Source organism: Lissotriton vulgaris, unplaced genomic scaffold (assembly GCF_964263255.1).
Source record: "Lissotriton vulgaris unplaced genomic scaffold, aLisVul1.2 SCAFFOLD_6235, whole genome shotgun sequence".
In the NCBI taxonomy this organism is placed as follows: domain Eukaryota; kingdom Metazoa; phylum Chordata; class Amphibia; order Caudata; family Salamandridae; genus Lissotriton; species Lissotriton vulgaris.
This window is the reverse complement of record NW_028253780.1, coordinates 1-104,939: the sequence shown is the minus strand read 5'-3', so window position 1 is coordinate 104,939 and position 104,939 is coordinate 1. Positions and strand designations below refer to the sequence as shown.

Here is a 104,939-nt window from a genome sequence, read left to right as displayed (position 1 = left end):
ACATTGAGTAAAGCGGTCTTCCAGGAGTGATAAGAATTTTTTTTTTTGAAAAACCTTTATTGTAGCATTCAATAAAAAATACAAGCTTGGGCCTACAACCGCAGGGGCCGGCCGCTAAACAAAATTAAGACCCACTATAGGACGGTACGACACAGCTCATCAGCCGACAACCCTGAGGTCCGGCAGCGATTCAGGATAGAACTTGTATTAGAACGCACAACTAAGTCACAGGATGAGACAGAGGTTTCATTTTATATTATCTAAAGAAAGGATCAGGTGCCATACAATCAAACAGAAGAATACGGGGGACAGGGCAAGAGACAGGATATGCACGTAGTAACACCTATAATGGAACATTGGCGCCAAAGCATATGAATCAGTGTAAACGACAATACAATATACATTCTATGGTGAGCGCCAGTTCTCAGGGCCTGCCCACCCGGGAATCAGGATAACGTAAAAAGCATGAGCACTAAATACAAGTACACGATAAAAATCCGAATGATTAGCAAGCTATACTGATCCTGTAAGGAAGAAAAAGGGAATGAAGAAAAAAGCCATAGAAATAAAAAAAGGCAAAATAAAAAACGCCTCCAACCCCCCACCCTGCACCCCTGCAAATGGCTACAGCCTAACCCCACTAGCAGCGTGCCTGTCGCCCCAAATAACTAAAACCCTAAAAGTAGGAAAAAAGAATGCAGGAGGGCTTATCCGTATTGGCTCCTAGCCCCTTAGTCCCCCCGCCAGAAACAGACACCCCCTATCTCAAAAGACCAACGTATGACAACCCTTATAGAAGAAATTAGGGGGCAGCATGATACACCGCCCAGCCTCGTAGATCATGCAGTTGCAGGTCGAACACCCGTAAAAGCCACTCGAAACCGTCCCGATCTAATTGATCTTAACCTTGACCCTTCTGAACCAACACACGAACCCCCCTCCCCCCCAGTGAGACCCAAAGGCACACAAAGGAGTCATTGAGGAGAAGGAAGTCATCAAGAATCAATCTGTGGCAACTCATAGACAATGAGTTCACAAGAACTTCAGACGCAGAAAAAATCTCTCTCCTAGATGGACAGTCCCAATGCATCTTACCCCGGAGTCGTAAAGTCACCAAGAAAGGAGAAGACGGCCACAAAGTGAAAGAAAAGTCAACAACAAAAGTCTCCGGGAGGGGAACGCCTTTCGATATCTCCAAAGTCGATAGTGAGGGAAGGTTCGGCGGTACACTGGCGACCTCGGGAACATCGTCCTCCAGGGCACCATCCAATGGTTTCAGTATTTGTTTCCTCACAGGGTCCTCGCACGGAGTCAAAATGCCTGCGGCTTGAATGGCTGCAGATTGCTGTTCCAACAGTGAGGCAGGGTCCGGTTCCACATAGGAGCATCTCAGATAGGCACGTATCCACTTTGTTCAAGAAGACATCCACATGTGAATGAAACGTCCAAATCTCTGCCAATATTGACCTCAGCGATGGCTCAAGCACCGTTCGATCCATAGTCTCACGCCCACCACCAATCACAATCACCTCCTCCGGTAAATCTGGCATCCTCGGGGGGGACAAACGGGATCACGAACGGGCAGATGCCGAGGGTGACCAGTCTTTATCTGCAGCCACGGTCAACCCGGTTACCGCCGCAGGCCAGAGACCCCGACCCACCGAACCCCGGCGGGGCCCAACACCTGGTCCGCAGGACGGGGACCCCCACCCACAGTCGACAGAAAGCAAAGTCACTCCTCCATCAATGCTGAGCAATAGAAACGATCACCGCCAAATTCGGGCATAAAAGAAGCCTCCACTCCGATTGACCGGACCCTGCCTGGGTCTCCTGGGTGATGTTGTTGCACTACAGCCCGGCTGTGAAAGTACTCGAGGCCCCGGCTTCCCCGCTGGAGTAGGCCACAATCTTCAACTCGATACAACTTCGTCAAACCAGCCGATAAAAGTTTCCAGATTTCACCATCGGAGTGCAGAACAGTTCATTCACACAGAGGCTAGGCGTAAAATCAGGATAATGTACAGGATCTTGTGGCGGGATACGGAGGTCGGCGGAGCCGGGAGCCTAAGCAGCCATCTTGTTTGCCAGTGTAGCTCCTCCTCCGAGTGATAAGAATTTTAACTCTCTCATGGGCTAGTTAAAATGCCAATGTCAATATTTGTAGCTGGAGGTGCAGCACGTGTCACATCGACATGCTTGGCTCCAGTGCTCGGTGCTAGGACCAGGCAGAAGGGAGAGGCTAAGGGAGGTGGAAGCAGAACGGTGGGGTGCCATCGCGTAACAGGCAGAAAGGGCTTGTGTTTGAATAAAGAAGGTTGTGCCACACTCAGCTGCGCTTAGTGTCCTCATTTTTGCAGACACAACACTGGCGATTAATTGTGATCCTGAACCTGCTGATCCCAGTCTGGAGACACGAGCTGCAGCAGTGAGTCAGCATGTGCCAGCTGATGCCTGTAAATGCACTCCCAAGGGCATATAACAGTGGCTGCAAGTGGAACTACACTGAGGAGGCTGCCATCTGCCAAAAGACACTGTGAGTCACCGGCTGTCTCATCGTGCTCAGGGTAAGCCCCTGCCTGCTTGACTGCCTGCAGTTTCATTATCAGTTTTGTCCAAAAGCCTTGTGCACAGGTGTCCTACTCAGCGGCCATCTTACAGTCAGGCCATACAGCTACAGACCCTGCATACACCACTGTGGCCATATTAAAACCAGGCAAAAGTTTACAGGAATCTGCTCACTCACAATTCTTGGCACCATCAAGGCTCCAGAGCACCTGCTGAACTCCAGAGAGAGCCAAGAAGCCACATTTACACGGCCACATGTCAGTGGCCCCGGACACATCTCAAAACGCGCAGCCAGGCCCAGTAATGCTGGGTGTATCCTTCCTACACCCCCAAGAACCTTTGCTCCTCATGTCTGGCAGTGGCTTGGGTCACAGATGGCAAAGCTGGCTAGAAGATTTCACAGACTGTATAATAGGGTCGCAAGTCACCGACCCGAAACAGAAGCTCCGCACAACCTGATAGGCAAAAACGTTGGGCAAGTTATTAAAGAACTTCCGCCAGCCACTGCAACCTCATATCAAGACGTGAGAGAAGCACTGAACAGGAAATACCTTCACAAACGAAATGTAGGCTACGAACGGTACACTTTCAATCTGGCATCACAAGAAAAAGGTAAACCAATGGGTGACTTCATCACACAGCTCAAATGGTTAGCTCGCCTCTGCAAATTCTATAACTTCAACATGGAAGATGCACTTCACCTATGAATCATAGAGGGATGTCCATCAGAGTCACTACGTAGTCGCCTGCTAAAGAAACACTTCTCACTTAACGACATTGAAAAGCTGACGCGAATAAATGATCAAGCCGAAGGCCATGCGAAAAAGATAGAAGCTGGAAAGATAGAAAAACATGAATAAGCCTTCCGACTCCACTCTCAAAAGACACGCGGAGATTATCAGATTATAAAAAAAACCTGCCGCCTGCAAGTCAAACTCGCGGTGGGAACAAGACTAGCAGCAGCATGAAACAACAACTACACTGCTACCGACAAGATTACACTCACACGGGCCCAGGTCCTGCCATGGGGTAATGTTGCCACGCTGTGGAAAGGAGGATCAGTTTGAACAAGTGTGCCAAACACCCCACAGAAAATCGTGCCAACAAGAGGCACCCCGGGACCTCACCATCATGTGAGAGCGATGCGTTAGAGGCGAGACAGGTCGACCAGTTCATCGAGATCCAGCATAAAGTCGTAGCACACACACTGGTCACGCCACTCATCATCGAGAGAATCCTCAGCTTTCACCCCCATATCTCAAGTTAGTGACGAATATGTATGCATGGTAGCAGACCCCGACAGGCTAAAGAAATCACAAGACTACACATCCAAATGGGGAATCACCCAGCAAAGTTTGTCCTAGATACTGTGCGACAGAATACAAGAAAATGAATCCAAAACCCAAACTACAGATAAAATATTATATCTTATGACTAAGAAATTAAATCTTGGGGGAACTTGGGTTAGGCAGCAGTATCTTAAAATATGCACAGATCCTTATAATGCATAACATTCCAACCTCAATCCTATACGCCAGATTCTTACTGGCTGTATTAACCCAACAAGTCACATCCGTCAATTCTAGCTTTCAGTTCAGAACATACTAGTGCTCTCTTAATCTTATTTCTACTGGGGAAGCCTCACTTTATTCTTTATTTCATTCAGAACAAAATTAGCTTCCCAAGAAATATTGCAATTCTTAATCAAAATGTAAACCGTCTTCTACCGCCCTGAGGCGCATTATCCATTTTGCATCATGTCTGCGCAGTTTAGGCTCCCGGTTGTCTCCCCTAGTGCCACCAAAATTTTATTTCTTAGTCATAAGATATAATATTTTATTTTCAAACCACAGAATGGATGAAAGTAGGAGGCAATTTGGATTGGAGTTTGTGATAGTCTGATTACTTTGAAAGGCTGTACATAGAGATATTATTATTATGGACTACATGAGATTGTGTGCAGAGGGGTGGCTACCAATTAGGATGGCATTTAAAAATAGTCATGCTACTTTGCGCTTTTCTTCTCTTCTATTTTATATCATTTTATTTCATCCCACATTTGGAAATATAGTTCGAGGCTTCCGTTACAATATTTAAAATATTCACATAACAGTTAAATACACGTGGCTTTAAAGATGCATTGGGGCTAATTGTTGTGTGGTGAATAGTTCTCACTACTTAAAGATGGCGCACCTTATTTTCACCCGGCATCATAGTCCTCTTTCGATTCTCAATCCGGAAATGCAATATGAGGCAGTAAGCGGACGTACTCCTCGCCTGTATTCGGGCCAGAGAACATGTACACAGGGTTTCGGAAATACAAAAGGTAAAGAGGAGAGCAGCTACGCATATCTTTGAGACATAGAATATTTTAATCTAAGTCTTATGTTTAAAGTGGGGTATATTGTTGTTAATTCCCCTTACATAACTGAAAATCACGACCTGGAGAGAAAATAACAATTTCTTTGGAGTTCTCGTTAAGATTGATGAAATAACGCTCTGGACATACCTTTTGTGGTGAATTCTACCACTGAGTAAGTCTACATAGTAGATTTAACTTTTTTAGTTGGATTACAGCTAATACCAATAAAAACTTATAAAATGTCTACCTATATTAATATTTCTGCAGGTAGTTTATTTAGGGGTCCTGACTTCACACATTTTATTGGTTGGAATTATTTGCTTAAGAACAGATTGGTTTGATCCTCCAGAATCGTACTCGATTTGAGGAGGTAAGCGTGATTTCGAAGCATGCAGAGTTATACTCACTATTGCAATTGTTAATTGGAACTTACTCGGTTTTGACATTTATAGATTGCGTATGTTTAGCTCTCTCTTGGCTCATTAGGATCCTTTTAAAATCAACTTGATTTTAGCAGGTACAGCATGTTTCTCTAATTTCTGACAGATAGGGCTTTGATTAGCAATGTGTTGTATGTATAGGTGGTGTATGCACAAAGAGGGGAGCACTAGTTATAATTCAGTGTACCATTCTACTACTTGTGATTACAGCATTAGATATGGCACAGAATGTCATATCTCCAGAGGTCATCATTATAACCATGCACAGTCTACATAAAAGTAAAGGCTATTGTTGGACTTAGCCCTGTTTTGCTAAAGTTCTGAAAATGTTTGCTTTCCCCCTAGACCTTTTTCTGACATGGTATTGCCAACTTAGATGCTTTGGGCACTTTGCCACTGCTGATCAGTGTCAAAGTGCAAGTACTCCCCGTGTAAAGTGTAATGGTAAATGGTTGTCCATGATTGCTATGTTTGCCTTACTAGTAAAGTCTCTAGTAAAGTGCACCATGTGTGCCAGGCCTGGTAATGCAAATGCTACTAGTGGGCCTGCAGCACTAATTGTGCCACCCACACAATTAGCCCTAAAGACTCTTAAAGAAACCAGGATTAGACACCTCCGATTTGGCCAACTTTCGCCCAATCTCGCTCCTACCTGGACTGAGCAAAGTGGCCGAAAAAGTGGTGAATAGGCAGATTTCAGAGTACCTAGACTCTAACCACCTCCTCAGTGACTCTCAGACTGGTTTTCGCCCGGGTCAGGGCACAGACACCGCCCTTTTGGCGGTGACTGAAGAGGTAAGATGCATATTGGATTCAGGGGGATCAGTAGCTCTGATCCTCCTGGATCTGAGTGCTGCATTCGATACTGTGGATCATGTAGTCCTGGCCCAACGCTTGGCCCTGCTGGGCATTACAGGATCAGCCCTTAAATGGTTGCAGTCTTACCTGGAGGAGAGATCCTTCAGGATCTGGGAAAATGGGTCCATGTCGAAGGCCTTCCCTCTTCAGTGTGGGGTGCCGCAGGGCTCCTCCCTCAGCCCCACACTGTTTAATGTCTACATGGCCCCGTTAGAGAAGGTAGTAGCCCCATTCGGGATTAAATCCATAAGCTACGCAGACGACACCCAGCTTGTCGTCTCGTTGTCACAACACGGGGGCCGCCCGGTCGACCTCCCGGACTGTCTTACAGCCATTTCTTCCTGGATGTCTAGCTCGAAACTTAAGCTAAATGGATCTAAGACGGAGATCATGCTCTTAGGCAATCAATTCACCTCTCTGCCCCCTGAGATGTGGCCCGCTTGTATGGGAGATCTTCCACCCCCCAAGCAGCAAATCAAAAGCCTAGGGATCTGGTTCGAACCCCAACTGACCTTCAAGACCCATGCGCAGAAGGTGGTTGGAGGCTGCTTCGGCCTGCTACGGGCAGCTCGGAAGGTCCTCCCTCTCCTTCCGTTTCAATCCAGAAAGCTGCTAATCCAGGGTTTGATTCTGTCCAAACTGGATTATGGCAACTCCCTCTTCCTTGCAGCCCCTCATGCCACTATTAACACTCTTCAGCGAGCTCAGAACGCCGCAGCCAGGCTGCTGATGGGGGCGCCGAGACGGGCCTCAGCCAAACCACTGCTGAAAGCCCTGCACTGGCTCCCCATCCAAGAGCGGATCACTTTTAAGTCTCTCTGCATCGCACATAAGACTTTGCAGGGTAAAGGCCCTCCGGCCTTAAGAGGACTGATCCGACCTTACAAGTCGACCAGGGCCCTTCGCTCGGATGGAGAAAATCTGGCCATTGTTCCAAGAGTGAGGAAGGCACGAACAGGAGGCCGCCGGTTCTCACTGAATGTGTCAAATAAATGGAATGCCCTTCCCAGAGAACTCCGAATGGAACCGGGTCATCTGAAATTTAGAAGAGCACTCAAAACCTTTCTGTTCCCTACCATCCCCTAACTCTGCATCTTGCTTGAGTTCATCAGGTTCAGATTAGGATTAGCGCTGGGACGCTCCAGGGCAGCCATGCGCTCTACAAGTCCAAATCAAATCAAATCAATCAAATCAAGAGAGAACTCAGGCGTCCCACTGCAGTGCCTGCGTGCAGTTTGTTAAACTGCCATGTTGTCCTGACAAGTGCACCCACTTGCCAGGCCTTACCCTTTCCTTTTTATGCACATCAGACACCCCTATGGTAGGTCCAAGGTACCCCCTGGGCAGGGTGCAGTCTATGTGAAAGATAGGACATGTACTGAGGTGTGTACCATGTCCTGACAGTGAAATACTCTCCATTTCGTGTTTCACTGTTGAAAGACCATCTTGCCCTTAGGACAGAATGGGGGAGGCTATATAATATGTTTCCGGTCTATCTTCCCACAGGCTTAAGGTGGAGAGGTGAAGTTTAGTGTGCCTGAACTCACAATTTAATAACACTTCTTTTTCTGAAGGTGATTTTTGCATTGTGTGTTTAGAAACCATTGTTTTAGAAGTGGCTGTGCCTTTGTGTTTTAACATTTCTGTGTGGCTCTGCTTGGTTGTGGATTGACTGTCGTGATTTGAATCTGATAGGCTCTGGGGAATGGCTTGACCCAGGAGAGGAGGTGAGACAGCAACAGGCTGACCTGCATCTGGAGTGTAGGGGGAGAGGAGTAGCCCCCGGAGGTGAAGAGGCCTGGGCTTCTACCATAAAACAATGGCTCCATCTGTGCTAAGTGATTAAGGATACAGACCCCCACTGTCATAGAAAAAAGGTGTCACTGGCAGGGAGACACACAGAACTGGTTTGCACAAGAGTCAGTGTCCCCCTGTATATGTATCAAAAAGAACTAGGCACTTATGACTTGTATATTAATCTCTGAAGTATCTTGTCAGGTGGCACCTGTTTGGTGTCTTCATGAAACCCTCACCCACCAACCTAGTTGGTGGCATGCTTCATCATCGGGCCCACCCAGTGACACCTAATGTGTCCCGGGTGTGCTTCAATGCCTGATTACAGCGGAGCAGGTATCCTACTGAGAGTGCAGTGTAGTGAAAAGGTGAAGTGAAATTAAAACGGCTTGACAGAGGTCCCAATACCCGTGGGCTAATCAAGTTTTAATAAATGGGCCAATTTCAGCGGTTAAAAACAAGGCAGGATGGATGTTATGGTGGTGGAATTACGACCTCCTACATCTGGTGTTGGTCGACATGTGTCAGCCAGTGCCTTCTCTTAATTCTGGCTTTCCTCAGGACCGTTAGAAGTGTGGGTGCATATTAAAAATCAATTAATTAAGTGAGTGTTGCAGGCTATATGTCGCACTCACTAAGGTGCTCTAGGTGTTAAAGGGGGGATTCCCTCCTCAGGCATACCTGGACATACAACATTTATGACATAGACAGGACATATATAGAGAAAAAAACATTAGCATGTAGCACAAGTCAAATTAAAATGCCGTTTATAAGTGCTTCGCGAGGAGGCTACAAGCGGCAAAAGTGTAACAGTACTGGTGGTACTGTTAGTGGTAATAATCGGTTTCTAAATGTCGAGGTGATGCTAGAAAACGGATAGCTCACAAACATTATGTGGAGGAATGGGCGTAAGGACAAAGGTTCTCACGCTGACGATTAGCCCGCGATGCATCCAGGAGTGAGTCGGCAAAGGGGTTGACCCTGGAATACAAACGCGGGACCACTGGCGGTTAGGGACCTGTATGGGAAGAAACGCTTACCAGGAGGTTGTGTTGGTCGGACAGCATACTCACAGCAGTCTCGGTCAGGACCTGCGGGATACCTGTGTGCCGTCCTAGCACTCCGGAACCTGACTGGCGGTTGCGGTCTGCTTATATTTGTTCGTAAATTGCTGGCACCTGTGGGAAGGCAGCAATAGAGAAGAGACTTGCCAAAGGGGCATGCGAACTGCGCATGCGTGTAGCTTAGACAGCATGTGCAATGGCTCTGCGGCTGATAGGGAATGTCTAGCGCATGCGCAGTAGGGCCGCATGCTCTAGTGAAGTGAGTTATTCTTATTGGGCATTGTGCAGTGTTAATAAACAAGTGCGAGGGCGCTTGGAAGGTAGCGCGAAAGTTGTGGGTACTGCACAGCAGAGATGGGTTGTCATGCCAATGAAATTCAGCGTGAGTACGCTTGGAAAATAGCGCGTCAAGCGTGAATATTGCACAGCAGGGAATTTAAAGTGCCACACATGGATTGGATGTTCATAATGCCATTAAGAAGTGTGGGAAGTAATGCACACTGAGACAGTCTTTGGAGAGGCTAAACATGATGAGTTGAGGGAGTTCCATGGGATAGAGTGGTTGAGGCCATCCTTTTGTAGGGAAAGGCGATAAATCCACTGTTCTTTGTTCAGGAGCTTTCTCTCATTGTCATCACTGTTGTTGGGGAATTGTTCGATAACTGTCCAATGAAGGTCATTGGTCGTGTGGTTGAGTCGGAGGAAATGGTCGGTGAGCTTGCTCACGCTCTTCTTGCATCTTATGGTGCTCCTATGTTCGACCAGTCTGGTGCGTACTTTGCGCGTAGTCATGCCGACATAGCGCAAACCACACAGTGTCCCCCTGAACACAAATACTTCAAAGACATTTAGGGGTATTACTATGAGAGCTGAAACCCCTGGACTATGGAATGGAACTGATCAAGACGGTAAACAATTGAAACTACTTTGCGGCCAAGAGAAACCTCTGCCAAGGAAGAAACAGCTAAAGAGACTGAAGGAAAGGACTGACCCTTGCTGTGTGTTCTGGGGATGGCCTGCAGTTTGCTGATTTAACCAAGGAGAGGCTAAAGGGACTTTGCTCTGTGCTGTGTCCCCCTACTTGAAAGGACTTTGCTGTGTGCTGTGACCTGAAGTAACTTATCACCAAGGGCCCTGTTGTGGAAACACAGGAACACAAAAGTTTCCAGGTGTGTCTCAGCGTCGCTGTGTGTGTGTGCTTTTTGCAGCCTGAGACCCTTGTAAGAATTGCCCTGTGATCGTTGGCACCAGGAGTCCAAGTGCGTCTCAGCGATGCTGTGTGTGTGTGCTTAGTGCAGCCTGAGACCTTTGTGAGGATCGTCCTGTGATTGTGTGCACACAGAATCCAAGCGAGTCTCAGTGACGCTGTGTGAGTGCTTTGTGCAGCTTGAGACCTTCCTGAAGATCGTCCTGTGATCATGTGCACCCGGAATTCAAGTGAGTCTCAGCGACGCTGTGTGCACGTGCTTTGTGCGGCCTGAGACCTACGTGAAGATTGCCCTGTAATCGTGTGCACCCGGAACTAAAGGGAGTCTTAGCGACACTAGATGTGTGTGCTTCGTATAGCCTGAGACCTTAGTGAGGATTGCCCTGTGACTGTGCACATCCGGACCTCAAGTGACTCCCAGCGACGCTGTGTCCGTGTGCCCTGTTGCAGCCTGAGATCTTCGTCATTGTCATTGGCCCGGACCAGCATCCCCAGAGGAGCTTTGCCGCCGGTCTGAGCCCGTCTTTGCCAAGGAGGAAACTCAAACCATCACCGTCGGGGAGGGGCCCGTGTTCCACTGCCCAAGATCAACAAAGTCGCATCGGAGGCCCAAGTCATGAGGAAAGGAAAATGAGATCACACCCCCCAGGTAACGGTCAGTGAGCGTGCATGCGTGTGTCGCTCCTGGGGCGGTGTGCGGGGTCAGAGAGAAACGCTCTCGGCCTTTCCCATTCTCGCAGTGCGAGCCTCCCCTGAAGTATGTATGGCGGCCCGTACTTGCAGAGGAGTGGCAGTACCGAGGCCGGAGTGTGGAGCTACACTTTGTTTTACACCATAGCCATTTTGGGGGCATATTTTGGCAGTAGCAGACAGCGAGCCAGCAGGAGTGGCATGGAGACCGTCCTGAGCACCGTGATCGGTGTCGGAGTGCATTACTTCTGCATAACGAACTACCTGATTGTTGCATTATGCTTTACATCATTTTGGTATTACGAACTGCCTGATTGTTGCGTTACGCATTGCATTATTTCAGTATAACGTACTGCCTGATTGCTGCATTACGCATTGCATTCTTTCTGCATAACGAACTGCCTGATTGTTGCATTATGCATTGCATTATTTTTGCATTACGAACTGCCTGATTATTGCATTCCGAATTGCATTATTTTGTCATTACAAACTGCCTGATTGTTGCATAACGAACTACATTATTGTAACATTACGAAGTGCCTGATTTTTGCATTACTAACTGCATAGCCTTGCATTAGGACTGCATTGGATCATCTAGAATTCCTCATTAATACTGCAAGAACCCCCAGTTCTAACAGCTCTGATGTAAAGAGCTTGGAGTAATCACTGTTACCAAAAATAAAGAGGTGGTGGTTCAGGTTGTCACACAACTTGATCAATTAGCTTGTCATGCCTTTGCACTGGGTGCTTAAAGCTGTAAATATATTTAAATAATCTTTAATGTATGTACTACAATATTGGCATTTCTGTTATATTAATGCACCGAGGATGTCGTAAGGGTAATGTTACCACAGCTACGAAACGCGTTGGCGGCTAAAAAGAAATAAAAGAACATACAGAAGTTCAAGAATACCAGTATTATTTTGTGTCTAAAAAAATACTTACGAATTACAGTTTTGATTGTATTGGCGTGTACCTTGAGTTTGGTGATTTTTAAAAAAAAATTATTATTTTTATTGAGCAGAGCATAGATAAGGTACAATACATATATGAACAATTTGAACAATGGAAATGAATACAAAATATTTAAAAGCTTCTTCTATTAAAAGCTGATGAAAAGGGAGGATTCTGAATACTTAAAAGCCATAAGCAGTCAATGTCAATAAAATAACATATATACATTTTCAAATACAAGCAATGTGCAACATCTGCAAATTTCTGTGATAAAGTGCAAATGCAATACAGTACAATCCAACCTGAAATAAAGTGCTAATGCTTCAAAACTACTCTAAGTGCAAATACCACCCACGGAAAAAAGTGCGCTTTTGACTTATTAATAAACACTATCAACACTTCAAGACTGCTTGAGCATAATATAGGCCTCTTATCAGTATTAAAAAAAAATTCCACGACCTCCTCATTTTGTTAAGCCATTTCAAATGGGAAGGAAGTTCCTTTGATTTCCAATTTTGGAGTATTAGAGAGCGGGCAACAGCACAAGAAATAAATACAAACATTTCCTCAGCATCTTTGAGAAACACTCTGTCATTGCATATACCAAAGAGGGCCAATTCGGCTGAAGGCATAAGTGTTTTCCCTATAGCTGCCTCAATATCTGAGAGAATGGCCTCCCAAAAAGATTTCAGTTGAGGACAAGTGAATAAAATATGAAGCCATCCACCCTGACCATCAGCTTGGCATCTGAAGCACTTGTTCCTAACCTCCGGGAACCTTTTCTCCAGTGCCTCCAGAGTCCAATATGCTAGCCAGCGGGACAAGAATGCCATCCCCTTAAAATTGGCGGGCCCGTAATGATTTATAGCCGAATAAGCTTATGGTTTCCCAATCTTTGCGTGTTAAGTTACATTGTGTTAGGCTACTTATTTTCTCTAGATGGGAATCTATCATAACTAATTGCCCATCATAATGGAGCCTCTTGTACCAATTCCCTATGCCGCTGGTTTTAGCTTCATATAGGAGAGTTACCATCTCACTCGTCGAATCAAATAGTCCACCTATATCTCTTCTTAGAAAGTGGACAATTTGTGAGTATTCAAAGAACGTTGGTCGCCAGGGAGTAGTTACTCTAGCTAGCACTTCTTGCCACGGAATAATTTTATTCTGAACAACGAAGTGCCTTAACTCCCGAAATCCCAAATTCTCCCACATTATTATATGGCTGTTTCTAATTTGGAGGCCCAGACAAAAACACTCTCGTAGACTTAAAAACTGGGAAGCTGAATAGCTAGGAATTCTTTTAAAAAAGGACTGCAATCTTGACAAATATTCTTTCAAAGTCTTATATCTTGTCCTCTTTGGGGACTTTGCAATCGTTAAAAATAACTGAATTTGAGAATCAGACTCTTGTATCATTTTTTCTAAGAAGAAGCTGTCTCGATTATTTTTTGAGCCTATCAGACCTGCCACTATATCAAGAAAGGCTGCCTCATAATATGTTTTTAAGTGTGGCAGAGCCAGTCCCCCCTGTTCAACTGGAAGTTGGATCACAGACAACTTAACCCTTGGGACTTTCGCCCCCCAAAAAAAACTTCTGATCATGGTTTCCATGTCTTTAAAAAAGATAGAATTCAATTTGATTGGGACATTGCAAAACAGGAATAATTTGGTGAATTGTTGTTTTAATCTTTTGATGGATAATCGGGAGAAGCAGAGTGTGTCTCCCCTTCTCGAGAGTACCGCCTTAATTAAGGCAATAGATACTAAGTGGTGTATTCCATGCAAGTGCCTGGGACTAATACACCCACAACAGTAGGATATCCCCAGTAGTAGTTGTACCCAAGCAGGGAGTGGAAAACTAGGTGCGCCTGTGAGTGAACATGAGGGCCCCGAATACAGCCATAGAGCGAGATAGACACCTCGGACCGCACATCAGCGATATGATCACTTGCCTAAACAGGACAAAAGACTTTTCAAAACTGGATCTAAACAAGGGATACCACCAGCTTGAGCTTCAAGAGAAATCCTGCTACATTACCACTTTTTCGACACACCAAGGACACTTCAGGTACAAACGCCTCAACTTTGGAATTTCCTCAGCTGCAGAAATATTCCTAGAGGCAGTGAGGCGAGTTATTCATCACATTCCCAACACATTCAACTATAGCGATGATATTCTTGTATTCTGAGACACTCTCAAGGAACACTACAAAGCTCTGAATCAAGTGTGTCATGCCCTTCTAAATTCCAATCTTACACTAAATCGGGATAAGTGTGAATTCCACAAATCAACACTAAAATTCTATGGACAAATATTCTCCAGTGAAGGAATGTGACGGACCCTGAAAAAGTGATGGCACTGGCTGACACACCCTGCCCCCGAGATGTCAGTGACACAAGATCCTTCCTAGGCATGGCCAGCTACTGCGCCCGATATATCAAAGACTACGACACGATTAGCTATCCCCGACGGGAACTTACAAAACAAGGACAACCATTCCGATGGTCAACTAGTTGTGAACGAGTGTTCAACAAAACCAAGACTGCAGTAAGCTCTGCCATTAACCTGGCATACCTTGACACTCGTATGAAGACAGAAATCATGGTTGACGCGAGCCCAGTGGGAGTTGGAGCCATCCCGGTTCAGTATGAAGATGAAGGAGACCAGCGACACATTGTGGCATACGCCAGCCGCAGTCTCACAGACACTGATAAAGCGTACTCCTAACCAGAGAAAGAGAGCCTGGCGGTTGTATGGGCATGCAAGCACTTTCATGTATTTGTGTATGGGAAACACTTCACACTGATCACTGACCATCAAGCCCTGATAACCATATTCGGCAACCCCCGAGCGAAGATGCCACCAAGAATCGAGCACTGGGGTATTCGTCTCCAGAAATACATCTACATGATCTTCCACAAGCCAGAAGAGTGGAAAAGACAGCAGATTATATCTCGAGACATCCCAAGACCTTTACACGAACGAGGCACTCTTTGGTGGAAGAATACATCCACTTTGTCATCAATCAGGCAAGACTACCAGCTGTTCCGTGAGAGGTGATCACGGAAGCCACTACGATAGATGCCACGCTCCAAAACATCAACACCGTATTCATACAAATTCATGGAGACACCTGGAAGAAACGCCAACTAACAAAAGTGTTGATGCACAGGAACTAGTGTCCTTCCGATACGTCAAAGGCGACCTCACAATCAGTGAATACAGATTACTTCTAAGGGACAGATAAATTATCATACCGCAACAGTTACGTCAAGGAGTTGTCAACTTGGCACACGAGGGACACCGAGGTGTAGCGGCAACAAGGAAAGCACTACAGGAACATGTCTGGTTCCCATCTCTCGATCACATGGTAGTAACCATGCTTCAATGCCAACTAGTAGGGCGAGAAGATCCGTGTCCCCGGCACCAGATGTCTGACCTCCCAGACACCCTATGGCAACAAGTAGCAATTGATTTCTTTGGGCCACTGAAGTCCAGGAAGTACATTATTGTCATCATGGATGAGTACTCCAGATTCCCCATTGCGCAACAAGTATCGTCAACAAGAGCCACCACCATCATGCCGATCTTGGGCGAGGCATTTGCTGCATGGGGAATTCCCATGGTAGTCAAAACGGACAATGGCCCGCCATTCAATGGACACGACTTCACAGAATTTGCCAGACACCTTAACTTCAAACACCGTACATTCACTCCCATGTGGTATCAAGCCAACGGGATTGTAGAGAGGTTCATGGCTACCATGAAGAAGACCATACAACAGGCAGAATTGGACCGGTGAGACATAGAACTTGCGCTCAATGAGGTGGTAAGAGCCTATCGAACTACGCTGCACAGCACCACCAACAAATGCCCAGTCACTCTGATGCTGGGAAAAACACTGCGAACCAGAATACCTGGCACAGACGCCGCTGAGCGCTCTAAATACCAGTGCCAGAACCACAGGATGTTGGCAAAGGTTGATAAAGCAAGAAAGATGAAGATGAAAGAATATGCAGATGGACGCCACAACACCAGAACATCTGGCATCCAAGAAGGGGATTGGGTGTTGGTCAGGCAAGAATAGAAGACAAAGACAGACAGTCAATATCATGACCAGCACCTGCAAAGGAACCATGGTCACGGCCGCCTCTGAGGACAAGAGAATCACATGAAATGTGTTGTATTTTTAAGAAGTGCAATCTAGAAGCTTATACTCGCGCAGCTGAGTCAGAACAAGACACAGATGACTCAGGTCAAGAAATTGAGACTCGAGAAAGACTAGAGACACTACCAAGCTCAAGAAGGTCAAGAGAACTAATCCCTCCGCGCAGGCCTCAGAGAACCATTAGGAGACCTACCCGACTCATCGAGCAACTTTAACTGAGTGAACATTGGACTTTAAGATGGGGGGAGATGTCGCATCGCCATGCTTGTCTCCAGGCTTGGCACCTGGAGCAGGCAGAAGGGAGAGGCTAAGGTAGATGGAAGCGGAAGGGCGGGGCGCCGACGAAACAGAAAGGGCTTGTGTTTGAATAAAGAAGGTTGTGCCCACACTTAGCTGCGCTTAGTATCCTCATTTTCACGGATACGACACTACGAGCATGAACATTATACTGTGAAGATGGGAAGACTGGGTTCTCAGCCCACACACACGAGTTCTTCACCAAGAGGGTGAATTCAGGAGAAAACAGAGGTGCTTGCCACTAAAGGGCTAATAAGTCAGAAGTAGACACTTCTACAATTCTACCTGAACGAAGATGAGCATCCTGGGGGAAGGGGCATCATCTCCCGCCCGCTGTCCGAGCAGACGTACTTGCCTTTTGTACAACAGCAGCACGTGTCCGCGCAGCAGCCATCTTTAAATAGGGGGCGGAAGGTCAGGAATCGACCATCTGTCCTCCCTCAGAAGGAGCGAAAAGGCCCCAAGTGTCTGTAATTGAAGGCCTAGTACTGCATGGTTGAATAATCATTTTCCTCTCTAATTAATTCTGTCGCTAGACATCGTACCTAACCTATCCACATGCCGTTGCGGTTTCTGCATCGCTCACTTGAGCAATAAATACATATAGGAAGTGTATTTTCTGTACAAAGTTGCTGTTTGACTGGCATTCATCAACTGCTGCGTGTGGCCTTACCACCAGAGGCACTGACATTGTTTCGGCGTCGGTTAGTCAATAAATGTGACCACGTGTAATGTAAGGTTTTTTTTTTAAGGTTAACTCGCTGAACGGCAGTCGTTTGCTCAAACTCAGCAGGTGGAAGGCTGAGTGGTCCTGCCCGGATTTGAACTTGTGGCTATAAGCCCAAACGTAAGATTTTGAAATTGATGCATCAGTCCACTGACACACCAGACCCGACTTTGTGTTTAAGCACATTTTTAATTTATGCCTACACAGATACCTACATATTTTTCATCTATAATTTCAATGTATTTGTATCATAAACGTAACCTCAGGGGATCATAGACATTGAACCAAATGTCAATCACACACAATAATTTGTGTTCCTTTATAATAAAGCACAATCGATTTTAATAAGCAACTGTTTGGTGGGGGTGTACTGCTATATGTAATATTTTGAATTATGCAGTGAGTTATATTACAAGCAACATTTTTACTTGAATAGTTATGAAAGTGAAAATAGAGAGGTATGGATTAACCACTGTGAACAGTAGCCAACATTTTGGATGTGGTGATTCAAGCGGAGTATTCCATTCAACCGGATGGCTCAGTGAGTTGAACTCTCGACATTGACAAATGTTGTGCTCTGAAGTTCATGAGCTGAAAAACATGTAAGGCAAACTCAACCTTCTACCTTGTCGATGTCAATATACTTAATTGCATCAGTGGCGTACCAAAGGTGCTCTTAGGCCACAGCGTCGCCCATTTTGCCTGGTTGGGGGTCTAAAGAGCAGCCGTAATCGGATACTAGGGGTCTCTAACATCCTTAGGCACATAAGCCACTGCACCTGCTGTACTAACGATACGCACCTGAGTAGCATACATATCATTTGGTATTTACAGCACCTATAAACTGTAGAAATGTAGTATGAAGCACTATAAGAAATAGGTTAATAATATTAAATGAGATTGTGGGAGACATCGTATGACAAGTTTGTGTTTGCAAGTGAACGGGTTAAATATTTTTAGATGAAATAGATGAAAATATACGGCTTTCGTATGTTTTTTATTGATTATATATCACTGCAATTTTAATCTTTTGTATATAAGATTATATTTCTCAAGCAATGTAACTGATATTGTAGGGGCCGAGTCTATGTTTAATACCCTGGTTCCTTTCAAGAATATGATTCCCCTCTTATTGGGAATCTCTGTTGAACAAACACTTCTTCGAATTTGTGATAGAACTGAGCAAATCTCTTCCAAGTGCTATGTGTAGGTGTTTTTAAAAGCACTGCCTTTTGTTTAGTACGCATTCATGTTACCTCTGGACAGCGTGACCCGCCGCTCGTAAATATCAGTTACAAGAACATGACAGAGGATGCCATTGTCTGTCCCCGGAGGGCAAACCTGCTGGAGGTGAGCTGAAACCGTAGCCTGGACCGACCATGTGACACGGCCTACGTGAGTGCGTGCATGCCTTTCGAGTGGCTCTGAAGGCGGCTATTAACTTTTCATAGCTCTTTTGTCCATTCTGTTGATACAAAAAAAAGCCTCGGCAGCCGGGCCAAGTTGTGGCGAATAAAGGCCCCATTTCATGACAGCTCGCCTCCGAGAAATGATTTATTCCGCTAATGAGGCGAGCCAGTGAATGGACGTGCATTATATACTGTACTACATTGTGCCTCGCCCTCTGTGCCAGGACCTTTCTACCCGGATCCGACAACTGATGAAATTAACTAGGATGTGAGAGTGTTTTAGTTCCACTAATGAGGCTCTCGGCTGCGTGGACCCGTGGTACCAAAGTATAGCCAGGGCCCCTCGGCCGAACAAATATTCCGAGTTTAGCGGATGATTAAACAACGCGACAGCTAAGCCGCCTGAAAATTAACACGTGAACTTCTAGGAATTTCTTGGAGATTATTGCTTTCGTCACTGCTCGATTATAATTAATGAGCCTGTGATGCAGCCCCAATAAGATGAAAGGGCGCTGACGAGATCTCGGCGCGCAGGTAGAAGGGCCCGCTGGGCCCAGCTGAGGCGGTCACGAGCCATGGCGCCCATTATTATGATGACTGAGGTGCTGAGTCAGGGCAGCGAATGAACGCCCTGCTGAGCACAGGCTGTTAATAGAAAGCCAGCACTGCTTGAAGGTCAGCAGAGCAGCCAGGCCTTGGCTAAAGTTACAGGCGAGCTCTGTCTCAGTGGGAACCTGATATTCGAGGGCGCGAGCCGTCTCAGGCTGGGTTTGCATTTGGTATTTCTTGTACCAGTGAAGCTCGATGACAGACCGAGGTGATGATGGGAATACTCGAGTCTGGCTTTGCAGACCAATTGGTGCAGAGATGAGTTAGTCGCCGCACTCTGAGTTGCCTGTTGCACTTTATTGTCAGCAATGCTTGACCTTGTGCACTTAAAAACCTTTCCATTGGCTCTGTCATTTAATAGAGTTTGTTCCGTGGTAGGTGTTCATTTAGCAGCCTAATACATTAGTGGATGTGTAGTCTTGGTCAACTTAATTGTAACCAGTTGGACTAAGGATGTCTGTAAGAGGAAAGTCCATAAAGGGAAAAATGTGTCTCCTATTAATAATATATCAGCAGAAGATGCTGTATGGAATGTTTGCAGAAGTATTAGGGCCCTATGTCATATATTGTTTCGGACCGCAAAAAAGCTTTTACATATGTACAGAGCACAAAATGCGTTTCGGTAACATGTTATCCGATTGCAATGTGTGTTTAGCGATTCAGTTTTTGGAAGGGGAGTGTTTAGCGGGTCCCTTTCAAATACCGAATTGCAGTGCTATGTATGAATGTTTAGCAACATACTTACGGTCACAAACCATACAATTTTCCTCGACACCTTGATGGTGGTGGTAACAATTCACGCGTGGGAAGGGGTTCCCCTGATACCCCTAACCCTTTGTGAATGCTGAAACCAATTTTTTTTTGGTGAATGTTGAAACAATTTTTTTTAAGAGCAGTCAGTGTTGCAAGGGGCCACTTTCTTGTCTTAGAAATGGAATTTAAATGCTTCATTTAATTTTTTGAAACACAGCCTGTTTTCCTGCAAGTAAAATGGGCTGAATTATTATTTTCTTTTTTAAAAAGATTGAAGTTAAAGTTGAAGTTGAAGTTGGAAGGATTTTGTATAGCGCTCTACTACCAAACGGTTTCTTGGCGCTGTAGGCAGAAACGAAGACTGAGGGAGGAAAAGGAGGGAGGATTAAAGAATATAGGCAGAAGAGAAAAGGTAGGTTTTCAGAGCAGCCCGAAAGTCCGGGTAAGAAGGGATGGATCTAATTGTCAGAGGGAGTGAGTTCCAGAAAAGGGGGGCAAGTGTGGAAAATCTAGACCCGCCCGGCTTCTTCTTATGAAATCGGGGAACTAAAAGAAGGAACTGGGTGGAGGACCGCAGATGCCTAGTAGGAATGTATGCAGTGATCTAGGATCTGATGAAGGCAGGGGCGGCACCAGCTAACGACATGTAGGCCAAGCAACCCCGCTTAAATAGTGAGCGCTCCTTTATAGGGAGCCAATGAAGGGCTTTGAGCAAAGGGGTGATGTGACTAGATTTGGGAAGCCTAAAAATGAGGCGCGCTGCTTGGTTTTTAATAAGCTGCAGACGGCGGCATTCATAGGCTGGGATGCCCGCATATAGGGCGTTCCCATAATCTAGTCGGTAGAGGATCATTGCCGAAATAATGAGTTTAAGGGCCTCAACGATTGCTTTAATAACAAGCATTGATATAGCCAATAGGTCTCGCCTTTGGGTCCTCATAAGTGTTTAACTAGAGTTCTTGACTTAGCCAATGTGTTTAAGCTATGTTGTCGAGCAGTGTGGCTGATGGCACTATGTCGGCCGGTTTTGAAATGAGAGAGAAAGAGTAAGGAATTGTGTGTGTGTTGATAGCGAGATGGAAGTGGAAGTCACTGAAGTAAGCAACAGCAAGAATTAGTCAAAATGAAAGAGAGGGAATAAATAGTGTGTGTTATATTGAGAATAAATGTAGGGGATATTAATTGAAATAGAGGACGAGTGTTGGTAAATGTGAGATACAGAAAGAGAGAAGGTAGAAGAGTGGAGACTAAAAGAAAAAAGAGTAGTATACCGGAAAAACAAAAGAGTAGGTGTGAATGGTGAGAGGTTTATTGGAAAGAGAAAGTGGAGCAAGAGAAAGGGTGATAGAGGAAGTGTGAAGGGGATAGGCATGATTATTACGGATATTGTGAATTGTAGGAAAATATATGAAAATTTGGGCGAAAAGTAAAGCAGTGGAGGGGAAAATCTGAAAAGTTGTTGTGAAACAAATTACAAACGTATTGTTTCAAAACAAAGTAAAGAGAATGTTTGAGAACTAAAAGTGTAGGTAATGTCAGAAATAAAATACTAGAGAAGAAAGATGGTAGTTATGAAAGAGTGAAAGTTAAGTAGGGTGAATATAGGAGCTTAGCGGGTGTGCACTAATAAAATGCCTTTTCATAAGCTTGTTTTCACTATTAAAGAAATCCGCACATGATGTAAGTGGAGTCAAAAATGTATATAAATGGAACCAGATTAAGTCATGCACTTGTCATAAAATAACAAAGCTTGCTCCCTTAAACAAAGGCTGCTCTGATTGGGCAGTGATAACGAAGCTTGGGCGGGGTTTGACACTTGCCTGTATTTGGGGAAAAAAAACGTGAATGCTGTGTTTGATTCCGAGAAAATAATGCCATCAGCATAGTGCGGCAATGAAAGTAATCAACTAACCAGTGTAACTAATTCATGGGATTTGAAAGCCTCATTGGCTTGGCAGGGTGACCTGTGATTCTTGTTCTTGTTTTATTTAGCTGTCAATTGATAAAGTTCGCATTTGTGAAGGAAAAATTAGCTGTAGGCAGAGAGGGAAGAAGCTTTAGTACGGGCCGGGCTGGGAGAGGTTAAACAGCTTCAGCACTGCTACCTCATAATGATCGGAACCGCAGCAGTAATAATGCACCAGACTGCACGCAGGGACCTGCTGGTGCATTCTACTTGTATTTGGGACAAAGCAATGGGCTACACTGTGTTCTAGTCTTTTCAGTCCTGTTAAGTGCATCGCACAAACAAATCACAATGTCAGTTTGCAGTTGAACATTTAACTAGCTGAAAACCTGCCAGATCTCTATCAGGAATGAAGAGCTGGTCGGCAATCCATAGTACTCACCTGAAGCACTGCAGTGAAAGTTTACTTAAGGTGTTTCAGAAAAATAAAGGACAGCTTCATTTAGTTATATAAGAGTAAGGGTTTTATTTTATAATACATTTAAAAAAAGGAAAGGTATAGGATTTGTGTGTATTTTTACTGTTTGTTGAAAAACATAGATGGAATTAGACAGAGGTTTAGCACTCAGACTCTAAAGTTCAAATAGCTATCATGTTGCATTTATTGCACATCATCACATTTTATAATGTACAAATGTTACACCACTGTAGTGTTGCACCAGGTGAATGCAAACAACAAAACACAGGCAGTATATTCATACCAGCTGAGAACAGTGTGACAACAGAAGTACTGCCAGAGTATTTTGCACAGAAATAAAGCAACATGAACATAACCACCAGCATCAGACACAGAAAAATGGGGAAAGGTGCAGTGTTACCTGCAGCAACGGTGTGACAGTGCTAGTATTAACTTTATCTAGCATGCAGAGCACTGCTGCTATAGTAGTGTTATCTATACCCCACTGTTGAGGCCCAGTAGCCCCTCCTTGCCTGGGGGCCCGAAGAGAGCCTGACATTATTCGCCCAACAGCTCGCTAATTACAGTCAAGACACTTGCAAAAGTGCAGCAATAAAAACATAATTCTAGGTCTCATGGTAGATTAAAGGACAGGTCACAGTCTCACACACATCTAGGAATGCTCAGGGTATAGCATCCCCACATGCACTTTCGCGACTCCTCTGGGGTATGAAGTGATACATAACCTGACTTCAGAGATCAATGAATGCCATACATAGATAAAAACAGAACAATCACTAAAAAGACAATAATATAGCAGTTATAAAAGAGAAAAGGATGCAGACATGTGGGATAGCTCGGAGGAATGATTCTTGAGAGGAGGCTATACATAGGCACGCGTTTTGCAGGCATGGGGTAGGACGTGATCGAAATATCTTTGGCTGCTTTCTGAACTGTACGAGAAAGGAGTGTAATGAACGGACGTCAAAATTTAGGAGCTTGCAGGGAAAAGGATTGACCGCCCATGTGTTTTTTCCATTTCTGGCTCTTGAATCTTCCTGGGGTTCGGCACCACGACATGCAGAACCATACTATCAGCACTGGCTTTGACCCCTCCACAACAGCATAGCAACCTAGGCAGAAAAGATGACCCAGCTAGCATCTAACACATCCATCCAGGAACTTCAAATGCTCCGACGGTCAGTCTCAATATATTTCTAGGATTCTAAGGGGGCAGGGTCCTTTGTTGGGTACCCTCAGCATCTCACGTGGCCCTCCCTCGGTCACTCACATCGGTTCTCTTGTATGGACCGGCCATGGGTGAAGTGTGAAGGGGCATAATGCTATGTGGAGAAGCTATGCGAGGGAGAGGTGCTCAGTCTCCCCCATGCAGTGTACAATGCAATGGTTTTGCAGCAGCCAGACGCTGCGCTGTGGGTAGCGGTGCGTCGTACAACAGTGCTTGCAAGTGTCCCCTGCTCGTGCATAGTGCACCAGCAGCACCTGGTTCATTGATATACATTGCTAGGTGTGCACAATTTCTCCCTCTAACCAAGCACACTAGTGCAGGAGGTCCCACATTTCTCTCCCGCAGGTCCCCTTACTTCTTCGCTGTGTTCGTCAGGTGTGGCGCTCCTCTTCGAGGCATGCCGGGAGTCGTCAGCCGAGCTCGTGCTGTCTTTGGCAAGGAACCTCGCTGCGTGGCTTAAGCCAGTCGGCGGCTTAAACAAGATCCTTCCTGCAGTAGCAGACAGCGGAAGTGCTGCCCTGGGAGCTGGAGTCCCGCATGCCCTTTCGGCAGACAGAAAAACCTGCACATCAACTACAAGCACCAGAAACAATTGGAACAGAGGCTCAGCCCCGACAGACAGAGACTAGAGCGCAGGGTTGCTAGGTATGGAATTTTAGTTATCAGCCTGACATTTCACATACTGCGTATGCGTTTAAGTAATTTTTCACTGTGCTTATTCTTCCATCATTATAATGAGAATTTAGAAACCCTTTTCTTCTACTGTAGATGAAGCACGCCCTCTACAGCTATTTTATATTAAAAGTATTCAAACTTCAAACGCATAATAACATCTCTCTGAACCAGCGTTTCTTATCATTTTGCCTTCTGTAAAAGCCTCCGCTGAATCACTACTGGAAGCTGGGGACCCCCACCTAAGCAATTGCTATGATTGGAACCTCTATACAAACAAGCCCAATCCTCCTCAGAGCAAAGCCCAAAACCAAACTGACACCTTACTAAAAATAGCCCAAATGATGATCGACATTAAAAATTGCTAAAAATCAAAACAATATAAACAACAAAGCAGGAGGCATGGCGCAAGACGTACCCCTAGTACAACTGTGGGATTAAGAGGAGAAGGGAGGGAGGAAAACGGTATGTAAATGTAATTAGCTATGGTGCAGGAACTACACACAGGCAAATAGAAACAGGAGAAGGGGTTGGAGCCCAAGTCTGGCATGTGACACGTGTCACTCAGTCATGTGGCATATGCCACATCTGATGTGACATATGCCATAGATTTTCTACTTGGTCTTTCATTATTATCATTTGAGCATTTCCAAAGGACTATGTTTCACTCTGCTTTCACTCTGCTAAAATAAATAAATTGTTTAAAAAAATAAAAATAAGATTAAAAAATAATTTCCCGAGGTGGGTCTTGAACCGTGGTCAAAACTCACTCAAAGCCCCTGCACATAGACTGTGAGCCACCTACTCTGCTGAAAGCTCCCCAGCCAAAGCTATATATGTCATAAAATAAGGTTGTCAGTCCTTCCTCTATTTCTATTGTCTTTGGACTATAGATACCAGAAATCTTCTCTCCATTTACATTCTTTAAATACAAATAGCCCTTCCTTTCATACAGTCTGCCACTAGCCCCATGCATTTCCAATTCTTACACAATCATCCCCAAATTCTCATTCCACTAAATAAGTGATTTCTTTCATAGCAAACCTGTCCCCCCTATCCACGTGCCACCCAGCATGCCATTATCAATGCATGCCTGACATGCACTATGAGTAAGGAGGCCATAGTTCTCCTAGATACTGCTAGGGGGTCATTTACAAAGGCACAGCTTTCATTTGTGGAATGTAGAAATAAAATAAAAAAAAAAAAAAAAAAAAGAAAGCTTTTCCCTTACCTGGGGTTTGAACCCTGGTCAAAACTCACTCACAGCCCCTGCACATACACAGTGAGCCACGTAGTCTGCTGAAAGTTTCCCAGCCAAAGGTCTTCATGTCATAGAGTAAGGTTGTTAGTCCTTCCTCTATTTTTATTGTCTTTGGACTTTAGATACCAGAAATCTTCTCTCGATTTACATTCTTTAAATACAAATATCCCTTCCTTTCATACAGTCTGCCACTAGCCCCATGCATTTCCAATTCTTACACAATCATCCCCAAATTCTCATTCCACTAAATAAGTGATTTCTTTCATAGCAAACCTGTCCCCCCTATCCACGTGCCACCCAGCATGCCATTATCAATGCCTGACATGCACTATGAGTAAGGAGGCCATAGTTCTCCTAGATACTGCTAGGGGGTCATTTACAAAGGCACAGCTTTCATTTGTGGAATGTAGAAATGAAATAAAAAAATAAAATAAAAAAAAGAAAGCTTTTCCCCACCTGGGGTTTGAACCGTGGTCAAAACTCACTCACAGCCCCTGCACATACACAGTGAGCCACGTAGTCTGCTGAAAGTTTCCAGCCAAAGGTCTTTATGTCATAGAGTAAGGTTGTTAGTCCTTCCTCTATTTCTATTGTCTTTGGACTTTAGATACCAGAAATCTTCTCTCGATTTACATTCTTTAAATACAAATATCCCTTCCTTTCATACAGTCTGCCACTAGCCCCATGCATTTCCAATTCTTACACAATCATCCCCAAATTCTCATTCCACTAAATAAGTGATTTCTTTCATAGCAAACCTGTCCCCCCTATCCACGTGCCACCCAGCATGCCATTATCAATGCCTGACATGCACTATGAGTAAGGAGGCCATAGTTCTCCTAGATACTGCTAGGGGGTCATTTACAAAGGCACAGCTTTCATTTGTGGAATTTAGAAATAAAATTTAAAAAAAAAAAAAAAAAAAGAAAGCTTTTCCCCACCTGGGGTTTGAACCCTGGTCAAAGCTCACTCAGAACCCCTGCACGTACACAGTGAGCCACTTAGTCTGCTGAAAGTTTCCCAGCCGAAGGTCTTTATGTCATAGAGTAAGGGTGTTAGTCCTTCCTCTATTTCTATTGTCTTTGGACTTTAGATACCAGAAATCTTCTCTCGATTTACATTCTTTAAATACAAATAGCCCTTCCTTTCATACAGTCTGCCACTAGCCCCATGCATTTCCAATTCTTACACAATCATCCCCAAATTCTCATTCCACTAAATAAGTGATTTCTTTCATAGCAAACCTGTCCCCCCTATCCACGTGCCACCCAGCATGCCATTATCAATGCATGCCTGACATGCACTATGAGTAAGGAGGCCATAGTTCTCCTAGATACTGCTAGGGGGTCATTTACAAAGGCACAGCTTTCATTTGTGGAATTTAGAAATAAAATTTAAAAAAAAAAAAAAAAAAGAAAGCTTTTCCCCACCTGGGGTTTGAACCCTGGTCAAAGCTCACTCAAAGCCCCTGCACATACACAGTGAGCCACTTAGTCTGCTGAAAGTTTCCCAGCCGAAGGTCTTTATGTCATAGAGTAAGGTTGTTAGTCCTTCCTCTATTTCTATTGTCTTTGGACTTTAGATACTAGAAATCTTCTCTCGATTTACATTCTTTAAATACAAATAGCCCTTCCTTTCATACAGTCTGCCACTAGCCCCATGCATTTCCAATTCTTACACAATCATCCCCAAATTCTCATTCCACTAAATAAGTGATTTCTTTCATAGCAAACCTGTCCCCCCTATCCACGTGCCACCCAGCATGCCATTATCAATGCCTGACATGCACTATGAGTAAGGAGGCCATAGTTCTCCTAGATACTGCTAGGGGGTCATTTACAAAGGCACAGCTTTCATTTGTGGAATTTAGAAATAAAATTTAAAAAAAAAAAAAAAAAAGAAAGCTTTTCCCCGCCTGGGGTTTGAACCCTGGGCAAAACTCACTCAAAGCCCCTGCACATACACAGTGAGCCACGTGGTCTGCTGAAAGTTTCCCAGCCAAAGGTCTTTATGTCATAGAGTAAGGTTGTTAGTCCTTCCTCTATTTCTATTGTCTTTGGACTTTAGATACCAGAAATCTTCTCTCGATTTACATTCTTTAAATACAAATATCCCTTCCTTTCATACAGTCTGCCACTAGCCCCATGCATTTCCAATTCTTACACAATCATCCCCAAATTCTCATTCCACTAAATAAGTGATTTCTTTCATAGCAAACCTGTCCCCCCTATCCACGTGCCACCCAGCATGCCATTATCAATGCCTGACATGCACTATGAGTAAGGAGGCCATAGTTCTCCTAGATACTGCTAGGGGGTCATTTACAAAGGCACAGCTTTCATTTGTGGAATGTAGAAATGAAATAAAAAAATAAAATAAAAAAAAGAAAGCTTTTCCCCACCTGGGGTTTGAACCCTGGTCAAAGCTCACTCAAAGCCCCTGCACATACACAGTGAGCCACGTAGTCTGCTGAAAGTTTCCAGCCAAAGGTCTTTATGTCATAGAGTAAGGTTGTTAGTCCTTCCTCTATTTCTATTGTCTTTGGACTTTAGATACCAGAAATCTTCTCTCGATTTACATTCTTTAAATACAAATATCCCTTCCTTTCATACAGTCTGCCACTAGCCCCATGCATTTCCAATTCTTACACAATCATCCCCAAATTCTCATTCCACTAAATAAGTGATTTCTTTCATAGCAAACCTGTCCCCCCTATCCACGTGCCACCCAGCATGCCATTATCAATGCCTGACATGCACTATGAGTAAGGAGGCCATAGTTCTCCTAGATACTGCTAGGGGGTCATTTACAAAGGCAAAGCTTTCATTTGTGGAATTTAGAAATAAAATTTAAAAAAAAAAAAAAAAAAAGAAAGCTTTTCCCCACCTGGGGTTTGAACCCTGGTCAAAACTTACTCAAAGCCCCTGCACATACACAGTGAGCCACGTAGTCTGCTGAAAGTTTCCCAGCCAAAGTTATCTATGTCATAAAGTAAGGTTGTCAGTCCTTCCTCTATTTCTATTGTCTTTGGACTTTAGATACCAGAAATCTTCTCTCGATTTACATTCTTTAAATACAAATAGCCCTTCCTTTCATACAGTCTGCCACTAGCCCCATGCATTTCCAATTCTTACACAATCATCCCCAAATTCTCATTCCACTAAATAAGTGATTTCTTTCATAGCAAACCTGTCCCCCCTATCCACGTGCCACCCAGCATGCCATTATCAATGCATGCCTGACATGCACTATGAGTAAGGAGGCCATAGTTCTCCTAGATACTGCTAGGGGGTCATTTACAAAGGCACAGCTTTCATTTGTGGAATTTAGAAATAAAATTTAAAAAAAAAAAAAAAAAGAAAGCTTTTCCCCACCTGGGGTTTGAACCCTGGTCAAAACTTACTCAAAGCCCCTGCACATACACAGTGAGCCACGTAGTCTGCTGAAAGTTTCCCAGCCAAAGTTATCTATGTCATAGAGTAAGGTTGTCAGTCCTTCCTCTATTTCTATTGTCTTTGGACTTTAGATACCAGAAATCTTCTCTCGATTTACATTCTTTAAATACAAATAGCCCTTCCTTTCATACAGTCTGCCACTAGCCCCATGCATTTCCAATTCTTACACAATCATCCCCAAATTCTCATTCCACTAAATAAGTGATTTCTTTCATAGCAAACCTGTCCCCCCTATCCACGTGCCACCCAGCATGCCATTATCAATGCATGCCTGACATGCACTATGAGTAAGGAGGCCATAGTTCTCCTAGATACTGCTAGGGGGTCATTTACAAAGGCACAGCTTTCATTTGTGGAATTTAGAAATAAAATTTAAAAAAAAAAAAAAAAAAGAAAGCTTTTCCCCACCTGGGGTTTGAACCCTGGTCAAAGCTCACTCAAAGCCCCTGCACATACACAGTGAGCCACTTAGTCTGCTGAAAGTTTCCCAGCCGAAGGTCTTTATGTCATAGAGTAAGGTTGTTAGTCCTTCCTCTATTTCTATTGTCTTTGGACTTTAGATACTAGAAATCTTCTCTCGATTTACATTCTTTAAATACAAATAGCCCTTCCTTTCATACAGTCTGCCACTAGCCCCATGCATTTCCAATTCTTACACAATCATCCCCAAATTCTCATTCCACTAAATAAGTGATTTCTTTCATAGCAAACCTGTCCCCCCTATCCACGTGCCACCCAGCATGCCATTATCAATGCCTGACATGCACTATGAGTAAGGAGGCCATAGTTCTCCTAGATACTGCTAGGGGGTCATTTACAAAGGCACAGCTTTCATTTGTGGAATTTAGAAATAAAATTTAAAAAAAAAAAAAAAAAAGAAAGCTTTTCTCCACCTGGGGTTTGAACCCTGGTCAAAGCTCACTCAAAGCCCCTGCACATACACAGTGAGCCACTTAGTTTGCTGAAAGTTTCCCAGCCGAAGGTCTTTATGTCATAGAGTAAGGTTGTTAGTCCTTCCTCTATTTCTATTGTCTTTGGACTTTAGATACTAGAAATCTTCTCTCGATTTACATTCTTTAAATACAAATAGCCCTTCCTTTCATACAGTCTGCCACTAGCCCCATGCATTTCCAATTCTTACACAATCATCCCCAAATTCTCATTCCACTAAATAAGTGATTTCTTTCATAGCAAACCTGTCCCCCCTATCCACGTGCCACCCAGCATGCCATTATCAATGCCTGACATGCACTTTGAGTAAGGAGGCCATAGTTCTCCTAGATACTGCTAGGGGGTCATTTACAAAGGCACAGCTTTCATTTGTGGAATTTAGAAATAAAATTTAAAAAAAAAAAAAAAAAAGAAAGCTTTTTCCCACCTGGGGTTTGAACCCTGGTCAAAACTTACTCAAAGCCCCTGCACATACACAGTGAGCCACATAGTCTGCTGAAAGTTTCCCAGCCAAAGTTATTTATGTCATAGAGTAAGGTTGTTAGTCCTTCTTCTATTTCTATTGTCTTTGGACTTTAGATACCAGAAATTTTCTCTCGATTTACATTCTTTAAATACAAATAGCCCTTCCTTTCATACAGTCGGCCACTAGCCCCATGCATTTCCAATTCTTACACAATCATCCCCAAATTCTCATCCCACTAAATAAGTGATTTCTTTCATAGCAAACCTGTCCCCCCTATCCACATGCCACACAGCATGGCATCATCAATGCCTCACATGCACTATGACTAAGGAGGCCATAGTTCTCCCAGACACTGCTAGGGGGTGATTTACAAAGATATAAAAGGATGTCGTCAGCTTAGAGCGAAATGCGATCCTCAAACTCCGGGGTCCAGCTGATACCACTCATCGAGGGCTGCCAACGCAGCCAGGCAGCGAGCGGTTCCAAGGCCAGAGCAAAGAGGAGAGGGGACAACGGGCATCCCTGTCACGTTCCTCTCCCCAGTACAAAGGGACCAGAGACTTTGCCATTCACCACTACCTTGGCCAGCCGCTCCTTGTATAACAGTTTTACCCATCTGATAAATCCCAGTCCGAAACTAAACTTTGCCAGCGCGGCCCAAAGGTATGGCCACTCCACCGTATCGCAGGCCATCATTGCATCCAGGGATGCCAAGATGGCTGGCTCACGTATGGACGCCACTCTCGCGAGGACTCCATGGAGACGCCGCAGGTTCAGTGTGGTATTGCGATGTGGAATAAAGCCGGACTCATCAGGATGGACTAAATCACCAATGACTGTTATCAGGCGATTCACCAGAACCTTAGCCAGAATCTTAGGCTCGGCGTTCAAAAGTGAAATGGGCCTATAGGATGTACAATGTTCTCGCGGCTTTCCCTCTTTGTGGATAACTGCAATGGTTGCGAGCCTTTGATCACGGTGGAGGAGGCCCGCATCATGCGATTCAAGAAACATAGCCCGGCGTTATGGCGCTATCTTGTCGGGTCTTAGTTTGTACAGTTCAATAGGGAGCCCGTTTGGTCCCATCACTTTGACTGAACGCACTGAACGGATCGCCAGCACAATCTCATCAGCAGTCAGTACAGCATCGATCAATTCCCTGTCTTCGTTAGCTAGGCGGGGTAAAGCTATGTCTCGCAACAACAAGTGCGAGTCAGTCAAAAGTAACTTTATTTCGATTGAATTTACAATCATAACAAGTGCATTTAAAAACGAATATTTACAACAGTATAAAAAATTCCATTTGCTCATTAATTACTAAAGAAAGTGGAGCGCTATTGCTTCAAAACAATAAGAAATCGTTCAAGTTCAACTAAACACTGACACTCTATGCACAAATATATTATCACATTAGTCATCTGCGCGGAAATAAAGTCTTAAGGAGCAGTGGTTAGTAATTGGGAATGGATTTTCAAGCAGGTTTTGAGGTAGCAGGCTACAGTTTTGGCAACATACGGGGTGTCTAAGTATTGAAGTGCCAAAAGAGCCGGTCTGCATCTTCTCAATCCTAAGTGCCGGAGAAGTGGGACCAGCCAACGTTTCCGCGGGGTCTCATAAAGACTGCAGAAGAAGGTTACATGCAGGGTTGACTGGCGAGTATGACCATCACATGGACAGTTAGCTATTTCACGTGACCAATCAGAGGGCACAGGCAGTGAGACAAGCCGATAAAATACATCAAACCGAAATCTGGTTAAAACATATCTCTCATAATTAGACAAAAAAAAAGACAGATAAGGTTGAATGCCATAGGAGGATTGAATCATCGTTAAATGAACATTTGACTTTTTACCAAGTTCTGAACACAAACGTAAATTGCTTAAATGGGCGACACATATTTTTTTCAAAGTTTTTCTAGGTATAGCCAATAGAGATTCAGGGTCAGTGAAATATGCAGGGCAATTCAGATCATTTAAAAATTTAAAAACATATAACAGCCAGGGAATCTTTTTCCAATAGGTCAGTGTGAGACAGTCAGATATTAGTGACCTAGTAAGATGACATTGCTCCTGAGTCCATATACGATGCCATAGGAGAATCGGCTGGTACCTAATGATGTCAGTTAGATACTCCCAGCCGAGCTCCATATGGGTGCCGTAAGTAGGAGCACTTCGGGGAAGGGCTAATATATATTTCAAAAAGTCATTTTCGATAATTTGAAGCTCATCTGCGGGCGTATAGCCCCATACACCAGCCCCGTACGTGGCCACGCTCATGCATTTAGCTTGGTAGATCTTCAAAATCACAGCAGGGACGGGCTTGCCCAGTTTCCTTGAGAATGAAGTCAACGCCGATGTTGTGCGTTGAAACTGCAATTTCTTGCTGGAAATGGCAGGTTTCCAGGACAGATGCTTATCAATGAGAATACCTAGATAAGGGTAGGTGTTAGCAGTTTCTAACCTGGTCTTCTCAATAAAAGGAGATTTGCATTTTTGGGCTTTCTTGCCAATATTCATAACAAAAGTCTTGGACTTATTAACTTTAAGTCCAAGAGAAAGCATGAATTGGCAGTATTTATCTAGTTGAATCTGTAGTTGGTTAGGTGTCCTTGCTAGGATGACAGAATCGTCTGCATATAATAATGCAGGGATTGGGCGGGTGTTTATGCAGGGGAGATCTTTACTTTCAACTAGCATCGCTTGCTCCAGTCCATTAGTGTAGATGTTAAATAAGAATGGAATAAGGACGCAACCCTGCCTAACGCCTTTTGCAATGTTAAAGGATTCAGAAAGGTCCCCTTTGATGCTGTATCTCACACAAGCTTTTGCATCCGAGTATAACTCTCGGAGGAAATTCAGCAGTGCAAGATCTATGCCCAGATTACTCAAGATCGCCCATAGCTTGGAATGAATTACGCAGTCGAATGCGGAACTCAAGTCCACATAGACTAGGTAAAGATTACCGCCTTTGGCCCAGGCGTATTTACCCATAAAAGCAGAGTCAGTTTTAAGGCCTGTTCTACAGTGCCCAGACCCTCCTGGAAACCAAACTGTAAGTCTGTTAAGATCTTATTCTCTGTGGCCCAGTCCCGTAGTCGTTCCAGAATTAATCTGCCGCGACCTTGCCCAGAGAATCCAAGAGGGAGATGGGCCTGTAGCAGGCTGGGTTGTCCCGTTCTCCCTTTTTAAATATGGGTAGGAGCACAGAAGTGGACCAAGAATCAATAAGGCCGATCTGAGTCACTGCGGACATGACCTGGGTAACAATTGGGGACCATAAGTCTATGTTGCTAACAAAGATGTCTAAGGGGACCCCATCAGGAACGGGCGCTTTACCGGTCTTTGAGGAGGTCAGCGCCGCGGTCACCTCCACTAGATCGAAGTGGAGGTCAATAGGGTAGATATTGTTACTAGTGACAGCTGCCGCCTCTAGTCTAGGAGCCTCAGTTGTCAAGGTGGGGTCCCCGAAGATCTGCGAGTAGTGTGCTACCCATTTATCAGCGGGTACTGCCACGTCAAGATGCCGTACAGCAGTTGCATCAGCTAGGAAAGGGGCCTTAACTGTTCTCCAAAACAGGGTACAGTACTTGCTTAGTGTGCTCTGGTGTAGTTGGGCCCAGAGATTATTTTTTATTTCCCGTTTACGGGATTTTTGTGCCATCTTATAGTTTTTTCTTAAAGACGCAATTAGGGGCTGGTCCTTGACTTGATTGTGTAGAGCGTTTTTTAGTGCACGCTGGGCTTTACGGCAATGGGAATCAAACCACCCACTGGAATCCTTATCGTTATTGTGAGTCTTATGTTGGCGAGTAAGCTCTTGTCTGATGGCTTCTAAGATTTTAACGAAGCTAGAGAGGATCAGCTGAGGGGATGATGACATCTCCAAACAGTGATAGATTAAGGGAAGGGTTCTTTGGATGATCTTGCTAGTGGCCTCTGAGGGATTGATCATCGACCATTTGAGAGTATAGCCATTAATTTTACTCATCTACAGGGAATGCTGCGTTAAGAGGCTTGTTTTTGGACAGGCTGAGGATGGGGTATTTAATACTATAGTGGTGCTGTTTGAGTAGTGATCGCTTGAGGGATCGGTACCAGTTGTAAAGTGTTTCAATCGGTTGTTTAAAGATTGGGAACATAAGATAAAATCAATAATTGTGCTAAATCCTCTACCGTGAAAAGTCATCTTGAACTCAACAGCAGGACTCACTAAAATGTTCGCGAATTCAAGTACTAGAGCAAAAATACAGTTATTTAAAGCGTCACCAACACTACTGTGGGCGAAGTGGGCCAGGGGGGCGTCGTGCTCGTCTTGGAGCCCACAAATACCTTTGTTATAGTTGTTACACAAATAAACATTGAAATCCCCACCCCACACAACATGGCATTGTAGCTGTTGGTTCTTGGCTTTCTGATCTTGTAAATATAAAGTGATTTCCAACAAAGATTTTACACAGTCACCAGGCGTGGAATTATTGTACATATTGATGAAATAATAACAAGAACTATTGTCTGGAACTAATTTGAGAATTTGAAAGATTGGAAAGACTAACGGGACTTCCGTGGTCGTAAAAGGAATTAAGTTGGAAATGTAAATGGCTAAGCCACCCTTGGGTCTTCCATGAGTGGACGGTATGGCCGGAAGATGGAATGTTTTGTAGCCCTGGATGTGAATAGGATCAATTGCCCAGGTTTCTTGAAGGCAGATTAGCTTATATTTATTGGTCACTTCTAGCCAGGACTGGAGATGGATTTTGGATCTAAGGCCAGCTACGTTCCAGTATATGACTGGAAGATCCTGGGTTGATGAAAAAATAGGGTTTGAAAACTGAGGTTCAGCAGAGGAGTGTGGGGGTTGGGACAAGGACTGAGTGGTTGGGACGGAAAGGGAGAGGGTAGGTTTTGGATCACTGACTTGAAGAATAATAGGTTGTTGGCTCAGAGGTGAGTCAACTGGGGTAGCTGACAAAGTGTGACACAAATCCTGGTGAGTAGAAGTTGACGGCTGTTGGGTCAAGGGTTGCTGGGGAGGACAAGACTCGGGCTGGGTACCAGACAGGGGTGGCAAAATAGAGCCGACCGTCCGAGTGCTCTTACAGGAGTGTTTGGGGTTGGGCGGAACATTGTTGGGGCCACTGTCTGAGATGGGTAGAGTTGGTGGTCAGTCCACCATATCCAAACAGTCATATCTATTGGATAATGGTGGGCCTCTCCAGTTTTTAAAGTTGTTAAAGTGGCCTGGTGGTGGATTGCTAAAACCGTACCCAGACCACTGGTCTCGATCTCTAATCCCACCCCAGTTCCCTACCCTCATCCAGGACCACAGAGGACCAGCGTTACGTCGTGTAGTCGGGGGATAGAAGTACGACAGATTGTGAGTGGCTATCCCTTCAGTAGAGGTATGATCACCCCAGGAGCAGATATGCTCAACTGTATTGGGATCTGCAAAGTTTACTATAACGCAGTCGCCCTGGATGTTTTTCGGTTCGTTGCCTAGCCAAGGCACTCTGCGCACTGTAGTAACTCTGTTGTCCATAAAGATTGGAAGAGGTCTGTTGCTGGACAACCATTATATTACTTTGTTTTTTAAAGACCATACCGGTTCGTCTTAGTTTGGGGAGAGTTCCGGAACACCAGTCATTATTACTACATATGGAGAAGCCTCGGTGGGAGATGAATAGGGGGAGTCCTTCTCTTACGGTTTTTCGGAATGGTATTGAATCCAGTAGAGTTTTTGGGATGGGTGGGGGCAGGAGTGGGGACTGCGGTGGTATAAAGGGAAGAAAGAGGATTTAAATGGGTAGATGATGTTGGGTTGGGATTGGTTGCAGAATGTGACGGTAAGGGATTAGTGGATTTGGGAGGTGGTTGCGGCTTGTTTGTAGGTGTTAAAAAATGTTTTTGAGTAGGCTTCTCTGGGGCTTTTTGTTTGTTGGTGTTGGGATTCTGCGCAGAGGTTACAGGCTTTGATGTTTTTACGTTTAAAGTAGTGGGCCTACCTTGCGCCAAGTTGGAATCCTTCTTGTTTCCCTTACTTTGGTTTAGTCCTAGAGACAGTTGAGTTAGTTGGGACTGAACCAAGTGTAGAGCCTTTTCAATTGGTTCCAAGTGGGATTTAAATAAATCTCCAATTCTGGTAAGCAGTAAGCTATCGTTGCTACATGTGTTAGTTGTAAGGTTACCATTTTCCATGTCTCCTCCACTGTCATAGCTACTGGAGCTAGTACAGCTGATATTCGGGTTAACAGAGATAGGATCCACTGCTTGTGCACTTGACAGTGAAGGAGAATGGTGGGGGGTTGAAGGGTTAAAGATTTGCGGGGGAGGATCAGAGACAGAAGGAGTTGCAAGGATAGTTGTAGTTGAAGGAATGGTGGAGTGGTGGGACTTAGTCGTTGCCTTCTTCTTCAATTTTTTGGGAATTGCTCCTTCTCGTATACCCCTGGCTATTGGGTAGGAGGGGGGATTATCTGGTTGGGTATCCTCTCAAACTGGCGATGGATACGATCCGCCCTATTATACTGGATGTCCTTAACACCTCCATCTCCTCCAACTCCGTTCCCCCGCCATGGAAGTGCGCAATGGTTAGAGCGTTGCTAAAAAAGCCTAATCTCGACCAAAGTAATTTAGCAAATTACCGTCCCATCTCTTTGCTCCCATGGTTGAGCAAATTGCTTGAAAGGCACGTAAACAACATCCTAACCAACTATCTGGAATCAAACAATCTCCTGCGTGCCTCCCAGACAGGGTTCCGTCCGCGACACGGGACGGAAACTGCGCTCCTAGCGGTTACGGAAGAAGCGAGAGCTGTGCTGGACCGGGGTGGGAAGGTCGCCATCATTTTATTGGATCTGAGTGCCGCGTTCGACACGGTGAACCATGTCACGCTGTTGCAGCGACTAGCGGACATGGGCGTGTCGGGCGCGGCCCTGGAATGGCTGACGTCTTTCTTGACTGACCGGTTCTTCCAGGTCTTTGAGGGAGAGGCAGTGTCATCTAAACATTCTCTCAGGTGTGGGGTTCCTCAGGGCTCCTCCCTGAGCCCCACCCTGTTTAATGTTTATATGGAGCCACTAGACAGGATAGTCCAACCCTTCGGTGTGCGTATTGTCACCTACGCGGACGATACCCAACTGGTGGTCTCTTTAGACCACCCGGAGGGTTCGTCCCACACCTTAGGTCCCTGTCTAGAGGCGGTCGCCAGCTGGATGCACTCCTCCTGTTTAAAACTTAATGGAGAGAAAACAGATGTCATTCTGTTGGGGAATTCTTCCCCCTCTGTTTTCACATCCATCTGGCCAACATGTCTGGGCGAGCCCCCAACTCCCAAGCCCCAGATAAAGAGCCTAGGGATCTGGCTTGACCCAGCCTTGAATTTTTCAGTTCAAGCCACTAAGATCGCAGCCACCTGTTTTGGGTTGATGAGGATGCTGCGGAAGGTGCTCCCCCTGCTTCCTTTTCAGGCCAGGAGGATTCTTGTCCAGGCCCTTATATTGTCGCGCCTGGATTATGGGAACTCTCTTTTTTTGGGAGCCCCCTCCTTTGTCATCCAAAAGCTCCAAGTCACCCAAAACAGTGCGGCCCGCCTCCTTTACAATCTGCCTCGCCGACAGTCAGCCAGGGACGCCTTAAGAGAACTGCATTGGCTCCCTATTGCGGCTAGAGTGCAATTTAAATCTATGTGTATTTTACACAAGGCCTTTCATCATACTGGTCCCGCAATCTTGCAGTCTGTGGCCACCCCCTACGTGCCTGGGCGTTCTCTCCGTTCTGGCTCCCTTCAGCTGGCCACCTCCGTCAGAGTCAAGAAGGCTCGATGGGGTGGTCGCTCTTTTTCACATAACGCGGCCAGGCTCTGGAACGCCCTCCCCCCAGCTCTTCGGGAAATCACTAACCATCTTGCTTTTAGGAAAATTCTTAAAACACACCTGTATGCAAAAGCTTACTGATCTGCCCTGCGTATGCGTTAATAAAGAGTAAGTCATGAGCGCTACGAGGCCTCCGGGTAGATAGCGCTATACAAGTGTAATTTAATAATAATAATAATAATAATAATAACAAAAATAACTGGAGATTTTTCAAGAGAGAAATGGGATTCGGAAAGATCTAGGGATGCGGATAGGTCCACTGTGCGAGGGACGGTGTGCATTTCTGCATGTGCTGTCACTGGAGGGGGCAGATCAACAGGACGAAGTGGGGTTTTTGCAGTGGCCAGTAAGCCCATTGAAGAGCGTCTGTCAATCATCAGGTCCTGTGAGATCCTCCGGTCCAATAGAATGATACCCTGCTCAATGGCATCGTTAGCTTTCTTTATAAATTGGTCTATTGGCCCAATGACCTCAGCTGCAGATTGAGCCTGCTTTTTAACAGTATTCCTGGTGGTTCTCGGACACATTGTACCATAAGGATCGTAACAGTAGTAAGGTACAATGGAACTTCTAAGGCCAAATAGCAAAAACTGGCGGGACCTAAATAGATGTTTTGTCAGTGGCAAAATATAAAAGCAAACTGAAAATAGGGTGGCCCAGTCCAGTCCTGCCCGGTCTTGAACGGGCTTAAACGGGCCCGCCCTTGGCCCGGGCTTCGCCCGCGTTTCGCCCCGCGCGCGTCCCGCGGTGCGTTTGGGTCTGTTCAATTTTTGGTGAGCTAGTTAGGGGGCGTGGCCGCCGGGGGAAGAGGCACCAGCTGTTAGGTGTAGAGGCTGCTGGTCCTCGCAGTCCCCCGGTGGAGCCAACAGGTAGCCTCAAGGTCTAGTGCACGCTGGGAGCTTGCAGGCTGTCCGCCGATTTTGGAGAAGCTCCCACCAGCGGCGCGACCTTTCCTGTGCAGATTAGGTGTTGCAAAGCGCCCTCCGAGTTCAGCGTTCAGGTATCCTCCTTGTTGGCAAGTAGAGTTTAAGCAAATGAGCGGCAAATGCGAGTCCTCTTCGGGTCTGTCCGATACGGGAGAATAAACCCCCTGAAAATATTCTGCGAAGCGTTCCACTATTTTCACTGGGTCAGTAACTCTCATACCACTCTGACTTTCAATCACCGGAACCACCCGACTCGCTCTCTCCTTCTTGTCCAGCCATGCAATCAATTTACCTGCCTTATCCCCAACATCATACAAACGCCCCTGCTGCTCTCTACTCATGGATCTGGCAGCGTCAGTGACCAGTGCTTTATAATCACTCTGTTTGAGACTAAGAGCATGAAATTTCTCCTGAGTAACATCATGTTCCAAATCTTTTCCAACTCGTCTATTTCGGATTCAAGTCGGATTACTTCTTCATGTTTACTCCTCTTGGCACAGGAAATCAACGACAAAGCCTGCCCACGGATAACTGTTTTGAAAGCCTCCCAAAGTGAAACAGCAGAAGACACTGACCCCAAGTTTTCAAGTAAATAGTGCTCTATAGACTTAACCAATGCTGCACGGGTCCTAGGGTTGCGGAGGTACCATGTGTTTATGGGAGCTAACCTCCCTTCTGCTCCAACACCAGTATCCAACACCATGAGTAGCGGGTAGTGATCTGAAATGCCACGAGGCAGATGTCTAACCTCCTTAACCATCATGGCCTGCGCCACTGGCATCAGTACATAATCAAGCCTAGAGAGGCTGCCATGTGCCCCGGAGTGGAAGGTGTATTGTGTCTGCCCAGGGTGTAGCAAGCGCCGACAATCTACTAATCCCAAAGTGTCCATAAGCCTACTCAGCCAAGCCTTTGATCCCAGCAGGTCCCTAGGTGGATAACGATCTTCCCTCCCACAAACAACCGAAATAAAGTCACCACCCACTATCAGGAATCCTTCCGGGAGATTCAGAAATGCTTTACCGATATCTTCAAATGTGGACTATTGCAGACCAGGTGGGACATAAACAGACATTAGAAGTATGGTCTTTACCTCCCATCTGCCCACTATTACTGCATAACGTCCCCTGTCATCATAAATCACCTCGTCAATTTCCAAGGGGAGGGAGGCTCTGATCATTACCCCCACCCCGAGACCCGGAGGTGAAGCCCGAATGAGCGACAAGACGATAACCTCGTCTGCTCATGGATGAGCAGGAATTTTCTATAAGGTGTGTCTCTTGTAGCAGGACCACATCTGGTGACATTCTCTTGAGTAGTTGGAGAACCACCCCTCTTTTAATTCTGTCCCCTAGACCATTGACATTCCATGACATTAGTCTCAACCCCCTATCCCCCATCCCAATAGTGCCCAGCACCCCATCCCAGAGAAAGAAAGACTAAGCAATCCATTACGATGAGGTGGAGGTCGGCTGGTCCCCCACAGCTTCATGGCTGCCATGGGGTAGTGGTGTAATCAAGCGGGTCAGAGAGTGCTGCTATCCGCCTGGAGGAAGACCTGGGTTTGTGAACAAAAAATATCTCTTTAGACTGTGTCAGTATCCTGGAGTCATTGAAGGCTCTGGCCCCGCTGCCATTGCATGTAGCTCGAAATTAGCACCTGTCTTATTATATACAGCATCGCCGTACAATCTCCTCCCCAGTCGCCACCCCGCTCCCGCCTCCCAGCTGCTCCTCCCACGCTACGCCCTCGCCACTATCTACTTATGACAGATGCATTTACGCGCAGCGGGCGCGCCCTAAGCGCGCCGAAGGCGCGCCAAAGGTAAGCCCGTCTACGTCCATCCGCGCCTTGACCGCGCCTAGCGGAAGACCCCCTGGCCCACGCAAAAACCACTCCACCCGCCTAATGTACGATGTCGCAACCCTCTCTGCACTTAACACCGGCCGACTACCCGACTGCCACCGAGCCGCCCCAGGACGCACCCATGGACCCTTCACCTGCCAATCCTGCAAGTTCTGCTGCATCAGGACCCACACTGCAACCACTACCGCCAAACAGAGCCCAAACAACAACCACCTAAAGTGGATCCTGCTCAACACGCGCCCGGTCCCCAAACACGCCATTGAACTATGGAACCTACTCAACACCACATCACCGGACGTTGCCTTTCTTACAGAAACCTGGATGAACGCCTCATCAGCGCCCAACATCTCCGTAGCCATCCCTGACGGATACAAGATCATCCGAAAGGACCGCATCAACCAAACAGGAGGAGGTATCGCCATCGTTCAAAAGAACTCCATCCGCATTACGACCAGCTCCGGCGACACCCTCACAGCTGCCGAACACCTTCACTTCCAGATACACACCGACCCCAAGACCACACTTAGAGGCACCCTCATCTACAGACCACCAGGACCACGCACACAATTCAGCGAAGACATCACCGACTTTATCAGCCCACACGCCCTCCCCTCCGAGGACTACATTCTCCTAGGGGACCTCAACTTCCACCTGTAGAAGAACAACGACAGCAACACCACCACCCTTCTGGACAACCTCGCTAATCTCGGACTCAAACAACTGGTAAACACCCCCACAACCACGCTGGACACACGCTGGACCCAATCGTCTCCTCCAGCAAGCATGTTTCCTTCAACCACGCCACAGGACTCCACTGGACAGACCACAGCTGCGTCCACTTCAACTTTAGAAAGACCACGACCCACCACCACCCACAACAAGTCCCCCGCAGAAACTGGAACATAATTACCACCGACCAACTCACCACATCGCTAAACCAAAACCCTCCCGCCAAATCATCGGACCCAAATCAAGCAGCCGTCAATCTCGCACAATGGATCACCCACTGCGCTGACGAATTAGCACCCCTGAAAAACCATCACAACAACAAAGGTAGCAAAAAAGCCTCCTTGTTCAATGACGACCTCAAGAACTCCAAAAAGAACTGCCGCACCCTCGAGAAAACGTGGCGAAAAAACCCAACCACAGACAACATGACCGCCCTCAAGGACGCCACCCGCAAAGACCACCAGCTGATCCGATCCTCCAAGAAATCAGCATTCCAGGATCGAATCCACAACAACGCCCACAACAGCAAGGAACTCTTCAGCATCGTCAAATAGTTTACCAATCCCAGCGCCGTCTCCAGCGACATCACTCCCTCTCAAGACCTCTGCGACTCACAAGCATCATTCTTCCACAGCAAAATCGCTGACATACATAACATCTTCGGCGACCAGTCCACCCCCCTTACTACCGAACTGAAGCCCCCCACCACCACCCTTTGCACCTGGAACCCGATCAGCACCGAAGACACCATCCGCTTGATGAACTCCATACACTCCGGATCACCAACCGACCCAAGCCCCCACCCTGCCAGTCGTTTGGTCTGATCATTTTCTTGCCCATTTTGAAATACCATCTACTATGGCTTCTCCGGCCAGCGCCACGAGACAGCAGGGCAGCAGTTATAGGGCACTTCATCGGGTGACCCCTGATATGCTCACGCATGCTCTGGTTGATCACCCTGTGTCTTGTACTGGTGACCTGGAGAAAGATCTGGAGAGCCTGCAATCCTGGCTTCTTGCCAGACTAAATGAGCTCGCTCCTTTACAGCCTCCCAGGTCCGCTGCTCGACGGGTCTCTGCCCCCTGGTTTACGGAGGAACTAGCCCACGCCCGTAGGCAATGTAAAGTTGCTGAGCGGGCTTGGAGAGCCCAGTATGAGCCTGAGGCTAAACAACGTTATAGAATCATGATGAAGTCATACCATGATCTAGTCCTTCAGAGCAAGAAATGTTATTTCGCCAAAAGGATTGACGACGCAGCTAACTCCTGTAAGGAGATTTTTTCAATTGTGCGTGAATTCACTAGCCCCCGGTCCATCTTTACTCAGGGTGCTCCAGTGGAGACCTGGGCTAACACTATTGCCAACTTCTTTACCACCAAAATTAGGCAAATCCAGGTTTCTTTCCCGTTGAGAGCCCCAGATGATGTGTCTGTGGTGCCGATTGAGACAGCTTCTCTGTCTCCCTCAGGCCCAGCTCTGCTTGACTTTCCTCCCCTTTCGGTTGTCACATCTTTAGCCTTGATGAGGAACCTTAAATCGGGCTCACCGTTAGATCCGTGCCCCGCAAAATTTCTAGCAAAAATGGCAGACGCCATCAACCCCATAGCCAATCCTATCCTCAATTTATCCCTGAGCCAGGGCTTTCTGCCCCAGGCCTGGAAGCAAGCCGCGGTCATCCCCCTGATTAAGAAGCCCTATCTTGACCCAGAGGCACCTTCTAATTATAGGCCAATCTCGCTCCTTCCAGCACTGGCTAAGATCCTGGAGAAACACGTGCACAGCGTGCTTTCCAACTTCCTGGAGTCTAATGATTTACTTCATGAATCCCAATCGGGCTTTCGCTCCAACTTAAGCACCGAGACGGCGCTATTGGAAGTCTCGGAGATCGTTAAAGAGGTGCTGGACACGGGAGGCAGGGTGATGTTAGTCATGCTAGACCTGTCGGCGGCGTTTGACACCGTCCCCCATGAGGATCTCCTCACTAGGCTTCGTGACATTGGGCTAGGGGGGACGGTGCTCAATTGGTTTTGTTCCTTTCTGGCAAACCGCCGCCAGACGGTCTGGGTCCCACCCGGATCCGCCGAGATGCCGCCGTTGGGAGTCGGAGTGCCTCAGGGCTCTATTTTGAGCCCCACTCTATTTAACATCCTTATGACCCCTCTGGCGACATTGGCGGAGTCCTATGGGGCCCGGATCGTCTCTTATGCTGACGACACCCAGCTCCTTTTCACCTGTCATAAGAGCGAAGAGTTCGATGGAGAAAGGATCCGTGAGTGCCTTGGGGCTGTTTTTAGCTGGTTTTCACACAACAGCCTTAAGTGCAACTCGGACAAATCTGAAATACTATTCTTCGGATGCCCATCAGAACCAGATTGGCAGGGATGGTGGCCTGCTGACATGTTCCCTCCCACTCAGTCTTGTAAGTGGGCGAAGAACCTGGGAGTTAAAATTGACAACGAGCTCTCGCTCAAATCCCAGGTTTCCACTCTTACGGGAACATGTTTTGGGATTCTTAGAATGCTGCGCAAGTTCTTTCCCCTTCTCTCGGAGCAACATCGGAGGATCACTGTTCAGGCCCTCATAGGGTCCAGATTGGACTATGCCAATGTCCTATATCTGGGCTTGCCTGAATATCTCTTCCAGCGTCTGCAGGTCACCCAGAACGCTGCTGCGCGCGCTATTTTTGGCCTTCACCGCCGCACTAGTGCCTCTAATCTCCTTGTATCCCTTCACTGGCTTCCGGTGCGGAAGAGGATACTGTTCAAGGCCATGACTCTTGCCCATAAGGCCTTGCATGGCAATGGTGCCAAGTATCTTCAGAGGAGGCTGGACTTCTATCGACCTGCACGATCCCTCAGGTCAGAAGCCTTGGCTTTGGCTCGGGTGCCACGCATCAAAAGGGCTCGGCTAGGCGGCCGGTCCTTTAGTTTCCTTGCTCCTCAGCTATGGAATTCTCTACCGGTGTCCCTGCGAAACACCGCAAACCTGCTTGTCTTCAGGAAAGACTTGAAAACCTGGTTGTTCGCTGGATAATCTGTCCCCTCTTCTAGGCCCCTGCTTTGTTATTGTTATGTTTTCTAGCTCTTTTCTCTGGTCTGGAGCTCAAAGCGCCGGGACACTCCTTTGGAGTAGCCGTTGCGCTATAAAAGTCCCATTTTAACATAACATAACACATCTTCAACAAGGCTGACTCCATCATAGCACCCCATCTCGGGGATATCATCAACTGCTCCCTCAACACCGCCACCTTCCAGGAAAGCTGGAAACATGCCGAACTCAGTGCCCTACTAAAGAAACCTACAGCAGACCCCACTGAACTTAAGAACTACCGCACCATCTCGCTCCTCTCTTTCCCTGCCAAATTCATAGAGAAGACCGTCAACAGTCAGCTCGCCGCCTTCCTCGAGTCCAACGGCTCCCTCGACCCCTCTCAGTCTGGCTTCCGAGCCAAACACAGCACCGAGACCGCCCTCTTCGCAGCCACAGACGACATCAGAACACTACTCGACAACGGGGAAACAGCTGCCCTCATCCTCCTGGACCTCTCTGCAACGTTTGACACGGTCTGTCATAGCACCCTAGTACAACGCCTCAGTAACGCCGCGATACAAGGAAAAGCATTGGATTGGATCATCTCTTTCCTCGCCGGAAGAACCCAAAGAGTCCGCCTCCCCCTTTCAGGTCAGAGGCCACCGAAGTCATCTGCGGCGTACCACAAGGATCATCGCTCAGCCCCACCCTCTCCAACGTCTACATGAGCCCCCTCACATCCATCGCACGCCAACACAACCTCAACATCATCTCCTACGCTGACGACACACAGCTGATCCTCTCCCTCACCAAAGACCCAAACGTCGCCAAAACCAACCTACACGAAGGGATTAAAGACGTAGCCAAATGGATGAAGAACAACCGATTGAAACTGAATTCTGACAAGACGGAAGTACTCATCCTAGGATCATCCCCCTCCGCATGGGACAACTCATGGTGGCCACCGACACTGGGCAGCGCACCCAAAGCAACGGACCATGCTCGCGACCTGGGATTCATTCTAGACTCCTCCCTCTCGATGACCAGACAAGTCAATGCCGTCTCATCATCATGCTTTAACATATTACGTATGCTCAAAAACATCTTCCTTTGGATCCCCACCGAAACAAGAAAGACAGTCACCCAAGCACTTGTCACAAGCCGACTGGACTACGGAAACACCCTCTACGCCGGAACCACAGCCAAATTACAGTAAAGAATTCCAACGCATTCAGAACGCCTCTGCCCGACTCATCCTAAACATACCCCGCCACAAGCACATATCCGGTCACCTGAGAGACCTCCACTGGCTCCCCGTAAACAAGAGAATAACGTTCCGTCTCCTCAGCCACGCACACAAGGCTATCTACGACCTAGGACCTAAATACCTCAACTCGCGCCTGACCTTCTACACCCCCACCCACCAACTCCGATCTTCCAATCAAGCACTCGCCGCGATTCCACGCTTCTGAAGAACTACCATGGGAGGAAGGATCTTTCTCCTACTTAGCGGCCAAAACCTGGAATTCTCTCCCCACCCACCTCCGCCTCACACAGAAACAACTCTCCTTCAGAAAACAACTCAAAACTTGGCTGTTTGATAAGTAGCGAACACCCCCTCCTCAAGCGCCTTGAGACCCTCTGGGTCAGGAGAGCGCAATACAAATTTTAACTTGACTTAACTTGACTTGGATCGGCCATCGATGTGTCTCAAACCCTGCAATGCCATGAAACACACAGCCGTATTGGATCTTAGATCCAGCAACAGAAATCCATGCAAAGTAACTCTGCATATAACTTGCCTTAATGGCGTAAGTTACAACCCTACCATGTCAAACCCAGGGGCGGCTGGTGTACACGGGCAAGGTGGGCGTTGCCCTCCCACCCTGTGGGGGACTGTGGGGGACTAACAAAATGCATGATGGAACACTGAGCAGTTAGCAATGCATTTTGCTGGCTGCTTGTGCTCGATAAACAAACATGTTCGAATGTTCTTTTTTTAAGGGGGTGGTGGAGGATTGCCTTTGTTCTGCACATGCTTTTGGCTGGGCGAAGATTTCTTCGACCTGGAGCCATAAAGCAGGGCAGTGACGACACACTGGAGCGTGCAGCCTGTGTCTCACTGCCAGAATAGCATTTATATTTGGGCGTTATTCCTTTGGCCCAGGGAGGAGTTGGAGGCCCTCCATTAGTTTCAATGGCTGAGGGCGGGACAGTCCGGGCGGCTTTGATTTTGTGGGGGTGTGGCAGTGGCCATTGCCTCTTCCACCAGACCTAGCAACAGTTTGTTGTTTTGCATGTGATTGATTTGCTGGGGTCTGGGGGAGGAGTCCAAAGACCACCAAATTCCAGTATTTCCCAGTTTTACTTTTGGCTTGCTTCGTCGTGGCTGGCTTGTGCGTGCTATCATTGCTATTGCCATGCTGTGTACTGCAGTCAGGGCACAAGTCCTAAAAAAAGAAGTGGGGGTACGCACCAAGTTAGGTGGTGTCACCGGAAGTGACGTCACAACAGGAAGTGACGCCACGAAATTTACTTTCTCCGTCTGAAATGCGTGAATACACACAAGATACATGTAGAAGTATAATACTGCAGTAAGTGGCAGTCACTCAAAACACAAGAACACACTATACACAAGACCCATTCCTCAGATTACACGGTTATTACAGACGGCACTACGGGCATCTGTCGGTGTCCCTGGAAGTGACATGCTCGGCGTGTTGACGGCGCAGCTCCTTGAAGCCTTGGTGCCTCGTTTGTGCTCTGAGAAATGCTGGCAAGGGGAGGGCGTGAGGTGGAAGGGGAGATTAGTCTGAGGCTTGGGTGCATTTAGAAGGCTCTCATTCACGAGCAGGTGCAGACTCAGGCACCCGTTCCATCTTTTGGGCAGGGGGGACGGCGTCCACCCGGTAAAAACACAGTAAAATAAGTGGTGAGACGCCGTCCACCCGCGTGGTACCCTGACTCGAGCCCTGACTGCAGTCCTCCTGGTATTGAGTCGAGACGAGGAGCCTGACGAGGAGCCTTGAGAAGTGAACGTCGAGGTCAGGGCAGGTCACGGTAACTACAACACACTGGTAAGTGAAAGGGATCCCGCCACCACCCACAACAACCTCCTAATTATATTTATAGGGGCTGTTGTGTTTTTAATTTTGTCGCTGCAGCCTGCGTTAATTATGTACTTGTGTGTTACACTTAACTTTAGTAGTACTCTACTGACTGCGCGACACCTGGGGGATGGGCCACTGCCGGTAGGGGGTGACTTTGATTCGATCCATAGAGCCCGAGGCGGCGAGGCCTTGCCCTGGTGGCGTACGTTGTTTTTGGTTGGCTACTGGGCTTTTTGTTTCGTTTGTGGCACTGGGACTCCGGCAGCAGACAGTTTAAGCAGGGCTTTAAGTAGGATGAAAAAACTGGGGGGTCTCTCAAAGGGGCGTGATCAGTGTACTTAGGGGCGTGGCTTTAAAACACTTACTCTAAAAATCTGTGCTTAGCATAATGTGATACCCGACTTGTATTTTGCGGTTCCTGTCATTGCATCCAGATATGTGATACAACAAGTAACATCATACCTACAATAAGTCAGGACTATTGGCTTTGTCAATGGTTATTAGTTGCATAGGATAAATAAGCTGTAACTATGGCTTGTTACATATAATTTTGAAAAAGTTTCCAATTAAAGCATTGTTGACCCTACCACAATGTTGCTGCTCTTGCGTTTCAGAAAGAGAAGGGAAATCCAGAAAGAAAATGACTCTTTAACCGCATCGCTGCTGCGGTTATTTTTGCGCTGTGCGGCTGTTTTCTAAAAACCGCGTTACATGACGAGCTCAGCTCGTCATCAGCATCGAAGTGGTTAAAGGATTTCCCTTCCCCCACAACGCTCACCTGACATGATGTCATGCCGTCACTTCTCCACTAGTGAGTAGTGAGAAGTGAGCAGTGTGGGAAGTGCATAACCACGTGCTTACTGTCTCCAAAAGGGTCTTTATCAGGCTGTTTTGCGCCCTGCACTTTTTTCCAGACTGCAGTGACAGCAAACTGCTGTCACTGCAGTCCGGAAAAAACGGACCGCCTGTACCAGGGCTCAAAACAGAGCCCGATAGAGACCCGTTTCGAGGTCCCCTGAAAAAAGCTGCCGGTGCTCAGACCCCTTGAGACCCGGCCCACTTAAACTCCTGAGTTTAAGCCTCTGTGGGCCTTTGTGTGCAGTGCAGAGTGCACACCCCCACTTGGTAGGTGGGGGTGGTGGCACTTAGTTTACTAGTGTATGTTACAGACACGCAGGTTCAGGTTCATTTTATTTAATTTTTATTTAATGCATTTTTATGCAGCGCAGACTTTACCCGAAGGTGTCAGAGCGCTGTACAATAGAAGAAGTCGTCGTTCGTGCAGACGCAAGGCTGGTCCCAGGCACTTGCGGAAACACGCAATCCCTGGCTCCCGGTGCTGTTTTCAGACTAAATGCATGCCCGAAAGAGTATGTGCAATCAATGGCCATGACAGCAAGAATAGCGCCCTGAAGACCAGTATCTGGCATGTAAGGGCTGTGACACTGAACCGCTTAAATACGGGGGTGCTTCCAGGAGACTAAAGGACTAACCCTGGGTTGGTAGATGACTGACGTGCTCATCTGGGGCAGGCAATGTCAGTTACCTCTCAGACAAGTGCTTTTGAAAGGGGCAGTTGTCTGAGAGGGTTGTTGTTCATGCCAGGCATGCCTGACCCCCGGCTCCCCTGAGTGCAGAACCCACTTCACTTGGCTTCAATTGCTTTACTGACAGCAAACACCCGAAAATCCAGGGGAAAAGAAAATTATACGTGAAGGACAAAGCAATTCTTTAAATCAATAAAATCGGAAATCAACGCAATAGGCGCTCCTGTATTTGACCGTACAGGCCCAGTTTTTTGACGTATGTCCCGGTGTTCTGACACCTTTCTCCCAGGGGTGTTACACAGGCCCACGCAGCCCCCGCAGTGCGGGGGGCCCTGGGCTTCAGGGGCCCGCGGGGCCCCCTCACTCAGCAAAGCTAGCAAACAAGCGTCTTCGTTGCGCGCATGCCATGGCCTCTTCTTTAATGGAATGGTGCTGTGCGCACGCACTGCCAGCCGGCCTCTTAATTATTGAAATAGTTGGTGCCCATGCGCACGCCCGGGCTCTGGCGTAACAGATACCACTGCTAACCCAGGACTGGGGCCCACCTCGTGCAGCCCAGATCAGACAGGGGATGAATTTATTGAGGGGCCCCACGCCCCCACATCCAAGGAGTGTGGCTTAGAAGAGGGGGAGGGAGGCTGCCTAGGTTAAGGCAGGCCCAGCCAGGAGCAGCAGGAGTGGTGGCACGTGATCCAAAGGACGCAGTGGGAGTGAGGTATTAAGTTAAGTTTATTTTTAATTTTATTGACATTACTGTGTCGCTCCCCCCTTGCGCCGCCCCACCCCCCAACCCCCCCACCCCCTCTTGCCAGCCGCGACGGGACCCCTGGAACGGAAGGACTCTGAGGCCCAGAGAACTGAAGGATGTAAGGAGAGAAAAAGAGGACCCCATTTATTTATTATTAACTAAAAACAGGGAGGCAGAAAAAGAATGATGTCCCCGGTCACCGCCATGGTCCAAGTCTAGTGCTACGGAGCTCAAGTCAAGTGTAGGTAGCTCTGCGCAGCCCGCATCCGATGCTGACTGCGCGGCTCACATCCGAGTCTGAAGGAGAAGCACCTGCTGTGGCTCTCAGGGCCGGGCCGATGCTGCACGCACAGTGGCGGCTCCGGCGCTGTGAGGCTCAGGTACGGCTCTGCGGCGGGATTCGGGCATGAGCTGTCTGTGTGATATACAGGCCCAGGGCTAGAAGAGGAAGAGAAGGCGCGCTAGGAATAGACACAAAAATGCCCGGATTAAAAGTTTAAACACTTCAATTCAGCACAGCAACTTCCCCACCCATTCCTTCCTTCTCATTCTTGGGATTGTATTTAGATGTTGTTACAAGATATAAAAGTTGTGTTAAGTGTGCGTATAGTGGACTTCGACAAGTTTATCACACACATTCTATTTTTCTAACCAATTTTCCTAATGCAAACTTTTAAGAAAATTCTTGCAAAATGTGCGTGGTGAAAAGTAAAACAATTCAAGAGTTTGGGAACTCCACAAAACGTGTAGTCCGACTCTCGCTTCTGGAGGAAACCCCTTTTGCACAGGAATTGGGAATACAACGGGACATGCCCTAAAGTCGACTCTCAAAATCCTGATAACTGAAAGTGCAACAACAATTACTGAATTAGTAAGACGCTGTAACGCCCTAGGAATACATGTGTACACAGCTGGTGCTACAGGGGATTTACATACCACCTGATAGTTAAGTGGCATAGCAGGGTGCCTTTGGCCCTATTGTGTGAATGCTAATGAGCCCCCAGACCACTGCAGATAGATGGGAATATCCTTCATTATTCAGGATGCAGTGGGCGCCACCGGCCAATGGCCCTGGTGCCACCGCACCTGCTGCGCCATTGGCAGAATGCTAGCTCATGTGCGAGGCTTATGTCAATCCTGCTCAGACAACCAGCCTCTTTATTCGTCTGGGATAATTCATGTGACATTACATAGCTCACTAGTGCCTGTTTAATTGAAGTGTGTAGTGTAATATCACATGCAACAGTACAGTAAAGTATCACACCTTGGAGAGCAATAGGCCCTACTTATTATCCATGGGGGATATATTTACTCTTACTCTGCCAACTGCTGCCGCCTAAACGTAACGAGTAGTTAACAGGTGCAATATACCACACCTAATCTCGCTGCTGAGTGAAGTAGAAACACCTTCATTACTTAGGCACTCTCAACACACAAACATCACAAAGAACACAGGTGACAACACACGAGTGCTATTTCATTCAAAATAAGCATTTACATCTATGTATTGCCTTTGTTAATGTTTATTCTTTATTTTAGTGTCCCCTCCCACGAGCTCTGTCACCTGCTGCACTGGTGCAGCAGGAGCATTGACACCGATGCTCAGTGTGTGATAGTTCACCCTTATTTATTTATTTTCCAACAAAACAGGAGGTGGGTCTGGTAATTTCAGTTCTTACATTAGGGCAATTAAGGAACCAGAGTCTCCGTAGGGAGTAGGGGGGCATTTAACAGGAATTGAGCCTGACAGCTGTGCACGAATCTAAAAACTGCCACTGATAAAACACAGCTCAACAATGGGCGTTTTCTCCTCCGCGAAGTGCAATGATTGGCACTGGCGGACTCAAAGGAGGTCCATCATAGATTCATGGATTCGGGATAAGTCGTGAGGGGGTGACACCACGAGTTACCCGCACTGGGTGACACCAACGCTAGTGACACCGCTGATAGGAGGGAAATAGTGAACTGTAGGGTACAGGAGGGCCACACAACCATAGGGTGCAAGAAGGGAGACAGGGCCGAGGGGAGCACAGATAGACAGACAGCCATAACAGGTCCCAGGACCGATCGGTGCAGGACAACAAGAGAACTGAAAGTTCCAGAGTCCCAAAGAAGCTCATGGTGCTGGGAGAGAGAGAGAACCGAAAGTCGCAAGGGCCCCGAGAACCAAAGAGTGCAGGGGCCAAGAGAACTGAAGGGCCCAGTGGTGAGTAGAACCGATGGGTGGAGGGGCCCAGAGAACCGAAGGGTGCACGGGTCGGGGAACTGAAGGGTAGAGGGGTTTAGAAAACTTTAAAGAGAGCAAATGGAACCAAAAGTTGTAGAGGGGGAAAGGTGAAAGCTGCATAGGCCCACTGTACTAAAGGGAGTGGGGCGACAGAGAAAGAGAGGGAGTGAAGATCCGAAGGCTCAAGTAAGAGAACTGCAAGATGCAGAGGGAGGGGGTGAGAGAACCCAAGGGCAAGGGTGGAGGGGCCTAGCGTACCAGAGGATGCAAGGAAAGAGAGAGTGAGATGAATGGGCCGTGGGCACAGAGAAACAGAGAGTGCAGGAGGGAGACTGAAATGGAGGCCCCAGGGAGAGAGGCCCAAAGGGTCCCAAGAAGGAAGGTGAAGGGCCCAGGGCTAGGAGAACTGAACGGCCCAGAGACCCAGAGCATCCCATGGTGCAGGAAGAGGTACAAGGACGCTGAGAATAGAAGGTTACAGAGGCCAGGAGAATCCAAGGGTGTAGAGGGGCACAGAGAACTGAAGCATAAAGGGCGAAGAGAAGCGAATAGCGCAGAGAAAAGCACAGGGAGGAAACAGTACAAAAGAGGGCAGAGGGTAAGGACAAGGGAACAAAGTGTGTGCGGAACAAGAGTTCTGAATCATGAAAGGGCACAGAGACTGTTGGTTTGTTTCCAGTTCAAACATGTCTGACTGCCGTCCACTTTTCCTCGTCATGACAGACTCACATGGATTCAGTTATCAGCCAGGGGGTAATGCCGAAAACACTCACGCACCTCTGGCGTGGACAGATGCAGATTGTTCAGCATAGGCTAGTGAACTCCGAGCACGAACGAGTGCGCTCTTAACAGCTGCTTGCACACAAGGATCTGAAATTAACCCATTTTTCTGACACTATACTGAGCGGAATGTGTGGAACACAAAATGAAGAAAGGCTGAGATAAATCACCTCCATGATATCTTCAGACCCTGAGAATAAATCCAGATTCGAGCTCAGCAAACCGGTTTTACTGCAGAACAGTGGCGAGCTGCAACTCCAAACACTTGTACACGTTTGCAACTTCAGTAATGTTCTCGCTGCCGGGCTTTGAATGTGCTGTGTAGAGGTTGAGTGCTGTTGGATGGGAACACTGAAAGAAATTCAAATGTACTACAACGAGTTAATCTGCAATTGTTAAGGTTGGTTGGGAGCTGGGAATTGGGAAATTGGCATTTATTGATCAAATCACTCCAAGGTTTGTGGCAAATATTTATTGCTTTTCAGCATCAGTAAAAAGAGTTTACAACTGAGCTGTAAAGTGAGTGTGTGCTTTTAATTGTAAGTGTGTGTATATATATAGCCTTTACTACCCCTGACCAGGTATGGAAGGGACTGTTATGTTAAACAAAATATGCATTAATAGTACACTGTTAGCTCGGAATCTTGCGTACCCCAAACACATGATGCATATAACTTATAAGGGAACGATTTTCAGTATGTGTAGCTGACTTCCTTATGTATTTATATCTGTATTGCTGCACCAAGCACAATACATAGATAGTTCAGTGTGCAACTTACTGTAGGTTAGGCTGCATGTCACACACATATTTTACAGCATTTTAGTTTTAGAAACACGGGCACCTATGCTCGGAGCAGTGGGCGGCATGACCTTGGGTATACTGAATAAGCAGCTACCTTTGTTGTTGAGGGATATCGCTTTAAAAATGTATTCAACAAAAGCAGGGACTGTGGGGCGGGTTTCACGACGTCCACGTACAAGCCCCAAAATGACTAGTAAGCAAAGAGAGTACGAAGTTCCTCTGTGTGTGGTTGGTAGAGGACCAAGATGGGGCAAAGCATAGTGAGTCCAACGGGACCACTCCGTGTTTGCAGGGACAAGGGAGGGGGGATTCCCTTATCATAACTAGGGCTCTCACACACCCAGCAAGCTAGGTGTCATGCTTCAACATATGAGCCTGCCCCTCGTCAGGTCGGCGCTGCAATACCTGACGGGCACCCAAACCGTTGGCTCCTTGTCGGGGATCTTTTGTTCCTGCCGGTGTCGGTGGCAGGGTAGGTCTTAAGGCAAGAAGCGTTAACTCGCTGGACCCAACTAGTGTCCTTTTTCATACCGCCGACTCACTGTAGCGAGTATATCTCACATACAGACCAGGTCAACTACCTGGGTTCTGGGTACGTATAATTTTACTTACCTCTTTATTGTAGATAGCGTTTTATTCAATCTTGAGGAAGTGCCCTGATCCATACGGCAATAATGGCACAAAACATGTTGATCACTTGAGAGCTGGACATACACTACTAGATACATCATTACTAGTCCTGTGCCCCTCTCACTCTTTCAACTAGGCAGTTTACCACTCCCAATAAAATTGTTTTAGGACTAACACCCACTGCACCCACCGGCAGGAACAAAAGATCCCCGACAAAGAGCCCCGGTTTGGGTGCCCTTCAGGTATTGCAGCACAGACTTTTCTTTCAAGTTCCTAATAAGATGCACTGTACTGAGGTAAATTCACCACCGAGTACATTTGCCTCCCAATTTACTGCTAATAAGCAGTAAATGCAGTGGTGATGAACAGTTCTCAAAAAGGCGGTGATGGTCAGTGGCATGATGTCACTAAACTCATAGGCCATTTATTAAAACCATTCTGGTGAACACAATGATCCAACAAATGATAAAATTCATGCAGTAGGAAAGTGCGGTAAGGCCTTTACATCCATCTTTGGAAATTCTTGACCCTTTTGTGTATCTTGACAAACATTGTTTATGTTATCTTTTGTTTTTTTATAGTGAGTAATTTAAACATCAAATTGTTATAGCAGTGAAATTTAGGCTACATGGAAAGTCAATTCATTGTCTTTTTTGGGATAACTGAAGCTACACATGGGAATTTTGACTGCTCCCGTAAAAGAAATGACATAGATTCTAACAGAAATTGACGGTGTTCAAAATAAGATATTGATAATATCTTGACTAAATTTGTTTCCCAAATGTTAGTTCCATTTTTTTTTGATCAAATGTGTTTTTATTGGCATCTCAGTAAAACAATGCATACAGTGGACAACCGAATTCCCAGCAGTCCCCGCATCCCCAGTGGCGGTCATTACCCCTAAGTTCCAGCTCCTGGTGTCTGGTGTTATGAATCCATGGATGCAGATGAGGGTGATCCTCAACATTATGATGCACATTAATCTATTCCCCCTAACCCCACTCATGTCCCCTCCACCATCCCCCGTCCCCCCTGTTCCATTTTTTAAGTTGTTTTGAACTTATACCCTTATGACTATTTACTACTATGCTAGTACTGTGAACGATGGATGCAGGTGTGCCCTGTCTTTTTTGTGTGCAGCAGTGCAATATTTTTGAAGTAAGATCCATAATATGGATCTTATGGACTTATCCAAAAGTCACAATGTTTGATAGACCAAGTAATGCGTTATTGTTGTCACTATAAATACATAGTTTAATTAAATAAAAGATTGGTGGTCATTGGTATAGCAGGAGGGTGTTTTAACATACACAAACACACTCTTGGCGGGAACATTATGATCGCGGACGGACTTGCGTCCGTCCGCGACCATAGAGGAGTAGGGAACCTCCGCATGGCATGCGGAGTTCCCTCGTGTTCTATTAGGATGTGACCGCCACCCTGGCTGTCACATCCTCTATTATTAACATTGCGGCGGGTGCGGCTTCAAGCATTGCATTTGTATGCAGAAAGCATGCGGTGCGGTGACTGCCGATTTCTGCATACAAATGCAGGGGGGTAACATGGGTACCCCCCATGTGCACCCGCCACCCTACCTTCAGCCAGGGGGCCCGCAACGGGGCCCCGCAGTGAAGATCCACATGCTTTTCCACGGCGTAAAACCCGCCGCGGAAAAGCATGTTTTTAAACACATCCTAATATGGCTGGCGATGTCTGAGAGACACCGCCACCATATTAGGGATTTTCCACCGCGGTTGTAAGGCAACCGCTGCAGAAAAGCTGCGGACAGAAAACAGGACCCACCAGCCATCCTAATATGGAGGTGGGTCTTTGGTGCGTCCGCAGCGGATTTTCCGCATCCTCCGGGACGGCGTTGACTTTGCCGGCCCAGAGGATGCGGAAAATCCGCAATCCTAATCAACCCCTTAACTTGGTGTAAGAAATCTCAAAAAACATACAGTTATGTAAACTAATATATATGCATGGTGTTTTGCTTTAATTATCGTATCTAAACATAAGAGTAATGAATATAAAATATTTTAGATATATTCTTTTACCATTTTTAAAAAAACTGTGATACTAATAAATAATACAGCTATTATGGATGATGAATCTGTGTCAACTATACAGACACCATTTGTTGGTAGTGTGCTCAATACCAATCGTGTTGATCAGCATGCAGAGAAGGTTTACCATTCTAAAAATTAAGTTTGCATATATACTACATCTAAAAAAATAGTATACCCTTCTCAGAAAAAAGATGAATAACACAAACAGACAATTTTTTAAGCAATTAGCAATAGGACACAGGAAAACATGGCATAGCATAGTGCACCGTGATATACAATTAAAATAGCATAATGATTCACACATCAAAAAATTCCAAACTAACAATATGTTGTGGTTTCATTAATAATAGTTACAATTAAGAAAGGCATTTACCTTATGTCATAGTATTGAACCATTCCTGGCTATTAAGTGTTGGCTATTGTCAAGTTAGAAAAGAACAAGGAAACTAAACTTTTTTTAGCCTTGAGTGCTTGATAGAAGATATAACTAATGCAAGGTTGGATAGTATTTCATTAATGTCATTTGCTATAATTGTTTTTTAGATAGGGGTGTTTATAATAATTTATGTCTTATTTTTCCCCTTTGAATAAGGTATATATGTTTATGTGAAGATTTGTCCCATTTGTGCTAGCCCGGTACGGTACCAAGATTATACATCAGGATTTCACAATTTTAATGACAAGATATTTTTGACGATTCCTCTGTGTGTTCTTATGACCTCTTCATTTCAGGTACTGTGTGTGTTTGTGTGTGTGTTTGTGAATATGTGTCCTTGTGTGTGCATGTGTACCACTATGTGTGTGTGTATTTGTATGTGTTTTTTACACTAGTCAACACTATTTCAAGTATTCAACAAGTACATGCCCATTTAATTAAATTTCACATTGTGATGCGTAATACTACTTTAAAAAATTGATTTACGATTTAACGTTATACCAAATATAGTGATTGCAATATCTTTACTTGTACAGTTAATTCACTGTGGACAGGATTCCCATCCTCTAACTCAACATTGATACTCTCTTGAACTTTCAATTGGACAGAGCAGTACATATGTTTTAATCATCTAGTTATAGGTTTTATGTTAATCTTGAATATATTAATTTTGGATTTTGAAAAATGAATTATGAAACATGTATAAAACGAACAGCTTCAATTTAACTACTTAAAATTAGCTTCAGTTTAATGTTTTTAAAATCAATTTCTTTCTTGGTACAGAATCCTTTGTTTTAAACATTCTCAGCGATATTATTACAAGCCAATTATATTTATGGCACTGTTTTATGAAAAAAATGATGGGAAATTGATTGTGGAAATCAATTTTTTTTTCAATTTCTTTAAAGCAAAAGTATTAAGTCAGAAACGTGTTTGGCAAATACTTCAAACATTGCTTATAAAGATGCTGATTGTTGTGTGTCATCAACGGTTAAAGATCTCAATAATTTTATTTGGAGGGAATACGTTTATCTTGACTTCTAAGTCAAAAACCTTTTCTTTATCATTCAATATGTTGCTGAGGATGTGCGTGATAATTAACACATTTCATAACCTTTGTTGTATTTAATATTAGGATGTGATAGTCTGTGGTTAATATTTAAATAACAAATGAAAAATAATAACAGATTATGTTAGTAATATTTAGCATACTTTATACTCAATAGAACCACACAGCAATTGGACGTTTCCTAACTACAATGGAAGATTTCATGGGGATAAAATTTCATCAAGACTCTCTTAGAAAGGCATTCTTCCATTTCGCAGCAATGAGGAAGTATTCTTACAACTTCTATTGCATTAGATGTGGACACCATCCGGCAATTTTAGTTGGTGATGCAAACTGGAAGCTGTCATTTGATATTCCTAGTAAGTAATCATTTAATTTCCCATAAGCCATTGATAATAGTATAAACTCTCAGTTTCTACTTCTTCCTGGTATTCTGCAATTTACGGTGAAAGTAAAAGCACTGTGAGTTATCTCTCTTTTGGTCACTAATCATATTGACTGCCCGTATCAATATGTCTATTTGTGTATCAATTTAAAATTGAAAACATTCAAATGCGGTATTTGATACAATCTAATGGAATTAGCATTACAGAACATTGTTATTTAATGGCTTGGTCATTTAATTTCATGCTACCATTTTGTTTGCTCATTTCACCTACTTTAATCTATTATTTATTATAGGTCAGCATACAATTTATATTGCAGGCCATGCACGTTTCACCCTAGCAATAAAATGTCATACATGGTCAGTTTATGAACAGTGGCTTGTGTACTTTGAAGTATGAAGTATGAAGTATGATCACTCATTTGTTGTTAATATTTATACTAAGTTTTTCAAGCTAGATAGCAAAATGATTTGGTGTTACAACATTTTTCAGTTATCCACATTTTTTTTGGGATGCTGAAATTACAATAATTAAGGAACACTTTGATCATCATGGCCACCTGATCCATTCTTTGAGAATTGAACTCACATAAATATAATAAATTCTATACTAATCAGAGTATATCTAAAGTGCTACATTTATATTTATTTCCCAGTTCATCTTTTCAAAAGACCCATACTGCATGATCAAAAAGAGGAGGAATTACAAGTCGACATTGAAAAATCTTGGGAAAATATTGAGTACAGAATTATTGCTAGCGGTATTTGTGATGGTAAGTATTTTGTTTTTTTAATCTGAAAATAGGCGTAATTTAAAAATGTACTTAGAATATAGTTTTATCAAGATAAAGGTAGGATTTCGGCTGTTATTTTCAAAAAGTGTTACTGTACATGTCATAGCACAAGAAAATCCATCCGATGCATTGAGAAACATTAACAAAGGCAAACCTCAATGTCACATTCTCAGTAATCATACAGTGGTGCCTATGCATGTTCCATATATGTAAATTTCACCATAAATGTATTTGTTTCTAAGATGTATTGATACTGCTATGAATGTATGCCTTCTTACATAAGGCTCAAGTGATAAATAACTTAAATACAACATTCATTTGCTAATATTAACTGTGATGGTGTATTTTATGTATTGACATGCAAACAGTATTTTTAAAAACAATATGTAGAGCTATCAACTATTCTAAGTAGAATTATGAATTTGAAAAATTAGGGAAACAAGCTTTTTCTATTGAAATAAAATGCACATCCCACAAATATTTTTGGAGAAAAAAAGAAGAGTGAACACCTTGGGTTACTGTGCCTTCCCTTTCTTATGCATGATGAGATGGAACCAAATATCTTACACAGTGTGTATCCATGTCCAAGTGTTTGAAGTAGCACACCATGTATTTTGATTACTATTGGAATGGGTTATTAGGATTTTTACATTGGAGAGGTGTCTCCTTTATTAATCATGTTTTTTCAATGGTTTCAACTGTTATTTTAATATTTATACAATGAGATTTATATGAGGTTTTTTAATGTCCAAAACTATATATCCTTGGGAAAAATATATTTGTTTTGTAATATTTTTCATTTGTCTTTTAGACAATGTAATTTTCAATGGGTTTCATAGTGCTGAAAGTTATGTAAACATGTATTTTCATTTTAATCGGATAGGTTAGCATATCAAATATTCCATCGAAGATGTAGTACTACATGTTGTCAAATTTATCTAGTCATTCCTACATTGCACATCATTTAAAGTTATGGTATCGACATCATTTTGTAGAAAGATGACACCCAGCTCGTCATCAAAGTCATAAAAAAAAACAGCCTCCACCGGCACAAGCTACCACAAATGCTTGACAAGCATCAACGACTGTATAAAGAAAAACTGCCTACAGCTCATAATAGACAAGACAGAACTGGTCATATTGTGAAAAAACAATTCCCAGAGGAATGAAACCTAGTAGCCTGTTGAGCTTGTACCCACTCCTCCACACAACATCACCAGACGTCGCCTTCCTCACGGAAACATGGATGAACACCTCCTCATCCCCCGACATCACCATAGCCATCCCAGAAGGCTACAAGATCCCCCGGAGTGACCGCATCAACTTAACCGGAGGAGGCATCGCCATCGTCCACAGAAACACCATCCGCATCACGACCAAGTTCGATGACACCCTCACCGCTGCCGAGCACCTTCACTTCCAGATACACATCGACCCCAAGACCACCCTCAGAGGCACCCTCATCTACAGACCCCCGGGACCACGCACACAATTCAGCTAAGACATCGCTGACTTTGTCAGTCCACACGCCCTCACCTCCACAGACTACATCCTCCTAGGGGACCTCAACTTCCACCTGAGAACAACAAGGACTGCAATACTGCCGCCCTGCTGGACAACCTCGCCAACCTCTGAATCAAGCAACTGGTGAACACACCCACCCACTAACCCGGCCACACGCTTCACCCCATCTTGTCCTCCAGCAAGCACATCTCCTTCAGCAACTCAACCGGACTACACTGGACAGACCACAGCTGCGTCCACTTCAGGTTCAGGAGAACCACGACCCAGCAACACCTGCAACAGGTTCCCCGCAGAAGCTGGGGCAAGATCACCGTCGACCGGCTGACCACCGCCCTCAGCCTGAACCCACCCAACAACACGATGGACCCCAACGAGGCAGCCCGCAACATCACTCAGTGGCTCACCAACTGCGCCGACGAACTCGCACCACTGAAGACACCACCCAGCAGACCCTGCAGCAAGAAAGCCTCGTGGTTCACCAGCGAACTCAAAGACTCCAAGAAAACCTGCCGCACCCTCGAGAAAGCCTGGCGCCGCGTCCAGACAGCTTAACACATGACCAGTTCCAGGAGGAGGACAACAGTGGAAACTTCCCAATTTACAGCACCTAATCCCAATAACTCCAAGAAAGTCGGTTCCCACCCCTGAATCGGTAAGGGCAGTATGTGTGCACACTGTCTGACACCCACTGTTACAATGTTAGTTCAATCAAGAACTTCAGGTAAATTATTAAGGCAAAGGTGCACCACACATTATTTTCAAGTGTAACATAAATAATCACATAAGTGGATCTTCTTAGTTGTGAAGTTCTTTTATTCAAAAGTGATGTATAAAACACGGGGTTTATCGCCGACGCATTTTATCCTCTAGGGACTTCTTCAGGGTAAGAATGTAAGTGGTGCCGTCGTCGCTCAGATGTCTCCTGTTTGTTATGTTTCAGAGGTATGGCAAGTTCTATTCCTGACTTGCTGGAGATCTTGATGAGGCCAGTATGGAATATATATATCCCGCAGAAATTGCGTGGCCTTTTCGTCGCTGGTATGCCTTCTGTTTGGTTAATTTCAGAGGGTTCAATCAGTGCTCTTTTGTTTTTTCTTTCTTATATGCACGTTAGAGATCATGGGGTGGCCAGTTTGGAAAGTATGTATCCCGGTCCGAATCAGGACTCGAAAGATGATCAGGGTACCAAGGGCAATATCAAGGGGCTTGTCCAGTCTTCAGGGAACACCCTCTAAGCTGGAACCGCAGCCAAACTCCAGAAAAGACTCCAACGCATTCGGAACGCTTCAGCCCAACTCATCCTGACATCCCAGCCAAATCTCTGCCCACCTGAAAGACCTGCACTGGCTCCCTGTCAACAAGAGGATCACGTTCAGGCTCCTCACCCATGCACACAAGACTCTCCACAACACGGGCCCGAAGTACCTCAACGACTGACTCACCTTCTACACACCCACCCGTCAGCTTTGCTCCGCCAGCCTCGCCCTCGCCTCCGTCCCGCTATCCCGCAGAACTACCATCGGGGGAAGATCCTTCTCCTACCTGGCAGCCAAGACATGGAACACCCTCCCCACCCACCTACGGATGACCCTGGACCTCTCATCAGGAAACCACTCAAGACCTGGCTGTTCTAGCAGTAGCGACCCCCCCCCCCCCTCAGCGCCTTGAGACCCTTACGGGTGATTAGGGCGCTTTACAAATGCTGATTGATTGATTGATTTATTGATACTCCAAAAAAACAACTCCATATGCTTAGCATCATTGGTGGTAGACAGCTCAAAAGGAAATGGCAGATCAACACAGTCTCATACTCCCTCAGCTTCAACACCATACTAACATGCACTGAAAGATCTTACAATGACTCTACGTAAATACCAAGAAAAATATCACCCAAGCACGAGTCACCAGCTGGCTTTACAACGGCAACAAGCTGTATGCAGGATTCACCCCCCAGCACCTAAATTGACTCTAGATGATCCAGAACGCAGTGTCCAGACTCATCCAAAGACTTCCCAAATGGACTCACATCATCCACCACCTCGGGTACTTCCATTCACTACCATCCAAACGAAATACCGATTTGAGATGCTGATATATGCATATTAGACCTCCACGACCAGAGACCAGCTGCATTATCCACCACACTGAACTACCAGCAGCCATCCAGACAACTGTGCTTTGCCTCCATCAATTTTGCTCGCACTCCCGGTATCTGCTGAAGCTGCATCAGAGGATGCTCCTTCTATTATTTTGTTGCCACGCCCTGGAATGGACTTTACTTCCATATTGTACAGCACTCTTTCTCCTTGAAATCAGAAATGAAGTAAAAAAATACCTCTTCAACTGATTGCAGCATGATCCTAGTTCCTGGATACCCTCATGGTGATTAGCCTTGCTTTAACAATCCTGATTGATTGATTTGTTCACATTTTTTTATTTGTTTTTATTACGCACCTGCCCAACAATTATTATTTTTCGCTGTTCTGCTGTCTTCTAAAGGATGCATTTCTATTCAGTTACTATAACCCTAAAATGTCAAATTCAACTATTTTATATTGTACCAAGATGATAACTTAATGAATTCCTAATAAACTTGAAACAATATTTTTGAAGTTAATTATTTTTTAGAAACAAAAAATAAATTGTTTTATATTAATTAATTGTTATTGCCTACTAATGTTTTAGGGAATGATCGGAAAAACCCTTATTGTACACAACTGGACTACTCAAACTTTGTGCCTTGGGTTGGTAGTGCAACCAGGGTGGGCCCTAAGGTGCCAAAAAGTGAAGTGAAGAAAGGGTTGCCATTGAGGTGTAGAGATGAAACTCTTATAAAAGAAGAAGACAAAACAATGAATGAAGATAAAATCTTGCTACTTCTGGAATCAACGCAGGTATTAATTTTAATTGTGTTATACAATTTTCAAAATCAGAGACTTGACATGTTGGTATAAATTGTTTATCAAATTAATTGATCACTCTGTATGGTATCATAATTTCCACGTTATATTTTTTGATTTGTTTTTCAGATGTAATTACAAAGTATGTTATACATATTACTTTGTGTGAAGGGGTTCTTAGAAATGCATTGTTTCAATGTTCATCTAAGTGCACCACAGAGCACTATAAAATTAAGCATCTGGGACAACCAAGACTGTATTGTTTTTTTCTTTTAGTAAGGAATGCATAATAATTATAACTCCTACATTATTTCCATAGCTATTTAAATTATTTTATTAAACATTTTTTAATCACAGGTTCAACAACAAGGTAATTAGTACAATTGAGTGTCTAGCAAGTACATCTCGGAAATGCTACATGTAAAACTAGCCCCTTCTAAAAAAAAAAACTAAACCTGTAATTAGAAGTTGCAGTAGTGGGAATGAGGTTAAAGTGTTAGTTAATAAAAATATTTCAACAATGCAAAAGTTATTTTTCTTTTTACCCGTTATTTGATGACCAATGTAAGTAATAGTGACCTGGTTTCATCTACAATTTTCAATCTAAATTAACATCTACAACCATTTAAGACTTAAGGCCTGCTGTATACATTGGTGCCCAGGGTGTTTCGTTGCAATGCAGACAGAGTTCCATCACCGCTAATACAGTGGTCCGCCCACCAAATCTAATTGCTGTCAGACCATATGTTTGGCACCGGTAATGACTACTCTGTTTCTGCTATTGGCAAAACTTCGCCAAATGACCTGTGCATTGAGGGCTGTTTGAGAAGTGGAAACATGTCTGCCAACATAATGTAGGTGGGCAGACATGGAGTGACTTTTTTACTGTAGTTTGTCAACAGGTGAAACCGTAGTGGTAAGGGAAAATAAAACCATTGTAATGTTTCCCTCTGCCATGATAGACAAATTCTTACATTATATAAAATTGGTGTATTTTTTAATAGGTTTACAAAGAAAATCCCATTTATATATTTTCATTTTGAAGATGAAATAATTAATACTGTTATTTAAAGGGCTACATTATTGCCAGATAGCCCTGTAGCCAACATTAAAATGCATGAGCAATAACCACCATGAGTATGCATCCTGCTAATGCCCCTATACATGGCCGACTGCTTGGCAGTCATGTAGGAATTAAGTTGTGGCCTCTACACCATTGGGACAGACTACATTATGTCTCCATTATGGATCCATGTGCTATCCTCAGAAATAGCACATACTTTCAGGTTATACAATTTTTTCTTAAGATGTTTGTTGCTAATAGGTTTTCAGGTTCATACAAGGCAGCATAATGGACCAATGAAGAAATATTAGGGGTTTTATGTGAAATGTGCATGTAGTGTACCCTACTCTCAATTATATTTCTGAATATCAATTTAGGGGAATTGGATTGATCCTCTGCATTGTGCCTTTGTTTGTGTTCTACATTAAACAAATGACATTTTTTGGAATTAAAAAATTACAATCTAAAGAGGATAATTGTTCAAACTGTTATAGGTAATATGTGTTTGTGAAAAAAAAGAGCAACAGCATGTCTATGAACTGCTTAAAATATTTTAACTACAATTAGCAGAGTAAGTTTATGGTAGTTGCAGATGAAATTAATTATTATAATCAGTCTTAACACACAGTATTTTCATAGGCTACAAATGAAGAACTGATGAATGCGTGCCAAAGTTTGGGTGTTTCTGGAATCGGATCACAATCAGATCTCATAAACAGGCTTCAAGAGCTTGTCCTCTATAAAGAAATTTACCCTAAGATGTTTACAAAATTACAGAAAACAGGAGGTATGCTATATGAATGTAATATCTAAGTTGCAATAGTGTCATACAACCTCAGTATTATAAAACAATTTTGTTTGCATAGAATGATGGGAGAGTTGTGTGTTTCTTGTTTCCATGTCATAAAGTTAACAGTCTGTATTGGTGTGCTTCTGCCAATATTAATAACCCATGACAGTGTCAGCATTTCAAAGTTGAAAATTTTACACAAATTAAATTGATTTTGTATGTTAATAAGCACTTTTTGGAAACAATGTAATTAAAATTGATAACTTTACATGTATTTTGTATACCTTTATTCAATTTCAAAATTGACTAATATTCCCAATGTAAAAAACATCTTCGTTAATTCTGACACAATAAAAATAGTTTACATTGATAAATTATAGTCACTAAATCTTTACAAAAAAATTTAAACATCATCAATTAAAAGTATAATACATATGAGTTTCACAACTATATTTGCACTAATGCAATGTAAAATACGCAACTGCATAAAAGTGTGCAAAATGATGTAACCAAGTGCAAGGTGCCAGATGATAAAGCTGGGCTAGCTACTGGACTTATTGCCACTTGCAATGATCTGCCAGAATAATGAATAGTCTTTTACCATTGCTGCGGCTAACAGATCTTCCCAACCCAGCATTTAAGTTGATTGTTATTATTACCTTGAAGAAATCTGCACACAGTCTACAGACTAAGGTCGCGTTGTCAGTATAGGGATGTAAAAAAAAGACCGTTCTCATGTGAAGAAAAAAAGCAGTTTAACTTACAACAACAGTTACATGTTGTGTTGTGTGCAAAAGCTGCAAATGTGTAAAATATCGTTTAAACTTTTCATACCCTAATGCTAACATAGCAAGGTGTGTAAGCAGAACCCTGTCTTCACTCTCTCTCTCTCTGTATATATATATATATATATATGTATATGTATATGTATATATATATATATATATATACATACATACATACATACATACATATATATATATATAAATTCACTGAAAAAACCATAGGTTTCACACCAGTTATAGTTAGGAATTAGCATTTAAAAAACCTATTAAATTCACTGAAAAAACCATAGGTTTCACACCAGTTATAGTTAGCTGGAAATTTTACTGATATAAAACCATTGAAATTCCCACGTTATAGTTAGTCGGACTCACTATAACTTGCGCGTGCAATGCACTGCTGATGACATCACATATTACATCACTCATGACATGGTCAGTGACATCACTCATGACATCACTGATGACACCATCCAGTGAATATGTGTCTTTCTGAAAAATAAATATTAGTGAGTTATGTTTAAAAATTTAAATACATATATTAGTGTTTCACTTTGTGTATAAGTGGCTACATGTGTTGATAAGTAGCAACATGCGTATGTATATGGGTTATTTGATATTATTATTAGTATCAGTATGAGTGTCTATATGGTTTGGTGGGGGTATTACTTAGCACATAGATGCATGAGTGACTGACTCTTTGTTTGTATGTGTTTTGAAGACAACATATGTACAGGACTGTATGGGTGGATGAGTGTCTATATGTGTTTGTTAGTGAGTGAATGACTGTCTCACTAGTGTCTTTATCAGTAACTACATATGTTTTAATCTGGTATATGTGAATATTGATGTATATAAGTGAGTATATGTGAGAGTAAGAGATTGTAAGAGTTCCTGTTTAAATAAGTATGTGTTTCTATAAGTGATTGTTTAAGAGAATAAATATGTGTAATTTTAAATAGAAGTAAGGTGGAAGTGTGTGTATAACTCTATATTCAAATAAATGGATGTCCAATAGTTTATTTGCACGTGTGAATATGTGTGTGAGTAACTTTTGGATGAATGTCGGTGTGTAACAGGATGTATAGGTGTATCACTTCATATGATGAGTGAGTATATGTATGAGTGACTATATAGAACTGTTGGTGAATGAGTGGATGTGTATATAGATAGTGGAATTACTGAATTGCTTGTTGTAACTGATATAGGTATCTCCATTTTTTTAAAAATTTCAGTTTCTATTTTTGAATATGTGTCTCAAGGGTTACATTATAGTGAAAGGAGGTCTGTCACTATGTCACAAGGATGGTGTCATGAGTGATGTCACTGACCATGTCATGAGTGATGTAATATGTGATGTCATCAGCAGTGCATTGCACGCGCAAGTTATAGTGAGTCCGACTAACTATAACGTGGGAATTTCAATGGTTTTATATCAGTAAAATTTCCAGCTAACTATAACTGGTGTGAAACCTATGGTTTTTTCAGTGAATTTAATAGGTTTTTTAAATGCTAATTCCTAACTATAACTGGTGTGAAACCTATGGTTTTTTCAGTGAATTTCATAGGTTTTTTAAATGCTAATTCCTAACTATAACTGGTGTGAAACCTATGGTTTTTTCAGTGAATTTCATAGGTTTTTTAACTGCTAATTCCTTTGTATATCGAGTTTCTAACCTTTTTTTTTTTTACAATTTGCTGTTTTTTTTTAAGTATTCATTTTTTTTATATAATTTTTTTCTTTTGCGCTCTGGGTGCGCGCTCCGGGAAGCTTTCAGCTAAGCTCTCCTGTAAGCTTCTCCGAGAGCTCATCTGAAAGCGCACCCAGAGCGCAACTGTCGTTCGTGAAAAAAAAATATGAATGAAAAGTTAATAATAATGCAAAACATTTCGTACCATACAAATAAAATTTGTTTTTTTTAATATGGAAAATGATTATGCATTTCTATAAAAGATTGATGACGTCACTTTGGCGCGCAACGTAAGTGCCCTCGGAAGCGCATACGTGCGCGGCGCATAAACGCACGGAAAAGCGCCTACGATCGCGCCACGTTTGCGCCCCGGAAGCGCCTACGATCGCGCTGCGTAAACGCACCCGGAAGTGCTCCGGAGCGCGCAGCGTAAACGCGTCGGGTCATGTGACCCTAAAATAACACTTTTCATTGGTTGCTAACAGTTTTTTTTTACAATGAATGAAATCCCCACCCATTTCCTTCACTTCTTCTTTCACTTTTGTGACTGAAAGACCTGCCTTTTTTGCTGCTCCATATTCCTGGATTCATCATGGCTGCCAGACCATCCAGCAGTGAAGATGACTTCATTGATGAAGAGCCTCCTACCCCAAAGGTGAAGGAACATTTCATCTGGAAATTTTTTAAGTTTCCAGAAGGCCAGAAGAAGGTGAATGCACCAAAAGTAGAGTGCAGGATCTGCAAACAGGTCCTGTCACGGGGTAACCCCCCAAAAAAATACTCTTTTGGCAACTACACCATGATTCGCCATGTGGAGAGGAGGCACCCCCAGTATTTTGCCCGGGAAAGTGTCAGGGCTCTGGCACAGGAGGTTCCCAGAGATGGGGCCTCTACATCAACAGGAGGAGCAACTTCTTCTGGAAGAGAACAATCTCAGGGGCAGGTAGCAAACATTCAACCTGCATTCAACCATGGGGTCGTCAGATGCAGATACTGCAATCAACTCCTCACCTATGGGGAGCAAAGTGTCCTGCTCATGGTTCGGGCATTGGAGAACCATCACTGCCCTTCCCACCCCTAATTTTTTTCTTTTCTTTTTGCTCCTGTTGAGCAGTTTCTATTTCCTGTTTTTGTTCCTCTTCAGTTAAAAGAAGAAAACCAAAAGTTCTTTTCAGAACTACCTCCAATTCTCATCAAAGAGCTATAATCTTAAAAAATGAAGAGTAAGTGAAATATAGTGCATTGATAATTGAAAGGAGAATGAGTAAGAAAGAACAGAAAGGTATGAGAGGTGAAAGGAAGTGAAGTAGGAGGAATGAAAGAAGGTGAGTGTTAGAAAAGAAAGTTATGACACAGTGAATAAACTGGAGTATTTCTGACATATCTGTAAACACAAAAGTAACGCATTGCAGGAGTGCGTCACAAAAGTGACGCAACTCCAGTAATGTGTCCTTTCACATGGAAAAAGCACCATGTGAAAGGTTTGCTGTGAAGCAGGCGCAAGATTTTTGCGCAACTGCATCCTAAAAGTGACGCACTGCGTCATTATTACCAAGCTTTTTGCAAGGAACACCCCCTCTGCATGCATTATACCTGACACTATTTTTTAAAAAGTGACGCATCTAGGTACATGGGTCACTTTTTAAAACTCTGCGCCATATTGTATCTGCAACATGATTCGTCATACATTAAATATGACACATCTGGAATGTCATAAGGAATGCGCACAGAAAAGTGACGCATAACACCAGCAGTGTAATAAAATGTACCTCGTTGCACTATATTTAAAAAGTGACGCATCTAGATAGATGCGTCACTTTTTAAATATTGCATAACAATGCGCATTTTTTTACACCGCTGGTGCGTCACAAAAATTGACGCACAGGAAGCGCAAAACTAACAGCGCAAGGCCTTCATAAATATGGTCCTGGATTTTCCCCGTGCTTCTCCGGTGCGCGTACCATGCGCTTCCCCCGCGCAAAACGAAAAAAAATTTTTAATGCCCTGCAGGACCCTATTTTAGTCCCTACATCAAACCTAGGGGGTCAGAGGGGGTCTACTCTTCCCCCTTATGGTCATTTGCCCCTTTTTTTTTCAAACCCCTTGTGTCTCGATTTTACCGAGACACAAGATGGCGGCCGCTCCGCACTGTTTAGAATGTTTACAGACAACTGAGATCCAATCAGCTTCCTGCGCGCAAGTCGCGTGTCGCGCCTGGAGCGCACTCGGGTGCGCGCACGGGAGAGCGCCTATAGATATATATATTTTTTTGAACCTAAATTACTCAAAATCCACTGGAGCACATATCTTGAGACATAGCAAAGGCACATCGGGCTACCAGTCCCTACAATTTTGCCAAGTTTGGTGGAAATCCATTCAGCCGTTCGGGCTAAAAGTGAAATCGACCGCCCTATGGAAATTAACATGGGGAAAACGCGTTTTGGGACCCCCCTTTTATCTCGGCCCCCGCTTGACGAATCCCCCCCAAACTTTCAGGGAAGGACCGGACCGCCATGAGACCATTTTCCTGAAAATTTCAGGCAGATTCGTCAACCGGCGCCAAAGTTATTCAAAATAGAATGTTGAGATTTAACATTGAAAATTATCCTAACTATAACTACCTACTGGCGACCGCCAGTAGGTAATATATATATATATATATATATATATATATATATATATATATATATATATATATATATATATATATATATATATATAATATCACTTATTTCCAGGATGCTGGAACAGTGTGGTGGCCTATGTTACTTTGCCAAGCAAATCATGATGCATAGCTTTTCATTGTCTTGTAAATATGTTCTTCTTTCATGCAAAAGTGGCGCAATAGCCCATACCATGCGGGTTGCAGTGGATTTTCCATGTTATATCCATGAATTCTCCTGCATTCAAATATTTACAAGTTTTCATAAAACTCGAATGCGTCTTACATTTTGTTACTTTAAAACATTCTCCATCATAAAAGTATAGTAATACTGATTTAAAAAACTATTAATTGATGAATATGTGGTTAACATCTTATCTGATTTAATTTGCAGCATCCCCAAATGTGTTGTGTTTTTGTGAATGCAGAAAAAGTAATGAATAAATAGAAATTGTAATATGTGCTACATTTTTTTCAGGAGGTGTACTACACATGGGCTGCACTCATTCAGTAATTTATTACAGTTCGCCACTGTGGTGGCAAGAATCTGCACGTGATCATGCAGATGGGCTGCTAAGTTTTTTATACCCACCATCAATCTATATATCTGATATTGCTGGTCAGGTTGCTAGACACACCAACAACAGAACAGAGCAACAATTCTTTCAACCCCATGATGGGCGACTATGTGCAGCAACTGAGGAGAATATCCAGAAAGCCACCGATAAGACCCTGAAGATTGAAATTCCTTGGCTTAAAAATGTATTATCTAATGATCCAATGGAATCCATGCAAATGTCTGAGAAGGAATTTTATCAGAAACAGCATTCTATATCTGGCACACATGAACGATTGTCTTTGTATGATCGATTTCACGAAAAGAACCAGAAACGAGCAGAAGAAAAGTTAAGGAGTATAGCTTTAACTCCAGACTTGCTTGGATACATAAACACTGCTGAGGCTGAGCAAGTGAATCGTGCCCTTGCTTCGAACCGTTATTTTGTCTGCGATATGAAAGAGTTGCATTTCTTATTTTCAGTTCGTCTTCTATTTCATTTAAACAATGAAAAAATTAACAAAACTTTTGAAAAGCAAATGAAAAAAATTACATCAGCCAATTTCACTTTACTTTCTGATGGAAGGATTGCACTTGAAGGAGCAGGTAAGATTTATAAAAAAATTCTACTTTTACATGACTGTATATTAATAAACTCATGTATAAAAAATGTCTTTGGAATGGTAATGCAACAGTCCCAGATTACAACACTCAATAATGTGATTAACAATTCATACACTTGCTTTTTATTTCCTTGAAAAGGATTTTGTACTGTATAAAACATATTTATAAAACAACATTTTATTTGGTAGATGAAAAAGAGAACAACAGAAGTAAATCCTTGAAGCAAGAGCTAACACCCAAAGATACATTGAAAGAGAATATGACTCACAGGTTTTCTGATGGACACTTTCTGATTGATTCAAGTGATGAGGTGAATACAAAAAGGAAGGTAGTATTTAAAAATGTTTATGTTGGATACTCTGCCGCAGGTATGATTGACTAATATTGATTAATTCTGTAATGATGCTTTTCCTTAAAAAATAACAAAAGTTTATGGTATCATTGAAAACCGCCTTTTATAAATGTGTTTCTACAGGAAAAAAGATTATTAGTTGAAATGGATGACTACCCGCCTTATGCATAGTCAGCATGTAACTACCACTGTTATTAAAGTTACTAAAACAAAATCCCTTAATAGTTTTGGCACAGAGCAGACAAGCTTAACTTGCAATTGGTGAAGGATATATCTGCACCAAAAGAGTAATACCTTAAAAAGAAAACCCAATAAGAATTAAGATTCAGAAAGCACATTTGAATTAATACAATTACACTAAAATTATAGCAGTCCATTTTTGACAGCCTTTAGACAAGATTCTTTAAATTTATCTGAGATATTGGCTACCAAAAACACTATGGGGGCCCATTACCATGTCAGACGGATTGCCTCCGGCAGGCTGGCGGTGGCTAACGCCGGCCTGGCGGAGGCAATCCTCCAGACATCGCGTGCCTAATTCCACCCGCCATATTAGGATGGCGGGGGGGACAACGGCGGATGAAAACACCGCACTGCACTTTTCGGCCCCGGTCGCCTTGCGGCCAGGGCGGAAAATGTGTAATATGGAGGCGGTGTCCCTTGGACACCGCCAGCCACATTACAATGGCTTAAGATCAATGCCTTTCCGTGGCGGCAATGCCGCCACGGAAAGGCAGGCGGTCTTCACTCTGGGGTCCCCCTACGGGCCCCGAGAGTGAAGGTGAGTGGGGCGATTCACACTGGGGCTACCTGTGGTACCCCCCTTCATTTTCATTTACAAAGCGGCAGGCACCGCATGGTGCCTGCTGCTTTGTAAATGAAAATGCAGAAATGCATTTTCAGCATTGTTGCGGGCGGTGCTTTCTGCACCACCCGCCACAATGCTGAAAATACAGTATGTGCCCGCCACTGTGGCGGGTACATCCTAATCCTCCCTACGGGACCCCCGCCCTTATGGCGGGTGGTTCCATTCACCACGAGGATGGCGGGCGGGCAAAACTTGCCCGCCATCCTAATAGGCCTCTATGTGTCAATGTGGAACACCTGGTAGTGGAACACTTATACGTAATCATGATATCAAGCTGCCCAAGATACTGGACAGTCAGATACGGAAATAGATTTAATCTTTAGTGCTAGTCTCCAATATGTTTCTGATTGCGACATCTGGACCTGCCTATATTCAAATAAGAACAAACCAGTTATAAGTGAGGCTTACAAATCACTTACTAATTTTAAAATGAATGACCGTTCAAAAGTAGCCGAGAAGTGGGGCACTCAACTGGGCTCAAACATTACCTCGAACCAAATTGAGCACTCCCTGTCCAATATTAATAAACTTGTACGGTCATCTAGCTTCAGGCTTCAACAATTCAGAACAACCTGCATGCTCTACTATACCTCTGAAAGAATCTCTAAATGGTCCCCTAACGCTGTCTATAGCGATCGCACAAAATGCCCCAAATGCTCAGCCAAAGCATCCAACTTAGTACACATGTTGTTTTCTTGCACTAAACTTAAGACCTTTTGGGGGGACATCCAGAATGTACTGAGAATGTAGAAGATTTTGCTACCTACTTTTACGGCTGCTTCCGTTCTACTAGACTCTTACCCCATGTCATCTCTACAATCTGCTCTAGTTACCATACTCATGTCCTGTGCCAAATTAACTCTGGCTAGAGCCTGGAGCTGTACGGAACCACCTACGGTTTGGGACTGGTGGTCACTAGCAACCAAGATACATGCCATGGAGCTAGCCCTAGCAAATCTAAGGGGAACACGGTCATTGATTAAATATAAAAGAAATTGGGGAACCTTTTCAGAGTAAACACTGCTCAACTCTGCGATACCTTTTTGGACGTGTAACAAAACTTATTTATATAGGTTGATTATGAATCATGAACTGTCTCATTTCCTTTATATTATTTATTCATATGTTTTACAATATATTTTTCTCGATGTCCTTTGATACATGTATCAATGTATGTATGTCTTTCTTGTCAGCTTGTTAACAATAAAAACTTTAAAAAAAAGGAGATGTTCTGAATGACATAATCATCTGACATACTCAGAAATTAGAATTGAAGTTAGTGTATTAAATGTGGTGATAACGGAAAATCTGATATTGTGAGTTTTTCTCCAGCAAAAATCCAAAGGGGATGGGCACACAGGCACAGACCTGTCTATATATATAGTTATAAAAAGAAAAAAAAAAAAAAAAATATATATATATATATATATATATATATATATATATATATATATATATATATATGCTTACTTCTCACGGCTCTTTCGCGGCGGAACCTCCCACAGTCCGGTGGCGCGTTCACGGCTGGCAGAGCCCCGCCAGTCAATTATTTACCATAAACTTCCAAGTTAGACGCGCACTCAGAGGTAAAGTGTACACAGTGTCGCTTTATTTGCTGTTAAGCGTTTCGGAAGCCAAAACTCCCTTGCTCACACAGCAAGCCATTAGCTTTCCACCAGTTACATACACACAGCGTGATAGCCATAGAAACAGGACTGTACACATTTCATTTTGGCTGACATCTTTGAGTGTACTTGTTTTGCAATGTTCTTGTACACACAGTGTCTCTTTTTACACAACCACTTATTCATAAAAGTGATTAAGTACATTTCATCATTACTTCTTATCTCACATTTCATTCGCCACAGTGGCTGATTGTGCAGTGACTGTTTCTAAACGCTGTGTGTATGTAACTGGTGGAAAGCTAATGGCTTGCTGTGTGAGCAAGGGAGTTTTGGCTTCCGAAACGCGTAACAGCAAATAAAGCGACACTGTGTACACTTTACCTCTGAGTGCGCGTCTAACTTGGAAGTTTATGGTATATATATATATATATATATATATATATATATAATATTTATATATATTATCCGGTGTTTATCATCCCAAAATATTATGGAACAGACTTCAAGTTGTAAAGTGCATTTATTTTGCTGTTATGTCTCCATGACGTGTTTCGAACGCCAAATGTGCATTTCAAAACATGATATCAACAGGTAGATATTTCCATATTGGTATACACACACACACTCACTCATACATGTATGTTTGCATGTATATTAACATTTATATGATTATGTATCTGTATATTTTAACATATATTTATTCGAATAAATCATGTCTTGAATACACAATTAAATAAAAATGTGATGGTATAACTATCATTAGCAATACCATTTTGAAAACCTACCTGAAATGTAATATTTAACTATAACAATTTATTCTGCAAAAGGAATTTTTGAAGACACTTTTAAATGATGATGGGGATGAAGAAGAAACATTAGCCCTTGTAGGAAACAACCCAATAAATTTAAAGGGTTTAAGGAGCCTTTGTCCAATTAACATTACAACGAACCGCAGCCAGAAGACAGAAGATGGAACAGAAAACTGGCTCACTGATGATGTAAGAATTCTTTTTTTAACTATTGTACAAAACACTGTGCTAATGATGGATAAAATGAAACTTTATTAGTTTAAATTCTATTATGTTAATGGAAATATCTTTACATCCTAGATTCTTAATGCACGGATTTATCAAATAGTTTCAGAGCAAAGAGATGTAAGTGCATAACATCAATTTTTTTTCACTATAGTAATGGCAAACTTCGAAAATAACAAATGAACATATAATCAATCAATCAAGACATTTGTAGAGCGCACTACTTACCCTGGAGGGTCTCAGGGCGCTTGGGGGGTGGGGGAGGGTGCTGCTACTGCTCGAACAACTAGGTCTTGAGCTTCTTCCTGAAGGAGAGGTGGTCTTGGGTCATGCACAGGTCTGGAGGGAGGTAGTTCCAGGTCTTGCCGGCCAGGTTTGAGAAGGACCTTCCTCCTGTTGTCGCTCTTCGGATGCGGGGGACGGCGGCGAGGGCGTGGTTGGTCGATCGGAGGTGGCGTTTGGGAGCGTAGAAGTTGAGGTGGTTGTTGAGGTAGCTCGGGCCTTGGTGGTGTAGGGCTTTGTGTGTGTGGGTGAGGAGATGGAATGTGATTCTCTTGTTGACGGGGAGCCAGTGCAGGTCTCTCAGATGTCCGGAGATGTGGCTGCGTCGGGGAATGTCGAGGATGAGTCTGGCTGAGGCGTTCTGGTACCGCTGGAGTCTCTTCTGAAGCTTGGCGGTGGTTCCAGCGTAGAGGGCGTTGCCGTAGTCTAGACGGCTGGTGACGAGGGCCTGGGTGACCGTCTTCCTGGTCTCGGTGGGGATCCACCAGAAGATCTTACGTAGCATGCGCAGGATGTTAAAGCAGGACGCGGAGACGGCGTTGACTTGTCTGGTCATGGAGAAGGAGGAGTCCAGGATGAAGCCCAGGTTGCGTGCGTGGTCTGTCGGTTTGGGTGCGGTGCCCAGGGCGGGGGGCCACCAGGAGTCGTCCCAGGCGGAGGGCGAGGAGCCCAGGATGAGGACTTCCGTCTTTTCTGAGTTCAGTTTCAGGCGGCTGGTCGTCATCCACTCGGCTACGCCGTTCATCCCTTCGTGAAGGTTGGCTCTGGCGGCGGCGGGGTCGTTGGTCAGGGAGAGGATCAGCTGGGTGTCGTCAGCGTAGGAGACGATGTTGAGGTTGTGTTGGCGTGCGATGGCCGCGAGGGGGCTCATGTAGACGTTGAAGAGGGTGGGGCTCAGCAAGGATCCTTGAGGGACGCCGCAGATGACTTTGGTGGCCTCTGAATTGTACGGTAGTAGACGGACTCTCTGCGTTCTTCCGTCGAGGAAGGAGATGATCCATTCCAGTGCATTCTCCTGGATTCCGACGTTGCTGAGGCACTGCACTAGGGTGCGGTGGCAGACAGTATCGAATGCCGCGGAGAGGTCTAGGAGGATGAGGGCCGCTGTTTCTCCGTGGTCCATCAGGGCTCGGATGTCATCGGTGGCAGCGATGAGGGCGGTCTCGGTGCTGTGGTTGGCTCGGAAGCCAGACTGTGAGGGGTCGAGGGATCCATTCGTCTCGAGGAAGGCGGCCAGCTGTTTGTTGACGTTTTTTTTCTATGAATTTGGCTGGAAACGGGAGGAGTGAGATGGGCCGGTAATTCTTGAGTTCGGTGGGGTCCGCTGTAGGTTTATTGAGTAGGGCGCTGAGTTCGGCGTGTTTCCAGCTCTCCGGGAAGGTGGCGGTGTCGAAGGATGTGTTGATGATGTCCCGCAGGTAGGGTGCAATGACAGCGTCGGCTTTGTTGAAGACGTGGTGAGGGCAGGGGTCGGTTGGAGATCCGGAGTGGATGGAGTTCATCATGCGGACGGTGTCTTCGGTGCTGATCGGAGTCCAGGCGCGGAGGGTGGTGGTGGGGGGCGGTGGTTCGATCGTGGCGTGCGTCGGTTGAGTGCTGAAGCTGTTGTGTATGTTCGCGATCTTGTTGTGGAAGTAGGAGGTGATGGAGTTGCAGAGATCTTGCGATGGGGTGATGTTGTTGTTTCCGGCGTTGGGGTTGGAGAGCTCTTTCACAATGTTGAAGAGTTCCTTGTAGTTGTGTGCGTTGTTGTCCAGCCGGTCCTTGAATGCAGTTTTCTTGGTGGCGCGGATCAGTTGGTGGTGCTTCCGGGTGGCAAGCTTGAGGGTGGTCATGTTGTCCGGTGTTGGTTCCCTTCTCCAGGCTTTCTCGAGGGCTCGGCAGTTCTTCTTGGAGCTCTTGAGTTCGTCGGTGAACCATGGTGCGTTCTTGCTGCCGGGTCTGCTGGGCGGGGTCCTCAGTGGGGCGAGTTCGTCCGCGCAGTTGCTGATCCACTTCGTGAGGTTGTCAGCGGCCTGGCTGGGGTTCGCTGAGCTGGCGGGGGGTGCTGGCTCAGGGAAGCGGCGAGCTGGTCGGCTGTGATCTTGTTCCAGCTTCTTCGTGCAACCTGTTGCTGGTGGTGGTGGATTGTGGTCCTTCTGAAGCTGAAGTGGACGCAGCTGTGGTCCGTCCAGTGGAGTCCGGTGGCGTGGCTGAAGGCGATGTCTTTGCTGGATGAGAAGACGGCGTCGAGTGTGTGTTCGGCGAGGTGGGTGGGGGTGGACACCAGCTGCTTGAGACCGAGGTTGGCGAGGTTGTCGAGCAGGGTGATGGTGTTGCGGTCGTTGTTGTTCTCCAGGTGGAAGTTGATATCTACCAGGAGGATGTAGTCAGCGGAGGGGAGGGCATGCGGGCTGATAAAGTCGGCGATGTCCTCGCTGAATTGAGTGCGTGGTCCCGGGGGTTGGTAGATCAGGGTGCCTCTGAGGGCGGTTTTGGGGTCCGTGTGGATTTGGAATTGCAGGTGTTCGTCGGTTGTCAGGGTGTCGTCGGTGTTGGTCGTGATGCGGATGGTGTCGCTGTAGATGATGGCGATGCCTCCTCCTGTGTTGTTGATGCGGTCCCTTCGGGTGATCTTGTAGCCCTCCGGGATGGCGATGGCGATGTCGGGCGCTGAGGATTCGTTCAACCAGGTTTCCGTGAGGAAGGCGACGTCAGGGGCTGTGGTGTCGAGGAGGTTCCAGAGTTCGATGGCGTGTCTGTGGACGGAGCGGGTGTTGAGGAGGATGCACTTCAGGTGGTTGCTGCTGGTGTTCGGCTTGGCGGGTGTTGGTGCGGGACAGGTCCGGATGCAGGTGAACTTGCAGGCGTGGCAGCTGAAGGGTCCGTGGGTTCGTCTCGGGGTGGCTCGGTAGCATCCCGGGGGTCGGCCGGTGTTGAGTGCGTTGACGGTGGCGGCGTCGTAGGTCCGGCGGGTGGGCTGGCGTCTGCGGGGTCCTGGGGTAATGGATAATATTAACGTTGACGTACATTAGAGAAGTATTACAAGTCACCAAGATGTCCCATAACAATATAGAGCAACAATGCCAAAGGAAAATTTTGTTTACAAAGTTATGGAACTCTGAGGTGACTTTCAAAATATTTATCAAGTATACAAGGGGGTACATTTTCACATAAAAGATATTCTTAAGACAAACGTAAGACAAAATCCTAATATAAAAAAATATATATATATATATATATATATATATATATATATATATATATATATATATATATATATATATATATATATATATATATATATATATATGATGAAAAGCTATGACAATGTTCTCCAACAAGTAGCTCGCGAGCTAGAGGTGGCTCTCCAGCTACTTGTAATTTAGCTTTCCAGTATGGAATACAGCCTACTAAATTTGAAGCTTTCGCTTTGTTGCTTCAATACATATATATCAGTATTAAAAACTGTGTATTCATGATGGAAAGCTAATGTTTTGAGTGAAGTTTTGTGAATTTCACTCATCTCTCCAGTATAATTTGAAAGACAACCAATTATTTTTGCAACACTATACCCTTTATCTTGCACTTTCCTTTTTAAAATCTACATCCTATGTCATAATAAAAGGTATTATTTGAGTAATAACTCATGCATTCGTAGGTAGTCTTCTTATTTTGGTTACAGGGTCATTACATTCTTGCTGTTATGTATGACCCATGGGGATGGTTGAAAAAATTCTAAAATATGTTTTTATAAATACTGCTAAAAACTTTGCTGATGCATTGCGGTAATCACTTCTAGCAGTCTTGACTGGCATTCCTACAAATATAAATCTTGTCTGATGTGGTCAATATTACAGCACTAATAACATTAGTAGCTCAGTAAGATTTTCATTGAACATAAGTAGCTCATACTGAAGTTTGGAGACACAGATGTTTGTAACGTTAAAAACACTTGATATGCGAAGTTACATATAAAAGTGTGAAATTGCTAATTAAGTAGCATTTTTGTCTGTACAAGAAATACATTTTTCTAGACTTCTATTTCTTTAGCCCTTGATTGTAATTTTTTTTGAGATTGGTTCAGTGTCTTTAAATGTCATGTATTTGAGTCAGATACAATAAATGCTAGTAATTAAATATAACTCCATTGATTGAGATTGAATGATGTATTAAATGAACACTAAACAGCATATCTCATAAGATATTGTTGGAAAGCTCAATTAATGACATGAGATAAGATAATCTATTGTAAATTTTACAGTTGGGTGTGTTTTTGTGCTCCCATCATATGTGCATATATCAATGTCTATTTCAAGCATGCGATTTATTTGAGGAGTACCATAAAACAAAAGGAAATATCAATTATTTCCAAACAATGATATTTTTTATCAATATTTAGTATCACATTATAGAAACTTTCCAGTTCGTTTCTTGGTGGAGAGAATTTGAAAAATTAGGAAAAGTGAAGCAAAACATCTCAAGCTTAAAGGTAAATAAATATTAAAGGCTACTTGCCGTTTTTTATAACAAATTAACAAAGTCCTCTTTTGTTTTCTAATTTTTTAATAATGCTTACACTTCATTATGAAGAACTTATTTACAAAGAATTTATTGTTTTACAGTGATTCAGTGTGTTTTTAAAATTTCATAAATTATTTAATGCGTTTTAATGATGAATATTTTGTAATATTTATAATTGCATGCACATGCAGAACAGTAATCACAGTATCCTAGGAAGCAGGTAAATAAATGCATTTTGGATTTAATGTGAATCACTAAGTTTTACTCTAGTTTCAATCAATTATTTAGCTAATATGTGCCAATAGAGATAAGGATTGACTAAATTTGCACATAAATCTCATAATTGTACGACCGGAATAAAAAGTGGTATATCATTTATACTTTTAAATGTAGATTGGGGCAAGCAGACCCATGCTGCTGCACCACTCTGCTTCTGCCTCATTGTTCCGAGTGCTTTTTCATGCCTTTCTATCATTTGTACTGCTTTTATCTTACATTACCCCAACGTTTGCCTTTTTTTAATTGCTTTTACCTTCAACTGAACCATTTTTCTGAGTGCTTTCTCATGCTGTTCTCTTATTTTTCACTGTTTTACTCCTTCTGTTGTCTCTGTGTTTCTGAGAGCTTTATCCGCAAAGTAGCTAGCAACTCCATAGTATAGAGACATTAACGGGTGATTTGCCGGATTGAAACATCCTTATCGATTGATGCATTAATTGATTAACTTCATATAATTGTTGACCTGTTGGGCATCTCTAACGATCTGTAAGTATCTTTTCATAATGGTTCAGATATGTAAATCAAATTTCCATGTTATTCTTAGATTCCAGGTTGACATTGTCCATCATCTTTTAGGAATTAATCCAGAAAAGCTCATCATTCCTTTGCCAAAAAAATCTTGTATATGTTTTATAATTTATGAAAGTAGCATTATGTTGATAACAAACTCGCAAGCATATTGGCGATTATGTATCGCAAACATTTTTAACTTATGAGCAGTTTGAATTAAAGAAATCGAAGATAATGGAAAATGTCTGGTCACTCATGCTATGCGCTGTTGTTTTATGTCATGTTAAGTGTACTTTTAAACCAACATTTCACCCAGTATGGTATACTGGGGCATATGAGCAAGTGGGTCTGGCTGGCTGGTGCCTACGTGAAGAGCTTTAATTTGTATTTCTATATAAATTACAATACGGAGTTGGCAGGCCTCATGTGAAGTAGATTAGGAGCCAGAACGAAGAAGGTGAAGCAAGTGACTTTGGTTCTTCAGATGTGGGTACCAGTGTTGTTCAAAAGGTTGGCTCTGCTGAGTTGTCTACTGGTGGTGTGAAATGTGATACGGACATTGGGGTAAGTGTATACTAGTCAGTGAAGTTTTTTGTATGTATGGGTGACTAATTAGAATAATGTGTGCATATTGGTAGCGGAAAATGTTTCTCCTTTATGTCTGATGGGATGTACGGTGGTCCAGTAATCATGGTAGGAAAATTGTGTTTGCCTATGCCCATAGGAAATGAGGTACATCCAATATCATGTATAGTGTGAGTTAACTGGTGTAGCATTTCACCAAATGGACTTTTTTTTAATCTACCGCGAGGTCTGCTACAATAGTTTCCATGAAACATGAAGAACTTCACAACAAAGCAGGTGCAAAAAGCCAATTGTGCCCTTTGACACTGTGTGTTATATGCCCCCTAATGTCTATATGACTTTTTTAGGTCAGTAAAGCGGGTGTAAAATATTATTTGTTTAGCATTGTTTTCTATTTTCATTTTGTAGGACATTCACAGGGACAGCATAGTTTTTTTTCCTCGAGTTGTTGGCGGAAGTTCACCAGAAACTGGAAACCATTTTATTCTCTGGGTATGCCAAGTTAAATTTACATTGGAATTATTTCAAATCTAAAGAGTTATTGTAAAAGCAGCAGTAAGACTACGAAGTAAACTGATTTTCAAATCTGTACTGATAAACATCATAAGCAGTCACATTGGCACACCACTTTTTTGAGAAAGTGAATTTGTGGGTGCACAAAGTGACACACATCAAAAAGATTTGAGTCACAATAAAAGTTCGAGTGTAAAAAGAAAGTATTCTATCTGGTATTTGAACAGTGGTGCTGTAGTGCAAGTTATGAGCACATACATCTTTTTTGAATAGGTACAATAAGATATGTACTTTGTTCAGCCTTTGCACATGTCAGTGGACAGCCTCTATACTGCAGGGGTGTGCATTTTAAACTTTGTTAGTAAAATCTATGCTTTATTGAAGTAATAACTCATTGATGTTTTTTTTAGTACATTTTAGTTTTTTTTTATGTAATCATCGCTTATTGATATAATGGCTTTGCAAATATATATATAAATGAATGAGTATTCGACAAACATCGTATTGTTTTTTTATTATTACGTTTTGATGTATAGCAATATTTCACTTGATTTTTTGCAGATTTTTAATGGCAAAACACATATAATACAAATTTTTGATTCCTTGGCCAAATATAAAAGTATTGATGCTAATGACATGAACATCCTTTGGTAAGTATCACCAGCACACCTGTAAAATTATTATTATCAATAATTGTACAATAATAGTATAACCACCTTGGTATATTTATCAGAATTGTTCCGTTGTTTTTTATAATTCAGTAATGTTTTCAAGAACATATGGGATCTTCAACAGTGGAAAATAGAATACCCAATACAATGGAAACAGACAGACAGTGAGAGTTGTGGTGTATTTGTCTGCACTGTAAGTTTACATAAATAACTTTATTAATTGTCTATTATTCATTTCCATGGATACACAACAGCATATTTTTTTCTTCAATTATTAGGCAGCTGATGTTGTCAGTCGGGGTATCTTAATGTCATACGAAGAATTATCTGCAAATAATATGCAGCACCTAAGAAGATACCATGCTTCAAAACTCATGTTGATTCTTCGAAAGCAGGCATGAAAATGTATTCATTAATTAGATAATGAATACTAATAAAATATTTCAATTTTTTCCTAGTGTAATAATACAATTTTTTTAAAGAATTTGGTTAACATCATACATCCAAATTTGATGTGTGTACACATAATATTTATTTCACTGATTATTGTTGAATAAAAAAGCGCATTTTATGTGGCAGGTGAGAAAATGAAATGTTACTTTGTGTAAAATAAATGCAAAGGACATACTATACGTCAGTTGAATGGTGGATATGAGATCATCAACTGTACTCAAGAGTTATAATCATATTTGGTATTGGAATGTCACTTCTTAATTAGGAGAAACTTGCCCCATGCATCAGCTTCTCTTGAGAATAAAATGTCATACTATGTAGCTCTGCATTATTTGTCCTCCTGTTACAATACAATTGATAAACATTATGACTTTTCTTTTCTTTTCAAAACATGCATTGGTTCAACAAAATATGATAGTATTCAAATGCAGCTGAATGTTTAAAGCCATGATGTGAACATATGTCAAATCCACTTATCACAATTTATCAAAGTAAAATGTCAACAAAAATCATTTTTGGATCTAACTGTAGCTCTGTCTGAGTTTGAAGTTGTGGATTGAGTGACAATGATTCTATTGTTACATCAACAGCAGATTTAAAATAAAGTATCATACAAAATAATAAATTCCATTACATTAGGTACAATTATCAAAGTTTTTTAGATGTGTTTAGATTATTTTGTGACATGACTTATCAATTTTATGTTAGTATTTTATGTAGTTACTTGTAAGTTAAATTAGCAATCAATTATTGTTGTTAATGTCTTACCTTTAAAAATTTCATTTTCAAATAAATTATGAAGTACTGTTTTTTTGTTCAAACGCCAATCTTGTCAGTCACAATTTCCTGAGAATGGTTCTTGATATTTTGTTGTGAATTGTTACTCCCATGTCAAAACATTTTATCATGCCAAAATAGAGCACATAGGCATTTATGTCCGCATGTAGTGTGGCACCATATGCTATTGTACTCACTACATTTTTTTACCATTAAAGAGAATAGTTTGTCTTTGGCAGAAAACCATTTCAATGACAGCAAAATAAGAGAAAGTTAAGTGCATGCTTTCATAAGTGCAAACTATGTGAACAAATACCATTGGGGAAAGCAGCGTTACTCATAGTGTAAATCACAGCTATACACTAACCGCACTGAACATAAACATTTAAAAGTATATTGATCTTTTATAGGGCATTAAGAAGGAGAAGGTAGCCCCACTTTCCAAAGAGAGTGGTCTGAAAACCGAACAGTTATTGCAAAAAGAAGAGACTGCAGGAGCAGAGCAAATTGTTGTCCAAAACAGGGAGACAGGAAAGAGCCTAGTTCGAGGAATCAATGGCACAGAATGCATTGCAGCAAAAGAGATGGTCTGCCTATACCAAGAGAGTACTGATTTTAAAAAAAAGTAAGTTAAGTAACGTCTGTTAATAATATAGCTATATATTATATAAATGTTAGTTTGTGACAGTGACTAGTACTTGTATGTGTACACAAATAAAAACGTGCAATTAAAATAATAATAGTTTTTTACAGGGGAATGCATGCAAGAGAATCTATAGTGATCTTGAATTATGTTATAAATATGTAGCTTCCGTCCTAAGCTTGAAAAAAAAATAAAGCACGCTTCGAATTTTTATTTCCATTTTGTTTATGTTGTTCTGAGTTTTGAGATTTGGAGATAATGTTAACAAGTACCGGGGGCCATATTCACAAGGAGGTTTATCTCTGCTTTTTTGGCTTTAAAAGCCAAGAAAGCGGAGATAAAATGATCTCCCTATTAGCAAGCTGTCGCTAACACCAGTTAGCGACAGCTAATAGGAGATAGCGGCCATCTTCAAACCCGCTTTGCATGTCAGTGATATTTATCACTAATGACATGCAAAGTGGGCGTACCAAGATGTTAGTGACTGGAAACATCGCTATCTCCTATTACCAACTTTTTGAGATATTAGTGCAAAGCAAGGAATATCTCCAAAAGCGAACACCTTTCCAGGAGCAGTTCTTAGCCATGTTTTCCAATGGGAGTTTGATAACATGGCTAAGAGAATTAGCTTGGTAATGCATGAATATCGCTGACTTTTCAGCCATATTCATGCATTGCGGCCATTTTTTATCGCATTTGCGATAAACCTTGGTAATACCAAGGTTTATCTGCGCTAAAAATCGCCGCCGCCCGGCGATACATTTTTTGTCTCTAACCAAGCAATAGCGATAATTATCGCTATTGCTTGTGAATATGCCCCTCAATGCCTGGAAAAGTGATGTAAAAGATGGACATTGTATTTTAAAAATGTTATAGTCACTGTAGTAAATGTGTTCTCAAAATATATTTGCATCAACAGGTCACTATATCCCAAAGAACAAAAACTAGAATGGATAGAGTGCGAAAAGTGGAAACAGTGGTTACATTCAGACTGTGCAGATGTGCCAATTACAGAACAGTTTGTTGACACTCCATTTTATTGCGGATGCCACAAAAAATTTCCAATCGAATTGGACAGGTAAATATACAGTTTAATATTGAATATATGTAATTATTTAACCTGCTTATTGAAATTGAAGGTGCAAAACTATGAGTCACAGTAAACTTGGATTATTGAAAAGGTAGTTTGTACTGCATACCTACACATTTATATTTAATGAATGATTCAAGTGATATCTTTACTGTTCCTATTACCATGTTTGCATGGTGAAATCCATAATAAATGATTAGGTGTAGATATATCTTCCTATATAATTGGACAATACATTGAAGGAAAATATGAGCAATGGAAACTTCGGAAAAGTAAGTAGTGATACTTGAAATTCCCACATTTGAAGTACAATCGAAGTCACCAGTTGAGGTTAAAGAAGAAACATTATGATTAATAGTTGAGGTTTAGAGGTAGGATGTTCTGCGAAAAGTAAAACATGCAAGACGTTGAGGCTAAAAACTGTTAGGTAGGACAATTGCTACATTTAAACAAACTTAAATGTATGCACATAAATTATTTGTCATTCAGCAGCATTCGAGAATTACTCACATGAATCTATAAGTGACATAATTGGTATTGTGTATTCTTAGAAATCTTCTTAGCTTTTAGAAATGTTAGTCAATACTTCACAATAAACAAGTCTTTATGAGATGATTTATTTTCCTTTTATAAAAAAAAGAGCACTATGTAATTCACAACAAGAAAATGTTATATTTAAATTTTGTCACATAATTATTGAATTTGTGGTTAAGAAATGCACAAGAAGAATTCCACAAATTCTGAATCTGTTGATGGCATTGATTGTAATGATGTTGAATTTTTAAAATATGATGATAATTGAAAATATTAAAAAAAGATTTTATGGGATAGGCATTATTGTATTAAAAATAATACTGAATAAGTATTACTGTAAAAAGACTCATACATAGACATTAATTATATTCAATGGTTATGTTTTTCAAAATAAAAGGTTAAATTGTCAGACAATCGAATAATATGAATTTATTAATTTGTAGGCTTAAAAAAACCTTGGAAGACAGAAGCATTGTGAATTTACTTACTGAAGATGAGATAAAGGCTAGTATAAGATAATGAGTATTTCTATGATTTTTACATTTTGTTCGTTTAAAACATGTATTCATTAACACCAATGTACTGAAGGGAAATACCTTCAGCAATTATATGTATTATGTTCAAGAGCCATGACATAAAGGAAGGTGGCATGTTGTTTGAAAATTTGTAAAAATGTTGAAAAAAACTTATCTTTATTCATTTCTATCTTCTCTGAAAAAATGTTTTTATTACTTACTTTACTAAGTAATTATGTACCTTCTAGTGATATAGCAACTTTTTAAAAAAAAAACAGTTTACTTAATGACATAGTTTGGTCATATGCATTTTTTAATTAGTTGACAGTGTTCTCTCAATTTAATGTACTCAAACTCATGGTCAGGCTTCCAAATGAGAACCTGGCGATAATTATTAGCGGAACATGTGGATAGGGGTTAAGTATATAGCAATGTAATTGAGTCTTAAAATAAATCGAGGCCTGAGATAATTGAAGAAAAAATTAGTAACTAAATAAGGAAATAATGTGAAGTACTTTGGTGAATATCATAAAAGAGCATGTTTTTGACTCATGAAGTAATAAACAAAATGTACTACAAGACCCAGAGTTAAAAAGGTTTGATGCAAGCCCATGGTCACAAATTACACGTCTATTTAGAATCAATATTTCGTAATATTAATATAGTACTAATAACAATCTATAAAATACTATTTAGTGTGTTAGCCTTGCACTTTGTATCAGTACATTGAGTGTGACCCACATGTCGATATTTCATTTATGTGCCTACTAAGAGAGTGTCGGGTGGGTTTTCGTAGGGGTGGAGGGTGGGACCGGTTGTGAACGGGGTTTGTTAGTTTGTTCCAGTACATCGACCAAATGAAAAATCGAATTCACTATGTTTCTATATATGCTTGGAGCAACCGCATACATATACCAACGGAATTTACACTGAGATTACATGAATGAAGTTGTATGCTATTACTGCTCTCAAAACTATGCTAATAAACAGATTTAAAAAAAAAATGCTATTTACAAACATAATTGTCAACTGTAACCTAACCTATTCTTTCCTCTGGGGAGGTCTCTGTCCAACTGCGGAGGGTGCATCAACTGTCATACAGTGTAAATGTATGAGAAATTTGATATATTACTGAATGATTCTATTACGTTGTGTAATCATTAATATAGTAACATACCATGCAGGATGTCTACAAATAGCAACATTTTTAAATTGTAATTAGTATCTGGGTGCCTGGTGAAATTTCATTGATATTCCTTCAACACAGCTTATATAAGCAGTTACTAACTTAGATTGAGTTACAACAAATTTAATATGTGCATATTAAACATAAAAGTGACTCCTACTTAACAGAAAATATAAAGGAGACAATTGGTATATAGTTGCGACCTCCTTGGCTGAGGAGTGAGTGGGGTAAAATTAAACTTACATTTACACCGTCCGGGTCCAGCATATTCTCTGCTCCTGACCCTGGCAGTAACATGAACCAAAATCAGGCAGTCAGAGTCCCTTCAATAAAGCAATCATAGTACTCCAAGCAGCATTTTGATTGTTGCAGATGCCGCCAAGCCAGCGGCTTATAGAGAGGCCATGTTCTACATGCTGCCTTGCAGCATGCATGGAGCAGGACAGAGTGTGCATGACTAGTTTGGGTAGCCCCAGGGGGCTGAAAAAACAGTCTTTGCACATTAAGTATTGCTCAGGCACACCGCTCCTCCCCTTCCTTTTGCAGAGCCCACTCCGCCCACCCATCCGCAGGCAAAAATAAATAAATTGATAATAAAACAAAGCTATTACCATTTTATGTTTCTGCTTCTAGAACTGTGTGAAAGCAGTAAGGCAAGACTACTCCTCCCTAGTAGAGGAGCTCCCTCTGTTAAAGTAAGCATACATTTTCATCAGGACTGATACACAAAACCTTTGATATGATTATATGTAGAATGTTTCTGCCAAATACCTGGTTTACTCTTGAGTTACATGTATAAGTTGTCTTACTCCTAACATACTCCATGTGTGTGAAAGTCAAGAGTAACTTAGTTCTTTATTTTTTGAGCTTGTGCTCATATTAAAGAAAGTTGATTTTTTTCAAGTCTTTTCAATAAGTACAATGAAGTAGAGCTGACTGTATTTATAATGTATAGTTGGTTAGTTAAAGACAGCTGACAACAAAACTTTAGGACATTCTCTGCTACTTGCTAAATGATAATACGGTCAAATTTGAGAAACATTGATTTGTCTAATTGTTGATTTGTTTTTTATCGTTAATAGGAACATGCAAACAATATTATAAAGGGTAAAAAGAAATCAAATAGAATGTTCCTTTTTTCAAACCCTACATTTATGCCGAAATTAAAACAAGAATTAAATAGGAGGATGACAATATTCAATGAAAATGATGTGAGTAAAGTATTATCTTTATCAACCACACTTTGTAATTGAATTATTATATGAAACAACGTCGCTAATACCAATACTATAACTATTTTGTATTGCAGGCAAGAAGTCTAACGGAACAAATAAAGAAAGTTCAAAATTTTTCAATAATTAGCCGAAACACATCACTCATGATTGATGTGTTATTACCAGAGGTGAGAGTTTTCGGTAATGAAATGATCACTGCTTTTCTAAATTGTGAATTTAATAAACAAAATAAATAATTTAAAAGTGTGTTTAAAACTTATTTGTGGTTAAGTATAAGAAATATAAGTAAATGCATATAAAATGCAAATAAAAAGTAGTTACATTGTTAGCCCACACAAATGACAAATCTGAGGTGAAGAAGTTGATTTTAAGATGGGAAACGTTAGATTTTATAGCACCTCATGAAATGCAGACGTGTGAATTAAATAACGCATTAACATGTGGATTGAATTGCACCTTCATAAGCATTGTGCAAATTGTTTATATTTGTATTTACTGACAGAAATGTCATAAAATCTACATAAGAAAGTAAGATTAATACAATGAGAAGATATGAACGATTGAAGATGATATAATGGAGAAGGAGACCGCCCGCCATAAAGACGGGGATCCAGTTGGGGGAATTAGGATGTGCCCGCCGCAGTGGCGGGCACACCCTTCAATTGTGCCCGCCGCAGTGGCGGGCACACCCTTCAATTTTAGCATTGTGGCGAGAGGCCTAGCCTGCTCGGGAAGAAGGGGCAGAACTTTACGCAACATGCGAAGCAGCATCATGCACGTGGACGTGATCTTGTTCACGTGCATGTCCAGCTTCAAATAGGGCCAAATATAACCACCAAGTTGCGAGCCGACTCGGCGGCTGACACAGTCTCGGGGAACAACGGGGGCCAGAAGTTCGCCAGGAGAACACGAGGAACCCGGTCCGAGGAGCAGTACAGTACCTCAGTCTTGGTACTGTTAAACTGCAACGAGTTAGAACTGAGCCAGTCAGCTGTGGCTGACATGTATCGATGGAAAGTCTCCAGTGGGACCGCGTTCTTCCCTTCCAGCAAAAAGACCAACTGGGTATCTATCACATAATTAAATGCCGAGATACCAAATGATTTAATTAGTTGGACCAGAGGGCGGAGGTAAAGGTTAAAGAGTATAGGGCTGATGGCAGAGCCCTGTGGCACCCCATGCCCCACTCTCCGCACCTCCGAGCTGAAAGGTGGTAACGCCACCACCTGATGCCGGTTGTCCCTTGCACTTGCCGTGACACCACACTCCTCCAGCCTCCTGATAAGGGTAGGATGGCTGACCGTTTCGAACGCGGCCAACATGTCGAGCAGCACCAAAAAGGCTGCCCGACCACTGTCGACCCGCGACCGCAAGTTGTCAAGCACGGTCACCAGCGCGGATTCCGTCCCATGTGCTGGGCGAAAGCCAAACTGTGCCTCATCAAACCAGATGTTTTCTTCCAGGAAGCCAGACAAGGAGCGGGTCACTAACTTCTCCATGATCTTAATGGGGAAGGGAAGAAAGGAAATGGGTCGGTAATTAGACAAGCAAGCGGGGTCCAAGGTGGATTTCTTAAGGAGAGGTGATACCACTGCCAGTTTCCAGCACTCCGGGAACGTTGCAATATCAAACGACTATAGACAGATGGAGTACAAGGGCTGGAAAAGTTCGTCCTGAAACACCTTCCAAAATTTAGGGGTGAGTGGATCAAGCGGGGAGCCAGATGACACCGTCTGTGCCAGACTACAGAACTCCTCAAAGTAGGGGATGGGAAAGCAGCTCAGCTGGGGTCGACTGGACACAACGTCCGGAGCTCCCAAGCTGAGAGCAAGACCCCTCAGCTGGGATCGACTGGACGAGTCCGCCGGAGATACCAAACTGAGGGCATGACCACTCAGCTGGGGTCGACTGGACGACACATCCGGAACTCCCAAACGGAGGGCAGGGCCACTCAGCCGGGGTCGACGGGGCGGTACGTCCAGAGCTCACAAACTGAGGGCAGGGCCACCCGGCTGGGGTCGACTGGGAGGCAAGTCCGGAGCTCCCAAACCGAGAGCAGGACCACACAGCTGGGGTCGACTGGGCGAGCCGTCCGGAGCTCCCGAACCGTGGGAGGAAGGTACTGGGCTCAGTAAACATTCCAAGATCTTAACGATCTTCTCCTCGAAGGCGCAGGCCAGGGAGTCGCACAAGACCTGCGACGCAGGAACATTATTGACCGTGCATGAAGGATGAGTCAGGTCCCTAACAATTTTAAACAGTGCTTGCAACTTGTTGGAAGCCTGATTCAAGGTGGCTTCCAGATAGGACGCCTTAGCCACCTTAATCTGTGTCTTATATTCCTGCAGGGACTGCCTAAAGATAGCCTTCGCCGAGTCAGAATACTGCTTCCTCCACGCCCTTTCGGCGCATTTGCAGCTAAGGTTTAACTGCCGCAGGGCGTTTGTATACCAGGGGCTCGACCGATTCAGCCTGCCCCTTGACCTACGGAGTGGCGCTACCTTGCCCAAAGAGTTCGAGATGGACTGACACAAGGTGGTATAGCTCTCTTCCACTGAGTCACTCAAACTGAAGTTGCCCGGTAGTAGTCTGGGCAGAGGCGAGGCTTTTAGGAGTCGAGACCAAGGTCTGCCCAACTTAGCCTGTCTAGATCCAGCTTCCACCGAGGAGTGATCCACCAAATAGAGGGAGAAAGCAACCATCGAGTGATCCATCCAGTATTGACACAAGATGTCATCCACCGACACAAGTTGGGTGTCTGCGAAAACTAGGTCCAGAACATTGCAGGCTTGGGACAGAGTGGAAAGCGCACTGTCCAGCGGGCCACCCGACCACAGGTTATAATCCCCTAAGACCACTAGCTTAGAGGGGGTGTTAGAGAGGTCGTAAATCAGGTCAATGAAGTCAGGGAGGGAAGGTACATTGCCAGGCGGACGGTAGCACAAAACGCCCGAGCAAAAAGTCTTCTCGTGATTTTTAAGAGAAAACCCCATCAATTCAAAGCCCGACACCTCTCTAATCTTAAGCTGGGAGAGAGCTAGCATGTCTCAATAAATTAATCCAATCCCACCACCCCGGTTCTTCACACGAGGGGTATGGTTGATCTTAAACCCTGGAGGCTAGGCCAAAAACCCAGTTCAACCTCACAGTCCTCCCGCGTCCAGGTTTCCGTTAGAACCTGAACATCGAGCCCCGCGGACTCGATGAGGAAGGCGATGTCCGTGTGGTGCTTACAAAGGGACCGGACATTAAGGAGCCCATAGGAGAGGTGACAAGACATCTGAGAGGTGAATCTACATCTGAGATTGCTTTTTATGCATGTATGCTGTCATTGAGCATGGGGCTGTGAAAAAATGCCTTGAAATTTAAGAGGGATAAAACACATCTTCTGACTTAGAACCTTTGTCAATAACTGAAAATAGTAATTGATGCGCTTCTACTTTGAAATGGGCTTCTACACCGGCACTTAATCTGATATAGCACTGTCTTTCTTCATAAAATTTTAGTTGACTTTCTAAAAGCAAGTAAATTTAAATTTAGTGTCCTGTTTTTTCTTTTTGGCTTGCAAACCTGGGTATGAAACATAGTGCTACCATTCTTTCTCAGGTAAACTAATGCAATGCACTACATTTGGCTTCTTTCTTAAATGTTTGGCCCTGTTTGCAACATGTTCAGAAAAGGGCAGTTAAGACTCCACTTGCTGTAAATTGACACAACACGGTCACCCAGACATTGTCCACAGTTTACACTGTCCAGCATTAACTAAGATAAAATCCAAACCAATCTTTAATATCGGCTGATGCCCTGTTACTGGATGTTCCTCAAATTAAGTTTGCGCGTAAGGGAAGGAGATCATTAGCTTTTCAGAACCAACGAGGTATGTAAGACCATTGCACCTGCAGGTTGAGCACAATAACCTACAAATATTTAAGTTTCCGAAAACTGGTATGTTCAAAAAAGTAGTTGTGTCTATAGTCCAAGGCATTCTTTATTGTATATATTTTGTACAAATAGTTTTTCTCTACTAAAAAGGCACAAGCATCTTTCTGAAAAATGTCAAAGTAAAGATTATATACTTTTTTTTGTGACTATTGACAGGTAATTAGTACTAAATTGATGCAAAGAGTTTACATTTATATGTAATATTTTGCAAATATTTATTTAAAACAATTTTTATAAGGTTTACTTACCTGTTCCCAACCTAAAACCCAGGGATGCTAATTTGCATTAGCTATCCGGCAAATGCCAAGTCACTCCTTTGAATTTGAAAAGTGTGAAAACTTCTCACAGTGCAGTAAAAACGGACTTGCATGACCTTTTGTGATTACTGACAATTTTGTTGGTATTATGTTTACAATGGCATAATAAAGTTTAATACAGCTTAAATAAAGGCTTCCCCAAAGTAATTATTGGATAATGGAAGCTTTAAATGCCATATTGTTAGTAATCATGCTATATTTGTGGCCATTTATATCATATTTATGACTAATCTTGGAATAATAATGTCTATGACTGACATGTTGTGAAGGATGTTATCATTATGATGGACATACATTGAAAAGTTGTGTACCTGACAAAACAGTGGACTTTCTTGAATAAAGTAGTCATCTTGAGCATTATTGAATAAAAATCTGGCATGTGAAAAACTAAACCTGGTCAGGCCAAGCAGAAAGTTTTAATGAGATTAGTTCGCATTATGAGAATCACAAGCGGGCAAATAGGGGTTATACTTGAAAAATGTTTCTGAATTAAAAATGTAGTTTACTTTTATGCCAGAACATTATTTAATTTGATGTGTTTAACCGTTATAAGATGTTCATATTAAAAAAGAAATATAATGCATTGTTATTGAAAGGGATGAAAATATGAGTTGGTGTTTAGCCATCTTCTGTGATCAGGTGGCCAATATGAATATTTGGGCATGTGGTGCATGAAAATGTGGTTATACACTCATAAGGGTATTGGGAAAGTTTCGAAAAACATAAATGTGAACAAATTATTTACCCCTTCTCTTTACAAGACATACCTTAGAATTTGTGATTATTATGATAACTGCCAATAATTCATTACATGTCACCTAAATAGCATTTCATCTAAAACATATATCATTGCATAAAATAATATAAATTAAAATGTGCTATTTAACAGTGTATGCACATTAACCTGAAAGTATGTAGGGTTCGATTATTTAGCCAACGATGGTAAAACATTGAAAATTAAAATAACCAGGCATTTTCCATTCTGAAACTCAAAAGGCAAACGGATGTCCTTGTATGTTTAAATTGGGTGTAATCAGACAACTTGTAACAGGTTCAAAACTTTAGGTAGGAAGGGTAATACTAAATATAGAACTGATGAAAGACAACAAAAGATAAGCAATATTTAAAATCTGAAATAGTTGTACATTTAAATGTGTCTTTTCGTATAACATGAAATAAAAATGTTTGCAAGAAAAGAATAAAAATTAAGAAGCTTATCTTATTAGAAAAAGCTAATTTGCAACATTTATTTTGCATGAAAGTTTTGAAAACAGAAAATAAGTGTACACACTTAACACCTGCTTCTTAATACATCTTAAAAATGTATAGTTCTGAAAAATAAAATAAAATAGAAAAGTAATTATTGTATGGAATGTTTATATGGTATGATTACTTTCCATGTAAGCTTATTAAGCTAAAAGTATGTTGCTTTAAAAGTCAATTTTTTCTCTTTGCAGATGACAATCAAAATTCTACAAAAACATGAAGATTTAAATAGATATGAAGCAGAACTTGTACTGATGAGAGGGGACTTCCTAGACTCCAATGCAGATGAAGTAGATGATGTTGAGACATTTGAAAAATTGAAAATGGGCGCACTGAAATAAATTTTTTGAATGATTGCCTTGTTTATTAAAGTGAAAAATTTAATTGTAATTTTTTGACAAATTGAGTAAATTATTACATGTAACTTTAATAAAAAATTTTTTTTTAATATTTATTGACTAAAATACAATATGTATAACTGTTTACTGAGGTTCAATTATAAATAAAAGCTTAAAAAGTTGTTCTTTTTAGTAATGAGATAAAAATACTATGAAGATATTGTCTGTGATGCCTATTGTGATTATGCTTCATTTCAACATAGAATATTTATAAACAATTGAAACAAAGAACTTGTAACCATAAACAATAAGAATTGTATTGAACATCATTTTTGATTTGATGAACATAGAAATTAAAATGAATACCAGATTGTGCAATGTTATCATTAGGATTCTACATCAACTACAATTTCATATTATTACTAATTGAAAATACTATTAATTTAGAATGCACTGAATTGCTGTGTATATTTGTTCAAAAAAGCTGGCAAATAAAGCTAATGTCTGACAAAATTAAGAAGAACAACAAATGTAGTGGACTTTATGGAATTAAACAGTGCAGTGTAAAAAAATAACCTGCGATTTATCTTCAGGAGTTTTACATCTTTTGCATTACATATACCCAAAGTCTTACCATATCGGTTACTGTTGGGTGTACTACTCTATACGTTAAACATGCCTCACAGTTAAGATGAGCCTGTGCTCCTATTTTCAATACGATGAAATTGATTGATTTTATTTTGACATATTTAACCTTACTTCTAAGCCCCTAATGTTGTGCACAAATTGTACACAAGGCCTTCAAGTTAAATGTCACTGTTGGACTGCAGCACTGTGTTTCCCATCCACTAAACTTAAGGTTTAAAAAGAAAATGTGTGAATACCTGTAGAAAAGTGCAATAGAAAATATTATGGCTGGGGAGCCTTACCAAATAATGTTATATTTATATCCAAAAGATGGTCCTTGAATTCACAGTAATACTTATTTTTCTCTGTCCTATGAAGTGAGTTGCTAGAAGAAATAAGGCTTAACTAGAGGAACATGTAATTAACACACTTTCCAAGAAATCCAGCATCAATCTATATACAGTAAGCTTAATGTTATCTTAATGTAGCGACCAAAAATAACAGAATTGCATGTTTATAATAAGAGTTATGGATTTTTAAAGGAACAAAAAATCAGTGCTGAAAAAGAAATTGACAAAATAGCATTGAAGTCAATTGCAAAATCCACTAGTGACAATAGGTCACTTGCAGGTCGAGACTGCAGCGGCTCCTCCAGCAGAGTGAAACAGAGTGACCACACTGCTGTTTGAGCAGCGCAAAAAAAAAAAAAGAAAAAACTCAATGTTATTATCAGATATTTTTCAGTGTGAACTCAGAGCAAGGTTAGGGTGGTGCGGGGCTGGGCTATATGAGCCAGTGGGAGGAGAAAATATGTACAACATTACTGCACATGTCAGTTTAGCCTGCCAGCCAGGTGAAGAACTGTCCTAGGCTTCCATGCACTGCCTGAGCAGCCAAACAGGGCGCTCAGACTAATCTCGAAACTGCTGTATTGCTGGTGACAGCAGAGTTGTGATTGGCTTAGGGGATTGTGTGAGCCTGTGTGCTTCTGTTCCATGAAGCCAAGAAGACAAGACGAGAAGAGTTTGGAGTGTAACTGCACTGTAAAAACCTGTCTAAAGTACATTGCATATCCCGGCAGTGTGTACGGGAAAGTGCAGGCCTTCTAGAGGAATAACAGCTTGGATCAGATTAGATCTGAACTGCTCATCCCTCCTACATGAGACCAGAAGTCCCGACATTATGTGGCTTAAAATAAAAGGTCAGAAGGGTGGTGATGTATTGTAGCTCTTTAAAGTCTATATAAGAGGGAAAGCAAATGGCAATTAATCGACCATAGAAAGACAGCTAGAAAATCAAATAAACAAGTGCCCCTCATTTGATAAAATCATTGCGGCCGGTGACTTTAACTGCACATTCGAGCCACTAAGCAGTGAAGATCTCCTAGGGATAATTGAAGAGGATAGCAAATGGTCAGTGCCCCCCCCCTAGTCTTACCACCGGTTAAAAGATGGTCTGAGATTGTAATACAAGTTAATACTATAATACTAGAATATGGCATAAGAGACACAAATGGCAGAACCCTATCCAACATCAGGGGGAAAAATACTTACAATGAACTTGCTTGCCCTTCCAGCATTGATTATATCTTGGTCGACTTACGCCTCTGGCCCAATGTCATGAACATGGAATTGGGCCTAACTATTGACAGTAACCACAACCATCTAATATTAAACTGAAAAAATCAATGGGCCCATCCCAACAAAAATTCTAATACCATTGGGAATTACCTTGTATCCACAAAGGAGTTCATTCTATCTAATTGTGGTAGGCGTCTAAGATGGCCCAAGGTCGCAGGAGAGGACCAAAAACAAAAGAACATATCCTCAATATTAGTGTCAAAAACAGCCGAACTCAAGGCAGCTTGAGATAATGTCCGGGGGGTGGGGGGAATATCCACATAATACGCCACGAGACAATTGCTCCGATTGGTGCACACTTCCTTGAAAGACGACGCAGTGGCCCCACTAGGAGCCGAACAAAAAGCTCCAATTCATGGTACACTGAGTCTTGCAGGGAGAAAAGGAGCAAGTACTAATATCTGCGGAAAAGGTGAAAAAACACACAATAGTAAAAATAGCGAGGATGGACTACAACATATCAGTAAAGCAAGCAAAACGTGATTGGGAAGAGGTACATTAGGAGGACATGAAAGTTTACTGTTTCAAGAGGGATTACGCCTCCTTTTGGGCTCTAATCAAGATGAGAAATAGGAGGGACAACATCCCAATCACGAACCATATTGGTGATGAGGCCTGGTGGGATGACTTTTCCCGACTGGACACGGAAGAACTAGAGGCCCTACCTCCCTCTCAGTTGAAGAGAATTCAGGTTCCACTTACAATTGAAGATACCAATCTCTTCCAAATGAAAGAGATTGCGAATGCAATTAAGTGTACTATTCCTGCAAAGGCAGCAGCCCCAGATGGTATACTGGGTGACTTGCTGTAATTAGAACTACAGAAGTGGGCCCAATATATCCTGCTTTTAATCAACAATATAATGAAAGGAGCAGAAGTCGCTATATCTAGGAAAGGAGCAGAGGTCATAACTATATATAAAAAGGGAGACGGCGAGGACACTAACAAATACAGGGCTATCACCCTAATAGATACCATGCAGAAAGTGGTTGGCAAAGCCCTTGTAAATAGGATTCAAAATTGGATGGAGGAGGAAGATGATCTTTCCACCTATCAAACAGGTTTTAGTAAAGGTACCAGTACAGGACTGTTTACATTACTTTGTTATATTGGAAAGTAGTCATAATTGTCATGGGAAGTCTTTACTTGCGTTCATTGAGCTTAAAACCAATTATGATTTAGTGCTGCAAGAGAAGCTATGGTGAGTGCTCCAGGAAATTGGCTTACCCTCATACCTTTTAAATATTTTAATACGCCTCCATGATGAAACCTATGCCCGAGTTAGATGGGGGCTCATGGGAAAAGTAAAGACAAGATACAGTTCAACAGGCGGTTTGCCAGGGCTGTGTGATGGCTCCTACCCTCTTTTCACTTTATGTAAATGGAGTGGTTAGTTTTTTTAGCCAATTTCAAAAATAAAATTGATCTAATTTTTGAAGGGGAAAAAAACCATACCCTACTGTTGGCCGACGACACTATTTTAATATCGAAAACCCCAATGGGCCTCCGGGAACTCCACACCCACTTTCAATTTTTCCTGTACACAAAGGGGCCTAATGATAAACATCACAAAGACTACGTTTATGGCTTTCAATGTGGGCAAACATTTTAATAACACTCTCACTAACAATGGTTTACCCCTTAGAGAGAGTCCATTCCTTTGATTAACTGGGTATTAGGTTATCAAATAAAATGCAATGGGGGACTCACATGAACAAAATGTTACTGAACCATAAGAGGGTGGTGGATTCCATTGGTAGGGACCAAAGGTTAACGTCAAGTAGACTGGTAGCTCCTTCACTAGTAGTCTATAAAGGTAAAGCTGTGAGGTCAAGAATTTATGGCGCTGAACTTTGGGGCTTCGAAAAAACTAATGAGATTGGACGATCAAAGAGTAAATTCTTTAGAGATCTGGTATCCGTCACTACCAATACACCACTCAAGCCCATACTCTCTGACATGGGCAGACACACTTTTAGCGAGGTGGATATACTTTGCCCTATTCTATACTTGATAAGACTAAGACGCACCCCGGAACTCCATGGCTATGCGACGGTCCTTTCTGAGCTAATTACCCTTGATAACAACAAAGGTGTTAAGTGGCTTAAAGATCTAAAGGAATTACTGACCAAGCTGGGCTTAGCCAAAGCTTGGGCCAAGCAGGTCACTCCGACTAAGAGAGAGTTAAAAAAGAATTACTGGAACTGGGTAAATCACCAGGTCTTACATAAACCAATGCTTGTCTGACTATTTGAAGAGTTCATCCAGCATAAATCAGTTTGATCCCTGGAACGTTATCTAGATTTTATCAGGAAACACAGAGACAGGGCACTATATATGCAGTTTACATTAGGGTCAGTAAGGCTAAATACCAAACTGGCAAAATGGGACCCAACAACATCCAACCTATATAACTGCCCCTGCTGTGATGCACAACAAGAAACTGTAGACCATGTAGTCTTTGCTTGCCCAGCCTACAAGCAAGCAAGGGCCAAATGGATCAAGCCTATATGTATTATATTTGGGCACTAGAAACCTCCTTGATGCTCTACGAATCATGAGAAGTGACTCAAGTAGGTCCTCGCTAGTATGTGGTGTTACAAAGTACCTGTGGATTATCCGTATAAGGGCACAATTAAGGAGTAATGTGCAAATAAATACCATCTAATCTGTGGATCGGAGAGATAATTTACACATAGGAATTATTTGCAAAGTACTGAAGATTAACTGTTTTGTATGGGACATGTGTTTTAGCTAATCTGTAATTTTAAACCTAATGAGCAAATGCCAATTAAGATATTAAGCGTAAATTTAGAGTGGACGGTATAGCCAGGTTTTAAAAACTTGTTTTTACTATATGAAATATTCATTTTATATACTTTTATGTGACTGTGAAATGCTTTTATGATAATTGCTATCGAATAAAGCTTATGCAAAATGAATGGGGAGCATGGAAGAGTTCCTGACTAAGTGGCTCATCCGGCTGGCTACTTCCATAGTTGTTGTCCTATTATTTTAACCTCTATGAAGCACGCATTGGAACGAAAAGCTGAGGACGCGGAGGGTAGGGCGCGCCGCAGCAACATTAGAGTCCTGGGTGTGCCGGAGCGATTGGAGGCGGGGAATGCCGAGCGCTTCCTGGAGGACTGGATTCAGACTCAACTGTGCCCGCATGGGCTATCAAATGTATTTGGCATCGAACGAGCGCATAGGGCCATGGTACCCCCCCCACCCGGGGGAGCCTCCGAGGGCATTGATTGCGAAGATCCTGAACTATATAAGTCCGGGATTGCATTCTGAAGGCGGCGAGGTAGACGGAGTCTCTCACCATTGAGAACAGCCACATATGCATCTATCCTGATTACACCCAACAGGTGCAAGAGCAGCGAAAGGCCTACCTGGGAGTCAAGCAGAAGCTCCAGGAGATGAAGCTACAATATATGCTGTTATATCCGGCCAAGGTCAAGGTGATATCTCAGGGCCGGGCACATTTCTTCGAATAGCCCGCTGAGGTGTGGGAGTGGCAGGAGATACAGGTGTGACGACATGCCCACAGGAGAGTGAGGGGGGCCCCGTGAGACCTGGGGGAACCATCCCCAGAGACGACGATGCAGAAGGCGGAGCCGTTGGGACCTTCCTTGGCAAGGGATGGTCCAGAGTCCTCGGGCGCATCCGCCCCTGGGGACGTGTTGGTTCCAGATACCCTGCAGGACATTGTGCCAGGTACAGACTCTACGGCTCCGGTGATCCCAGAGACTGGAATGTCTGAACTGCTGCAGGGGACGGCTCTGTCGTAAGGTACTGTTGGAGTGAAGAGTGTTGTGCTCTGCTTTGGGGGCTTTAGTGCTGGGCCTTGAGTTTGTATGAGGTACCTGGGAGCCGTGCTGTTCGAGCTTGAATGACGGAGAGGAGCGTAGGACCTGTATCCCGTTGGAACGACCTTATGTGGCGGTGTCTGTCTTTATTTTGGCTGGGGAGGGCCCTGCTTTGGGACTGATGCCGGCGGCCAAGCCCAGGTTCATTTCTGTACGTCTGGGTCCCATCGGGAGCTAAAAGGGGGGTGGGTGGTGTTTGGTTGGGTGTGTGTGTGTGTGTGTATTGGATGGGACGAATAGGGTGGCTGTGTACATCATGGCACCAGCAGGGGGAGGGCAGGATAGCGTGTTTTGTTGTTGCTGTCATCTTGCTCGTGGGTGGGGGTGGGGGTAGATGTTATGGGGGGTTGTGGGGTTGGGGGGGCTTGGGGGGTTGGTGGGGTTGGGAGGGGAAATTGTTGCTGGCATCGAGAGTACTGTGTTTCTGTTATTTGAATGGCTGATCAGATGGGCTAGGTCCCCCGGCCTGGATGCTGGTTGGGCCCGTGGGTGGCGGAACACGCCGTTTGTAATATATGTCCAGGTTGGGCGTGATCTCCTGTCATGGGTTTAAATTCTTAACTTGGAACGTGCGTGGATTGGGCACTTGCACTAAAAGATACAGGGTCCTTTCATTCCTCCGACGCCATGGCGTCTCCATTGCGTGCCTCCAGGAGACCCACTTGAACGAAGAGGGTGCCCAGAAACTGTCCTAAAAATGGCGGGCCAGATGCTTCATTGATCCTATTCTACCTATGCCAGGGGGGTCCTAATCTGGGTGGCACCTGGGGTTCCCTGTGCCGTGATTGTGTAACAATAATAAATGCATGGGGCTAGTGGCAGACTGTATGAAAGGAAGGGCTATTTGTATTTAAAGAATGTAAATCGAAAGAAGATTTCTGGTATCTACAGTCCAAAGACAATAGAAATTGAGGAAGGACTGACAACCTTATTCTATGACATAGAAACCTTTGGCTGGGGAACTTTCAGCAGAGTAGGTGGCTCACTGTGTGTGTGCAGGGGCTTTGAGTGAGTTTTGACCAGGGTTCAAACCCCAGGTGGGGAAAATGTTTTTTTATTTATTTTTTTTTATTTCTAAATTCCACAAATGAAAGCTGTGCCTTTGTAAATGACCCCCTAGCAGTATCTAGGAGAACTATGGCCTCCTTACTCATAGTGCATGTCAGGCATTGATAATGGCATCCTGTGTGGCACGTGGATAGGGGGGACAGGTTTGCTATGAAAGAAATCACTTATTTAGTGGAATGAGAATTTGGGGATGATTGTGTAAGAATTGGAAATGCATGGGGCTAGTGGCAGACTGTATGAAAGGAAGGGATATTTGTATTTAAAGAATGTAAATCGAGAGAAGATTTCTGGTATCTAAAGTCCAAAGACAATAGAAATAGAGGAAGGACTAACAACCTTACTCTATGACATAAAGACCTTTGGCTGGGAAACTTTCAGCAGACTACGTGGCTCACTGTGTATGTGCAGGGGCTTTGAGTGAGTTTTGACCAGGGTTCAAACCCCAGGTGGGGAAAAGCTTTCTTTTTTTTTTTTTTTTTTTAAATTTTATTTCTACATTCCACAAATGAAAGCTGTGCCTTTGTAAATGACCCCCTAGCAGTATCTAGGAGAACTATGGCCTCCTTACTCATAGTGCATGTCAGGCATTGATAATGGCATGCTGGGTGGCACGTGGATAGGGGGGACAGGTTTGCTATGAAAGAAATCACTTATTTAGTGGAATGAGAATTTGGGGATGATTGTGTAAGAATTGGAAATGCATGGGGCTAGTGGCAGACTGTATGAAAGGAAGGGCTATTTGTATTTAAAGAATGTAAATCGAGAGAAGATTTCTGGTATCTACAGTCCAAAGACAATAGAAATAGAGGAAGGACTGACATCCTTATTCTATGACATAGATACCTTTGGCTGGGGAACTTTCAGCAGACTACGTGGCTCACTGTGTATGTGCAGGGGCTTTGAGTGAGTTTTGACCAGGGTTCAAACCCCAGGTGGGGAAAAGCTTTCTTTTTTTATTTTTTTTTAATTTTATTTCTACATTCCACAAATGAAAGCTGTGCCTTTGTAAATGACCCCCTAGCAGTATCTAGGAGAACTATGGCCTCCTTACTCATAGTGCATGTCAGGCATTGATAATGGCATGCTGGGTGGCACGTGGATAGGGGGGACAGGTTTGCTATGAAAGAAATCACTTATTTCGTGGAATGAGAATTTGGGGATGATTGTGTGAGAATTGGAAATGCATGGGGCTAGTGGCAGACTGTATGAAAGGAAGGGCTATTTGTATTTAAAGAATGTAAATCGAGAGAAGATTTCTGGTATCTAAAGTCCAAAGACAATAGAAATAGAGGAAGGACTAACAACCTTACTCTATGACATAAAGACCTTTGGCTGGGAAACTTTCAGCAGACCACGTGGCTCACTGTGTATGTGCAGGGGCTTTGAGTGAGTTTTGACCAGGGTTCAAACCCCAGGCGGGGAAAACTGTCTTTTTTTTTTTTTTTTTTTATTTTATTTCTACATTCCACAAATGAAAGCTGTGCCTTTGTAAATGACCCCCTAGCAGTATCTAGGAGAACTATGGCCTCCTTAGTCATAGTGCATGTCAGGCATTGATAATGGCATGCTGGGTGGCACGTGGATAGGGGGGACAGGTTTGCTATGAAAGAAATCACTTATTTAGTGGAATGAGAATTTGTGGATGATTGTGTAAGAATTGGAAATGCATGGGGCTAGTGGCAGACTGTATGAAAGGAAGGGCTATTTGTATTTAAAGAATGTAAATCGAGAGAAGATTTCTGGTATCTATAGTCCAAAGACAATAGAAATAGAGGAAGGAATGACAACCTTATTTTATGACATATATAGCTTTGGCTGGGGAGCTTTCAGCAGAGTAGGTGGCTCACAGTGTATGTGCAGGGGCTTTGAGTGAGTTCTGACCAGGGTTCAAGCCCCACCTCGGTATCTATAGTCCAAAGACAATAGAAATAAAAGAAGGACTGACAACCTTATTTTATGACATATATAGCTTTGTCTGGGGAGCTTTCAGCAGAGTAGGTGGCTCACAGTGTATGTGCAGGGGCTTTAAGTGAGTTCTGACCAGGGTTCAAGCCCCACCTCGGGAAATAATTTTTTAATATTATTTTTATTTTTTTAAACAATTTATTTATTTTAGCAGAGTGAAAGCAGAGTGAAACATAGTCCTTTGGAAATGCTCAAATGATAATAATGAAAGACCAAGTAGAAAATCTATGGCATATGTCACAGCAGATGTGGCATATGCCACATGACTGAGTGACACGTGTCACATGCCAGACTTGGGCTCCAACCCTTACTGAGAAACA

At 43.2% G+C, this 104,939-nt stretch overlaps 1 protein-coding gene across 1 annotated transcript; it reads left to right on the top strand.

The window, feature by feature from the left end:
• The first annotated feature begins 15,905 nt into the window (after positions 1 to 15,905).
• Positions 15,906 to 95,953, top strand: LOC147660758 (uncharacterized). The gene is made up of 18 exons (XM_086951480.1): positions 15,906 to 16,010; positions 39,612 to 39,699; positions 59,197 to 59,313; positions 63,544 to 63,752; positions 65,461 to 65,608; positions 71,225 to 71,908; positions 72,115 to 72,236; positions 75,599 to 75,769; positions 75,881 to 75,925; positions 82,373 to 82,456; positions 83,039 to 83,127; positions 83,239 to 83,341; positions 84,789 to 85,003; positions 85,941 to 86,099; positions 87,089 to 87,149; positions 89,429 to 89,557; positions 89,656 to 89,748; positions 95,298 to 95,953. The coding sequence occupies exons 1-18, from the start codon at positions 15,906 to 15,908 to the stop codon at positions 95,445 to 95,447; spliced, it is 2,772 nt and encodes a 923-aa protein (XP_086807606.1). The 3' UTR covers positions 95,448 to 95,953.
• Positions 95,954 to 104,939: the final 8,986 nt, after the last annotated feature.

Excerpts from the sequence above, each read along its gene's own strand:
- LOC147660758 (XM_086951480.1), top strand. The coding sequence starts at position 15,906 with ATGTTGGCAAAGGTTGATAAAGCAAGAAAGATGAAGATGAAAGAATAT. Across the intron at positions 75,770-75,880 it reads AAAACTGGCTCACTGATGAT|ATTCTTAATGCACGGATTTA; the intron begins GTAAGAATTCTT and ends TTTACATCCTAG. Across the intron at positions 89,749-95,297 it reads TTGATGTGTTATTACCAGAG|ATGACAATCAAAATTCTACA; the intron begins GTGAGAGTTTTC and ends TTCTCTTTGCAG.